General features: G+C 44.8%; 2 protein-coding genes and 1 long non-coding RNA gene across 6 annotated transcripts; 1 reads left to right on the top strand and 2 right to left on the bottom strand.

Moving 5' to 3' along the window:
- Positions 1 to 3,308: 3,308 nt before the first annotated feature.
- On the bottom strand, positions 3,309 to 56,957 carry Washc4 (WASH complex subunit 4). 4 transcript variants are annotated; one of them, XM_052164769.1, is made up of 33 exons: positions 56,818 to 56,957; positions 53,926 to 54,065; positions 51,355 to 51,408; positions 51,164 to 51,229; positions 50,505 to 50,550; positions 49,907 to 49,974; positions 46,930 to 47,012; positions 46,101 to 46,143; positions 45,599 to 45,702; positions 44,797 to 44,917; positions 42,994 to 43,117; positions 42,774 to 42,901; positions 41,422 to 41,582; positions 37,351 to 37,477; positions 32,957 to 33,082; positions 30,564 to 30,671; positions 29,725 to 29,871; positions 29,519 to 29,598; positions 28,030 to 28,135; positions 24,912 to 25,028; positions 23,280 to 23,448; positions 22,620 to 22,774; positions 20,397 to 20,471; positions 19,644 to 19,748; positions 18,660 to 18,794; positions 16,887 to 16,995; positions 14,358 to 14,424; positions 13,459 to 13,545; positions 11,886 to 12,033; positions 9,460 to 9,556; positions 8,658 to 8,854; positions 8,068 to 8,167; positions 3,309 to 5,416 (listed from the first exon to the last, which is right to left on the bottom strand). In XM_052164769.1, exons 1-33 carry the CDS (start codon positions 56,876 to 56,878, stop codon positions 5,349 to 5,351), a joined length of 3,522 nt encoding a protein of 1,173 aa, XP_052020729.1. In that variant the 5' UTR covers positions 56,879 to 56,957; the 3' UTR covers positions 3,309 to 5,348. The 4 variants fall into 4 exon arrangements, with proteins under 4 accessions (XP_052020729.1, XP_052020731.1, XP_052020733.1 ...); XM_052164771.1 differs by having other exon boundaries at positions 3,309 to 5,413; XM_052164772.1 differs by lacking the exons at positions 3,309 to 5,416; positions 8,658 to 8,854.
- On the bottom strand, positions 9,564 to 11,879 carry LOC127670410 (uncharacterized). The gene is made up of 3 exons (XR_007974569.1): positions 10,381 to 11,879; positions 10,144 to 10,239; positions 9,564 to 10,019 (listed from the first exon to the last, which is right to left on the bottom strand). It is a non-coding gene; the product is annotated as an uncharacterized LOC127670410 (long non-coding RNA).
- Positions 56,958 to 68,526: 11,569 nt separating the features above from the next.
- On the top strand, positions 68,527 to 115,543 carry Aldh1l2 (aldehyde dehydrogenase 1 family member L2). The gene is made up of 23 exons (XM_052165059.1): positions 68,527 to 68,574; positions 74,297 to 74,441; positions 77,431 to 77,665; positions 79,842 to 80,007; positions 82,414 to 82,515; positions 83,263 to 83,352; positions 85,553 to 85,687; positions 86,900 to 87,025; positions 87,869 to 87,960; positions 90,879 to 91,026; positions 93,589 to 93,708; positions 94,800 to 94,927; positions 96,831 to 96,981; positions 99,506 to 99,576; positions 99,683 to 99,788; positions 101,531 to 101,618; positions 102,462 to 102,555; positions 104,264 to 104,363; positions 107,583 to 107,681; positions 109,165 to 109,330; positions 111,911 to 112,016; positions 112,717 to 112,916; positions 114,674 to 115,543. The coding sequence occupies exons 1-23, from the start codon at positions 68,527 to 68,529 to the stop codon at positions 114,727 to 114,729; spliced, it is 2,772 nt and encodes a 923-aa protein (XP_052021019.1). The 3' UTR covers positions 114,730 to 115,543.
- The last annotated feature ends 1,515 nt before the right edge of the window (positions 115,544 to 117,058 follow it).

The following is a 117,058-nucleotide window of genomic DNA, read 5'->3' as shown; positions in this document are numbered from 1 at the left end:
ACAAAACCAGATACAGCCAAAAAAACCTTTACCACCCAAAACTAGGGAAACCACATAAGACCTGATAGAAGGACTCACCCCTTTGATATAAGCATCAAATCCAGCAAGCGAGCTTAAATGAATCTGACGTTATATAACCTAAGATTAAAATTAGTTCACAAATACCTTTGAAGTTTCTGTAGCGTCTGCGAGTGAGTTTTCTGATGACGTGGAAGAGCTATAGTTGTCCCAACTTCCTTGCTTACGACTGCCCAGTGAGGGTCTTGGAGATGAAGCGCGACGATAACTAACCAGAGTGGGACTTTGGCTCAGGCACAGCAGCTGTCTTCCATGAACAAGTCCCGAGTTCAATTCCTAGTACCCCACACAGCAAATGCCCACTAAAGCACTATACAGACTGGTTAAAATAAGACAAGCTGTGCAAGCCGTGCAAGCCCTGGTAAAAAGATGGTGCTAAAACTAACCAACGACACCATGAAATAATGAAAACAGAAACCAAGCAAAGACACAGCCAAACACACAAGACCAAGTACCTAACTATGGAGACGACTAAGTCACACAAAGTCATGAAAGAATTTCATTTTTTACAAGGGCTTGGAAACAAATGTGCCCAGTCTCAACCAGGAAGGGAGAGCCTCACACACACACACACACACACATACACACACACAGAGCAGATGGCAGGTACAAAGCAATGGATCTTTCCCACAAAAGGCTTCATGTGCTATAGTGCGATCCAAATGCACCTCTCTTAGCACCCACATCCCAGGACATGAATGAAAATGATCATACCGTCCCGGATACAGAAATCCAGTTATCAACAGAGGAATAAAACACTGGCATGCATGTAACTACTTATGAGAGAAAGAAAGCTTAATCTACTATAGCGATGAATCCACAGGTAAGAACTTCAGTATGCTCAATTTTTAAAGGCATACAAAATCAGAATACATCGTTTCTAGTAATTGAACTGTATTACTTAGGAAAATACAGCTGTTAGAAGCAGAAGAGATTACCACTAGATCCCACAGGAGGTGGAGCAGCTTTAGGGACTGCTAAGGTGGTGGGACTAGATCGCACCCTACCTGGTGGATTCCCATGTAGTTATATATAGTGTAAGCCAGAAGCAGTGGATGGCTTGGTCCTTTCTCTCAACTTGCCAAATTCACTCTAATGCATGAAAAGCACTCAAAGATCACCATGTGCCCAACTGGAAGATAAGGAGGACCTTATTAGAAGCCAGCCAGCTGCCAATCTCCATTCCCAGTGTGGAACTAGCCTTCGCCTTCTGTCTGCCTTCTTTAGCTTAGCTTCTGTGAAGATTCTACAAGGATTAAATACTTTTAAATAATTCATATACAAGTAGTATATGAATTATTCTGTTCATAGGTGTTTTAATCCCCTCCCAACACACAAACAGCTTAATGATAATGGGAATAGTACTGCACTGTCAACTAGCTAAGCCACTATCAGCGATTGGTAATAACCACATTCATACACCCAATGTATTTCTACCAATGGAAATAGAGGTTAGCTAATATTAACAGCACTTCACACACACAGGAACTAAACCTTTCTAAGTACTGTTTCTTCCTTATTTGAGACACAGTCTCACCATCTAGCCCAGGCTGACCTCAAACTCACGATTCCCCCTAGCTTTTCTCCGTAACACTGGAATATGGTATACATCATGCCTAGTTCTAAAGTACTACCTCTTTATATATGAAGTGCTTTATAAAACATAGTCCTTAGTAGCCTCTGAGCTAAATACTACTATACTGTTCCAACCTCTACTGGAGCATATGGGACCCAGGCAGGGTCAGTAACCTGCTTCTAGGCAAGTTGAGATTTGAATCCATTTGGCTCCAAAGTCTATGCTTTTAACCGCCTACCATGTGATATCTACATAACCTCAGACACGAAGCAATCTCCAAATGTTCTCAATATATTAATTTTGAAGATATTCAGATACCAGAGGTATTTTTTAATGCTTACCCTTCTGTACAGAATTTCTAAGGATTAAACACACTAACAGTGTTTTTTATATAGGTCATGCTTATGGATGCTTTAATGCCTGTCACCTTACTAGGAGTATTACTAAAACTATTTCCCTACACACAGATCTGTAAGTGTATTTATAGGTCTAAAACATGTGCAAAATTATGATATATTTGTATCAACTGGAAGATAAATTTCATCTATATTCTTGGGTATACTTTCACTCATCACTGGAACAGGGTGGGGGAAATCCACCAACTTACCATTTTTATATTTAACTACACAGTTACCGTACAAGCTGAACTTTAGCTAGCATCATCTATGATGCTACATGGCTACATCTACATTTGTTTCATGTCTACAGATTTCTTCTTATTCTAGCATTCTTTCATTTGAAATTTTTACAGTCCTATTAAACTGTTCCTAATGTTGCAAGGCCTTGGTTTAAAAACAAAACATGCAGGAAAAAAAAAGTCCCTAAACACCCTAAACACAAGACTGCAGTCTGAAATGTCTGTCACAGATACTGTAAAGAGAATCATTCCAGACTAAGGCTGAACAATTCAGTTTCCCCACCCTAGGAGCCCAGTCTGCGAAGCACATGTGGCAGTATTCCTTTGTCTTCATGTTATCAGTGTAATGCTAAATAAGAAAAGGAAAGAGCAGTTAGGTATTTTTTTAGCATGGGATTTGACAGGATTCAATCCCGTCTCCACTGTCTCCACACCAGCTGCATGTGGTGGTATAACAGTTCCTGTCTGTAAACAGGAACAACAGCTAATTCTAACATGTCACAGAAACTCAGGCTCCCTTTCCGGGAGTAGGAAAGGAAGTAACTTCACGCTAGTTCTTCTTAAAGAGTAGCAACCTGTGAATGACCAAGAAAATTATCTGTGATACAGAGGCATCCAATCCTAGTTCATGCTCATTTTTTGGCCTATGTACGTATGTTGGTTTCCTTTTTGTGTGTTTGGTTTTGGTTTTACTTTGGTTTTTTGAGACAGGGTTTTTCTGTGTTAACAGCCCTGGCTGTCCTGGAACTCACTCTGTAGGCCAGGCTGGCCTTGAGCTGGCTCTCAGAGATGCACCTGCCACTCTGCCTCCCTCGTGCTGGGTTTGCAGGTATACACAGCCAGCCGGTGATGATGAGAGATCGCACATGACATATGTAAGGGAGAGAAGTTACCAAGTACCACCGGGCCAAGGAGCCGATCGCTGTCGGTCAGTCCACAATCCCACAGGTCACCAAAAGCACACCAAACACCCACCGGCTGACCACATTCTCACCATGGGCACCAACGGAAAGACAGTTTTGAAATTATACTTATGAATGGTTTATTATACATACTGTATTCTATTAGAGCCAGGGAAGGAGAACCTCACTCAAGTGAGATAACAAACTTGCTGTCTTACAAAATTTAATCAGAACTGACAATGTTATGGTTAGTTCTTAATTCCTGAGAATTTGAACATCATTAAGTTTTCTGTGAAATTACAACAAAGCACTCATGTTAATATTTAAATTACAATATTTCTGAAAAAATATTGTTAGCAAAGGAAAACCACCATCCAGTGCATACAGTCCCCCAGGTGTGAGTACACCGAAGCCCTGCTGCTTGGCAGTTTAATACCATTTAAATATTCTCTCTTCAGAGACTTTACTTCAAAAACATGAACTTATCATAAATTTATCCAGACTACAATGACATTATTTTTTAACTAAAGGTAAAACAGTTACCTGTCACTTCCCAATTTTAAGTGTCCAGGGAGTCAGAATGTGAACTTTCATATTCAGGAATAATTAAACAAAAGAACATTTTTAAGAAAAAGACAAAAATTATTGGTACTATAAATGGTGACTAATCTGATATAATCAAATCCAGTATCATTAATATAAACATTTATAATAATGAAAATATAAATTATTAATTATGCAGCATGCTTTAGGGCCATCTCTACAGTTAGTATCAATTACAAACATTAAATGCCTTTAATCCAGCCTTTGTTCATAATTCTCTAAGCTATGTTTATATAATAAAAACCATTTCCAATCTATTCCGTTTTCCTCGGCCTGAACAGTCGCAGTATTTAGCCTGGGCTGAGACAGTTACCCTGACTGTAACCACTGAGTCCACGTTGGGCACTGTATTTCCACTCCAAAGGCCAGAACCAAGGAAGAATGTCAGAAGTCTAAGTGTTATGATTACATCTAAGATGTATCCAAATAAATGGTTAAGCAGGTAAATGCAATAAAAAAAAACAAACATTTCCAAAAAAATGTCCGTATTATATTTAAAGTTCTAAATCTTCCTTTTCATCCCAAAGGCATCATTTTGTTATACGTTCAAAAAGGCCATGATTATTCCACTTGACTATTAACTAGCATACCTTTACAAAAATAAAGCTAGTAGCTTGTTGGGAACTAAATTTACTCAAAATCTTTCATTCTTTTAAAATCAGTAAGTAACTTACTAGTTTCATTCTCACAGTGGTATATTACTGAACACCTGTCATAGTGCAGTTATTATTTAATTTACATCTTAGATTATGCTTGATTTAAAGTAAAAATCTGTCTAAACTGCCACCAAGATTTCAATGTAATGTAATGAAGCAACCTGAGTTTGGATGTATATAATTCATTCTTTTCTTCCCTAGTATCACAGAGTGCCTTCAAACCTAGTGAAACTTCAAGGGGGATCCTGTGTATGGCTTAATCTGAGGTTTCTTTGAATATTAAATCTTAAATTTAAAGCAATTGTTGGAGGATAAATGTTCCCAAAGCAATGTAAACTATTATAAAATGTCTCACCAAAGACATCAGCAGCTCATGTGAGTCACATGGAATCCAACAACACAGGAAGGGCCACCAGTCAGCCACGCTGTGCACAGGCAGTGACACTCGCTCATGTCTAGTGTCAGCACACATGGTCTGATACCCACACTTCATGGCTCTCGGGCTCAGCTCTCTTTAAACTGCGTATTTACTGGCTGTGTACTGCATATGTGCTGACTTTCCCATGACTTGAGATCAACATGAATCAAAGACACAGACGAATTACAAACACACGGAGTACAGGGCATGGGAGGCGACAGGTTAGGCAGGGACCTGGACGTGCCCTTCGCCAGCTTCACAGCAGAGTTTCGCAGGGGCATCTTCAGTCTACACTCCAAAGATCCAGTCTGTTTGCTTCTCGGCCCTTGAAAGCTAGAGCATCAGCAATAAAGTGGCTTAACTCCAGAGCACTGCGCACAGTTTCCATAGGTGTGGCCGGGAAACAACAACCCACCAAGTCCGCCATGGCAACCGGGTCTCTGGAAAAGCATTGTGCCACGCTGAAGACTGCACGCCATCATTTCACCACGGGACCCGCAGACACAGTGCTCTCGGGTCCATCTCCAGTGCTTGCTTTAGTTTCTTCTGAAAGCAAGAGTACAAATATCAACGGAAAATTTACATCAACTTTAAGATACTAAATTTGAGAAAAGCTGTATTCTAAATGTCAGCTAGAAAGTTGTATCCATGAAACGTTTTTTTTTTTTTTCTTTGAAACATTTTTTCTAACATCACAAATTGTGCTAGTTTACTTTTAGGTATGCTAAGAAAATCTTCCATCCATCTAAATCACACAAGAAATCACCTCTGTAACATACTGCCATTACTGATGGGAATGCAGCTAGAAGGTGTGGGTCAGAACAGTCCAGATGAGTACCTAGTTGTCAGTACTGAGTACTTACTTTACTTTCTGTGTGTGTGGTGTAGGTATATGTGCACACATGTGAATGCGAATGTGTGTGCACACTCACACATGGAAGCCAGATGACAAACACTGGCAGTGTACCTCTACCATTCTCATTTTTTAAATTTATTTTTTTAATTTTATGGTGGCGCACGCCTGTAATCCCAGCACTTGGGAGGCAGAGGCAGGCAGATTTCTGAGTTTGAGGCCAGCCTGGTCTACAGAGTGAGTTCCAGGACAGCCAGGGCTATACAGAGAAACCCTGTCTCGAAAAAACAAAAAAAACCCCAAACAAACAAAAAAATTAATTTTATGTGTATGGGTACTTTGCCTACATGTATATCAGGTGCACAAAGAGGCCAGAAGAGGGCATCAGGTCCCCCAGAACTGGAGCTCGCTGGTTGTGAACCGCCATGCAGTTGCTGGACCGTGAGCCCAAACCCAGGTTATCCGGCAGAGCAGCCAGTGCTTTTGGCTGTGGAGACCTCTCTCCAGAGCCCCCTCTGCCACTGCCCCGACCCCGTTTTTATGAAGCTGGGCCTTTAACAGACCCTGGAGCGCTCTGCTTAGCCTCTCGGGCTGGCCAGTGACCCCCACGGGTGAGCTGGGCCTGCAGACACACATCTGGTTTTAACATGCATGTTAGAGATCCAAACTCAAGTGCTCTAAGCATTTCCCTTCAGAACCATCTTGCAGCTCCTTATTTTATCTTCCCAGGCTCTGCAAGCCAGCTTGGTCTAGAGCTTAATATGCAGCCCGAGTGATCTTTTTGCATCAGCCTCTGAAATACTGAGGTTACAGGCACGAGCCACCGCACCCAGCTCATAATTTATTTATTTTTATTTGTTTGTTTTGTTTTTTGTAGTTCAGGCAGGCCTCAAACTCAGAGATCTTCCTGCTGCCTCTGCCTCTGAGTGCTGGGATTAAAGGTGTGAGCCACTACTACTTGGCTATAATTTATTTTTAAAACGGCATTTTATTATTTGTGCCAACAAATTCTTGGCACTTTGTGCAAAATATTGTATACGTGACACCTGAGCAGACGACAGTTATTTACCTACTGCACTAAGCAACTCTCATTTGTGAGTGAATTCCAGCCCGACAGTCTTAAAGAAGACTGACCGGGCTCAGGAGTCCCTAAAGAACACGCAGTTCCTGAAGAACAAGACACAGCCAGGAGCGCCCCAGCAGGAGCCTGGAGGCCAGGGTGGCTGCCACTGCCTTCGTGCTGCAGGCCTCGGAGCAAACCAGAGCAGTGTGCCGTCGGTAGCTCAGCCTGCTGTGCCCGAGATGCCGTAGCAAAAGGAAAGCGGCATCCGTGTCTTCACAGTTGACGTGGGCCCGCTCGCCGCTCAGATGCGTTTGCCTGGACATGTTGTTTGAACAGGAACCCAAACAACAGTATGTATGAGTTGTGGCTTATATACACTGTGTCCAGATTTAAAGAGACCTCGATATGCTTCTAATACCTAACCCTGGTGAGTAACATTTAACATATGCAACACTGACAAGAATAACTACTTAAGTGTCCACCTAAATGAACTGCTCCACTTGTGACAAAGATAGGGTGGGGTACTTTAAAATATAAAACAAAAACATTAAAAACCACCTTATTTTCTGAAAATATTTTATATCTCAATTTATGAAAATTAACATGACAGATGAGAAAAACAAGAAAAAAACCATAACTCTAAATATCACCTAGTTCCTGTAAGTAATTTCATAATTTCTATGACAGAAAAAAAGGCACCACCAATTCCTCAGAGAGGACAATCAATCCTTCTTCCATGTCAAGTCTGAGAGAAATGGAGACATTAACTATGGCGCTGAGCAAGGCTCTTCTACAAAGAATGAAGTGTGTGAGGCCCCATCAGCCCACCCACAAGGGCACGAGGCTGTCCTTGTGGCTCAGATGGAAACAACTATCAGGCAGAGCACTGCTGCACGGATGCTCCAGGACCTCACCATGCAGACAGTGGATGCTGGTTACCACGCCCTCAGGAGCCCAGGGAAGTGACACCTCCTCAGTCCCCACTGTGTCCCAATCACCTGACCAGCACAGCCATCTTCAGCTGATTCCTTCTCACCATGTAAGAAATGGCTTGTTAAATTTGTTTGTTAAAGAACTGGACATGGGCATAAAGAATAAAGTAAACCTTTCTTCTGTAGCTGATGTGACCCACACACGTGTTAGTACGAGATTCATTTCTAGGGCTAGTACAAGTATCATTTTCCAGAGGATTAAGTAAAACAAGAAACCTAACAAGGAAGTGGGCACTTGTGTCTACTGTCAAGACTTAGTGGCCTTTGCACTCTGACATCACTCACTGACCTTCCTTCTCTTTCTTTTCTTGGTTTTCTTCAGCTGCAGTCTTGTCTGCTCTGAAGAAAATTCTTGCACTGCTCAAGGAGAAATACAGCAGTTCAAATTCCTACACGGGAAACATTGAAATAAAAAGGAAAAACAATTATAGGAAAACAGCAAAATAGTAATGTCTCTAAAGTGACTCCCGGGACTACTCTGTGCACGTGCCTGGTGTGTACATGCCTATTCACACGTATGGCTGGGCACTCATGCATGCGGGGTTTGTATGGAGGTGTGTCCTCCTCGGCCACGCTCCACTTATTGTGGAGGCGTGGTCTGTCACTGGCCCTGGGTAGACTCGCGAGTCAGCTTGCTGGAAGGCACTGCCCACAGCTGTGTTCCAGGTACGAGGAGTACAGGCAACTCTGCCGCACCAGTTTCTGCATGGGTCTGGGGATCTGATGCAGTCCTCAGGCACCTTATGCAGTGACCATCTTGCCTACCCCAATCTAATTTCCTTATGACAGTGGATTCCAATTCTGACAGAGTTCTTTTCACTGCTTCGGACATGGCGTGTGAGGCACACTGAGGTCAGTCACAGGGCGTGGATCCACTACCTGCAGATAGACCTCCAGCCGCTTCTGAGTGAGGTTCATGGTTTGCAGCAGTTTTTCATCTTGACTAGTTGACTGCACATTCTGTTGCTTAGCAACTGCTCTTATCTCCTTTATGTACTTTTCTCTAACGGACTGGAACCAATGAAGTGAATCAAACTCCTGGTACTGATCCAAAAGCTTTAAGGTATAAGCCACACCTACAGTCATTAGCAAAACCAAAATTTAAATTACAGTGAATACAGAAGCTCTTCTTTCCCCTGCATGCACAGCTCCACGCACTAAGCAAGCCTCTTGGATCAACACTTTCAAGTCATATTTCTCAGCCAAAATGATAAAGGTAACCACAACCCACAACCTAAGTGGATAGTATTAAAAAAATAAAGAAAAAATAAAAATAAAATAACACAATCATAGACATCAACAGAAAATCAAAGCACAGAGAGGAGAGAGGAGAGAGAGAGAGAAAGAGTGAGAGACAGAGAGACAGAGACAGAGACAGAAAAAGAGAGGGGAGAGAGGAGAGAGGAGAAAGAGAGGAGGGGAGAGGAGAGGAGGGGGAGGAGAAAAGCTGACTGACAGAAATGTTAAGATGTAAACTAAAACCACGACAGAGCAAGCCCACACAGAAGGGCCAATTAGACAAACAGAAGCTCCATAGTGGTCAAATGGCAGCCCGGGGGACAGAAGGGCACCGCTGGGACAATCTACTATAAGGCACAGAAACCCATTTTCAAGCAGTTTTTCTGAGAGCCCATTTTAAGGTAAACACAAATTGATGGTAAAATAGTTCTACTGAGCTTACCCATGGCAAAACCATCGTCAGTAAATGCAGCTCCCATTTTGTTTTTTTTATTCAGTTTCTCTTTGCAACTTATAGAATGTTCTACAAAGTTCAAAGTCTAAAAAGAGATAAGATACAGAAAAACAACTGAGCTAACAAAATCGGCTACATTTAGACAATTTAACAGAATTTCAAGAACTACAACTTCCTCTCGGCTCCTGAACATGTGCCTCAGGTAGAGCATCTCGTGGTGAGAACACAAACCCGTGTGCCTCCTGAGGACTTTCTTCAAGTCCTGCAGCTATGAGCATCCCCTCTGCTGGTACTTGGCCTCGGCACAGTGCTCACTGGAAGTGACTGTACACAGCTTGGAGTAAACCTGTTGGAGTCTTCCAACAGGCAAACCCGAAGTCAAGCACAAGGAAACAAGGGGAGCACAGATGGCTTTACTTTCCCTCAAAACATTAGCACTTGTAACAAAGCAATCTTCCCTCTGCCTTCCTCCATAGCTCCCCTAGCACACCAGTGAGCAGCTGGCCACCTGTGAAATAGCTGACCTGCCGGCACACTAAGTGAGACACCTGTCTGCCGGCACACTATGTATGTGAGACACCTGTCAGCCAGCACACTATGTATGTGAGACACCGGTCAGCCGGCACACTATGTATGTGAGACACCTGTCAGCCGGCACACTAAGTGAGACACCTGTCAGCTGGCACACTATGTATGTGAGACACCTGTCAGCCGGCACACTATGTATGTGAGACACCTGTCAGCCGGCACACTATGTATGTGAGACACCTGTCAGCCTGCACACTAAGTGAGACACCTGTCAGCCGGCACACTATGTGAGACACCTGTCAGCCGGCACACTTAAGTGAGACACCTGTCAGCCCGCACACTAAGTGAGACACCTGTCAGCCCGCACACTAAGTGAGACACCTGTCAGCCGGCACACTATGTATGTGAGACACCTGTCAGCCGGCACACTATGTATGTGAGACACCTGTCAGCCGGCACACTATGTATGTGAGACACCTGTCAGCCGGCACACTATGTGAGACACCTGTCACCATCCCTTTCGATCTTTGTGGGCAGCTCATTTATATTTACCCCCTCAAGATTTAGACTCCAAGGCATAAGAATAGCACACTATGTCTATGTGCTGCACTTAGTCATTACATGACTGATGTTTTTATAAATCCAGTCTCCCCAAAGCTCATCAATGCTCTCCCAGTACCCACCATGGCCTGAATATAATGCTCTCCAGATGAAAGGAATGTGGGGAGAATTCAAGTTCATACAGTATCAGCAAATAAGAACCCTCTTTAGCCTGTACACTCAGCATGTGCAGACACGCCTGAGCATCTCTGCCACATCAGCCACAAAACTAATAGTAATAACAGATGGACACAATACCAGATCTGCGAAGACAAAGGTGGAGACAGTGGATAACATCTGTAATAGCTGTTGACAGCAGCGGACTATGTTATTATTAGCGAGTCAGGGAAAGGGTTTTTTTTTCATTTTGAGCATTTTAATTTTTTTCTGTTTTTATGTATATGCATGTTTGCTTATGTGTGTATGTGTGTATGTATGTAGATTGCCTCAGACTGTAGGTACAGACAGGCGTGAGCCTCCAGGAAGGTGCTCCTATGGACAAGCAGCCAGTGCACATAACCCTGACCAACCTCTCCAGCAGCTTTTGTTGTTACTGTTATTTTAAGGCACCCCCAATACAGTCCAGGCTAGTCAGGCCTAACTTGGAACCTCCCAAAGCAGAGAGTACAGGAATGGAGCAGCGCACCCACGGTATCCAGTGCTGGAGAGCGAGCCGGGAGGCCATGCCTGCGGGGCAAGTGCTCCGTGCGTGGAGTGAAACTGTGAAAAACTGTTCTTGATCCAAATCAGATGGAATAAAAAGCTATCAGATGCCTATGGGATGCTCAGATTTTAAAGATATCCACTAAAAAATTTAAATGATATAGTACAGAAATCATCTAAAAACTAAAAAGATTTATAGTTAATATATACCATTTCTCTCATTGCTAGAATTGTGTTTCTAATGTAACTTTTGATAACTTTTGAGCTAAAGACAGGAGCTATGAGATTTATTTCAGGTGCTAGTACTGAAAAGAGAAGTTATCCCCAAAGAATAAGCTCTTAAAAGATACGTTGGAACAAGTGCTGTTAGTAAGCTAATCTACGGCATCCAAGGAAGCACACTCACCCCAGCACTGAAGGCCCCAGGGTTTCCCTTGCCAGGGCTTCTCTTGCTGTGGCCAGTGAGCCTGCCAACTCTCACAGACTCTCACTCAAGCTCCAGGGCACGACCTGCCGCCATGACCTCATTGACAGCCAGGGGCATGAGTACACAGCATGCTTTACGGAAGCTCAATCTGTGTAACACCCACCAATAACTCACTTTGAGTTTTGAGAATACTCACAAGCGGAGGGACGATGATATAGAAATTTCGGAGATGTATATTCTTCGGCCTTCGGAACTCTGGCGCAAAGACATCTACAAGCATTTTGAAGTACTCTGTTCCTTCAGCAGAGTTCCGCGTGTGGTCGCTGAGGACTGAGTCCAGATGCCTACAAATATCACAACAAACGTCCTTTGGGTTCATTTTAAAGGTAAGGCTGTTTTAAAAATCCATGTCTTGCATTAGGTTAGGTAATGTGCTCCAAGTCGGGAGCCAGCACAAAGCTTCCTTCACTTCAGACTGAGCAGAAGCTAATCAGTATTGTTTAATGAGCTTAGCCCCTAAAATAGAATAGCGCATCCTAGGGTTAAAGAGTAGTTTCTATTTCTTTTTTGCATTTATTGTGTTCATGCACATGCATGTGTATGACTGTGCATGTGCCACATACATGTGCACACATGTGTGTGCAGCAAGTCAGAAGACAAGGTTCTGAGGGTCAAGCTCAGATTACTTGCTGAGCCATGGAGAGCATGTATAGGGTGGGTGTGCATCCATGTGCTTGTGTGTGCAAATGTAAAGATCGGGGAACACCTTGCAGGGCTTGGTTTCCTCCTCTCAGCACGTGGATTCTGAGGCTTGAATTTAGGCCATCAAGTTTGGCAGTAAGCATGTGGTTAGCTGGGTTTCTACTTGAGACGCCATGTTCTCCGTAATTATTTTCTGCTGAATTAAACCTCCTTACTAATGCCTCTCTGCATCTGCTTCCCCTTGGTCTGGTCCTCCTTTAGGAACTGAACTTCTCTCCAATTCTCAGAACCAGCAGCTGCACTGCTGGGGAGTTGAGCACAACCACTACTAGTCTCCACCTCCACAGGTGGAAGGTTCTTTAAGAGTCACATGATGCAACTGCAGGTGCTCTTCACCCTGGGACATGGTTACAGCCTAAGAAACTGGCAATGTGACCAGCACGGCTTAGCAACAGAGCAGAGCACCCTGTGGTGCCCTTACAGAAAACTCCAAGCTGGCTGGGAACTGCTCCTTGTTACACCTGCCCAGCATCACCATAATCAGAGTGCATATTGCTTGCTTGGAAATTAAAAATCAAGAAATCAACTGTAAGTTTATCATTTTTATAACATCATAAAGATTAAAGTTAAAATCATTTTTCTTATATCAGGGACCATCAATATACTAAACTCTTTCATAAAGGTAACATTTTAGCCACGACCCTGAAGTCTCCACATGGCTGCTGGGATCTGATATCCTCTACAGCAGCAACAGTGCTCTTAACCACAGAGCCTTGTCTTCGGCACTGGCTGACTGGTTACAAAGGCGGGTTTTAGGTATCATCTAAGGTCAGTCACTTCAGACAGAGTGTGTGACACAGAGCTGCATGTGGACAGCAGGCTTCAGAAGACCACTTTCTGGTCAACTTGGAAAGACCTTAGAATACTATAGTTTAAAAAAAAAACAGAAACAATGTATTTGCTAAGTAGAGACTACAAAACACTGCATATTATCTTTTCAGTGCCTTCTGGTCTTGTCTGGTGTAAGCACGCCTTAACTTCCCTCTCTTGGCCACTTGACAGGTTACCTGGCTGCTCTAAGCGTTTCTTCTGCAAGCCCCTCCTCCTTCACGAGCTCTTCAAAACTCACAATATCTTCAAGATCTGGCACGAATCTATGTGAGAATTTTAGAAGGAATTCATCAGGGCAAGTAAAATATATTTAACAACAAAAAAATATATAGTATATCAAAGTACTATAGAACACCAAAAGTTGAGTATGAATTCAGGAAAATCTTAGTATGTAATGTTGTTAATTAATATCACTTTAGTTCCAAATAAAATTTTATGTGATCACATCCTGATATTCAAAATGCAATCTTTACATTCATTAGTTATTCTTATAAAATATCAATCTACTATAACCTTAAGAGAAATAATTTCAAAAATAGTCTTGTATACAATTTTATAAATTAGCGTGTGTATATATATATATATATACACACACATACACAAATATGTATATGTATATATATACACACACCCTTCTTTTCTTAAATTGTTTTTACAGATTTATTTCTTTCTATTTTCTGTGTATGGGTGCCTGCCTGCCTGCCTGCCTGTCTTTGCCTGTGGAGGGTGAAAGCAGGAGCAGGATCCCTGGAACTGGAATCGGCCAGTTGTCTACAGCCATGCGGGTGTTGGGAGTGGACCCAAGTAGTCTGAAGGAATAACTGCTGAACCACTTCTCTAGCCTCATAATATAACGTTAATGTAAGAGAAAAAAAAGTTCCTCAGGTTTTGGCATTAACGTTTTCTTCTTCATTAGGAAGAAAGCAGGTTAACTGAGTACACATAGGGGCAAGGTCTGGGCAGTAACAAGAGATCTACAGCCTCAAATTTTATTGTACAAGGACAAATACCTTCTCAATAGTATCATGAAAGATTAAATTACACAAAAAAGTAGAAATCATGTTTGAATCCATACCTAATGGCATTGCTGCTACAATGAAGACCACCAGATCTTATCATGCGTATATAGCCCATAGCATTACCTTCAAAAATCACACACAAAAAAAGCACATCTTTATTATAGCAATTCTGATATCAGAACAAGTTACATCAAGCAGTCAACAGAGAAGTCTCCACTCCTAAATACCAAATTATTCTACTATATTTTTAGTTTCTATTCCATAAGAAAAGCTGTTAGAGATGTATGCATTTAAAAGTTAGATTTAGATATATACATTATTTTAAGATAAATGTAATTCAACTAATAAATTAAAATTTCACACACACACACACACTCTCACACACTCACTCTAAAGTTGTATCAGGAAGTCTTTACTTGGTACATCCCAAATTTGTCTCTCTAGTCTGAACTCCTCTGATCTCTAGACTTTTATCCAGTACTCATATACCCATAAACCAAAGATAAATTTAAAATTTTAAACATACCCAGGTCAAAGGATCTTATGCCCAGCTGCATTTCCTCCCTCAGAACTAGCAGTTCTGTCCTTTGAGTTGCTTGGGTCCAGCGTCCCGACCTCACCCCTGACCTCACTTCACCCTGGCTCCTTCCTCTCTTTTACAATCACACCAGCTCTTCCTCGAAAACAGAGCCAGCATCTGGCTGGCGATCTGGTAGCAGGTCGTCAAGTGTGAGGACCCGGGTTCAATGCCCAGGGCAGTGGACATGAGAAAAAGAGGAAGAAAACCAGCGGTCACCATGTCCACTTCAGTCACCGTGTCCACTTCAGTCTCTGGCCCAGACCACTGTGACATGCCATGGCTGACTTGACTTCCCATTACCAACTTCAGAAACCACAGTATCCCTCCACCTCATCAAATCCTGGATCTCATAAATTCAGCTGAGGCTGTCTTGTCTGCCTGAAAACTACAATCAATCCATCTCAGAATGGCATCCGTTCTCCATCTGTCAGCAGCACGGCCCTGCATGACCCTGCCCAGGGCTGCTGTGCCCTTGTCTTGCTATTCAGGTGTTCATTAGCTTCTTCATTCTAGGCTGTTCCAGATTGTTCCTTACAAATGCCTAAGAGACTCAGGGTTTTTTCACTTCCAGTTGCCTGTCGGGATTTTCTTTCCCCAGTTACAGTTTATTCTGTCCCATTACTTAAGACCCTGAAATCTTCCTGAATGCTCAGGACTGCTCAGCCCCATTACACTGTGTCCAGAACTTATTAGCGGACATGTGTCTGACTCTTTCCCCAGCTAGAACGAGGATCTGCTACGAGTGACATCTCACTTCTTCACTGTCCCTCCCCAGAGCAAACATGTCTTGGATCACAATAGGAATTTGATGTATATTAGAACTAAAATTATTTAGAAGAAAACAATAGGCCAAATAAAAAGGTAACTAATTTTTCACAAGCATTACAGTTCTGATATTAATGCTACACAGTAAGGATTATTCATGATCTACTTTAAAGACTATTTTAATTGTTCAGGTTTTTAAAAATTATGTAACATTCATCTTTCAAAAATTAAATACCTAGCTTGATTGTTTCATTAATGTTAACTGATTAAAATGTAAGAGGCTAGCTGAAAATAATGGTTAAAAACAAAAAACCTAATTAGGCTACTGCAGTTCAACTCTAGACTCTACCATTTGTTACCTTTGGCCTAGATCAAATTAGATACATTATTTGTATGTCAACCTCCTCATTAAACTCTAAAAGATAGAGTCCATTTACCATATCAGTATCTAACACTTTTGTCATAATTAAATCCTCCCAGGATAAGTGAATGGAAATAATACTTTAGATACTGTGTTTGTACATATGTTTATGTACGTGTATGTATGTATGTGTGTATGTGTGTGTGTGTGTGTGTGTGTGTGTGTGTGTGTGTGTGTGTGTGTATATATGCATTTACAAAGTCCTACCAGAGAGCATGCTCAGTAAATGTCAGTAGTTTCTACTCCAGCAGACAGGTAGGGATTGAAAAGACTTGTCGTATGTTGGTCTGCTGGCGGAAGTGTCAAAAGCACCATTTGTTTCTCAGGTTCTCTTTGGAACCGTTAAAAGGCTCCTTGCCTATTTCACAGGAATGCTTGCTGGGACGGCATTACCAGGGACGGCATTACCAGGGACAGCACATGTGAACAGCTCAGAGAGCACTGAGCTTTAGAGCAAGTCTTCCCTGTAAAAATTATGTACTGTGTTTCAGAAGTCAAGTCTGCTTGTAAAACACAACAAATCCTACACACATGCAAAATGATTTCGCTCAGTATCTAAGCTGTACTAAAATTTACATGAAACCTATTAAACTACTAACTTTTACTTACCAGTTGATTCTTAATTGTGAATGTAATTCTGAGGGGTAGTTATTAAGCGAATGTCTAATTTAACCAATTTTACTTAAGTACCTAGTTTCTACACAAAAGCTCAGTAAGTGGGCTGACGTCAAGTAGACATATTCACACACTCCATGAGCTGTCTCATATGGTACATGAGATTCTGGCACTTGTATTTCCTGATACTTTGAAGTGACTTACCAATCTGGCTGATGAGCTGCCTGAACTGGTCAAGGTAGCTCTGTCCCTCTGGTGTGATTCCAAGTTTTCTTATGCCACGATTGAATTTTTCTGCTCTATCAAAAGGATACTAAAGAGATAAATTCAAGACTATTTTAGGCCCTTAAAACATAAAATTCGCCGGGCGGTGGTGGCGCATGCCTGTAATCCCAGCACTCTGGGAGGCAGAGGCAGGCGGATTTCTGAGTTCGAGGCCAGCCTGGTCTACAGAGTGAGTTCCAGGACATCCAGGGCTATACAGAGAAACCCTGTCTCAAAAAAAAAAAAAAAAACAAATCCAAAAAACCAAAAAAAAAACAAAAAACAAAAAAAACAAAAAACAAAAAACAAAAAACCCACCATAAAATTCTTACTAAATTGATGCACTTGGGAGGCAGAGGCAGACGGATTTCTGAGTTCGAGGCCAGCCTAGTCTACAGAGTGAGTTACAGGACATCCAGGGCTATACAGAGAAACCCTGTCTCGAAAAGAAACAAACAAACAAAAAATTTAGAGACCGATAAAGCTTTCTTCATGTTCTGGAAACTACTCATCTGTAGCAAGGACAGCAGTTCTCTATAGCAGCCTGCTTACTCGGAATTTCCATCCTAGTAAAAAGACATCGAGTACACCTCTACTGGTGACTGTACTTTGTCGCATAAGTCATTTTCCTACAGTGTATTACACCGAGGCCTATTATATACCGAGGCTACGCTAGATAGGTCTGAAGTGTAACCCAAGCAGTTCTCTAACCAGCAAACAGATCCAGAACCTTGTGAGTGTATGCGTTCTGTATCTTCACAGTCACCGCCTCTGCTTAAGGAACTCTCACAGCTCCATAGCTCTCTACCTCCATATGGCAAACTACACAGGGAGGGCAAAGGGAAAGGGGTTCTCTTTATGAAGGCAGTGTCTGCTGCTTTGGTTTATTTCAGGGTTACTGTTGTTTTCCTTATGATACTGGGGATTGAACCCAGGGCCTTTAGCACAGTAGACAAACCCACTTCCAAGAAGCTTTAAGTTCCAATTAAACAGCATTCCTAAAAACTACTGATAAGAAACAACTGTGTAGTATTCTGGAGGGTTAGACAGCATGTGCTAGAACTCTGAAGTACTCGTTCTCATTCATTATTCTAGAAATTTCTTTTCAGGGATATTTTCTTTCAGAAAGGATCTCCAATTAGATATGTTATCTGTAGCTGTTCATAAGAACAGAAGATGAGAACTAAAATGCCCATGTGTTGGGGGCTAAGTAAGTTCCCTTTATGATTAACTCTGAAAAAAACCAGCTAGGCAGGGATATGTGCAGACATCAAGCACACAATGCAAACCATTACAAGGTAGCTCTATTTTGCAATAAAAAGCAGTATGGTATAAATGTGTGAAGACACACGTTTACTGTGAAGAGTTAGGAAGAGCCCTACACTACACTACACGGCTAAAGGGCCTGTCTTCAGAAACAGAGCTGAGAAAAGACACAACAGGATGGCAGATGCACTTGACACTGAGTGAGCGCTTCTAAACAAGCATGGTTGGTGTTACTGTAAAATAAAATAATCTAAGCTACAACAATCATTTCATATTCTGGTATGCTTAAACCTACAGATAACATAAGATATACAGGAGAAGATGGCCAGACACAGGAGACATGCAAACACTACACCCACAGAGGCGTCAAGTACCAAAGCCCAGTGTAAGCATCTATCTCTACAAGGAGGTAGTCATAATTCAGGCTCCTAAGAGTACACAGCATACCTTGTGATCATTCTGGTCCTTGATCTCCCTGAAAAACCGAATATCTTTAATCAATCTGGATTTGATATGTTCATCATACATAAACTGGCTAAATATATAGAACTTCTTTTTCAAAAACTGGTAGGTGAAATTAACCTATAAAATAAAAAATGAAAAATATGAAATTTCAAATAAATGTTACAGAGTAAGTGATCTAAAAGTACTATTTATAAAGTTCAATTAATACTGGAGCTGAAATGTTTAGTTTCTTTGCTGCCCAAAATCATGGAAATTTCTAGACTTCTCTTATATACTCTTTAAATGATTTAAATACTAGTCTTGCCTGTTCCTCTATCAGTAAGATGCCTTGTTACTGCAAGGCTTATTAATCTGCAAGCCTGGAAGGACATTATGTAAGGAACAGGATGCTGGAGGAAGGTACAATTACTCATCTAACTGTATGGCCCCGAGCCTTCTGCACACAGAGCAATATGCCTGTTCCAGGGCTAGAGGTCTTTGTCCTCTCTTTCCCAGCAGAGAGGCAGACATCTTAAACATGTATTGTCAAATCAGGTACTTTGAGAATGACTATATATAGGCCCAACACAAACTCACAAATCTTCAGAGAGTGAGAGATGAGCTGAGATTCAAGTATTACAAAGTTTATAAATACAGTTTATAAACCGACCCAATGACTCGTTTCCAAAGTAATTTTCAGAGAGCCTAAGAGACAAACAGGCACATACAACGTACTGACTTCCATTGCTAACAAGAATGGTCCAGACGGCTGAGAGGTCGTACACTACTGTTTTTACCCCAGCACCCCCCCATCCAACACAATGGTAACAGATATTTTTATTTATGCCATCAGGAAAAATGGGAAGTCAGGTATGATATAAACAAGAAGCAATGTGTGCTTACCAAAATAGTCTATAAAATTCATCTTCCAAATTACTAAATTTGACAAGAGTCTATTACCCACCAAACCCACAAAAAGATGCTTACTGTTGTATTCATGATCCCTGTCCCATGTGTTCGAATTGAATTTGCAATATGTCGAATATTAATAGTATTCAAATGTTTATTGTTGCTTGTCCGTTCAATAAAAATCTGCAATGCAGATAAAATCATGATCAATAAGAATAGACCGTATCCCCAACACTGTTGAGCAACCCAGAGAAGGTGGAATCTGTATCATTAAGGATAAATTATTGAAAAGCAATTTAATAAGACACCACCAGGAGAGGGGGAAACCGGGAAAGGGAAAATCATTTGGAATATAAACAAATATAGAAAATAAAAAAATAAAACAAATAAAAAAAGAAGACACCACCACCACCACACTGCAGCAAACAATGAGCAGGTGCCTGAACAACTGCAGTTGCAGTGGTATACTCTTTTAATCCCAGCACCTGACAAGCAAATCTCTGTGAGTTCAAGGCTAGCCTGGTCTATGCAGTGAGTTCCAGGCTAGCCAAAGCTACACTATCTCAAGAGAAGAAGAAAAAAAATCTCTAAAGAATTATTCTGTTTTATACATTTTATTAATTTTCACCTTTGAAAAAAATCAAATCCTGGTATTTTGGCTGTCCTATTAATAAAGCCATTCCCATTTAAAGCTTTACCCCAGTTGGGCGTGGGAGTATATCACTAGAATCCCAACTCTGGAGGCCCAAAGGCAGCAAATTCTCTGGCAGTCAGGACTACAGAGTGAAATCCTTCCTTAAAAACATGAAACAATAAATAAAATCCACTCACCTGATTATTGAGATTATAGAGGTATCGAGAGACAAATATGTGGATGTTTCTCATAATTTCCAGAACATCAAGTCCCTACAACACAATTCACACAGAAACCCCATGACCATTAGTTGAGCATGACACATGTACCAAACAACACCCTATTGATTACACTGCTGACCAATGTTTTACATTATTTTTTAAAACCACATAAAAAGTACCCCTAGAAGCCCAAGATCCCCTACTTAGACAGCCAGGACCATGTCCTTGAGAAGCCTGGCTGCTTTGTGTTTTATCCGTCCGACCTGTACAGAAACAAACTTAAATCACAAGACCCAGAGTCACAGCTGTTTCCTCACTGGCTTTTAACTTCTCTTCATCTTTTCTATTTTTTTTTTTTTACAAAGTAAACTAATGACTATACTCCAGAGGTACTTAAAAGACATTACAAGAACATTTGCAACAATGCATACTCCTTTTAAGAAATTAAACAAGAACATTCCTTACATGTAATTCTCAAAAAATTCTCAAAATTCTCAAAAAAGGCATTATTCCTGTAAAATACTGAAGTAAAGAAAATGAAGTTAACAGAGTTTTCTAAGGTCAAACAACTAGGCAGATAGAACACTGAAATTTTAGAAACTCTAATTTCAAAGGGTTTATGGTTTGTTTGTTTTTTTTGACTATACCAAATCCCTTTTAGATTTGGCTTTCTTTATATGAAAGTGTATGTGTGCGTGTGCATACAAGGGCATCAGATCACCAGCCACTGGACTTACAAGCAGCTGTAAGCCTTCTGATGTAGGTGCTGGAGACTGAAGAGTCCTCTACAAGAGCAATGCATGCTCTCAACTGCTGAGCCCCTCTTCAGCCCCAGACCAGTTTTTAAACATAAATACGTATGTATAATATATAGAAACATATGTTTTGTTTTTTAAGACAGGGTTTCTCTGTGTAGTCCTGGCTGTCCTAGAACTTGCTTTGTAGACCAGGCTGGCCTTGAACTCAGAATCTGCCTGCCTCTGCCTGCCTGTCTCTGTCTCTCCCTCTCTCTCCTCTGTGTGTGTGTGTGTGTGTGTGTGTGTGTGTGTGTGTGTGTGTATTTTAATGTGTATGGGTGTATTGCCTACATGTACATCCATGCACCACTTGTGTGCCTGGTGCCTGCAGAGGTCAGAAGAGGCTGCTGGATCCCACAGAACAGGTGAGTGCTGAAAACCCAGGTCCTCTGCAGGAAAAGCAAGTACTCTCAATGCTGAACTTTCTCATCAGGCCCTTTTATTTAGATCCTCCTTTCTCCTGCTTCCCTAATCCTCAATAGAAAACCACAGAAAAGCTGTTTTAACTAGTGCTCAAAGTGTCATCACAATACACTACTTACAAAGTAACCGAGAGCCTAAATTACTACATTCATAAAATACTCACATATTGCAAATCAGCTACTTAGTCGCACACATGCTTCTTTGCAATTTGCAGCTATACAGAGAGCTATGTCCCTAATATATTGATGTTCACATACAACTATACAGACAGCTATATCCCTAATATACTGATGTTCACATACAACTATACAGACAGCTATGTCCCTAATATACTGATGTTCACATACAACTATACAGACAGCTATGTCCCTAATATGCTGATGTTCACACACTGCAGCCATTTAAAATCCAGCGTTGTATGTATCTTTTAGAATTCTATAAAGTCATCTCACTATCTTAGCACATTCCTGAAGTGTGTGTGTGTGTGTGTGTGTGTTTACACGTGTGTATTAGTATTTATTTCACATGCTCAGCAGACTCTAATTATACCCAGGAAGACAATGATAAATATTATTGTAAAGCCCATTAGTACCATCTAATATTTTACTCTCAACAAATATGAGGTTTATATAATAAAACATTTCTTTAAAAATACATTAAGGGAATGTAGCTATGTCTCAGCAGCTAAGCGTACTTGTTCTTACGGAGAGTCCGGTGTTGGACTCAAGCCCACACAGCTCAGCCTGTGCCTCTAATTCCAGGGCACCAGATACTCTTCTCACCTCTGCATGCACCAGGCACTCACATGATGCAGATAAATACATACAGGCAAAATGCTCATACATAGAAAATAGCTGTTTAATAGACAGGCAGAAAGACAGGTAGACAGACAGATAGATTGATGATTGATTAGGGTTAAAGAAAACATTTCTTAATACCGTCGCACTATCAGACTATACCAGAAACACTGTGCACATACCTGCTCCAAAGTCTGGCTAGGAAGATGTGCCTCTGTCATAACCAACCCATAACGCTGTGTAGCCAAATTTCTCATTTCACTGTAAGTGGCCCAATCGTGAAGAGCTACTGTTGTAAGATTGTAGAAAGTCTTATCTAGATAGTGAGTTACATAAGCTACAAAAACAAAAGAAAACAAATCCCACAAATTGCTATGTTTGATTCATGAATGGTAAAAGAGAAATGAAGTTAAAAAGGGGAAAAAATGCCAAATGATTTTTAAATGAAATTTTTCCTTTAAAATAAGTGGTTATATCAATACTCAGTGGGCTAAGGCAGGAGGAGCACAAGTTCAAAACCAGCCTCAGCTAAAGAGCAAAACCTTCAAAATATTTAAAAACAGAAAACGAAACAAAACAGTAACAGCAACAACAAAGATTATGTGTGGTGGGATACCCCTGTAATCCCAGTACTCAGAGGCTATGACAGAACCAGGAGTCTGAGGTCTACCTGGGCTACAGATGGGGCCCTTGGCCAACCTGGGCTATACAACAATCTGCTAAGAAATAAAAATGAAACAAGAAAGAGCTAAGGAATGAACAAGAGACCCTTGAGGATCACCTGCTGTTTAACAGGTCAGAAGACGCACAGGTCAAGCGTACAAAGAAGAACAAACACTCACCTCGAATGTCAATGAATCGATTGAAAAACCGAATTGGATTCAGAGAGAAAAATAGAGCCAAGTCTTTTCTGCCAACTTTGAAGGGGTTCCGGTCATCCAGCTTCAAGTGAGTGTGCACAGAAAGCCGCAAGTCCTTCTCGATCTCCTTGCACAGCTTATCCAGCAAATGCTGTTCAGGAGGAATCAAGCCATTCATAAAAGCTCCCACTGCTGACCACTGCTACATGCACATGCCTTGACCCTCATGTGCACTGAGGAGAAATTGACCAACTAGTTTCTTGAATTAAGATGCCAACCCCTCAATGGTAAAATTTTATTTTTGTTTGAAAAGTGTAATAATTTTTTTAAAGCCAAGAAACAGATAAATACTGAGACTTTCTTTTTTTTTTTAAGATTTTTTTTATTTTATTTTATGTATGTGAGTACACTATAGCTGTCTTCAGACACCCAGCAGAGGGCATCAGATCCCACTACGGATGGTTGTGAGCCGTGGTGGATCCCATGTAGTAACTGGGAATTGAACTCAGGACCTCTGGAAGAGCAATCAGTGCTCTTAACTGCTGAGCCATCTCTCCAGGGTGGAAACTTTATTTTCATAAATATTTAAAAATTAATTTTCATGAATAACAGCCAACCAATGGATTCACTATATGGAACATGAGTATGTAATAAAAAGCATAAAATTTAGAAAAGTAACAGCAAAAAAATGATATTGCAATGTGCAGTAAAGAAAAATAGATTTCCTAATGATTAACATTAAAAATCACAGGAGCTGTATATAGTGCACATACATATATGCAGGCAAGAAAAATATATATAAAATAAATCTAGAAAGAAATTCTTAAATCATGAGAACTTTGGAAATGGATCAGTAGATTAAAAGCTCTTGTAGACAAGTGTGAGACCTGAGTTCAAATCCCAAGAATACTCCTAAAGTCAAGCACGGTAATCCTAGCTGTATCTGTAATCCTAGAGTGAGACAGGAGGTGAGAGAACTCCCCAGAACTCTAGAACCAGCCGGCCTGCTTTGTACAGTGGTAAACAATAGAGATCTTATCTCAAACAAGGACAGATACCCAGGGTTGCTCTCTGACCATAGCACAGGTGTACAGAGAGCCAACACACACACACACACACCCCTCACTGCGTTAACAGTAACATCTCAATGTTAACAGTCATCTTTGCTTTTCTATCAGAGTACCAAATACTAGCCAGTAACCTATATTTTATTTTTAAATAAAAATATTCATGATCATTTGCAAGGATTGATAACCCAGAAGGACAACCAAAAAGGGGATATGATTATACAAAACTTATCATAACTTCCATCACACTGAAACAGGCAGATGTTAGGAGATTTACTCATTTTTAATCCAAAATAAGCAGATGTTAGGAGATTTACTCATTTTTAATCCTATCTTCTGAACAAAAGTTGTTTGGTTTTCACAGTAATTTATAAATAAGTGGTTGGGGTCCGGGACTGGAACTCACAATCTTCCTGCCTCACCCGAGTGCTGGAACTCTGGTGCACCATCACACCGAGGTTTGCATAAACAATCTCTAAGTCAGCTTCACTCTGAGGCATCTTCCAAAGCACTGCTCTTAAACGTTCAATCTTAAATACAATCTTACCTCATTTAAAATGTCCATAATTTCCTTGTCATAACAATCCAGAAGCAGTTCATGGGACTCTAAATGCCTTGAATGCATCATGGCAGGTACACAGTCTCGTAAAGCACTGAACATGTACTAGTAAGAAAGTTAAAACATACCTGAGATTAGAAAAAACAAGATTCTAAAAAAACTGCAAAGGCTAATTACAATACAAACACTCTGACCTAAAGGAAAAAATACTTTTCTATGACTGCTTTAGTTTCCTAAAAACCTGAAACATGCAATGTAGGTACATACATGAAAGAGAAGAAAAGCCTTTTACTCTATGTGCATCAAATGCACTAACTTCCACAGAGAAACTGAGTAACATGCAGCCTGCCCAAGTAATTATCACAATCACTGAGTAAGATCAATCAAGTGAGCTGAGGATGGAAAACTGCACATACAGAGGGTTAAGTGGGTAACTGCCCGTGCAGGGGTTTAGCCCAGGAGGACTAAGGGTTAAGTGGGTAACTGCCTGTGCAGGTGTTTAGCCCAGGAGGACTAAGGGTTAAGTGGGTAACTGCCCGTGCAGGGGTTTAGCCCAGGAGGACTAAGGGTTAAGTGGGTAACTGCCTGTGCAGGGGTTTAGCCCAGGAGGACTAAGGGTTAAGTGGGTAACTGCCCGTGCAGGTGTTTAGCCCAGGAGGACTAAGGGTTAAGTGGGTAACTGCCCGTGCAGGGGTTTAGCCCAGGAGGACTAAGGGTTAAGTGGGTAACTGCCCGTGCAGGTGTTTAGCCCAGGAGGACTAAGGGTTAAGTGGGTAACTGCCTGTGCAGGTGTTTAGCCCAGGAGGACTAAGGGTTAAGTGGGTAACTGCCTGTGCAGGGGTTTAGCACAGGAGGACTAAGGGTTAAGTGGGTAACTGCCCGTGCAGGGGTTTAGCCCAGGAGGACTAAGGGTTAAGTGGGTAACTGCCCGTGCAGGGGTTTAGCCCAGGAGGACTAAGGGTTAAGTGGGTAACTGCCCGTGCAGGGGTTTAGCCCAGGAGGACTAAGGGTTAAGTGGGTAACTGCCCGTGCAGGGGTTTAGCCCAGGAGGACTAAGGGTTAAGTGGGTAACTGCCTGTGCAGGGGTTTAGCCCAGGAGGACTAAGGGTTAAGTGGGTAACTGCCCGTGCAGGTGTTTAGCCCAGGAGGACTAAGGGTTAAGTGGGTAACTGCCCGTGCAGGGGTTTAGCCCAGGAGGACTAAGGGTTAAGTGGGTAACTGCCCGTGCAGGGGTTTAGCCCAGGAGGACTAAGGGTTAAGTGGGTAACTGCCTGTGCAGGGGTTTAGCCCAGGAGGACTAAGGGTTAAGTGGGTAACTGCCTGTGCAGGTGTTTAGCCCAGGAGGACTAAGGGTTAAGTGGGTAACTGCCCGTGCAGGGGTTTAGCACAGGAGGACTAAGGGTTAAGTGGGTAACTGCCCGTGCAGGGGTTTAGCCCAGGAGGACTAAGGGTTAAGTGGGTAACTGCCCGTGCAGGGGTTTAGCACAGGAGGACTAAGGGTTAAGTGGGTAACTGCCCGTGCAGGGGTTTAGCCCAGGAGGACTAAGGGTTAAGTGGGTAACTGCCTGTGCAGGGGTTTAGCCCAGGAGGACTAAGGGTTAAGTGGGTAACTGCCCGTGCAGGGGTTTAGCCCAGGAGGACTAAGGGTTAAGTGGGTAACTGCCCGTGCAGGGGTTTAGCCCAGGAGGACTAAGGGTTAAGTGGGTAACTGCCCGTGCAGGGGTTTAGCCCAGGAGGACTAAGGGTTAAGTGGGTAACTGCCCGTGCAGGGGTTTAGCCCAGGAGGACTAAGGGTTAAGTGGGTAACTGCCCGTGCAGGGGTTTAGCCCAGGAGGACTAAGGGTTAAGTGGGTAACTGCCTGTGCAGGGGTTTAGCCCAGGAGGACTAAGGGTTAAGTGGGTAACTGCCTGTGCAGGTGTTTAGCCCAGGAGGACTAAGGGTTAAGTGGGTAACTGCCCGTGCAGGGGTTTAGCCCAGGAGGACTAAGGGTTAAGTGGGTAACTGCCTGTGCAGGGGTTTAGCCCAGGAGGACTAAGGGTTAAGTGGGTAACTGCCCGTGCAGGTGTTTAGCCCAGGAGGACTAAGGGTTAAGTGGGTAACTGCCCGTGCAGGTGTTTAGCCCAGGAGGACTAAGGGTTAAGTGGGTAACTGCCCGTGCAGGGGTTTAGCCCAGGAGGACTAAGGGTTAAGTGGGTAACTGCCTGTGCAGGGGTTTAGCCCAGGAGGACTAAGGGTTAAGTGGGTAACTGCCTGTGCAGGGGTTTAGCCCAGGAGGACTAAGGGTTAAGTGGGTAACTGCCTGTGCAGGTGTTTAGCCCAGGAGGACTAAGGGTTAAGTGGGTAACTGCCCGTGCAGGGGTTTAGCCCAGGAGGACTAAGGGTTAAGTGGGTAACTGCCTGTGCAGGGGTTTAGCCCAGGAGGACTAAGGGTTAAGTGGGTAACTGCCCGTGCAGGTGTTTAGCCCAGGAGGACTAAGGGTTAAGTGGGTAACTGCCCGTGCAGGTGTTTAGCCCAGGAGGACTAAGGGTTAAGTGGGTAACTGCCTGTGCAGGGGTTTAGCCCAGGAGGACTAAGGGTTAAGTGGGTAACTGCCTGTGCAGAGGTTTAGCCCAGGAGGACTAAGGGTTAAGTGGGTAACTGCCCATGCAGGGGTTTAGCCCAGGAGGACTAAGGGTTAAGTGGGTAACTGCCTGTGCAGGTGTTTAGCCCAGGAGGACTAAGGGTTAAGTGGGTAACTGCCCATGCAGGGGTTTAGCCCAGGAGGACTAAGGGTTAAGTGGGTAACTGCCCGTGCAGGGGTTTAGCCCAGGAGGACTAAGGGTTAAGTGGGTAACTGCCCATGCAGGGGTTTAGCCCAGGAGGACTAAGGGTTAAGTGGGTAACTGCCTGTGCAGGGGTTTAGCCCAGGAGGACTAATTTTACTCATAACTATTGATATACAATTTAACCACCGACTACATGAATTTTGATTAGGTATGCATAATAAAACTGTTCAAGATATCATTGCAGGTCAATTGTGTGATGGTTTATTAAATCAAATGACCTATTTAAAACTTACGAAGTAGATAAAAATGATGCTTACTCTTGGATCACTCTGTACTTACATGTAATCTAGCTGCATCAACAGCATTCTCATATACATCGTCTAAATAAATCGGGAAGACAGCACGATGCCAGTACAGAAAACAACAGTCACACTGGGCTTGGACACTACAATATAAGGCAGTAAGGATTAGTGGTAGCAACCTAAGTATCCTTAAACAACACAGAAGAATGACCCTCTATGCTGAGGGGAAGAGATCTGTCTTCCTCACCTTACATTCTCTGAATCACTTCACCCAACATTATTTCACAGTCAGAAAACTAAGTTATTTTTCAAACTGAGCAAATGTAACAAAACATTTTAATACCCTACATTACCAAAATTCTGTATATGGTTTAGTTTAAGACTGCTGAAAAACCCAGGCTACTAAATGGATGTTTAAAAAACTCCTCCATATTATCTGAAATAATATTTGAATTACATGTATAATTTACATGTCTCCACAATGAAAAGTAAGTTGTAAGGACTAAGGCCTTCGGATCCCCTCACTGTTTTGTTTTGCTGTTCCAGCCCTCCAAATCTTATGCAATCACTATCTATTAAATACCAGCATTCTGTGAGATGGAGCTTAACCTGGTCTAGCCAGTTCCAGGCTACCCAGGACTAAACAATGAAATCCTGTATTAAAAAAAAAAAAGTCACCACAAAACCGTATCACACAGAGCCATCGTCTTTGCTACCCAATTACTCTGTAATGACTTACAGAAGAGATTACCCCATGGATCTTACAGTGACAGTCCAGCATTTCTTTCAAGGACTGAAAATTAAACACCACAAACTACAAAAATACCAGCTTCCCAGAACAGCAAAGGCAATTACAAAGACTAAATGAAAACTGTGCTGTAATCCAATAGCTGAACTTTGTAAAAAGTCTAGGCTCACCATCCCTTCAGGAAACCTATACTCACTCAATCCAAAGAGAAAAAAAACCTGACACAGCATCTGCCAATCAAGCCTCTCACATCAGTTCAACCCTATGACTGTTTTCTGCAACTGCAATTCAAATTTCACCTCCAAATACAATTACACAATATGGTGTGTCATGGGTCTTCCAGTGTCTCACAAAGGATAAAGCTCTATTATAAAGCAGCAGGTTGGGAAGTTCAATGGCGACATGCTAAAATACAGACAATGGATAGATACTATAATCTGCCAGATACCCTGAGGGACCTCTGCTTTGTGTCACGTCAAGTCGTCCAGGGAATTCAAGCTTCCTGTGAAAGCAAAGCTACAACAGGACGAGATTGTAGACGGTCTCCTGTTGGTCACATTCCAAGAGTCACAGAGAGGAACTAAGGTGCCTGTGGATCTTAGCACCCTGCTCTGGCTGTGCTCAGTGTGGTGACGGGCCTGTGATCTCAGCACTGCAGGACCAGCCTGGGCCCCACAGTACACAGAGGTTGGCAGTGGCTTGAGGAGGCTTGGGGAGGGAGGGAATAGCTGTTCTATCACCCCGGGCCCTCAACTATCACACACCCAGTTCTACTCACCGTTCTCTGAGCTCACTGATAAGATCTAGCTTCTTCATGACCACTTGAAGGGGAAAGAGTTCTTCATCTTTAAATGTTTTCTAGGGAAACAGAAGAAGGGAAAAGATAGAAGTGTAATTACTACAAGGCCAAGTTTCTTAGGCTAATAAATGAGCTGTGAACTTCTGACTTCACACTGATCCCTTTTATAAGAGCAATAAACTTACCATTTGTGTGCCGACGCTCAATGCCAAAGAAACAATAAGTCGTCGTTGTTTTGTGCTTGGTCCATTTAAAGTGTTTTCAGCCAAAACAAGAGCAGATAGCACATCAAGACGCTGTTCACTATATTTTTTGTCTGAAATTACTCTTTTCTTAAAGGTGAAACAGAAAATTATTAGTTTTAATTCTAACATGGTTAGGTTTCAAAAGAAAGAGAAGCCTCTATTCTGTTCTCTTTGGCACAGATGCGGAGAGCACAGAACAACAGAACAACACTCAGTCCGCTACTCTGACTTAGCCTCTCTACTGTCTCTCTGAGCACTGTCAGGAAGAGCAAACATAGTGGGCTTACTTTAAACACATTCACATCAATCCAACTAGAAAAAAATTTCTAAAAATGAGGGGTTAAAACCTTTCTCTTCCTTCTACTGAGATTAGCTGCTACTGGGGTTTTCAGTAGGTTACACGGGGCACCCAGGGATTCAGACAAGTTAGGCTCTGGGTTAGATGGCTTCCCTGTAAGCTGGCTAATGCACTGATTACATTAGAGTACCAATCTGAGCACATTTAAGGTGAGCCAGGCTGAGTTCTGAGACATACAGAACAGACATAATACAGGTGCTATTTCATACAAAGGCAATACTCGCTCTTGTATGAAATAGCACCTGTATTAGTCAAGCATGGTAGCTTTTCAGAGACTGCATTCCTGCTAATTGTTAAGATTACAAACTGCACTATAGAAATAACACATCTGGCAGGAACAGCATAGAGGCCACCCAGAAAATACAGATAATACATCAGGACACGATCCCTTAATTATGCTGGGTACAAATACTCTGCATACCTTGGCTACAGAGATAGAATTAAGAGCCTGATGTTGAAGGTGCTGTGTTATATGTGACACCGAATCCGCTACAACCATGCTTCTTCTGTAGAACATATGCTCTATTGCCTAAAAGAAATAAAAGTAACTTTGCAAAAATTAACTTAAAACTTAAATGTAAAATAATTAAAGAAAGTCTTCATGGCCCTAGGAAAGGAAGGAATTTTTAAATGAGATTAGAGGAGGGTGAGGGAAAAAAATCAGAACACACACAGACGGACACACACATACACAGACACACACACCGACAGAAATCCACCACTTGGGATCTCAGAGAAGTTTCAGTCTTTAAGTGCTCGCTTGCTTCACACTCATGAAGAACCCAGTCTGATTTCCCATACCTACATAAAAACCAGCCAGGCATGGCGGTGCAAGCTTATCACCTCAGTGCCTAGAAGACAGAGGAGGATCCCTGGAGCCTTGCGAGCCTCACTGGTAAGCCCCAGACACCTGTCTCAAACAACAAGGTACATAGCTTCAAAGAATCATTACCTGAGGTTGACCTCTGGCCTCTACACACAGGCGCACATACATATACCCCTATACACAAAGACACACACACATAAACAAAACATGCTGGAAAATTCAACTGCATTAAAATTAAGCACCTGCACTTGTCAAAAGTCATTAAAAAATAAAATAAGACATCCACTAAATAAAAGATTCTTTTCTACAAATATTCTAAATTCCAAATAAATCAAAGACTTTTTTTTAACCAATGGAACCACCCTCCAAAAGCATAAATAGGGTTTTTTTAAAAACAGAAATGCAGTAAGTAAACAAAATATTCCCTATTGTCAACACTTAAGTGCTAATTACTGAAAATGGTCAAAACAACGTGTGCTCACTAACTGACTTATTGACAGGCGGGCGCAGAGGAACAGGCCTACAATCCCTGCATTTGGAAAAGTCAGGAGAACTGCTAAGCAAAGGTAACCCAGGGTGCTGGCTAATTTTATGTCACCCTCACTCAAGGCAGAGTCAGCTGAAAGAAGGGAACCTCAATTGAAAACATGCCTCCAAAAGATCCAGCTGTAAGGAAGGCATTTGCTTAACTGGTGATAGATAGGGAGGGCCCAGTGCACTGTGGTGGTGTCATCCCTCAAATGGTGGTCTGGGCTTCTATATAAGCAGGCTAAACAAGGCAGTAAGCAGCACTCCTCCATGGTGTCTACATCAGCTCCTGTTCCAGATTCCTGCCCTGTTTGTTTCTACCCTCACCATTTTTAATGATGAATTGTTATTTGGAACTTTGAGTAAAATAAACTCTTTCCTCCCCAGGCTGCTTTGGGTCACGGTGTTTCAGCACAGCAATAGTAACCCTAACCAAAACAATAGTGAGGCCCTGTCTCAAAGAAAAACAAAAAATACTTGATATTACAGAATGACAGACAGAAAGAAACAGAGAGAGAGAGAGAGAGAGAGAGAGAGAGAGAGAGAAAGGTAGGAAGGAAAGGAGGAAGGAAAGAGGGAGCAAAGAAAGAAACAAACAAAGAAGCAAAGAAAAAAGAAAGAAACAAAGAAAGTAAGTAAGTTAGTTCTAAGAAAGTACAGATCTAAAGTCCATGATCACTGGAAACTTACCAGTAAATCTGAGTCTTAATTTCATAGCTAGGCTCTTCTGCCTAGGAGGAGTTAGGCTAAAAACCATTTTACATTCCATTAAGTGTGCTCACTGTGGAGTCACCTGATTCTCTCTCCAGCCACTGTCCACTCACAGACCCACTGTTTTCTCTAAACTATAATCAACAGGCCACATAAACTGACCTCATTTGCATGTGAATACTTATAAATACTGGATATTTTAATACAAATATTTTTTAATTCCTGCAACTTGCTTTTTAACACTTCTGGGAATAAAACAGTTACTAGTACCACTAAATCTATCTCTCCTTCCTTCTCATGAGCGTAGCTACTAGTGGAGTTGAAAGCCACAGATGGCCACCTCACTCTTTCAATTTCACAGGGATGGACATGCAAGCCCCACAGCTTCACTTTCAGGAGAGCTTTCAGGAACTTACACAGGGCACCCAGGGCCCTCCACGACAGGCTGGGCTCCGGGTTAGCCGGTTTCCCTGACTGTGTGCGAAGGCACCGATTAGCCCAGGGACCCATCTGAGCCTGGTGAGAGGAGCCAGGCTGAGCTGAGACTGCCAGTGCACGTGGCTGGATAAAGCAGGCCTGTGTTAGTCAAACATGAGAGCTTTTCAGAGGTTTTCCAACTTTAAGTTCGCCTTCTCCTACATTTGTGTTCTGATGTGAACAGAAAGTAAGACTCCGCCCCCAAGAGTGTCCTACTATAGCTGAAGCCATGCCCTGAGCCCAGGTGGCAAAGCAAAGCAGTGCTGACTTACCTTGAGAAGCTCAATGAGCCTGCACAACGCCTTCACGGAGGTTTTGGTCATAGGCTTCTGCATGGACATGTAGAGATTCATTGTGGTCTTAATAATGGTGCTAATACTATATGCATATAAGAAACCCTACAAAAGAAAATCAACAGTGGAATTGCAGATTTCCTTCAGACTTTGTTCTCCATGTATGTTATACACAAGTATGCCAATAGCCAGCATTTCTAAAGTCTCATTATTTTTATGTGTATGGGCATTATATCTGCATGTATGTCTGTACAACACATGAATGCAGTGCCTGAGGCCAGAAGTAGATGTTGGAGCTCTTGGAACGGTGTTATAGGCAATTATGTGCTGCTGAATTAAACATGGGTCCTCTGGAAGAACACCTAGTGCTCCTAACCTGTGAGTCAGGTCTCCAAACATCAATGTCCCTTCTTTCCAAGTCAATTCTTAAAGAGTTAGAAATACTGACAACACTATGAGTTTTGAAGCAGCCCTTAATAATTTCCTGAACAACCAAATACCAGACATGTAGACATTTACTGGCTTTTAAAAAGCTGTTCACTTAAAGAAAATGAAAACCCCTTCCGTAAAATGGTGTGTAAGTGCCAGGGAAATACCTAACAACTCATCCTCATCTTAACTGCTGAGAAGACAAGACCCCATCTGCTGATACTCAGAGCAGGGAACCACGGACTAAGAAAAACTGGCAGCTGGGAAGAGCTGCTTCCCTGAACAATGCAGACACGCAGAGGACTCGTGAGCACCTAGCTAATAGCACCCTTCCTCTCTGCCGGCTCTCACCCTGTGGGTCAGATGTTTAAATTATGCTTTATAACTAGCAGAATCAGGTTAGAGACTAGCAACAGAATGATTTTACAGCTGGAGGTCACCACAACCAAGGAGCGGACAGCTCAGCAGGTGGAGAACCACTGCCTAGTCCAGCCCCAGTCTACCTAAGATCTGTCTCTGTCAGCTTTCTCTATCTAGCCCAAGAACTGGAGCACATTCTCTCCTCCCCTCTCCTCCTGTTCAGGAAGGAGCACATTAAATGTTTGAGTGCTTAAAAGTATTTTTTAACTCTTCTAAACTCCAGGAAGACTAAATAGTAAATGACATGATGGGTGAGATTATACATTTTGTGTGTGTGTGTGTGTGTGTGTGTGTGTCCATCCATAGAGGCCACTGGATCTGCTGGAGCTGGAGTTAGTGATGATTTTGAGTAGCGGAAATTTGAACTCAGGCCCTCTGAGAAAGTGGCTCCTGTAACTGCTGGGCCGTTTGTCCAGCCCCTCACGTTTTCATTTAACCCTCCAAAGGGTGTGAGACTACATACACATTCCATGTGTTCCCCTCCCTAGTTCTCCACCTCTCTAACTCCCACCCACTCAACTTTGTGTTCATTTTCCTTCAAATTAACACAAAACAACAAACAAAAAACCCACAAAAAACAAAAGTCTACTAAAACAAAACCAGGCGTTGGGGGTGGGAAGTACATACGCATAAAATCATGGGATTTGTTTCCTGTTAGCCAACAGCTCCTGGACGTGGGCTCTGAGTGGGATTTTTTCCATTGGAAACAACCTGATTTTCCTTTGCCAGCAGGCATCAATAGCAAATATCTTCTTGGTTAGGGCTAGGATCCAGTATCTGCTTTCCCATCTCCTCTGGCTGGAAACTGTCCTGGTCTTAGGTGTGATGCCACAGTCTCCGAGTTAACTCTCCTATTCTAGTCTCTTCTTTATTGATCCATAACACTACATTCTATTTTCCCTTCCTTGAGAGACCCTCCTCTTCCTCCTGGTACCTGACCTCTTGGTTATTCAGACTGCAGACACATTCCAGAATTTTACAAGCTAGCATTCAAATAAACATAAGAGAAACTATACAGTCCTCCTCTTCTGAGGGTCTGGGTCGCCTCACTCAGAATGTTCTTATCTAACTCCATCCATTTACCTACAAATTTCACAATTTCATTTTTCTTAACAACTGAGCAATACTCCAGTGTATCAATGTACCATATTTTCATTATCCATCCTTCTGCTGAGGGACATCCAATTTCTGTCTCTTATGAATAGAGCAACAATGAACACGGATGAGCAGGGATGTCTGAGGTACGATGTAGAGTCCTTATTCCGAGAGCGGAACAGCTGGATCTCCAGTTGACTGAGACCCACACTGACGGGCTGGACACATCTGCACTCCACCAGCAGTGAATGAACGTTCTCCTTTCCCTGCATCCTCAACAGCACACACTGTCATCTGGTTTACTATCTTGGCCATGCTGAACGGGATTAGAGGAAATCTCAAAGTAGCTGTAACTTCTCTCTGATGCAAGGATACAGTACTACTCTGTGTCACCATCTGTGCCGCCTCTTTCCCTGCTAAGCTCTGTGCTCCATGGAACTGGGTTGTTTTTCTTGATGCTCAGTGTTTTCAGTCTTTATGTATTTAGATATTAACCTTCTATCAGATTTGCAATTGGGAAAGATGTTTTCCAATTCTTTAGCTGTTACTCTGTCCACATGATAGTGTCCTTTGCAGTCCTGGAGCATACCAGTTTCATGGGGTCCCATTTATTAATCAATCTTTGGGACTATGCTACTAGTGTCCTGTCCAGAAAAATCCTACTTGTGCTACCCTCAGGCTGAGGTGCTTGATGCTTCGGGAGTTGAGTTTTGTGCAGGATGACAGAAATGGATCTAGTGCATTCTTCTACATGCGCCCATCACTTGACAGCACCAACATTTGCTAAAGATACTGTCTTTTCTCCAATGTCTATTTTTAACTTTTCGTTCAAATGAGGTGTCCACAGGTAGGAATGTATGTGATGTCTGAATCTTCGATTTGATTCCACTGATAATGTGTCTGTCTGTAGGCCAATACCATGCCATTTTTATTATCAAAGCTCTGTATTACAACTTGACATCTAGAATGATCATACATCTGGCAGTTCTCTTATTATTCAGGACAGTTTTAACTGTCCTAAGTTTTTTGTGTTTCTATATGCAATTGAAGATTGTTTTGCTCAATTTCTACTTAGAACTGTGTTGGTATTTTGATGGGAATTGTATTGAATATAAGGATTGCTTTTGGTAGAATAGCCATTTTCAGACTATTAACCCAGAAGAATGGGTGGCCTTTCCATCTTCTGGTGTCTTCAATTTCTTTTCTTCACTCTCAAAGTTTTTATTGTATAAGGCTTTCATTTGTTTGGTAAGAGTTATCACAAGATATACATATTTTTGAAACTATTATAAAAGACACTGTCGCTGGGAGGTGGTGGTGCACGCCTTTAATCCTAGCACTCAGAAGGCAGAGGCAGGCAGATTTCTGAGTTCAAGGCCAGCCTGGTCTACAGATTGAGTTCCCAGACAGCCAGGGCCAAACAAAGATACCCTATCTCAAAAAACAAAAAAACAAAACAAACACCACACACACACACACACACACACAAATAAAAAAATTTTTAAAAAGACACTGTTTCCTGGCTTTTACTATGTCTGTCATTTGTATATAGGAAGACAGGTGACTTCTGTGGGTTAACTTTGTATCTTACTACTTTGCAGGTTAAGTAAGTGATTCTCTGAATTTCCTCAGTGTCTGCTGTAATCCTCCCCTTCATGTCTAATTTTATGAATTTGGATCTTCTCCTGTCTTTTGGTTAATTTGGCTAAGTACCTGCTAGTCAGCTTCCTAACCACATGTAAGAAAGCACTATCCCAGACTGACTCTTTCTGACTAGCAGTGTACACACAGTGGCAAATGCCAGTCTCCCTGACCTTACTAGCTCTGTGTGGGAGAGAAGTGCTCAGCATAGAGAGTGGCAGACATCTACGGAGGACAGTGTCCCGAGAGGGGCGAGGCTGAGGCTTGCAGCACACTCTTTTACCTGTAGCTACTTCCTGGCACGTGTGGATCTCTAGTGATGCTTTTTGTTGATCATTTATGTCCAATATTTTTTTATTTGTATCCAATATTAACACAGTTGCACATACACTAAATACATGTAATTTTTTAATTAAAGATAAAAGAAATCCTCATGTATCTAGAAATAAAAAAGCATCTTTCGAGAATGCCCGGAGGAGCAGTGGCAAGCAGGTCAGGCCTTGCAGCCAAGCCTGAGGGCCGGAGTGTGCTCTTCAGGAGCGCTCCTTTCCAGACATACACGAACCTGCCCGGGAGCCAGAGGCACTGAATCCCCTGAAGTCCAGGGAATCAAACTTGGAATCTTTGCAAGAGCAAGTGCTCTCACCCCCTGAGCTGTCTCTGAAGCTCCTCATTTTGTTTAAATATAAAACATAACCCTTCCTTTTCGAGTTGTGATCAAGTGTTATTTCTGTAAATTAAAGTCACAAATTACACCCAAAATATTCTAAGGAAGAACATGCAACTACCTGTATGAAAACATTACATCTGTTGGTGAGGTCTTCAGCAAATGTATCCATTCTCTGCTCTTTAGATAACATAGACTCCATCTTCATCATCCACGAGCTTACAAAGACGTAGTAAGACTGCACATCTCTAGCAAAGGAACACAAACAAAAACACACGTCCATAACTCTTATTGACAAGAGTAAAATATTCCTTCCAGCAGTAACTGTCCACTTCTGGCCTTCAAAAGGAATCCTATATGCATATTAAGTTACTGAACTTAAAGCTATGCAGAGCACCTGTTCAAGCCAGGCATTAATTCTAGCTGAGAACACAACAGGTGAAAAGCCCTGGCACCTTGAAGCTCAGATTCTAGGAAGGAGAGCTGTCGAATAAAGCAATAACCAAAGCCAAAGCAACCTTTAAATGCTGGGGATACACCCTTCGGGGAGGGGCAGACAGGGGTAGGTCTCTAATTTTAAGTAAGATGATCAGAGCAGGCTCACAGTGTGGGTGATTCTGAGCCATGTTCTGGCCAGACTAATACGATGTACAAACATGTAAAAAAAGAGAGTTTAAGGAGTGTAAGCAACAAGTGCAAAAGCCCTACGGCTTCGGGAGCTATACCCAGCTTGTTCAGTAACAACAGAAACCCAGGATGGCCAGAGTACAAAGGGGAGGAGGAGGAGGAACAGAAAAGCACAGCAGAGGTAGGGAGCTGGGAGAGTGGGAAGGGACTGGGAAGGCCTTGTGGAGAGCATGCACTTCAACTCAAGTGCCTGAGAGAAGTCGCTGCAGATGAGTGGTTTTAAGAGATCACTATCACTTTGCCTGATGTGTAGAAAACAAGCCGTCATAAGGCTAACACCTATAAAACAACTATAATAACACAGGAGGAAAGAAGACAACATCTTTAACAAGAGTAAAAACAGTGGCAGCAGAGGCAAGACGTTCAGCAGGTAAGAGCACTTCCAGCCGGGCAGTGGTGGCACATGCCTGTAATCCCAGCACTTCCGGAGGCAGAAGCAGGCAGATTTCTGAATTCGAGGCCAGCCTGGTCTACAGAGTGAGTTCCAGGACAGCCAGGGCTACACAGAGAAAACCTGTCTCAGAAAAAAAAAAGCAAAAAGCAAAAAACAAACAAACAAACAAAAAAAAAATGAGCGCTGCCTACTCTTACAAAGAACCTGAGTTCAGTTCTCAGCACCCACACGGCTGCTCACAACTAAAGTTACAACTCCAGCTCTAGAGGATTGGCCTCTGTGGGCACCTACACATATATGGCATTTGTAGCTAGGCACATATAGGTTTTGCTTTTTAATGAAAAAAAAAATAGTAAAAGTAGCCAGAATCTGAATTTAAAAGCTAATTGGAATGTTTATGCTATACAATAACTATTCTAAACTTGACACAAATTAACTCATTCAAACCCATATTAACCTTATGCAGTAGTTAGAAAACTCAGGCCCTCAGGAGGACTTTAAGCAAGGTATGAATATACCCAGCCCATGCCTATCACTGGGGGACTGAAAGAACCCTTACTATGATCATCTGCATGTATTACACTGAGTCGCTACCCAGATAAAGCATGACCCATCACATACCCAATTACACTTGCCTCACTCCCCTGCCTCAGTCACACAGTACAGGTCACACATTAACTCAGCCTGCTTCCTCATAACTTAATACCTCTTCTTCCCTTAGAAACCGTTAATGGTAGACATCCTGCTTCGGACAGGACTGAAGCGTCTTACGCTGCAGAAGAACCTTTCATTTCAGTGAGCCTCCCCTCTCTCTGCCCCACTCTGTGTGTCTCTCTCCTCCTTTTCCTCCCCAAACCTAACTGCAGGGACCATGTTCTTCATTTTACAGAAGATGAAACTCCGCACAAAGTAATCTGTCCTGCCCGCATCGGGAGCCAGGATTAAAGCCCCAACCTGGGACGCTTCCGTTCCATCAGCTACTCAACCAACGCCACATGATGACGCTGCTACTAGTCAGGATAAGCCCCAGCAGCAAACACAAGACAGCAATAGAAGACAGGAAGGAGGGAGGGAGGGAGGAGGTAAAGAAATGGGAGAGGAGAGGACTCACCGTACAGTGTGTGGAAACTGAGGCAGGAAAAACCAATTCTGACCGTAGGAACACATAATAAAAAGTGTTAAATCAGCCTATGCTCAGACACTGTGGATGAAGCAGTTCTGTCTGTCCTGCCACAACTCTTACTGGATCACCGCTGCCTTTCAAGGATAAAAAGTGAAACTGCTCCAGGCTCCAGCTTATTTTGTTGTTGGATGGGAAGGATGGAAGGAATTCAATTATCAATTTGTTAGCTCCATTTTAAAGTATAAATTCGGGAAATACTAAGGGAAAAATAATCCGCTGCCCTGGTAAAAAGCAGTGTCGGTATCTACATAGGAAACGGATGGTCTCTAGAAAATCTCAGACCTCCTTCCTACCCCTTCTCTTCCCATATCAAAAGAAATCCAGGAACCTAGGGAAAATGCAGCTGTGCAGTCTGCCCAACTCTGCCCAAGGGGTCAGGGGCCCTGAGAGCAGGGAGCAGAGGACAGCCCCCTCTCCGCCCCTTTCCACTTCCAGCAACGGAACTGCCTGCAGAGCTGTCACCTCGCAGCTCCCTCTCAAGTGGAGGATCACCCACCCTAAGATTTACAATAGCAGAGTGAATATTAGGTTTGGCACAACTGCAAGGAAACTGGAAGAAAAAAAAACAACCACCATCCTTTCAGATCATGGAGCTCTACACTAACTTTACAGGAATGTAATTAAAACCAAAAAGCCAACAGGTAGCTGGGGTAGTGGCACCCTCCTTTAATCCCAGCACTAGGGAGACAGACATGGTGGATCTGAGTTCAACTCCCTGATTTCAAGGCCAGGGCTATACAGAGATTATGTGTCTTAAAATTAACAAAAAAAAAAAAAAAGCTTTGGGGGTAAAATTCTGTCAGATAAAGGGTCTTAGAAAAAGAAAACATTTAATCTCCACCTACTCAAACTTCCTTCCAGCAGCCTCTGGGCACACAGCCACACGGCAGACTCTGCAGTGTGAGCTCACAGGTCACTTCTCTAAGCCTCCCTCTCCTCATCTGAGGTTATAGCAAACAGCTGAGAGAAGCACGTGACACCTTACACTTGAGTGGATGCCTAGCTGGCCTCAAGCTGTTGAGACTTCAGGTTTAGTCTCTGAGGAAACAGGAACCCCAGAGCAGGAGCCTGCCTCACAGGATGTTCTTTCTTACTGTGCCTTATAGCTGGGACCAGGGAAGGGCCTGGAGACTCGTAGGACATAACGCTGAACTTAGTTGTGCTCATTTCTTCCCCATGAAGATGGGCAGGTGCCATGACACAATGCTACAGTCTTCTGTCCAAAGCCTGCTGCATATCCAAAGTCTACACTGCTGGTAGCTATGTTGTCCTTACCTGGCGTTGTTCCTTCAAAGTCTAGTGTGGCCTTCTACGTAGACCCAAAGAGGTAAAACCTGCTCCCTCCCGAATCTGAATACGTCATATACATTCCGAGACAGCACTCTATCTCCCCTCGGATCTCTCCCCTCAGAGAGAAGGAAGGCGTGCTTCCCAGTCCTCTGATGGAGTCATCCAGCTCGTCTCAGGACACTACACTTGTGGCGCTCTTAAAAGGTGACACCTTCTGGGATCTATCTTTAGCAACATATACACACAACAGACAGACACAATCACACGACACATATACACACACACACCACACACATACGCACACAAAATAGTTTGAGTTTTAAGAAAAAAAGCAAAGTTCTTGACTAATCAATCTTGGGACTGGAGAGATGCTTAGGAAACAGGATTTGCCATGCAAGCCTAAGGTCCGGGGTCTGGGGCCGAGAACCGCGCGGTAGGAGGAGAGCAGCAGCTGCTGCAAGCTGTCTTCTTTCATACATACACACCCAGATACACTAAATACGTTTATGAATAAAGGTAAAAGACGATCAGTGCAGAAACTGTAAATATTGTCTGCTAGTACATATTATCTTGTGACTCAAGTACTTTCATTATCAAATATCTAAACACTTTCTTTACAGTTGTTTTATAAAACTTACTTGGTAAGTGACTGAGCTTTCTGCTGTAGGAAGGTATCCCTGTGTATTTTAATGGCTTGAAGACTTTTTCTGTCTAGAAGTTTGGCAGCTGCTGGCATTTTATGAATCAGAAAATTATCAGGAAACCAAATGATATTAGCAGTTAAAGTGATGGCTGGCACCTGAGGGAAGAGGGAACGTCATAGAACGCAGGCCCAATGATGCTGTGCTCAACAGTGCTACAACACACAGGGAAGGCAGCTCGGAAAACACAACTACCAAAACCTCAGTGTGTTACAGGTTGTGTCTCCCCTCACATTTATTGTAGAAAGAACAAAAGCATTCCCAGTGGGTGGTGAGCACAGCAATTTTATTCTGCATAAATATTAACAGACAGACAGATATACACACAACCGATTTCACAATAGTTAATAATATATAAAAAGCAAAATGAAATTTAACCCTTCATAACTTTACTGCCAGGACATATTAATAAAATACTAGTTTAAAAAAACAACCTTAAAGATAGCTAAGGCCTCAGGGTCTGCTATTATTTGATAGTACTAGACACAAACTAAGTTTCAATTCTGAAACTGGGTGTCCTATCATGGAAATAGCAAAGATGAAAATAACAATTTAATGAGGGCAAAGGGGACAAGCCAAAGGACGGCCATGGTAACAGTACTGACGGGATGTACTTCTGCAATGCCAGCACTCAGGAAGCTGAGGCAGAAGGATGGCTGAGACTGAGGCCAGCCTGCACTACACAGCAAGAGCCTGTCTCAGAAATAAAACAAAGTTAACGTGCACGCACGCACACACACTAAGAATAACATATACATAACCTGATATGAAATAGTTATTTTCATCTACTCTATTTGCTCATTTCAAGAATGTCTGCACTTTAAAATAGCACTACCATTGCTTTTATTTTTGCATGAGTATGTATATTGTGTGCATGTGTGCCTTTGTATGTGTATGGGCACACATGTGCACATGTGGGCACTGACGCCCGTGGCTGACACTAGGTGTCTTTCTCCACTGTATTTATTCATCCAGAATTTTCTGACTCATGCTAGGTAGTATCAGAAGTCAGAAGCTACATCAGCCTTACTTAGCACTGCAGGAACTGAAGGCGGGCTGCCATGCTCATACGACATTACATGAGTTCTGGGAAGCTAGTTTCCAGTCTCAGCATGGATGGCAAGCAGTAAGCCACGGCCCACCTCCCCAGACCTAATTTTCTTTTTAAAACAGCTACATTTCATAAAAAGTAACTTATTCTTTAGTAAACTTTTTATTAGCATTTTCAAATATCTAGCTTTATTAAAATTTACATTGCAAACTGAAAACAAGAAGCTTCAAGTTCTTACCTTCTTACAAATGTCCAATAAAGACTTATAAAACTTTTTATCAACAGTTCGAAAAATCTGAAAGTGCAGTACAAAGAGCCCACAAATTCCAACATACTTTTCTCTCTGGTCAATTTCAGAAGGTTCACCTAACAAAGGAACAACATAAAAATTAAGATAATAGTTGAATCCTTAAGGAAATGTAAACCTGATAAATAAGTCAAACAAGAAATTATATTACCAAGCTTGGCTTCCACGTTTGCAAAAATTGAGCGAATGCTATGTGCAAATTCTTCTGCAAAAGTGCTATTTTTCGACACAGATATTCCTCCATTGAGAGAATCAAACTGCTGTTCAATACAAGCCTACACAGGAAACATTTGAATAGAAATTCAGAGTCTCAGTAACAAGCTATCTAACACCTTGGTAAGGTGAACCACTTGTGTACTCATTTTAACTACCAAATCTGCTCCGAGTCCTTTGACGGGATACAAGCACTTGTACAGGTGCCAGTTATTAGGCACTCACACCCCAAATGAAGAGATAGAGGGGAGCTCGGAGATGAACGGACGGATTCACTGCTTACACATTGGAAAGCAGAGTTTTGATTTTTGTTTTTGAAAAAGGGTCCATGTAGCCCATTATGTCACCAGGATGCCCTCCAACTCAGAGATCTGCCTGCCCCTGCCTCCCAAATGCTGAGACTAACATTGTGTTCCACCACTCACAGCTGAAATCATTTTTAAAATTTGACATGTTTGAGTGTTTCGCCTACATGTGTATCTCTGCCCCACAGGCATGCACTGCCTACAGAGGCCAGAGAGGGCACCACATACCCTGAAACTGGAGTTGCCGATGGTCATGGACCACTATATAGGTAGGTACTAGGAATCAGACCCAGGTCCTCTTCAAGCCAGCACGCCTAACTACAGCTCTCCACACACAACATCTTGTTTAAAGAGTGCAATCCTTTAGAAGGGTGTGCACGTATCTCTCTCTCTCTCTCTCTCTCTCTCTCTCTCTCTCTCTCTCTCTCTCTCTCTCTGTGTGTGTGTGTGTGTGTGTGTGTGTGTGTGTGTGTGCAGGGTCTCACTCTGTAGCCCAAGCTGTCCTCATATTTATGATAATCCTGTTAGGCCTTCCCAATGCCAGGAGACATGGTCATAATGCCCAGCGCTCACATACTGTTTGTGTAGAAATTTCCCAGAAAAAAAAAGCTAAAATAACTACATTTTGTATCTAAGAGATAAACTGGTTTTAAAAACAAAGAGCTAGGGCCAAGCTGTCAAAACTGTGGTAATATAAACCAAAAGTCATGTGACACAGACGGAGTAGAATGGAATGGGATCTCCGGCAGTGCTGTGAGGGCTCTGTAGATGGAGGAGTGCTATGTTTCTAATTGGCTTCAGCTCACTTTCATTTAGAAGGCACCCTATCTGTGTACATCCAAATCACATCCACGGCTGCAGGAAGAACTAACTAAGCGTCTCTGTTGTTTGCCTGGGTTCTGATTTGTTCCTTCACAGGTTTAGGACCCTGAGCATGCCAAGGAAGTGAGTGCTCTCCCACTGATCTATAGCCCCAGCCCTTCAGACCTTTTAAAAGCAGTCTGGAAGCTAGTAACAGACAATATTTAACGCCTTAGACTTGAAATCCTTAGAGGTTTGTCTTTATTTTCTTTTGAGACGGGGCCTCATATGTATCTCAAGGTGACCCAGAATTCACTGTGGACCAGAGACTGGCCTCAGGCTTGCACAGCCTCCTGTGGGATGGGATTGTAAGGATATACATCACCATGCCTGATTCAATTTTATATTTTTGAACAGTTTAATTTTAAAGCCCTCATTTTAAGTAACTTTTCATTTTGTTTATTATTAGATATTGAGTTATGCATTAATAAATTAATAATGACATTTTTTTAAAAGCCAAAGCACTTTCTAAAGAAAAGAAATTCAAAAGTATGCTACAAAAGTGTCCTCCTGTCGTTCTGAGCTGCACCGCCCTCTAAGAACACATATGCTGTCCCTGATAGAGCTCCACTTACCTGGAATATCATTCCATCAAGTAACTGCCCTTCCAGCTTCAGCAAGAACTTCTCAAAGGGCTTTAATTTTTCTTCCTGAATCCCAAATTTTGAAGGGTTGTGATGGACAGATTTCAGCAACCTTGTAAAAGATTTAAAAAAAGATCTTACATCTACCTAACAAATTCTAAAAAGTTAAAAATATTCCAAGAAAAAAAATTGTACATGTTATTCTCACTCAGCTCTTCACAAGGGAAATGGAAATGGTGCAATCCTAATATTTATCCTTCTTTTTTACCCCCCACCCCCGTAAGTTCAATTGCCCGTTGTTCTGTATAACAAAAATTTAGTGACTATTTGTACACTGAATAAAAATGTAAAGACTGTTCCAGGGTGTTTAATAAAATGTGAGGCACAAACTTTCACTTGAACAGAACACAGTGAAAAGAACAAATCGTAACTGTTCTGCAACACTCTGAGAACAAAAACCTATCTACAAATGGGGCTGACTGAGTTCATGAAGACACTGGGCATGACCGGACCAGAGAAATACTTCAGTGCTGAGAGGGAACTGAGTCTGGTTCCCAGCACCCACATCAGTGGCTTACAACGGCCTGACTCTGGTGCAGGGACGCCAACCCCCTCTTCCAGCCTAAGAACCTATACCCATGTGCAGACATACATGGGGACAGACGCAAGCACATACACATACACACAGATAAAAATAAGTCTTTTAAAGACTCAGAATAATTAGTATTTTAATTTTACTCTGAAAGCTAGCACAGATTGGCCGTACAAAGCACAAAACATTTGGTCAGCATACCTTTTGTACATAGTCCAGTGGTCTTTCAGCGTGACATGATTATCAATAATCTCATCCAGGGTAAGTAAAACTGTTAGCAGTTCTCCCAAGTGCTCATACATAGTCTGTCAAAAAACCTTTAATGATTATCATTTAGTCACTAGTTAGAAGTCTCATGTGAACTTTAAAGTAAAACACATTGGGTTAATTATTAAATTAGTGAAAGGAGGAATCAACTGGTTTACTACATACAATACAGGTCTGACCCTCAAATGGTGCCACCAGCCTAAATTGAGTATATTTTGGCTAATATTTCCTCCTTAATCGTGATGCTAAAGATGTGTTCACTGACAACAGAAAATCTGCAGTGGAGCACGACTGGGAAAAATTACAAGTGCCAGATCACAGCAAGTGACGGCCCACTAGCCACAGATGACAGGGACAGAGACAGGGTGGCATGTGAGCATTAGTGCATGTCCTAATCAGTCAAATATGTAAGAAAAATAGAAAAATTAACTTTTACCTGAAAATGGACTCCAGTTGTCTCGATAATTTTGGGTCCTATCCTATAATAAAATAACATCCAAGTTTAAAAATATCATTTTTGGTCACAGTTCATTCTTAACTCAAGAAATAAATACAGGCACATAAGCATGTATTTGTCTTAAACGTGCAGGCACAAGGCACAAAAGTAGACAGAGCCCGGGCTACCCTTGCTGTGCTCTATCATGGGTTAAAGACCTGACAGTGGGCCAACCAGTAACCTTACGTTTTTAAACCTAAAGAATGTGCTTTTGCATAAAAGCAGAAGGAAAAAAATTAATGAACTACTGGAGTTTCTCAATTATTAACTACAATTTTTTACTGTATCAAAACTGGTGCCTGGGAAAGACCTTAAGCACATGCCAGACTGGTTCTTCAGTTCTCACTCTGCCTGCAGAGCACGGCATCACACTTCTAGGCTGGACCACAACGATAAGCCACACAAAGTTCAACTTTACGCCCTGTTCAAGAAAAGTCCCATAACTTTATGAAACGGAGGAGCACTAAAGCAAACAAGGGAAACAACAAACGCTGTGCTGATAAATCTGCATCAGCTTTTCTCTGTGGTGAAACATCTTTAAAACTTTTTTGCTAACATTCTTGTTCCGACAAAATCAGGTTCATAAACTTGGTGAGAATGGAACCTCACTTATCTATAAATACACACATTAAAAAAGGAACACACCTCCAGCAGTGTCTGAACATCCTAAGCATATGTACTGAGTAAACAGATAAGCTATTTTTATTAACTATTTTCTCAAAGTCCTTGCTGCTGCTTTATAGAGCAGACTACTCGTACAGTGCCTTACTTGTTGCTGATGTACAGGGCGGCCAGCTGGTGGATGACGTTCATCACCACTTCGTAGCATCTCGTCACGAAGCAGGACAGCTCCTGAAATGACAAGGTGAGCCGCATTATGAAGCTGCTTTTTCAATGTCAGGCTATTTGGACTGGATGCTGTAACACAACCAAAGCTCTAGTTACCTAGCAGCCAGAGCTCAGAAACCCTCAAGCAATCAACACTTCTTTCCCCTCCTGCAGGCCAGGCCATTCCTCCTCTGCTACCGTGAATTTCACCATTTTATTCTGAGTCTACTGTTTCAGTCACGCGTGAAGCTCCTAAACGGTAGGGCCCATCATCCCTTCCCTATACATGACTGAAGGTCTAAAGAGTGAAAATGGCTGTCAGCTTACAAGTGTAACGAGGACAGAAAGCAATCTCAAGTCACTCTAAATCACTTCCCTTGTCATCTTTTGTAGTGCAGCCATGGCTGTACTGGAACTTGCTCTGTAGACCAGGCTAGCCTTGAACTCAGAGATCCACCTGCCTCTGCCTCCCTCATACTTAGCCACCACCACCTGGCGCATTTGTTATCTTTAATTTATAGATAGATAGATAGATACATCTCCAGCCCCATATACATAACGGGGCTGAAGAGATGGCTCAGTGGCTAAGAGCACTAACTGCTCTTCCAGAGGTCCTGAGTTCAATTCCCAGCAACCACATGGTGGCTCACAAGCATCTGTAATGGGACCCGATGCCCTCTTCTGATATGTCTGAGGACAGCTACACTGTACTACTCATATACAGAAATAATTCTTTTAAAAAAATACATATATATAGCTTAGCACACAGCAAATGCATATCACTTACCCCAAGAATGTTTATCAATAATTATTAATTCTGATCTACCATACCTAGACTTTCTGACAATGTTTTTTAAAGCTCTCAACTTTTAACCTTATAGAACAAATTTCCATCTAAAATACTTAAAACCTTATTAAACCTGCATCTATTCTAAACTGCAAGCCCTGAACAATAATTTTCATTGCTTTATATATGTTGGTCTCACCCGCCAACCAGAGCAGTTTCTAACACACACACACACACACACACACACACTTCCTTCCTTCCTCTGTCTGCAGCAGCCTTCCAGCCTTCCAGCCTTCCTTCCTTCCTTCCTTCCTTCCTGTCTGCAGCAGCCTTCCAGCCTGCCTTCCTTCCTTCCTTCCTGTCTGCAGCAGCCTTCCTTCCTTCCTTCCTTCCTTCCTTCCTTCCTTCCTTCCTTCCTTCCTCTGTCTGCAGCAGCCTTCCAGCCTCCTTCCTTCCTTCCTTCGTCTGCAGCAGCCTTCCAGCCTTCCTTCCTTCCTTCCTGTCTGCAGCAGCCTTCCAGCCTTCCTTCCTTCCTTCCTTCCTTCCTTCCTTCCTTCCTCTGTCTGCAGCAGCCTTCCAGCCTTCCTTCCTTCCTTCCCCTGTCTGTAGCAGCCTTCCTTCCTTCCTTCCCTTCCTTCCTTCCTTCCTCCCTCCCTCTGTCTGCAGCAGCCTGCCTTCCTTCCTTCCCCAGTCTGTAGCAGCCTGCCTTCCTCCCTTCCTTTCCTTCCTTCCTTCCTTCCTTCCTTCCTTCCTTCCTTCCTTCCTTCCTTTCCTTCCTCCCTCTGTCTGCAGCAGCCTTCCCGAAGGTTCCGACAGTACACACGACAGGAAAGCAGCGAAGGCTGTCCCTCCCAGGCTCTTGCTGTGTCCATCAGATAACCTACTAGCTCACCCTCACAGCGGCAGCTCGCATCAGAGCTGGACCGCTTCTTCCAGCGCTCTCAACCTAACCTCAAACTGCTTCTCAGAGGTAGCTGCATCCAACCAAGGCCGCTATGATCGAGCGCTTATCACATAAAGACTATCTCCCTAAGCTGCCAGATTCTATCTCACAAACATAGCCACTTCTCTTTTGTCCCTAGATGAGGAAATATGACCTGCTTTTTCTGGAAGTCTTCACTATTTTCTTCTTCCAGCTTTTCAATTCCTGTGTGATCAAGTGTGTGTGTGTGTGTGTGTGTGTGTGTGTGTTTGCATGCATGTGCTTAGTTTATAATAATAACAAAATAAATTTAAAAAGTCGTTTCTTTTTCAAGCATGCGTGTGCCTATGTATATGTATGCACATGTGTGCAGGTACCCATGGAGAACACAGGCACTGGAGCCCTAGAGATGACGTTTCATGGAGTTATGAGCCAATAAGGGAACAAGTAACTGAACTAGGGTCCTCTGCCAAAACAGTACAAGCTCTTAACCAACGAGCCACCTCTACCACACAAAAACAACATTTTTAAAAATATTTATTTTACTTTTATGTGTATGGGTCTTGTTTGCATGGCTGCCTGTACACTAACCGAGTACCTAGTACCCAAACCAGAACAGAGTACTGGATGGATCTCTTGGAAAGAGTTATAGACAACTGTGAGCCACCATTGGGTGGGTGTTGGGTATTAAAGCCCAGTCCTCTGGAAGAGCAGCAAGTGTTCTTAATGACTGAGCCACTTCTCCAACCCCCCTCAAAATCTTTAAGTTAAAAAAAGGCTTATAAATGTCCATAAATGAAATTATATAAAATACATATAAAAAGATATATTAAAACAATTTTTGAATTGTTCAAGTCTCTTGATACCTTATTCCCCTAAAATCCCGTATAAATCATTTAAGAGTTATGACCTCCTACACTATAACCTCATGCTAAGTAAATGGCTCACTCTCAGAATGCACAAATCCCCAGCAACTAAAGGTTCCGGAACCTTTAAATTATGTATTAATTTTGATGAATAGCGGTACACACCTTTAATCCCAGGATGTGAAGAGGCTGAGGCAGGTGAATCTCTTACAAGTTTGAGGTCAACCTAGTCTACAAAGACAGCCAAGGCTACCTAGTAAGACTGTCTCAAATAAGTAAATAAATAGTTCAAGAGATAGTAAAAATCAGTTACCTTAAAGAGATAAGCGAGAAAAGGAGTTACCTGTAAGAAAGAAACAAATCTCCCCATTTGAACTTGGCAGTCACCTTCCACCATGCTGGAATCTGTGGCTTTAAAAAGCAGCATCAATTTTACTTCAGGCTTTTTATTTAAATTCAGCAACAAAGACAAAGAGTAATATTCTTTCACTCAAGCACAGTACTGAAAACACTGGACTTCTACACTGAAGAGAAAAATGACATGTCATGAACTATACACACCTTCAAACAGCCACCCCGCACTGCCAAGCAAACCCAAAGCTCTGGTCCACACAGCGTCCTCACACAGCATCCTTACTGCCCCACCATCCATCCGTCCATCCATCGCCCTAGAGAATGTGCTGCTGCCCACTTACTGAGATGGCTCAGCAGCTAAGAGCACTGGGCCGCTCTTCCAGAAGAGCAGAATAAGGTTCCCAGCACCCACAGGGTGCCTCTGTGAACACACACACGCACACGCGCATAAATAGACTATTTAAATGTGTTGGCTGTCTCTCTATACACTCTACAGTCGTGTGAGTTCTAGAAGAGTCTGTTAGCTTTCTGTTCACTGAAGTTTCTTAAAAGGGAGCGACAAATGCAAGTCTAAAATTTTGACTTACCTCCTTCACCATAAAACAGAAGACCATTGTAAAACTTAGTTTCAGCCTGTTTCAAATGAAATTAAAATAATTTAAAAGGTTGCTTTCAAATTCTTATGCTCTTAAGTCTCTAAAAACATGAACTACATGATTTACAGATAAATTTCTTCAAAATTCAGAAACAACAGCTTTCCAATAAATTCATCTTTCTTTGTAAAGTAAGAAAGACAAGCACTGCGACTGAGAGCTCAGCCTCTATGTCGGCTGGCACTTGGTCACCTGACACCTCATTACCCAGGTCTTCCCTCTAGTTCAGTTAGCAGTCACAGAATATGAAAAGGACAGGAAAAACAAAGTCCATTAATGGCCACCGAAGTTCAGTGGTTCCAAACCCAGAGAGAACGTTCCACGCAGCAGGGATCACTGCCCCTCTGAAGGGGTGCAGGCTACCAGTGGCTCTCACCTGCTGAGGCCCCATTTCTCCACCTCTCCTCACCTGCCCCGCCACCTCAGCATTACCAATGCTGGGGTCCCAGTACAGAAGAGCCCTTCCTGTTAGGATTGCTAGCATTACTAGCATTTCAAGCAGTAGCTCATTCAGTGGTCAGTATTCATTGCACTCTACACGAATTTAAGCCTACACTTACGTTTAAATGATCTTAAAGAATGTAAACAATTACCTCATATTTTAATTTCTTGATCTCGCAACAAAGGGCCGCATAAACAGTGATGACTTTATTTAGGACCTGGTTCCGTAAGTGAAAACAGAAAAGAGTACACTGTAACCAGAGAGAGCATTTTCTGACTGCACTTTAGGTTTAGGGTCACATACCTTGTTTTCTGATTGCACTTTAGGTTTAGGGACACATACCTTGTTTTCCGTCTTTATGAGTTCCAAAAGGGAAGCCTGCTCATATGGCAGAAGCTACAGAAACAAAGAGAGAGAGAGAGTGGCTCTTAACTTGGAGAAAAAACAAACTGAAATTCTAACCACACAGGATTAAATGAATTACATTTAACTTATGTTAGACTCTATATTCAGCATTACCATCACATAAACTACTATGTTTAAGATAATCTCAAAAAAAGTAAGGAGAGTGCAACACACTTCAGGAAGAAACACCTCCAGCACAACACACTACTGTAGGACGGGCCTAGCCATGCTCTAGGACACAAGGTGCCTGACAGTGGGACACGAAGAACACACTAACAGTGAGCTCCATCATTCTGGGATTGGTATGTAAACATACATTTAATAAACTACTCTAACCAAAAGAGCCAAGCTGAAGTTAGTACAAAGCAGAACACTGAAGAAAAGAATAAACCCAATGCTTAGAAACAAGACAGTGTGGGCCTTTTATCATCTAAATCAGATTCATTCGATCTTGCTCATAAAGCTTTCCTGATTATCACACCTAAAATTAATTTTCTATTACATGAAAAACAGACCTTCCTTTTAGTTACATATTAGCAATAAGATATATATATATATATAAAAATTAATAACTTCTCTCATTCACTTTGTAATTTCTATAAAGATCTTATCTGCGTCTATGACTCTTGCAGAACACTAACACAAAATAATTGCCCAATAAAGGATCTAAAGACAGATCCCAGAGTAAGCAGGGAGGGAAAGGGCGTACATGAGGATGAGAGAGAGCTTCGGAAGCTTCTATCCGTAGAGGAGAAAAGCTGAGGAAATTTCAACCTGTAACATTCATGAGGATGGCTCTGCTCTTAAATGCTGGTGATAATGTAGAGAAACTCAAACTCCTATGTTACTGTTAGGGATGTGAAACAGAGCAGCCACATCAGGAAATAGGCTGGGAGATGAGAGGGGCCAGCAAGACGGTTCCAGGAAAAAAGGCACTTGCCACCAAGCCAAATGATTTGAGTTCAATGTCCAGAACCCACATGGAAAAAAAAGAACCAACTCCAACAAGTTGCACTCTCTCTCCACACACATCAAGCCAAAGTATGTGTAAAATAAAATCCTTAGAAAGTTACACAGTTATCAGAGGATTCAATAATTCTACTTCAGAGTGTGTGTGTGTATACAACATGATAGCATGTCTACATAAAAACTTAAGACACATAAGCAGCATAATTTCCAACAGCCAAAGGTAGAAAACGTAAATGTCTATTCTCCAGTGAATGGATAACCATTTGGCAAGAGGGTTCCACATGATGGAACACCACTCATCAGTTTAAAAAATATGCATGTATTAACACTGGCTACACCACAGATGAGCTCTGAAAACATGGTTAAGCCAAACACCAGGTAAGAATGCTCACTTACCACACGATCTCACTTATACAGAACATGGAGCGGAGACAAATCCACAGAGATACAGTAACTGATGGGTGGCCTTGTGGCAGGGTGAGGAGGCCAGGGGCTTGACTTAGGTACAGGATTTCCTTTTTAGGTGATAATGTTCAAAAACGGATGGTCGCAATGGACAATGAATTCTGTGAATATACTTTTTAAAAAACCACCAAGTTGTCCAATGCATACGAGTGAACTAAAGCCAAGCACTGTGACTCACACTTGGACCTCTAGCATTGAAGAAGCTGAAGGACTTTGTGAACTTGAGGCCGCTGGGCTATAGTGAGCCCCTGGCCAGCCAGGGCTATCAAGGGGAACCATGTCCCAAAACGCACACACAAAAGTAAATTATAATGTCTACGAGTTACATGTCAGAAAAAAAAAAAAAGTAAAGGAAGACAGAAAAGGTAAAGTACCTCATTCAAATGAAGATATAGAACATTTCTTTCATTCACCAAAAGTACCTTTGAATGCCTTGAGTAAACTTGGGGCTCTTAATGTGGGAATGCCTTTTTTCTCAAAACAGTGTTTCTCTGTGTAGCCCTGGCTGTCCTGAAACTCATTCTGTAGACCAGGCTGGCCTCGAACTCAAGAGATCTGCCTGCGACTGCCTCCCAAGTGCTGGGATTAAAAAAGGTGTGCACCACCACTGCCTGAAGTGGGAATGCTTTTTAATGTATGTGAGACCCTTTGAGGCACTGGTCTGTCGCCAGAGGTGATAGATAACATATACTGAGCACTCCTGTGCTACCTGTAATACAGTAAAAGTCAATGAGACATCCTTAAAAATCTGTATATTTGACTATGTGTAAGATACCCACAATGAAGAGAAACAAAGCTGATGTGTTCCAACTAGCCATTTGCATTTTCTTGAAGATAAGAAACAATGGATTGGTCAAATGACTGTAGTTTGTGTAGCTACATTTTGAGTTTTTGTCATTCTTTCAGAAAACAAATTTTTAAAACTGTAGCTTAACAGGGTGGGAGAGTTACCAATTGCATTTACTCTTAGATTTTAAATAAAAACATTGTATACTTTTAACACAAATGGTAGTATGCCCTTATACACACACATACACACACACACACTCTTTTTTTAATGAAATAAATTCAGACCTTTAATGCTATAGGATCAAGATTGAAATCCCAAACATCGCCAATCAAATCATCTAGGGCGTTCTCAATTCTTCTCAGCTGAGATGTATACTCCTCAAGGAATTTCCCATAGTTCTTAAGCTGGACTTCAGCATGAATTTCTAGATTTTAAAACAGAATATTACAATTACAAGTAAAGAATGGCAATTGTCTCAAGTCGTCTCAGAAACTGCAGTAAAACACTGTTAATTATTACTGTGGACTGCCTCACTTCTGGGAAATGAAGTTCCAAAGTTAAACAGTCATTCAGCTTTGAATTTTCTCCAAATATGTGCAGTTACCTGAACAGCTGCAGCCCCTTCCCTTAGGGTTTGGGGCTTCTAACCACGCCACAGACAACTCTGGGTCCAGACTCTACACGATCATTTGAGTCACACACAACTCTGTTGCAAAGGCAATCAACTATGGGAACAGGTACAAACTGTGTTATAACAGAGCAAACTTTAAAAGGTTGGTTAATTCTACACACAGTAAGATGTTGCGAATACAACCAAATCTTTTTACAGGGAGGTTTTCAACCTACTAGGTCATATTATCATTTCAGTAATGCCATACTTACCAAATGCCTTACTTGTTCAACTATTTAGCTATTGTAATCAAGATATTAAAAAAACAGATAAAACATACTGGCTGAGCGGGGCTGGGGAGAGGGCTTATCCACTAAGAGCACTGGCTGCTCTTCCAGAGGACAGGGGTTCGGTTCCCAGCACCATGTGGTAGTTAACTCTAGATTCAGGGGATCCAAAACCACCTTCAGGCCTCTATAGACACTGTGCACGCATGCAAAATAAATAATATTTTAAAAAAAAGAGAGCTGGGATTTACCGAATTTATATATTAATAAATAACTTTAAGTTTAGAGCCCCTGGAAAAAACTGGATTTTTCATATGCCTGTTCACTGACATTAAAAAAATATTTCATCTTATATCTAAGAATTATTACTTATTCCAAAAATTCAATTCCAATTCATTTCTTTTACTGATGTGTATAGCTTTACTCAGTCTTTGTCTTCTAAAAAAAATGCTTTTTCCTTCAAATCTGAAGTGTGGAGTTGTTATGAAATAAAGTATGCTCTGACACACATATGAAATGTAGTCTAGGCATCTGTGCTTTATTTTGAACTGTGCTGTGAATCAAGGCATCAATAGATTCAGCTCACTAAGATGCCAGTCCCATTATTGCGCTCAGCTAGATAATTTTGGAAAACAATTAGTCTAGATACTATTCACAGCCCCAAAATTAATGAAAACCAGGCACAGAGAGATCTCTTACCTACTGCTAACAACCCCGTGTTAATGTCTTACTCTATTACATGGGAAATGACCAAAGCATCTTTTGACCAGCAAATGTGTTCTTAAAGACTGTACTAGAAAAACATGCTAAGAGATCACCTAGGTAAAGGACAGGAGAAAAGCAACAGAAACACTAACTACATTCCTGGCCAGTAAGATGACAAATCGCTGTGAACTCATAAAAGCTAAAGTACAAGAAATAGACTAAGAGCCAATGTCCCTCCCTGCATGCCACAGTCCCCTCCCAACAAACTGCATTTCCTGGTATAGTTTTCGTACTACTTTGTAAAGTTAGTATACAACGTTATGAGTTTCACCGTGACATTTTCACGCATACATGGCTTTTAGACTGTGTCCTCACCCATGTCCTCTTTCCACTCCTTTCCCCAGTCCCGTCTAAAAAAAAATGCCCACTCTTATTATGTCTGACCACTCATTCTACTTAAAGCTGGAACCCAGTACACTTCCATTCCAATTTTGGTCAGATACTTAACTAGGGACCTCAATGAACAAAGGGGATGTGGGGTGAGCACCTGACTAGATGCAGTTCACTTTAAAACCAAAAATACAAAAGGGGGGGATTATCCTTCCATCTAGATTTTTTTCTTTATGCTGAGTAAGACCCATACCTTAAGAAATGTTTCCTAAGAACTGCCCAGCTCCTTGCCCATAGCTCAACTAGATATAAAGGCAAATAAAACCCGATTACGTAGAAATCTGTACATGTTATAGTACCTCTAAAATAATTCATAATGCAGTTGTAATGTATTTTTAAAGGCATTCCTACTTTTGGGAAAGGTATGCATTTAAAAAAATTTCTCAAACAACTAGCCCCAATTTCTCTTCTACCACACAGGGAAAAAAAAAGAAAGAAAAAAGAAAAAAGAAAAAAGAAAAAGAAACAAAATTAACCTCCAGAGTCTCTCTAATTAGTTTGGCTTGAACATTTTGCTGAAACAAGCTATGAGGCTTTTGGGGGTTTGGGAGTGATTTTAAACATAAAATCAATCGGACTTCATGAAGCAACTGCGAAGCTGCTCTGATTAAAAATGAAAAGATAAAATAGATTTAAAGACCCTTTTCACCTATATAAAAATCAATAAGGAGCCGAGAAGATATTCCTGTGTTGATTGATTTTTTTTTTCTTTTTTAAAGGCTGAGGAAGAGCTGTTTTTTCCGCTCTCTTCCGTGGCTCGCAGAACGTGAGCCCAAACTTCAAAAGTTAGCTTGAGAAGCAAAGAAAAACAGGAAGCCGAAACGGGAACCCGGCCTCTTCTAGAACTGAAGGCTGAGCATCTGGCGCAAACCCTGGGACGGGATGGGCGACCCGGGAGGCTGGCCTCTCGCGGCGCGCCCCAAGGAGCGCCCGTCACCGCCACCGGGAGGGACGCCGGGTGCGAGTGCGGGGCCAGACGCGACCCCACGGTCACGCAGCGCCGCGCGCGCCGGTCCCACCCCACGGGAGGGTCCCGAGAGGGCGGCTGCGCAGCGCGGTGCAGCACCGCGCCGTCTGCCGTCAGCAGCGCCGCCCGGCCCGCCTCGCCCGTCGCCGGGGCTTACTCTGAGAGCCGTCGTCCACGCGGTCGAAGTCCCAGTCGGGCGACAGAGTGTCCACGGCCATCGCCGCGGCACCTCTCCACAGACACAGCGCCGAGCAGCCACCGCCGCCGCGACACGGGCCTCACCCCAGTCGCTGTCGCGGCACGTGACTTCCGGCTTCGGCCCCGCCCCCGCGCGCCTGAGCCAGTGGACGCTCGGCCCTGCGGACCGCGGGAGCCGCTGGGAAAGCGAGTCGTCCGCCTGCGCCCGGCTCGGCCGCCATAGTGACGGCTGCTGCTGGCATCCTGCATCCTTTCCCCGGCCTCGCTGCCATTCGCGACTGTTCTCAGGGCACATTCTGTTTCTCCAGGCCTTTTTTTTTTCTATGCCGTAGGCGATTACTCCCTCACTCTAACCTGGAAAGAACGGAAATAACCGGGTGGGGCCCAACGCAAAGACGGTCCTTCACCTGGACGCTGCGAACCCTTGGACCAAGATGCCTGTCTCACCAGCTCCCTTTCTGTCTTTACCCTCGCGATTCCTTGATTCCCCCTGCACTTCCTGTGCAGGTTACTTGTTGAGAAAAGACCTGTGTGTGTAAAGAGTATTAAGGACGCCACCAAGCAGTCTCACTACTGGCCTTGCTTTACATAGATCACTGTTCTTCCTTTCCTTGCTTTTAAGAAGGTAGGGTGGGAACTGTGTTACCCTGAGTTCTACATTTATCCTAACGTTTACACAAACAGCTTTATATCAGCTTTTATATAATCGTTTATAAACGGCTTTTAGTAAGTACTGCTACGAAGCAGTCTAAATATCAAAAAGTAAGAATATAAAATTTAAGATATCCATATTCTGAACTCCTCGAAAGCTACAAAATAAAATAGGTCTCAGATGGCATTTAAAACAACAAAAAAACCAAACCAAAACAACGGAGAGGAGGCGATCTTAGGACAATGCATATTTGCTGTTACATCTACAATCGATGTAAACATATGTATATGCTCATGTATTTGCAAATGCATAGGAAAAATTCAAATCTCATTAAACAAGACTGATTACTTGGAAAAGAGTAGGTGCTCATAAATACAAAGTAGCTCTTAAATTTTTTCTTGTGTCTATTAACCGAGTCTTTTTCAAGCCAAGTTAAGTTATTTGCATTATAAAGTACCAAAAATCAATACAGAATGTTCTCTTTAAGAGCGTGTTCTGAGATACTGAAGTTTGGACTTAGTTTTATTTTGAGACAAGATCTCATTATCATAGCTGAGCTGCTCCTGGGACTGTGACAAGGCTACAGAGGGAAACCTCTACAGGTCTGAGCCACAAATGAACATCTTTACTTTGTAAAGTGCTTTACTAAGAGCGCGGGTTACAGGCATGTGTCACCATGCCTAGCATTGTAGAGAAATTAGAAAATGCGTTTTTTTTTTCCTAACAAAAGTGTTAGTTACAGTGACAGCTGACAAACACAAGTGGTCTTCATGTGCCTCTGGCTTCAGGATGGCCTGTTGGAATTTTCAGTTTCTGTAGCAAGCACTGTGTTGGCAGCCTTCTTTAGGTTCCATATGGTAGCTGTTGGCAGCGTCAGGCTCACATTATCACAAGACTAAATCCAGCCCACGAGAGAAAAAGAGCACACTGAACTGATAACTCGAACAAAAGTCCCAGCATCAAGTCTTGCCAGCAGTGATTAGCCTTTCTTTACTTGAGCACTTCCCAGCCAACCTCAGAAACCCAAATATAGGAAGGAGTGGACCCATTGGCTTAGCGTAAGTCACGTGCTCCACGGACGCCGGAACAAAGGAAGAAGCAACTCTCTAAGAATCCCTTAGCCCAGGAGTGGAGCAACTCCAAGGAATCCAATGGCTGTTATCACAAGAAGTGGATTTATGAGGCAGAGGGAACAGCTATGACGTGACTGCACCACTGACTCACTTGGTCATTAGCAGCCAAGTATCTCACAGTGACTTCGTCCCAGACTTTCAAGTTAGCAATTAGTTATTACAGCAGAATGGGTTTTTTTTTAATTATTAATTTTTTAAAAAAATTATTAAAATTTAAGATTATTTCGAAATTACTTTTGTAATAATTTTATGACTTAGATGCTTACATTTAGAATTCTAAATAAGAGAAAGTAATACTTTATTAATAGCATGTATTTTGTACTCATTGCATAAGCTATATATAACAGGAGAGGTTTTGTTTTGTTTTTTTGTGGTGGCCCAAACTAGTCTTAAACTCGCTATCTAGCTTAGGCTGGCCTCGAACTCCTGATCTTCTTGCCTCCACTTACTACGTGCTGGGGTTACAGGCAGGGACCACCATGCCTGGCATTGTAAAGAAATTAGAAAATGCTTTTTTTCTAACAAAATCCAAACAGAAACAAACATCTGGGGGAAAGTAGACAATTCAGAACAGGATTTTTTTTTTTAAAAGAAAAGCCTCGGCAAAAATATATTTGAGAGAAAGCCAAGAGTCTAAGAAAACATTTCTTTATCACCAACGTTTGATATGGTCTTTAAATGTAACTCTATAATTCTATGCTCTGTCACCTGGACATTTCCACAGAATGTTACATGGGCCTCTAATAAACATCATTGAATCCACAACTGAATTCTGGGTACTTCATCCCAAACCTGCTTCCCACCCTTTATGAGATCCACAGCTTAGTAAACAGGGATATGACCCACTTAAGCCGGCTGGGTTCCACAGCAATGTCTTCTGTTTTTCATCTTCTTGTTCTAAATCAGTCAAAGCTTAATCTTATTTTTAAATGACTTTCAAGTTGTAAAGTTGTCAGGATCAAAATGGAGTCTCACAAGGGTAGGATGGCCTAGCAGGTAAAGATGCTTGCCACCGCCGAGCCTGGAGACCTGAGTTCAATCCCTGGAACTGAATCCGAAAGGTCGCCCTCCGATCGGCTTCCACCGGCATACATTCAGTTGTACGTAGATAAGGGAAAATGTTAAAAAATAAAGTGGGGTCTTATGTTAACCCTACGAAAAACCCGCAAAACTAATGAAGCCAAAGAAAGGGTTCTGTAGCCAGGCATCCATGATTGACTAACAATAATCATCTCAAAATGTTCTTGCCAGATTCCAAGGTTTGCACAGAGGGCTATGCAAACATCTGGGGAAAGAATTTCTAAAGAACCTGATGGGTGACTGTCCAGTCATGAGCTGATGGGACCCTTGTCACAATCACAGTGGTCAAGGAGAATTGTTTCATAAAACTGATGTAACTGTCCTTCTTACCTATCGCCTAAAGCCTGCCTCCTGTCTCAACCTCTTTGAACATACCTGGGGTTTGCTATGACTGTCCCCTGCCTGCCTAGTCCCCAGAACGATATTCTTTGCAAAATGTTTCATCTTGGTTTTAAAGTGGATTGGCAATATTGAGTTGTTACACTTGGATTGTGTTGATGGCTTGATTTTCTGCCTTTATCCATTTCATTATTTTATAAATGTAACAGTAAATGAAAGAAAAATATTCAGAACTTTCCATCACCTACTTAGGGTGACCTGTGGCCTGTTGGCTGCTGTCTCTCACTGTCTCCCCTGTCTGTGTACCCTCCCAATCCCCCAGCTTCAGTGGAACCCTTGTAGTAGAGATTGGCTTAAAACATGCTCAGAGACATCTTTTCCTGGAACTGCCCCGGAGGCTGCTGGGAATGATCAAAAAAAAAAAATCCTTTATTGAAAGAGTATACACTGTCTTTCTTTTAGCTTTAAAAGAATAAGGTATCAGGTTTCTTTGTAATATATCTCTTGAGAAATATATTTAGCTCTCTGGGCATGTCCCAGGAATGGCCTGTCTCAGCGTTCATGGGAGGCACAGACTCCTGTGCATGCAGAGGAGCTCACACAGCAGCTGAAGCCCCTGTCACACTCCATACTGCTGGCAATCTGTCAGTAGATCCTCGCATAGATCCTCGCAAGTGCACCGTCTCCAGTCACTGTGGGCCACAGGAGAGCCATTGCCGCAAAGAAAACAAGATCCAACAGAAATGTCTGGTCTATACACTCTGCTAATAAAAATGAAGAGGGAAATCTGGGGTTAGGAGCATTTTGGGTCACTGACGACAAACTGTTTTTTGTCCCAAATTAGAATGTACATATGCAAGGAGATCAATAACAGGCAAAATGGATGGCTTTGGATCTTACAGTGTGCCTAAGTTTATTTTGTTCTGCTGTAAACAGAATCCTTGGCTCTGCAGCTTCTTTGGGCTCACAGTTCTAGTGTCTGGGAGATCCAGAGAGTATGGCCCTGACATCCTATGAGGACTCTCTAGCTATGTCCCAACATGGCAAACAAACAGAAAGGGAACCTTCTTATGCAGGGAAGGCCCAGCACACAAGTGCCCTTCTTTATAATATCCTGCTGTCTCCAAAAATTCCAATCGCAGAAATCCCGTCTCACCACAAGATCTCAGCACCCCCCCCCCCCACCTGGCCCTGCTTCTTTTAAACTACCTACCACCTCAGCTCCTTTGCGAGCCCAAGCCCCTTCAGGAGCTTCGTGAGAACATATCACGGCAAAGCACAGGAACACGGGGCCCACGGGCTCGAGAGATGACCCTGAGGTGAAGGATGCTGGCTGCTCTACCAGCACAGATGTCAGCAGCTCACAAAAGCCCTAAGTCTGGTTCAGGGGATGAAAGGCCCTCTTCTGGCAGGTACCTACACACACAGACATGAATTTAAAAAATAGAATCTTTTGAAAAGCAAGTACACAGCCTTATTATTTACAGAGAGGAAACACCATGTTCTATTAACATTGAGTGATCTGACTATATAGAGCTTCAGTCTCATTCTCTCTCGCTCCCCTCCCCCCACCCCCCACCCCCACCTCCCCACCCTGTGTAAGTTAGTCCCAATTCAATGTTGTCCCTTATAAGAGTTGCCTTGGCCATGGTGTCTCTTCACAGCAATGAAACCCTAACTAAGCAGCCAGTGCTCTTAACTACTTGAACCATTTCTTCAACCCTCAACATTATCTGTTAAGCAATTTTAAGCAGTAATAACTGCATATATATGTGTATATACATGTGCAAGTACAAGTTAAAAAGCAGTTAATAGCAATGAGATTCATAAGGATTGCATAATCCTCATGAACAATAAAATGTAATATTCAGCATCATTTAAAAAAAAATAGGCAAATAGGCAAAGCGGTCAAAAGCTAATCAGTCAAAACAAGCCTATGAATAGGGACAGTCTGATACATAGAATTTTATTCTAAAATCCCTAAAGTTATTGTGAGAGTAAAAACTTTCTGTACTTCAGAAAGTCCGTAACTGGCCCATCAAGACGGCTCAGTGAGCAAAAGTGTCCGCTGAGCCTGACACTTCAATGCCTCGGCCCCTCACACTGGAAGGAGAACTCTGACTCTTGCCCTCTGACCTCCATACGCTCACCCCAGCACCAAGCTGAAGCCAGCCATGCCCCTGCCTCTGCCTCTTGGAGTGCTGGGATCACAAGCATGTACCATCTTACCAGCTGCAAGAGAACAGACTTGACTGGACTGGGAAGATGGTGCACTGGCTAAGAGAATTCACTGAGCAGGTCTGAGAACCTGAGTTCCAATCCCCGACGCCCGTATAAACAAATCTCTGCACCGGTAACCCTGGAGCTAGTGGCAGTCTCAACGTAAGATGGCCCAGCAGGTAAAGGCAGCCACCAGTCTAGCTCCAGGTTCAGTGAGAGAACCTGTCTCAGGAGCATAAGATGGAGACCAATAATTCAGGACACCTGCTAGCCTTCTTTGGCCTCTTGGTGTATGAATGGACAGACACGTGCGCACATACACATTCATCAAATAAAATGAAATAAAAGTAAAGTATTCATCTGTGCCTTGTGAGTAAAACAGCAAATGCAAAAGTGGAAGAGAAGAGAGAGGCAGAGGCAGAGGACCCAGGAGCTTGATGTCTTAGGAGAGATGAATGGGGGGTGGGGGGAGCTGGGAGATTCTGCCCACTGACTTCTATCTTTTTTTTTTTTTAACTTCTATCTCTTGGTTTGGAAATCCTGGCTTTTAGCAGCGTGGAACAGCCTGAATCAGACTGAGACCCTCGTGTCAACCTTGTTGGATACATTGGAACCTTGTATCTGAGACCATAGGGCAAAGGTAGCCACAACACTATCTTCTGTTATCTAAAAGCGTCTTTTGCTTCTGGTATTCCTCAGTCGATACGCTCAACTCATAGCAAAGGCAAACTAGGATTTTAAAAGGTCCCCATGAAAACTTTTAAAAGTCGTCTATCAGGGCTGGAGAGATGGCTCAGAAGTTAAGAGCATTGACTGCTCTTCCAGAGGTCCTGAGTTCAATTCCCAGCAACCACATGGTGGCTCACAACCATCTGTAATGGGATCTGGTGCCCTCTTCTGGTGGGTCTAAAGACAGCTACAGTTTAAGCACGTAGATAAAAGTCGCCTAAAGTAAACCTCTACTAGAATACAACATTAAAATAATGTGATGTAGGTGACATTGTGTGTGGTACTGAATAGAGAATGGCAGGAAAATGTGAGACTACAGTCATTTCAGGATTTGTTTCTGTGAATTAGGGTAAATATATTCTTGGTCTGTTTTAGTTTTCATTGTTGAGGACTTCATACATGATTAGCATGTGCTTTGGTCAAATCCATCCCCACTCCCTCCCCTCCAAATCACCCTCCATGCCAGGCATAACTTTTCCATACCAACTTCATGGGCTGCCCTTCCTTCTGTCTCTCTGTCTCTCTGTGTGTGTCTCTGTCTCTCTGTGTGTATCTCTGTCTCTCTCTGTGTGTCTCTGTCTCCCTGTCTCTCTGTCTCTCTCTCTCTCTTTCTCTCTCTCTCTCTCTCTCTCTCTCTCTCTCTCTCTCTCAAAAGCTCCCTGAATCCATTTAGTTGGTCTGAATACACATGGCTGTAGGACCACCTACTGGGACATGGAGGTAGCCTTCCAGGAGCCTGGAGAAAACTTACAATTCCCTGTCAGCAGCTGTCAATTTCCAGTAGCTTCTCAGCTAGGACCAGGACTCCAAGAGCCCCTCCCCTGTCCATGCTAGGATATCAGCTGGCTTAATCTTCCTGGAGATCTTGTGAATGCGGGAACAGGTGTGTGAGCTCATGTGTGCTGTCACATCCAGCCGGTACTGCTTCGAGACAGACATCCACTACTTCTGGATCTCACAACCCCTTCCCCCCCCCCCCATTCCATGATGCTGAGACCTACAACCCACCTGATCTACTGCAGATAGCTGGTGTTGGTGGCAGGGTTTGTGGGTCCTGCATCTGCTCCATCACAGGGCATGGCTGCTTGGGAGACAGAACAAGGGGAGTTTGACTGTGTTTGTCCCATACCTTGCTGAGCCGGTGCCGGGCTATAGGGGAGCGCCGAGGCACCACTAGGAATGCGAGGACAGCCAGAGCTGGTTCGGGGTACCCTGGCCTGCGAAGAGGCTGTGGCCAAGGAGTTCCCAGGCTCTTGGACACCCAGGCGCCACTGGAAGAAGGGGAGCTCTGGCTGGTCCCACGGGGAGAGTCCTTAGCTTGACAGGCAGCAGCAGGCTTGGTGGCGGTTACAGCTGGGAGTGCAGAGAGGCCTTCTAGGAGAGATTAGACAGCTGCTCTGTAGGCAAAGGCCTTCTCCATGGCCCCCCACTGTGGATCCCAAGGAAAAGAGACAGTCTGTGGTTCCAAATCACTTATTGCCATGGTGGAAAGTGGATGTGTAAAACCCATATACCATTTCCCAGGGTGGGCCTGAGATTAAGTACCCTTTGCAGGGAGGAAGGTCTGGGAAGGAAATCTTATTGGCTAAGCCCTCTAGGACTCTAGATGTCTCATTAGCATGGTGTACTGACTGATTTTGTGCATCAACTTGACACAGGCTGGAGTTATCACAGAGAAAGGAGCTTCAGTTGGGGAAGTGCCTCCATGAGATCCAGCTGTGGGACATTTTCTCAATTAGTGATCAAGGGGGGAGGACCCCTTGTGGGTGGTGCCATCTCTGGGCTGGTATTCTTAGGTTCTATAAGAGAGCAGACTGAGCAAGCCAGGGGAAGCAAGCCAGTAAGTAACATCCCTCCATGGCCTCTGCATCAGCTCCTGCTTCCTGACCTGCTTGAGTTCCAGTCCTGACTTCCTTTGGTGATGAACAGCATCATGGAAGTGTAAGCTGAATAAACCCTTTCCTCCCCAACTTGCTTCTTAGTCATGATGTTTTGTGCAGGAATAGAAACCCTGACTAAGACACATGGAGATCTCTGTCTTGGGTGTACATGGCCACAGGTCATGTCTCTTTTTCTATTGTCTTGGTCTGAGATGTTAGAGATGCCTCATCTGCTTGTGTGTGGGGGGTGCCTTGGGGTGTTGCCCTTATGTGACTGATGGTCACAAATCTATGGGGGCACAGGAGCCTGGCACTTTGGAGCAGGCAAAGCTCCTACTGTCCCTTCAGGGCCTCCATGGGTTCAAAGCCTTAGCTCAAGGAAAGACCAGGCTACCTCTCATGGTCCACTGCCGCACAGTTGGTGATCCATGGTCTCTGCCCGGTCATAACCGTGAGCATAAGTCCCAGGCCACATCACAACTACAGGCACCTCAGATCTCCTTGTCTTTTGATCCCCAGATGCATAGATCACTTATCATGTTTCAGGTCAGGACTCAGAAACCGTGTGACCCCAAACTCACTTCACCTCCTGAATTATCATTTGTTAGTCACTTTAGATTATAAAGCAAGCTAAGGAAACTGTGTTATGCTCATCCTTACATTTCGTCTGTATTACAGTGCTCTCTGTACATGTTATCCTGATAAATGTACACATGTTTACAAACTTCCAATACATCTTATTTACAATTCCATTCTATCGATCTTTATACAGCCTTTCTTTTCTTTCTTTCTTTCTTTCTTTCTTTCTTTCTTTCTTTCTTTCTTTCTTTCTTTTCCTTTCTTTCTTTCTTTCTTTCTTTCTTTCTTTCTTTCTTTCTTTCTTTTTTTTTTGGTTTTTCGAGACAGGGTTCCTCTGTGTAGCCCTGGCTGTCCTGGAACTCACTCTGTAAACTAGGCTGGCCTCGAACTCAGAAATCTGCCTGCCTCTGCCTCCCAGAGTGCTGGGATTACAGGTGTGTGCCACCACTGCCCAGCTATACATTCTTTCTTAATGATGGCGTTCTACTACCTGAAATAATATTTACTCTTTCTTTATGAAGTATGAGAATGACAAAATAAAAAGATATTTCAGCTTAGAAAATATTTAGTCTGTTTTATTCCTCAGATATGGAAGGCAGATTCATATAGATATAGATATATAGACAGATAAATAGAATTATTTACATGTTTTATGTGTATGGGTTCTTTTTTAAAAAGAGAAATAAAAACACTTTATGATAAAATTAAAGATTTACGTGGAAAATATTTCAGATAAACATTAAAATTGACAATTTTCATGGAAAATTAAAGAGTGAAGTGGTAGACATGTAAAACATTGCTAAGTTAATTGATGTGTGTGGGTTCTTTATCTGCATGGACATCTGCACACCAGAAGGTGGCATCAGACACTTGTGAGCTGCCACGTGGGTGCTGGGAATTGAACTCAAGAACATCAAGGAGCAGTGAGTGCTGTTAACCACTGAGCCATCTCTACGGCTCCCTGAAAGCACAATTTTAAGGCTAGACATGCATTTGACCATTTGGTTCCAAGAAGGTTTAGCTAAAGCCTCACAATTTCCACAAGCGGATATACCTGTCAGTAAAACTGAAACGAAAACCTAGTCTTGAGCTATTTGTAGGATTGCAGGCAATGTTTTGGACCGGGGCAGCGGTTAAGAGCTCAGTGGTAAAGAGCTCCTTACAGAGGATCGGAGTTTAGTTCCCACCATCCACTTCAGGTGACTTGCATCTTCCTGTAGCTCCCTCTGAGGCCACAAGCACTCACATACAGACAACACATTGCACCAATTAAAAATGAAGTAGATCTTTTTTCCCCCCAAAGATTTATTTATTTATTTTATGTATGTGAGTATATTGTGGTTATCTTCAGACACATACCAGAAGGGGGCGTTAGATCCCACGACAGATGGTTGTGAGTCACCATGTGGTTGCTGGGAATTGAACTCAGGGCCTCTGGAAGAGTAGTCGATGTTCTTAACTGTAGAGCCATCTCTCCAGAAGAAGCAAATCTTTAAATAAATAAACAAACAAACAAACAAACAAATGGAAAGATGCCCCCTGACCAATGTGCATGAACTCTGGGTGCTCCAAAGTGAAATGGATTTAAGCAAGAATTCAGTAGCATTTGCTTCACATCATTACATTACAAAGAAAATACCAGTCGCCCCAATGAAACATTTCACCAAATGTTTGATACATCTTTGCGTTAAAAAGAATGTATGACTCACGAAGTTAGGTGGGAGTAAGAAAAACAAGCAAGCAAACAAACAAACAAAACCTGAAGATCTTTCAGATCTGGCTTTAACAGCTTCTTTAAGTATCCAGTGTCATCTGTTGCCCCACAGGAGTATCTAAATAAATTGAGTGAATTGTTTAAGGGGATTTAGGGATAATGGAGTCCAACAAAAAGTAAGTATCTGTATGGATGTGACAGGGAAAGCTGTTAATCTGTTCAATTGATGAGCTCATCATGAACAGTTGGGAAACAATCATCACATGGGCTTCCAAGGAATATCAAAAAACAAGAGTGATCCGGACAGCCCCGAACTCTAGGCTAAGGAATCCTTTTGGGGCAAGGGTTCCACTACAGCATGTGTGCGAGTTTCTTCATAGAGGCAAAGGACAAATGCATGAATGAGTTGTCTCCTGGGGACCAGAACTGTGTGACAAGCCCAGTGGACAGTATCCTTCCGAACCTTCCATCCTCCGATGACTGCAGGACCAGGCTATGCCTAAAGCAAAGGTGCCCAGCAACTTATCTTCCCAGCTCAAGCCCGAACTGTACAAGTATGCCTGTCACTTTCTGGAGACTGTTACCGGTGACTTGGGAAATGTTTTAATTCATTTCTATTGCAAAACACTCTGACCAAAAAAAAAAAAAAAAAAAAAAAAAAGCAACTTAGAGGAGAAAGGGTTTTCAATTTAGGAGTCCAGGTTACTATCCATCACTGTCCAAAAGTCAAAGGTGGAACCAAGCAGCTAGTCAGAGAGAGAGAGAGAGAGAGAGAGAGAGAGAGAGAGAGAGAGAGAGAGAGAGAGAATAAATCAACGCGGTTTTTTTTCACTCTTATGCAGTTCAAGGTCTAATCCATGAAATTGTGCCACCCACAATCAGGACGCACCTTCTCACCTCAGTTAACCCAAGAAATATTTCATCCTGGCATGCCTGGTCTAGGTCATCCTACCTTGGGCCAACTTGATAATAAAATGTAATCCTTAAAGGGTGATCGATTATCTTATAAGGCACATCTCTCTGCCTGACTCCGGGGGTCTGAGTAACTCATGGGAGATCCCACCTCTAGTGAATATTTAGGCTGTCCATGGGACAGAGGCTTAGTTCAGGCAGCTTCCAAAAGCTAGCCCTGGGGTTAGGCACCAGGTTCTTTCTCCAGACCTGCAGCAGGTCACGTGTGCTTAGGGGCAGGAGCCCTGCCAGCGGTGAGGGGCGGGACCTGCCATCCGAGGGGGCGGGGCCGTGAGAAGCGCTTGGACTGGGCTGAAGCGGAGCACTCAACCCTCTGCAGCCCTGGTACCCATTCCACAGCCCGCCTGGCAATCGCTCGCTCCTCCGCATCATGCTGTGGCGAGGCAGCCAGGCGCTAAGGCACTTCTCCACCAGCCGGGTGAGTCCTGTCAAGGCGAGCATCCATCCACATCCTGGTCTTGCTTTCCAGACCTCAGGGGGTGAGGTGGGGGTTTCAGGGCCAGAACGGGAGGCTGGGGTGGGCAGTGATGTCCAGACCGTGCTAGAAGGAACAACAGCTTTTTTCAGACTGGGAGACTCCAGAGAAGCCCGCGGCAGTATCCGTGATGGGAATTGTCAAGTGAGCCTTTGTCTGCTACAGGGAATCAGCTGCAGACGCGGTAGTCAGGTCTGGCTGGGATGACAGGCTGGGGACTGACAAAGAGTAAAGGGACATGAGCCACTTTGTTTTCTTCCGTTTTGCATTGCATGGCCCCGACGTGAGCGGTTTAGGAATGGGACCGTGGATAAGTGTGAGTGAGACTGACTTGCAAGGTCTACCAGATGCAGATGTGACTGGGACCCAGACACGCTCAGCACCGAAAGCTGGGACAGCCTGGTGCTTCCCACCGAGTAGCAGCGAGTCGTGGCGGCCAGATAGATTTCCAGGATCTCCCAGCGCTGCACGAGTAGCCACGCTGGAACGCTGTAAAACTGTAGAGTAAGAACCGGGCCCCGGGCCCAGCCCACAGACGTGGGATTGCATCAGATCGCTTCTAGAAATGGAACTGGAGCCGACACGTTGCAAGTGGCTCTGCCTTCAGCACTTCGGTGGGTCTGGGGATAGACAATACAGGCTGTTCAGTTAAGGAAAGCGTCTATCCTGTGCACACAATCTCTTTTGTAATCAGCGCGCCTTGACTGTGTTGTAAAAGATTTTCCCACCCTTGTTTTTTTTTTTTCCTCTGACAATGCCATTTGTAAAAAAGTTGAAGGCAGAATCCAAATAAATGGTCAGAATTTATTTTTGCTCCGTACAATCAATGCCAGTGACTTTGGGGGACAGTCATAGTTTACAAGAGACCTGTCTGCCCTGGTCTGCTGGGTAATCTTCAGACCCTTCCTTAGATTCTTTAACTACGCTGGCCATGCAATCTGGTCCTGGGGCACAGAGAGCAAGCAGCTGTGTCTCCTACCCTGGTCTGCCACCACCTTGTCAGGGAACTATTGGGAAACTGAAAGGAAGGGGTTTTGAAGGATGAGGAGATGTCCACGCTGGGCCTACAGAAGTTTTCAGGTTAAAAAAAAAAATCTGAACGAGCCACGGGAGGGATGCCAGGAATAGAAACACGGCTGGGCAAAGCAGCAGGCTGCCCCGGAGGCCCTCTGTCCCCAGGAACACACGGGAAGGTGGCCACAGACAGGGCTGGGAAGTGGTCATAGTTGTTCATGGTCAAAAGGAAAACAGTGAAGGAGGAGGGAGGAACCAGAAATTCTTTACAGAGAATGTAAGCACAGCCTTTGCACTGTGCTCTGTAAAAATCATCTTAAAATGAAAATGAACACGTGCGTGGCTAATAAGACTATAAAATGGTACAACCACTTTGGAAAACTGTCAGTTTCTTTCGCCAAAAAAAAAAAAAAAATTTAAATCGCATTTTATTTGGAGCGGTGGACAGGAGGGGAGGGGAATCCTAGTTAGTTCTTGCCTTCTTTCTTGTTGGTCCTGGGACTCGAACTCAGGTCCCCAGGCTTGCAGCAAGTCCCCTTGCCAGGTGAGCCTTGTTGCTGAGCTACTTGGTATAGCAGTAACAGTGTCTCGACCATAAGACTCTGCACCCACCCTCTTAGCCTTTTATTTGTTCGTTTCCATGGTGTCAGGGATGGAGCCTGGAGCCTTTCACGTGTGGAGTGTGAGCTGTATCCCCGAGCCACATCCCAAGCCCCACAGAAGCTTACTGCTCACACGAAACCTACGTACAGGGTTACAGGCGCTTTTCTATAGTCATCCCAGACTAGAAAGATATTAATTGTCCTTGGCTGGGGACAGCATGAACACGCTATAACATAACCATATCACAGTAGATTTTACTTTCCATGGAGAGAAAAGAACCACGAGATGGCTCAGCAGGCTACAGTGCTTGCTACAGAAGCATCAAGTCCTGAGTTCAGATCCCCGCACTTGTGTAAAATGTTGGGCGTGGTGGTGTGCCCCTGAAGCCTAAGAGCTGGGAAGGCAGAGACAGGAGGATTTCTGGAGCCAACTGGCTACCAACATAGCAGAATCAGTCAGCTCCAGGTATGGTGAAAGACCCGGTCTCAAAGAATACCATGGAGGGTGACAGAAAAAGACACCAGACACACACACACACACACACACCTGCACTCATATGTGCACTCATGCACTAACACATACAGACACATATGTACGAATGTCCCATCTCCTACCTACTATGAAGAACTCCGGATAATATCTTCCAGAACCTCACTGCGCCCACCTATCCTAGCACTAAGCCATTGCTGCATCTACTTGAGAGCCTTCCCTCCTGCCTGATGAATTCCCAGACAGGGACCATTTTTTTCCTATGCATCTTGTAGGGTAGAGGGTCCTAAAGAGAAATGTGCACAGAAAGCAATGGAGAGAGACAAACTGAAGAAGTGTAGGTCTGTCTGTGAAAGATTTTCCTGACTGATGATTGATGTGGGTGGCACCGTCCTTACACACTTAGGTTGTCGAAAGAAAGCTAAAGGAGCCAGAGGGGAGGGGCTGCTAAGGAGCCTCCCTCCGTGGTCTCTGCTTCAGCTTCTGCTCCAACTTCCCTCAATGGCGGACTGTGACCCAGAACGACATCCCCACTTGCTTCTTTGGTGCTTATCACAGCCATAGGAGAGCAAACTAGGAAATCTCTGTTTCCTGGCGACTGTTGGATCTCAAGCCACGTCTCCACACATCCTTGCTTCAATATCTCCATCTGTAAAAATGAGTCATGAATGCCTGTTTCTGAAAGTCTGTGTAGTCAAATCATAGATATGAAACATGTGACATGGACCAACAACATTCTAGTCAAGTGTCTCTGGCTATTTCTACTTTTTCTTTCTGCCCCAAGCTTCCCAGGGCAGTCTAGTCCGTGCCATCCGATACATCTAGTAAACGGAGCAGAGAGAAGCGGGTGTTTGTGCTCACGGATCACTAGGAAGCGTCTTAAGATGACACTTCCTGGGACTTCGATTCTGGCTCCCTAGGTCTGCCATGCGAGCCCAGAAGCCACATTTGAAATGGCAGATTCTGAGTACTGCCACGTCAGTACTCAGACTGTGCTTGGAGAAATGGAAGCAAAAAATGGCCTAAGTCCAGTTTTCTGGAATCTTATAAATTCACAGATATACTCTGAGTCCTGAAATCGTGAGTAGTTCCCAGTGGGAAAGACTTACCTTGGACTGGGGGTGTAGCTCTGTAGTAGAGCACAAGTTTGTTTCAGGTTCAACTCATAGCACCCAAGGCAGCGGTGGGAGGCGAGGGGTCACCAGCAAAGCTCAGAGAGTGTTTAATGAATGTAGTATTTTCAGTGACAACATGGTTGCTTTAAATACCCTTTCTCACCCAATCGAGAATTGAACTCTGACTAGTCTAATGGAATCACGTAGAACATAGGAAGCACACTGCATTGAAAGACAAGGTCTCCTGGCTTTTGTGTGCTTTGAGTTTTCCACCGACACCACCATTTTGGTAACCCTGTTGTTGTACAAAGGTCTTGCACATGGGGAACAAATATTCCCCCAAAAGAGCTACATACAGCCTAGCCCCTCTGTGTATTTTGAAAGCAGTGTTTCCTATGTCTTAAAATATCTGGCATTAGCAATTGTATGAAGTGAAGTTGAAATTTTTGTAAGGTGTCCAGCAGGAAGATTCTATTTCAGTCCTAATTATAGAATACAGAGATAATTTTTATAGAACATTTTTATATTTTTCTTGGTGTGTGTATGTGTGTATCTGTGTGTGTGTGTGCATGCATACCCACATAGATTGGAAGAGGATTGAATCCCTTGGAGCTGGAGTTACAGGTTGTTCTAAGCTACCTAACATGGGAGCATGGGAGCAGGGAACTAAATATGACTCTTCTAGAAGAGTAGCAAGAGCTTTTAACTACCAAGCCATCTCTCCGGTACCTATCAGTCTTAGTTAGGATTTCCAATGCTGTGAAGAGAGACTGTGACCAAAGAAACTCTTTTTTTTTTTTTTTTTAATTTGGTTTTTTCCGGACAGGGTTTCTCTGTATAGCCCTGGCTGTCCTGGAACTCACTCTGTAGATCAGACTGGCCTCGAACTCAGAAATCTACCTGCCTCTGCCTCCCAGAAGTGCTGGGATTACAGGCGTGCACCACCACCGCCCGGCCCAAAGCAACTCTTATAAGGACAACATTTAATTGGGGTTGGCTTACAGGTTCTGAGGTTCAGTCCTTTATCATCATGGCAAGAAGACACAGTTCTGGAGGAGCCAAGAGTTCTCCATCTTCATCTGAAGGCCATTAGGAGAAGATTGACTTCCAGGCAGCTCGGAGGAGGGTCGGAAAGCCCACCCCCACAGTGACACACCCACTCCAATAAGGTCAAACCTACTCCAACAAGGCCTTACCTCTTAATAGTGCTCCTCCCTAGCCAAGCATGTTCAAACCACCAAACCATCTACCTTGTTTTTGAGACCGAGTCTTTCATTGGCCTGGACCTATTCATCTGGATGGGCTGGGTAGCAAGCTCTGATAACCCACCCGTCTCTGTTCCTCAGCACTGAAATTACATGTGCATGACCCCATATCCAGCTTTGCTGCTTTTTTAAAAAAAGTTTAAATCATTTGAGCATTTCATACATGAGTAGTGTGTTTATAACACTTCTATCTCTCCTTCTCCTCTCTCAAATTTGTGAGTTTTTCAATTATTGGTGTGTGTGTGCATGTATGAGTGGTGTGTGTGTGTGTGTGTGTGTGTGTGTGTGTGTGTGTGTGTAAAACCTGCTGAGTCCACTTAGCATTGCCTGTATGTATGTGTTTGGGGCTGATCAATTGGAATTTGATAACTGTCATGTAACCTTAAGTGTAGGAGTTGTATGTAGATGTATCAGTTACATTCAGGAGTTGCACGTAGATGTATCAGTTGGGGCTGGGCATATATGATCATTTGTTCTCTGCATTTTAAACAATCATATGGCATTCTGTAATTATCTCCGTCTACTACCAAAAGCTCTCTTCTTTGCTAAGGCATGAGAGCTACACTTATCTGTGAAATAAGGATGAGAATTTAGAAAGCAGCTGGGAATCATACTAGTTTAATAAAGTGGCAGTGGTATACTCTCCTCTAGGATTTATGACTGCACCAGCCATGAGGAGTTGGGTACGTTTACACTACCAGGCATAAATTCTCTCCTATTTAGAGGGTCTTAAGTCCTTAAGTCCAATTATGAAGCTGTTGGTTACCAAAATGTAAGTGCCACTAATGCCTCTTTAGGAATATCATGTCCTAATGGTCATTGTGGTTCATAATGTTACAGCTACGTAGGACTATTGATTGCTTGTCTGGAAGAGGCTGTCTGGACAAATCCAGCTTGATTTTTCTAGATGTTGACTCTTTCTCATGCCTGAAACTGTGGTTGTTGGTAGATAGTCTAGTTTGGGGAGAACATTGCCACCCCAGGTAGCACATCTAGACTGCAAGCCACGTTTTGTATCCCAGGCTGGTCTTGAACTATCGACCCTCCTGCCTTCACACCGGACTAATTGTAGTTTCGAGGGTCTTGTAGTCCTTGAATCATCTTATGTGACTCATTCCTCAGCATCTCACACGACTGTTTTCTGTCCACAGCAATCATTGTCACTATACTCATTCACAGGTTTATTTCAAAAACAAGCTGAAGTTGGCACTTATTGGCCAGAGCCTGTTCGGACAGGAAGTCTATAGCCACCTCCTGAAAGAGGGCCATCGAGTAGTGGGGGTGTTCACAGTGCCAGACAAAGATGGAAAGGCCGATCCATTGGGTGAGTGCATCCGGGGACACAGGGTCCAGTGCTCTCAAGGCCGGTTGGTGATCAAAGCTGCGTCTGTGGCATCCCATGTGATCTCTGTTGTTGTCGTGCCGTATCAAGACAAGGCTTCCATGGTCTAAGGTGGCCACCTCAGCCCCAACCAAGTTCTAGGAAACAAATGGAAAGGAGGGAGCTGGGACAACAGGACAGTCACTAAAGGGCTTGTCACCCAAGCTTGAAGACCTAGTTCAGATTTCCAGCACTCACACAAAAGCTAGTGCCCTGGCTTTGTCTCTTATGTCAACATTGTGTGGCAGAGGTGGACCCGAGAGAATCCTTGGGGCTCATTGGCCAGATAACCTAGATAATTAGCAAGCACCTGGTTCAGTAAAAGACCGTGTCTCAAAAAAAAAAGAAGATATAGAAGAACGAAGGGACTCCTGGAATTGACTTGTGACCTCTATACACACAGGCGAACATGTGGACATGTGCATGTGCTCACACGAACATGCATGTACACCAACAAGAGAAACAGGGAGCCCAGGACGAGCACTCCATTACAGACATAGTCCAGAAGCAGCACACGTCACTTCCAGTCATATCCAACCAGCCAGATGTTGGGTGTAGGCTGATTCATTCAACAGGGAGCCTGAGAAACTGAGATTGTCTTTGGGTAGCTATACATTTAACTGTACAAAGTATCTTAGTTTTCTTTCCTGTTACTGTCATACTAATTTTTAAAAGAATCCTGACAAAAGCAATTTAAGGGATGAAGGATTTCTTGGGCTTGCAGTTTGAGGTTCTGGTCCATCACTGTGAGTTAGCTGAGGTGGCTGGTCAGATCATAACCGTCTGATCAAGAGCAGAGAGTAGCCGGGCGTGGTGGCGCTCGCCTGTAATCCCAGCACTTGGGAGGCAGAGGCAGGTGGATTTCTGAGTTTGAGGCCAGCCTGAGTTCCAGGACAGTCAGAGCTACACAGAGAAACCCTGTCTCGAAAAACCAAAATAAATAAATAAATAAATAAATAAATAAATAAATAAATAAATAAATAAATAGCAGAGAGTAATGAGTTCATACACGCATGCTAGTTCTCAGCTAGCTTTTTCCACTTTCAAACAGTTCAAGATCCCCTGCCTAGGAAAGGGACATCTTGGATGGACAGATCTTGGATTTGTCCATCTTGGATGAGTCTTCCCACTTCAACTAAGGTGATCAGGATAATCCCCCATAGACCTGATGGAAACAGTTTCTCAGTGAGACTTTCTTCCCAGACAATTCTAGGTTGTGTCAAGTTGACCGCTAAAGCTGACCACCCCACTAGGAGATCCCACGCCTGGAAGACGGACGCAGACAACTAACAATCCCTGCTGTGTACATGGATTTTTGGAATTTCAAATATGATTATCAGATTCATTTCAAAATAGATCTGGGAAAAGGGTGTTCCCTTGGTGCCTGGACCCAGGGTCAGGACCTCTTTCCTTTGGTCATGACGGCTTGAACTCGTGATGTAATGTAGCAAAGGAAGGCAAACCCAACATGACGTACAACACAATATGGTCTTGAGATTGTGCAACAGACTTAGCAGCATATGTTCTAAGATCAGGAAACAGACGTGGAGTCGGCCCCCTTTCCACCCGTGACCCTGTGCAAGTCATATAGCCTACTAACCGCCAATTCAGTAGCCCCTGCCTCACAGGGGGAGGTGAGAGTTCCCGGAGGAAAATGGATGTAAGATGCTATGCCTCACATCAGGCTTGTAAGGACAAAATAATGACAGCAGCCAAAAGCTCTCATCAGGAGGGTCCACTGAGCAAGCCAAAACCAGCTCTGGGCAGTCAAAACCCACAACAACCAGACCAATAAGCTACCATCCCAAGTCTCTACCTCTGCAGAGCTCATTTTTTTTTAAATAGGAAAATATTTTCTCTACCCCATTTTCTTTCCCAAGCAACCCCAGATTCCTTCTATTATCACACAAGTGATGTGTGTGTGCACATGTGTGTGTGTACCTGTACTGTAGATGTCAGAGAAGGATGTCAGGTGTCCTACCCTGTCACTCTCCACCTTATCCCCAGGAAACAGGGTCTCTCACTAAGCTAGAGGCCAAGCCCATGTTGTCCTCCTGTCTGTCCCCACATGTGGTCCTCCTGTCTGTCCCCACAGTGTTGGAGTTGCAGGTGCATGCAACCATGTCCAGTTTTTAAAAAAGATTTATTTATAATGACATGCTTCAGGACTTGGGAGGCAAAGGCAGACAGATCTTCGTGAGTTCAAGGCCAGTATGGTCTACAGAGTAAGTTCTAGGATAGAAGGAGCTATACTGTGAGATCCTATCTCAACGTTTATTTTATTTCAATTATCTCTATATCTGTGAAAGTGGTCATCAGGCACTCAACACAAGTTCTGGGAACTACACGACTGAGCCACCTGTCCAGGTGCTCATACACATACACACTCACACACACTGCATACACATACACACACACACACACACACACACTAAATAAATTAAAAATGTAATAAAAGTTCTTTTAAGAAAAGACCCTTTCATCAAAATCTGAAAATAGTATCCACTCACCAGCTTTCAAACTCAAATACATTATGTGTCCAATAATAAATACACTATGTCTCCAGAAAGATGGACGAACCTGATAGTAACATTGAATTCTAGTCACAACCCCAGTTGTTCCCCACTGTGTGTAGCCAGTAAGAGTTGTGTGAACTTGCCGGGCAGTGGTGGCACACACCTGTAATCCCAGCACTCTGGGAGGCAGAGGCAGGCGGATTTCTGAGATCAAGGCCAGCCTGGTCTACATAGTGAGTTCAAGGACAGCCAGGGCTACACAGAGAAACCCTGTCTCGGGGGGGGGGGGGGGGAACCAAATCCAAAAAAAAAAAAAAAAAAAAAAAGAGAGTTGTGTGAAATTGCAATGTCACAGTGTGTTAATACAAGACCATGGTCTGGTAAAAAGGGACAATCTCTCTTTTGTGTGTGCTCAGCTTTGGCGGCAGAGAAAGATGGGACTCCCGTGTTCAAGTTCCCTCGATGGAGAGTCAAGGGGAAAACCATCCAGGAGGTAGCAGATGCCTACCAGTCTGTGGGCGCCGAGCTCAATGTGCTCCCCTTCTGCACACAGTACATCCCCATGGATGTCATCGACAGCCCGAAGCACGGCTCCATCATCTACCACCCCTCGCTCCTACCCAGGCACAGAGGAGCTTCAGCCATCAACTGGTGAGACTCGTAACAGCCAGGATGATAGCGCGATCCCCATAGTCCACGGCCTTTCTGTTTCTCTCCTACATAATGCAGAAACGAGGTATGCTGGGGGCTGGGGAGATGAGCTGGCTCAGTCAGCGACGTGCTTGCTGTGCTGTGCGTGCGTGCGGACCTGAGTTCAGATCCCTGCCGCCCACACGAAAGCCAGGCCTGGAGGCTTCATCTGTTATCCCAGCTAGAGGGAGGTAGAGATAGGCTTGTCCACTGGAGCTTACTGACCAGCCAGCCTGGCTGAATCAACAACCTCAAGGTGTCATTAGAGACCCTGGCTCAAAAACTAGAATGAAGAACGGAGGAAGACGCTTGATGTCAGTCTCTGGACTTTGTGTATGTGTGTACTCCACATGTGTGCGTATGTGTGCACTCCACATACACACATGCATTTAGCATGCATGCAGGTGCACATACACACACACACACACACCTTGTGTGTATAAGATTCTGATAGATTGCTTTAGTTGTCTGAAGACCTCTGAGAGTTGGAGATACTACATGAAGTAGGACAGAAGTCCCCAACAATGGCCTCTGGTTTTTAATCCCAGTGGCTGTAACCAGGTCCCCAAAGCTTCAGTGGTCAGACAGATAAGATCAGTTTGGTTCACGCTGGCTTGTCTCAGGACTTCTTTGCGCTTGTGACCCGAACCTTCACAGTCTTCAGAATGCATGATGCTCTCGGGACTTTTTTCTTCTCGTATAAATGAAAATGCAGAGTTACAGGAAAGTGCCTTCTTATCAGCCAGGTTCCTTCCTTTGACTTGAAGCTTCTTAAAGAGATTGTGTCCAACATTCTCACATCTGTTTCATGACAGTTCCTGACAGGCCATAAGTATCTAACACCATGGTGCACTCACTGTGCTGGGTCCTGGCACACCATAAGTACCCAACACCAGGGTCCCTGAGCTGAGGCTGAACTGGACTTTCCCCATCACCTTTACCTTTGTTGTCTTTATCTGTTACCTTCCTGGCATCCCTTGGTGTCAGATTGTTGGATATAAAAAGAAAATCTCTATGTGGTTTAAATGTGCTGAAAAATACTCTATGGTATTTAAAGGTTGATGCCAGGAATTCATTTACTTTTGGTCTTGTAAGTAGCAGTAGTAGATACCTTCGCACTTGGACCTGTTTCATTTTGATTCTTTCTATGTGCAAAATCATTGGGTCAAAGCAGATGAATATTTTTAAGGCTCGTGAGAGTGTGATGATAATTCCTCAATATTTCTAAAAGGAGGAAGAGAGGGAGAGGGAGAGGGAGAGGGAGAGGGAGAGGGAGAGGGAGAGGGAGAGGGAGAGACCCAACCGATAATTGATTTAGCTGTTGCTTGCTTGATAGCTTGGAGAAAGACAAATGATTTAGGGAGGACATTGAGGCTTCAGAGATGGCTCAGAGTTTAAGGCACTGCTTTTATAGATGACCAGAATTTGGTTCAGGCACCCGAATTAGGTTCAAGTCTCGGGGATCTAGCGCCCTCTGCTGGCCTCTGTGGCCATCTGCACACACATGCCATTCACTCAGAGGCGCATACATATAAATACAAATAAATCTAAAAGATGACTCAGGGCATTTATACCTTCTCTGTATGTGCCTACTCTCTATGATGGGTTTATAGGTATTTGTCCATATATCCAACTTTTCATTTGTATTACAAATCCCTATAGAGCCAAGCTAAGAGTTTCTCTTAGTCTGGGCTGCATACATCACACGGTCTGAATCGCTGACTTAATCAACAGACATTTACTACTGTTTACATAGCCAGTCTAGAGCTAATTCTAAGTTTAAGTGATATTTATGCTATACAGCCTAAATTAATTGTCAGTTTTCTTTTCACAAGTACCCTGTTACATTGTTCATTCTTATTCTATTTAGGATATGATCCGCATGTAACGTAGGAAGTACAGGCAGGTGTGAAAATGACTCAGTCCTGCAGTCAGTGGGTGGCAGCAAGGATGATTGTGACACCTTCGAAGATGCATAAAAGCCATTATTGCAAGACCATACACACACACACACACACACACACACACACACGAGGATGCAGTGCGTTTGCATTGTAACCTCCTTACCTTTAATCTAACCAGTTCTCTACTTGATACAATCAGCCAGCATTTTAAATGGAAACTCTTCTTTTCGCAGGACTCTAATCATGGGAGATAAGAAAGCTGGGTTTTCTGTTTTCTGGGCAGATGATGGTTTAGATACAGGACCCATCCTTCTTCAAAGATCATGTGATGTCAAACCCAATGACACAGTGGACGAGATTTATAACCGGTTCCTTTTTCCTGAGGGGATCAAGGCCATGGTCAGTATACTCACACCACCAGCACAGATTTAGGAAACCTTTAACATCTGATGACTGTTTTTCTTTTTTCTTTTCTTTTCTTTCTTTCTTTTTTAGTATTTTTAAAAAAATTTATTATTTTATTTATATGAGTATACTATATGAGTGTCTGGTCTTCAGGCACACCAGAAGAGGGTATCAGATCCCATTAGAGATGGTTGTGAGCCACCATGTGGTTGCTGGGGATTGAACTCAGGACCTTTGGAAGAGTAGTCAGTGCTCTTAACTGCTGAACCATCTATCTCTCCAGGCCTGTGACTGTTTTTCTTTAATCAAGAATTTGCCAAGCCAGGCATGGTATCACATGCCTGTAATGTAAATTGGAGCTTGAAAGTCTCATAGTCTGTTCCTCTTTAAGGAGATGGAGCAGCCAAGACAAACCATTAAATGGCTGTATCCTCTTGCCAGATACTTGAATCCCCAGCCCTGTTGATAATGACTAGTTATAAGGAAGAATAAGGAAAAAAATTTAAATTTTTCTATGGAACTTAGATTTCCTTTAAAGTCTATGTAACAGGGTGAAAATGTGATTATTAACTTATTTATTCAGATGTGCTCAAAGTAAAAGATTCCAAACATGCATCTATACTGTGAAGTAAAGCATTTTATCCATAAAAATATCCAAAGATTCAGCAAGCAATTTCTATGCCATTTGGTTGTCTCCCCTCACCCTCAAACCCGCCACACCAACAGGAATTTGTTGGAAAAAATAGCACAGTTCTATTAAGTAGTCATCAGTGAAGTGAGGGAAGAGGGAGACTTAGAGATTCAGGCAGAGTGTCTTAGTGTCGGAGAGCCCTGTCTTCTAGTTCATGTTCTACCATCTACAGGGTGACTGTAGGGCTGACAACAGCAGGGCTTTGCTCTTTGGTCTTGGTTCCTTCCTAGGTACAATGAGGAAACCTGTACGATGTACAACGTACTATGTACAACGAGGAAAACTATGTACAACAAGGAAAAACTTCCTGTGTACAATGAGGAAATTGCACAAGTATTCTGAAAATGAAACGACATCATTTATGTAAAGGACCTAGCACACATCGGGTGCTCAAAATCAATCATTACAATCAAAATAGCACATGGCACACGTGAGTTTCCCAATGAATGTGTCAGGAAAGAGAAGTCAGACACATCCCAAAGCAGTGATGCTGTGACTAGCTAGCATCGCCACATTGGGCAGAACAGTCAATCTCCTCCCCCTATCTCCTCCACCTGCCCTCCCCCATCTCCTCCTCCTACCCTCCCCCATCTCCTCCTGCCCTCCTCATCTCCTCCACCTGCCCTCCCCCATCTCCTCCTCCTGCCCTCCCCCATCTCCTCCTGCCCTCCCCATCTCCTCCTGCCCTCCCCCATCTCCTCCTGCCCTCCTCATCTCCTCCACCTGCCCTCCCCCATCTCCTCCTCCTGCCCTCCCCCATCTCCTCCTGCCCTCCCCATCTCCTCCTGCCCTCCCCCATCTCCTCCTGCCCTCCTCATCTTCTCCACCTGCCCTCCCCCATCTCCTCCACCTGCCCTCCCCATCTCCTCCTCCTGCCCTCCCCCATCTCCTCCTGCCCTCCCCATCTCCTCCTGCCCTCCCCCATATCTTCCTCCTGCCCTCCCCCCATATCCTCCTACCCTCCCCCATATCCTCCTCCTGCCCCCCCATCTCCTCCTGCCCTCCCCATCTCCTCCTGCCCTCCCCATCTCCTCCTGCCCTCCCCCATCTCCTCCTGCCCTCCCCATCTCCTCCTGCCCTCCCCCATCTCCTCCTGCCCTCCCCCATCTCCTCCTCCTGCCCTCCCCCATCTCCTCCTCCTGCCCTCCCCCCATCTCCTCCCGCCCTCCCATCTCTCTGTGGTGACCCGGGGCCTTGCACATGCTAAGCATGATCCTTGCTCCGCAGTTTCACCTCGAGCCCCAACAAGGAGTCACACCCGAGTGCAGGCTTGATGTTGGAGCGGGCACACCTAGGTATAAATCCTGCCAGGCATGTCAAACCCTTTGTCATTGTGAAATGACACTGTATTCTACAAAGGTCACACACAAAAGATGTGCAATCGAGTTATCCAAAACAAACAAACAACATTAACAAAAAAACTTTTGGTGTTTTAAATTAGTGTATGTGTAACGTCGGGTTTGGTTGGGTTTGGTTGCATTCATAGCTATCCTTGGCTGAATGCAGCTGAGTCTAGAGTTAGTGGTCCAACTTTTCTGGAAATTTCAGCTTCTTCATTTGCAAAACAGGAATGTGGTATACACCTCTCAGGACACATGGGATGTCTGTAACTTCCATAGAGTAGCAGTCTGGTGGACCCAAGCTTCCATCGGACAGGACAGGCCTTTATAGCTCTCTGTCCCTCACACCAGTGCTGGTTTTGGCTTTAGGTAGAAGCCGTCCAACTCATAGCTGATGGAAAAGCACCTCGCACTCCCCAGCCAGAAGAAGGGGCGACATACGAAGGCATCCAGAAGAAGGAGAACGCTGAGGTATTTACATCAATGACTCACAGCCAAGCCACAGCCCTCTGTTGTAACTCAACAGGCCTCTTAGGGTCTGAACTCAGGCGTGCAACCCCTCAGCACCCAGCCTGACGAAAGATTGATGCAAGAGCATGAGGTTTATTGTCCCACATACGTGGGGTCACTCATCCTTGCAGGGAGAGTTTGCCCTGAACACAGAAAGCAGACATCTTTTATACCCTATTTACAAAGGGGGGTGGATTACTATGAGTAATATATTTTTAAATGTACAGGTCAAGAGGGACTTTTGCAATAAGATTGTTGTTAACAGTTTGTGGCCTTCCCTGGGACCCAGTAGCAGGAGGGGCAGGGGATCGATTCAGGGAACTGTTTCTTTTATTTTGTCTCATCTTGGTCAGAATAGCTTGGTCACTTTGTACTTTAAAACTTTGTTTATGTTCTCAAAAAACTCTGCTCTCTAGCTACCAGCGAAGGGTCAGGAGCCCGTCAGCTCCTCAGCCAGGCTGTTCTCTGTATTTCTTAAAGGGGAAGCCACAGATTTGGCTTTCAGCAGCTCATTCAGGAGCTACTTGCCTTCCACACCTCCTCTTCTGAGTGAGTCCCGGGAGACCATTTCCTGACCCAGAGGCAGCGCCTGACTCAGGGTCAGCTTGGAAGCCAGCTGGCCCTATGTGTCCCTGCTCATTTCCCCGATGGGAGAGAAAAGCTAAGTGTCACCTCTGGGCCTCATAACTCATATTTCTGCTCACCTAGATTTCTTGGGACCAGCCTGCTGAAGTTTTGCATAACTGGATTCGAGGTCATGATAAGGTCCCTGGAGCCTGGGCAGAGATCAATGGACAGGTATTCTTTCAAGGGACACATTTCCCCTATACAATTTCTCTCTCTGTCCCACCCCCTCTCATTCTGTGTGTGTGCACACTCGCGTGTGTGTTTACTACTGGTATTTGAACCCAACCTTACACAAGCCACAAAAGCATTGTACCACAGTGCTACGCTTTGGGCGTCATCTTACTAAATTGCTCAGGTTGGTTTCTAATTTGTAATTCTCTTTTAACTGCAGCTCTAGGGAGGCAGAGACAGGCAGACTTCTGCTGTGAGTTTAAGGCCAGCCTGGTATACATAGCAAGTTTCAGGTCAGCCATATCTATACAATGAGACCCTGTCTAGAAAGAAAGGAAGAGATGAGAGAGAGAGGAAGAAAGAATCAAATACATGGCCATTCCTGTAAATGCATAGTCCCTGAGTGCAGGATGTATTCAATACATAGTAGCTATTACAGCCCAGTAAATGACAGCCAGGATTTATAGAATGATAATTTAGGGAAAAAAATCAATATCTTTTGTTCTTGGTTACCATTCTTTTCAGTCTTGTTTTCTTTCTTTTTTTGAGACAGGGTTTCTCTGTGTAGCCCTGGCTGTCCTGGAACTCACTCTGTAGACCAGGCTGGCCTCGAAGTCAGAAATCCTCCTGCCTCTGCCTCCCAAATGCTGGGATTAAAGGCGTGCACCATCACCGCCTGGCCCAGTCTTGTTTTCTTGAACTGACCCCTTGAACAACCTTTGTGGCTCACTGTCCTGTATAGAAAGAGTGCACATGTTCCTCGGGCCTCTATCATGAAGTGACTGCCCAACAGATATGAGGCCATGTTCACTCCTGTCTTAGTTATCATGGTTCCTATCACCATGATAAAACACTGATCCACAGGAACCAGGAAAGGAAAGGGTGTTTTTCATCTTACACTTCCTGGTAACTGCCCATCACAGAGGGAAGTCAGGGCAGAAACCAGGAGGCAGGAACTGAAGCAGAAGCCATGGAGGAATGCTGCTTATTGGCTTGATTCTTATGGCCTGCTTGGTCTGCTTTTTCATAAAACCCTGGTCAGCTTATCCAGGGGCTGCATGGTTCCCAGTGAGCTGGGCCCTCCTACATCCATTGTTAATTAAGAAAATGGCCCACAGACTTGCCTACAGGACAATCTGGAGGAGTTTTTCTCAATTAAGGTCTCTCGTCTCAAATTGCTCTACTCTGTTTGTGTCAAGTTAACAAATAAACAAACAAACAAAAAAAAAAACCAACCTGAACAATTCTACAGCACCATAGCCTACTCACTGCAACACAGACACACACTCACACGCATTCATACACACATTAACCCACAGACACATTCACACACGCATTCACACACAGACACACACACTCGCATGCATTCATACATGCATACACACACAGACACATTCACACACATTCACATATACATACAGACACACATTTTCACACACAGACATTCACACTCAAACACATTCACACAGAGACACACACTCACTCACAGACACACACAGACACAGACACACACACTTAGACATACAAACCCTACCTTTACGTGAAAACACTGCTTTTTCCTTTTAACCACAGCCATCTTTCTGACTATTTGAACACATGATAAACACACACTCCTATCACCTGGGTGTGAAACTTTTTAAAGCTTTGCCTCGTGTGTGTGTTTGTGTGTGTGTGTGTAGATGTGTTCACATGTGTGTGTTCACATGTGAGAGAGTATATGTAGTATGTGAAGCCATGCATGTGTGAGTGCATGTGCATGCATGTGCACAGGTGTATATGGAGGGCAGGATAAACTATTCTGTGTGTGTGTGTGTGCATGTAACTTGTGTGTAGGAACCTTCCGAAACCAGAAGGCATTAGATCCCGTGGAGCTGGAGTTACAGGTGTTGGTAAGTGGCCATGAGGACCCTGGGCACTGACCCTGGGACCTCTGCAAAGCAGCCGGCACCCTCAACCACCGAGCCTGTCTCCGGCCCACCCCTGAGACTTCGTCCACACATTTACAGATACACATTCATATCTGCCACATCTCTCCTGATGTGCTTGATTCCGTTCTCACCAAATGAATGACAAATGACAAAGTCGTGTCTCAGCTTTCCTGCAGAAACGTGAGCTTCAGTGTTCGTTCAAGGCAAGTTTCCCCACACTCCTGGCAGTGGCCTTAACTTCCTGACTTCACCGGGTTTGATCTCTTTATTAGATGGTGACTTTCTACGGCTCATCGCTGTTGGCCGGTTCTGTGCCTGCTGGAGAACCACTGGACATCAGAGGTGCCAAGAAGCCCGGTCTTGTCACCAAGAGCGGCCTTGTTCTTTTTGGGAATGATGGAAAAGCAGTAAGTATACAAAGCCACTTTTTGGTCTTCCTTCTTTTACCTCAGTTATTAGGGAAGGGCTTCCGCAGGCACTCACCGGGAGCTGGGAGGCTCATGGTGCCTGTCTCACATCTCTGGAGATGAGACTAAAATATGGACTCTGAGCTGGGTGGTGGTGGTGGCGCACGCCTGTAATCCCAACACTTGGGAGGCAGAGGCAGGCAGATTTCTGAGTTCGAGGCCAGCCTGGTCTACAGAGTGAGTTTCAGGACAGCCAGGGCTATACAGAGAAACCCTGTCTCGAAAAACAAAACAAAACAAAACACCAAAAAAAAAAAATGGACTCTTCTTGTCTACCTGCTGGCTTGGGAAGGATGGTTCTCTCCACTGTGCCTCAGTTTCCCTGTCTATAAAGCATGGAGAAGGATTCATATCCGTCTCCTGCTGCCAGTGTTTAGGAGATCCAGAGAGGCCCATGTGACTTCCTCCCCATTGTCCACTGCTGTCACCTCCATAGGCCAACACCACCATGGCTGGGCCCTCCCCCATTGATCACCGACTGAGAAAATTCCTTACAGCCCGATCTCAGGGAGGCATTTCCTCAGCGGAGGCTCCTTCCTCTCTGATGACTCTAGCTTATGTGGCACATTGACACACAAAACTATTCAACACAGTCCCCATGGTTAAGGGTAAATGTTAGGGTCGGTGTTTTAGTGCCCAGCTGCCGCTAGGTCTTAAACCAGCTCTTATTTATTACCTCAGTGACACTAAACAAATGGTTGGATTTCACTCAGCCTCCAATTCTGCAACAGCGAGGCAGGCACCTTCAGGATCGATACTAGCACACACATCCAAATGCACTAGCAGCTGCCACGCTGGCAGCAGTGGTGTGTCCTCTCGGGAGCAGGGGGAGTAGCAGGGGGAGGAGCAGAAGCCATAGCTTCCTTCAGGAGGCTTCAAGTCCAAGCCCCTGTACCCAAAAGGCAAGTTTTCCCCGAGTGCACTGTCCATCCACCCGAGGGGCATCTGGCCCCTTTAGCTGACTGACCTTTTTTTTCTGACACTATGAAGATGTCATTCCAGTCCTTTTAGACCCCGGGAAGTAGGTCGACCATATGTCTGCACTCTCCAGACTAGCCAACTTCTGTACCCCTCCGATGACGCATTAGACTCCTCCTCCAGGCAGCCGTGGTAGTGGGTGGACCCAATCCTCAGCTTCTTTTTCTGCTGCAGCTGATGGTGAGAAACCTGCAGTTTGAGGATGGGAAGATGATTCCCGCCTCCCAATACTTTTCCTCGAGCGAGACATCAGTGGTAGAACTTACGGCTGAGGAGCTGAAGGTGGCAGAGACCATTAAGGTGAGTGGGCGATGTACTACTCACTCTCCCTCGGAAACCCCGTGCCTGTTTGCGGCTGGTCTAATTGTTCTTAGAGCAGTGGGAGTGTAGCTTTAACTCCTTCTACAGAAGTTGTGGTTAAGAAACACAGTCTATAGAGATTTATTTTTCTGTTCTAAGTCGGCTTGGAGGGTTTGGGTGAGGTTGGTGATAACGTTATTCTCTGCGGGTGAAATGGGCCAATTCAAGCCAGAGTGTTTATTGGGAAGCCAGAGCGGGTTTATTGGGAAGCAGCTCTCTGACCACACAGGATGGGTTCAGGGAAGTTAACACCGGAAGGGAGACAGGGTGGGGGGCAGAGAGAGAAGTTAGGTGGAGGGGGGGAACCAAATGTCTGGATTACACAGGGAAGAGCTTCTGCGGGCGAGGAAGCCCAGCCCCTGATTTGGAAAGTTCAGGGGCAGATCAATGGGGGCGGGGCGGGGTGTGTGTGTCAGCCATGCCCTGCCCTGAAACTGGTAGGGACTGAGGGATGCTGGGAGAACCTGGACGCCAGGTTGCTTTGGTATGCTGTTTGTCCTGCGTCTGAATCCCTGTTGGGACAGGAGGGGTAAAGAGAAACCTTTAAAAACCCAGATTTAAGGTCATTCTTAGTCTAGCCAGAAGGACAAGAACTCACACATAATTGTTTGTCCTTTTCCAAACTGGTGGGGGCGGAGCGCTCGGGTCACGCCCTCTCATGTGCACAGAAGGAGATGCTGAACAATCCCTCCGCGTTGTGCCTCCTTCCTGTGAAGGGCAAAGAAGTCTTTGCCCTGGGATTGCACAGGGTCCTTCTTCAGGGAAGCGGTCCTTTGTGCGCAGGTCATCTGGGCTCGAATTTTAAGCAACGTCCCTGTGATCGAGGACTCCACGGACTTCTTCAAATCTGGAGCAAGCTCCATGGATGTTGCGAGGTAAAGCCGCCGGCTCCGCCCGCCCCCTCCCCCCCTCTCCCTCCTTCCCCTCCCTTCCCTCTCCCTCCTTCCCCTCCCTTCCCTCCCCCTCCCTCTTCTCCCTTCTCTCCCCCTTCTTCCCCCTCCCCTCCCTCTCCTCCCTTCCCTCCCTCTCCTTCCCCCTCCGCTCCCTCTCCTCCCTTCCCTCCCCCTCCTTACACTTCCCCTCCCTCTCCTCCCTTCCCTCCCCCTTCTTCCACCTCCCTTCCCTCTCCTCCCTTCCCTCCCCCTCCTTCCCGCTCCCCTCCCTCTCCTCCCTTCCCTCCCCCTCCTTCCCCCTTCCCTCCCCCTCCTTCCACCTCCCCTCCCTCTCCTCCCTTCCCTCCCCCTTCTTCCACCTCCCCTCCCTCTCCTCCCTTCCCTCCCCCTCCTTCCCCCTCCCCTCCCTCTCCTCCCTTCCCTCCCCCTCCTTCCCCCTCCCCTCCCTCTCCTCCCTTCCCTCCCCCTCCCTCCCCCTTCCTATCCCCCTTCCCTCCTCCCCCTCTTCTCCCTCCCTCCCCTCCCTCCCTCAGCTTGTCCATCACTGTTCCTTTTCTCCGTGATTCTCCTTGTTGCCCCACGACCACACTCACAGATCTTTTCTTTCATTTGTCACCAATCAGGTTGTTTGGCATCTCCTTTAATGTTTCTAATTGTTATTTTCGAAAGATTTATTATCTTATGTGTGTGTGTGTGTGTGTGTCTGTCAGTGAATGCAGTGTCTGTGCAGTTACCCTGCATGCAGGGCCAGAAGGCGCTAGATGCGCTGATGCTGGAGTTACAGGCCATCATCCGTGCTGGGAACCAAATCCGGGTCCTCTCTAAGAGTAGTAGTATGTGTTCTTAACCAGTGAGCCACTCTCCAGCCCCAGACACTAATTCTTATTCCTCCCCTGCCCGTGTCGTCGCAAGATGACCATTTCCCATCCTCTCTAACACCTTCCTGTTAATCTGGGGTCACCAAATATATGACCTTCAGGAGCATAGGACATCATCAAAAGTCAAAATTTTTTTTAAAAATGTATTTGCGTGGGGGCGTGGCCACACAAACCTCATGCCATGACACATGTGGAGGCCAGAGAAAAAACCTGTGCGTGTCTGTTCTCATGGGTTGTTAGGCTCGGACACTCAGGCTTGTCAGCAAGTTCCTTTATCAACTGAGCCATCTTGCTTGCCCTGTTGTCATTCTCTTAGTAATTTACAGGGTACACCCACTTCTTCAGGGAATAGTGATTGGAGGTCCGGAAGTGGCCGACTTTCCACACTGGACATTTCCGGTATACCTTTCCCATTTAAGCTTGGCTGACAGCAATGGTTAGGTGGGTACTGAAAGGCAGAAAGGGACTTGTGAGTGATACCGCCCTTCGAGCGCCTCGGTGAAGCAGTAATACAAAGCGACACTCGCCTCACTCTTATAGGGAGACAACGGAAAGAAGGCTCTGCCACCTTCGGGGCTTAGAATGTTTCCAGTTAGTGTTACAGACCATGGGTCTGCTGTGGGATAACCAGGATTCTCTGGTCCAGGAAGGCACAAGTCCGGCTGAGATGACAGACAGAAGCAACCACACACACACACACACACACACACACACACACACACACAGTGGAGGTTTGAATCTGAATGTATTTAGGAGCTCTAAGGCAAGGATTTTTATACAGGAAGAGTTGGTATTACCATTTCAAAAGATGTGGCCAGTGAGGCAGGTACAATTATCATAGCCACTTGGTACAAGGACATGCAAAATCAATCAGGTACAAAGTTTCTCAAGTAACAGATACAGAAGATCAATTTACAGATGCCATCAAACTTCCTGATTAGAATACAGAGTCACTCATAGTTTACAGTAAACCTTCAAAGTGCTTGAAGTTTCTTATACCACCTGGGTCTTAACAAGTTCTTGTGAGAAATCCTTATCTAACATTTAGTCTTCTACCTTGTAAAACAAAACTTCCTGACTTAATCAATGCTTTCTGTACCAGAGTGCCAGAGCCATCCTCATACACATATACACAGCCATAAAAACCTGCATGTGGTTGGAAGGTTGTAATTATGTAAACAACTATGAGGCAAAGCATTGCAATTCTTAAAAGGGAGTTTGGCGGTAAGTGAATCAAAGACCGGATTATCAGCCAGGCCTTAGGAATCCCAGCCAGGCCTTAGGAATCCCAGAGAAGAGAGAAAAGGAGGAAGTCAGGGCAAACTGCTACTTGAGAACTATGGGCCCATCTTAAATAGCTAGGAAGTAAGAGAATATAGCAAATTGCCAGGTGAGATTTCTGCTTCTAAATTTATAAAGTTCCATTATTCCCAGGAGACATTTCTTTTTTCAACCTCTGTCTGTAAGATATCAACTTTACAGACTTCACTGGGCCACCACGGCAGTTAGGAAATTTTTCCCCTGCTTTTCTGAGTTCATTTGAAAGGTATAGACTTATGTGCCCACAAACTTTTGCTGTAGTTAAAACATCTTCCCCTTGATTTATCTCATTTAGGCTTTTAATTTTCTCATACCACATCATATTTTATTTTTATTTTATGTCTCTCTCTTTCTGTGTGTGTGTGTGTGTGTGTGTGTGTACTTATGTTATATGTATCACATGCCTGCAGTGCTCACATAGGCCAGAAGGGGGTGTCAGATCACCCCTGGAACTGGAATTACAGACAGTTGAAAGCTTCCCTGTGTAGGTGATGGGAACTGAACCCAGGTCTCCTGTGAGAACGGAATGTGCCATCTGTCCAGTGTGTCCCAAATCTTAATGTCTTCTGTAATTGTCACCAAAGAGGATCTTATACGCTATGAACAGAGATCCCCCCCCCCAAACCTCTTCACCAACGCCAGTGAACAGGCCATAATGAAACTGCAAAAATGGATGTGATGTGAATTGATCCTCACTTTAAGGCTGGTGGAGGAGATCAGACAGAAGTGCGGTGGGCTTCAGCTGCAGAATGAAGATGTCTACATGGCCACCAAGTTTGGAGATTTCATCCAAAAGGTTGTGCGGAGACTGAGAGGGGAGGACCAAGAGGAGGAACTGGTCGTGGATTACGTAAGTGTCTCCTTGATGTGCAGCTCCAAACTCTTACAACCCTCCAGTGCAGAGGACACATGCATTTTCTACTTACTTGTGTGGCCTTTAAGACTAGCTTTAGTGCTGGGTGGCGGGGGCACACGCCTTTAATCCCAGCACTTGGAGGCAGAAGCAGAGGCAGATTTCTGTGAGTTTGAGGCCAGTCTGGTCTACTTAGTGAGTTCCAGGACAGCCAGGGCTACACAGAGAAACCCTGTCTCAAAAACAAACAAACAAACAAACAAAACCCCAAAACAAGTATAAACTAGTATTAAGTTAAATTTGCCATTCAGTGATTTGTAGAACATTCACAATTTGTGCAATCATTATTACTACAATCTAATCTCAGAACATCTTTATCACCCCAAGAGGGAAGACTATATCCACTGGCGACCACACCACACAGCTTTACTCCTCCGCTGCTCTACGCCCTGGCTTTCTCAGAAAGCACCAGTCTCTTTTCTGTGTCAGTGGACTTGCCATCATGCTGGTATTTCATATAAACAGAACGGTGCACCCTGTGGCCCCGTGTGTTTGCTCTCTCTCCCGTGATGTCGTGTGTTCAAGGCTAGCAGCCCCAAACTGCCTTACAGTCATTTTCACCACTTCTTCTCTTTCTGGCCAAGTAATATTCCACCGTGTCTGACACGCTTCCCTTTTCATCTGGTCGATGGGTGATGCGTGCTTTCGGACCATTCCACTCGGGAGGCTGTTGTTGTTATACTGATACGAAACTTCAGGTATCCGTTTTGACATGAACGTACCATGCTGAGAGCGGCATTGATGGCTCAACCCATAGCTTTCGAGTTTAACTGCTAGAGGGATTGCCAGAGGCAGCCACAGCATTTTGGAATCCTGCCCCCAATCTAACAGAGAGTTCTAACCTTCCCCGGGCCCTCTCCCAGGCCTTCATCTCTATCTGTCTTAGCAGATGTGTGCAAATGTGCCGCAGTATGACTTCAATTTTGCATCCACTAATGGACAGTGATGTTAGGCATCTTTTTGAGTGTTTATTCAAATCCCTTAGCCGGGCGGTGGTGGCGCAGGCCTGTAATCCCAGCACTCTGGGAGGCAGAGGCAGGCGGATTTTTGAGTTTGAGGCCAGCCTGGTCTACAGAGTGAGTTCCAGGACAGCCAGGGCTACACAGAGAAACCCTGTCTCGGAAAAACCAAATCCAAAAAAAAACCAAAGGGAAAAAAAATCCCTCTGTCCATTTCCAAAACTGATTATCTTCTTATGGTAGAGTCAAAGTACTCTATCCATTCTGGACACTCAATCTTTATCAGATATGAATGTGTGTGTGTGTGTGTGTGTGTGTGTGTGTGTGTGTGTGTGTGAAGAGGGTATCAGTGCCCTTCTCTATCATCCAGCGTATATTCCTTTGAGGCAGGGTCTCTCCCTGAACTGGGGCCTCCATTGGGGTTCACATTTTCTTGGTTCTGGAAGTACAGACCTCGGTCAGTCATCCTCCCTCAGCACCGGTCAGAGCTGGGTTACAGGTGTGCACGGCTGGCCTATGTGGGGTCTAGGGTCTGAACTCTGGTCCTCACCATTGTCCAGCCTCCTCTTCATGCTGCTGCTTGATTTCCTTTTCTTCCAGCCCAAAGGTTCCCTGGGTGTCACTGACCTGTGTGTGCTCCCCCGGGGATGCCTGCACTCCTTCCTTCCGGAAGGATACGTTTGCAGTTGGAGGCAGATGCCATTCTCCCTGTTTTACTGACGAAACCCCTGAGTTTGACGGAAGCAGGAATAGGAGACACAATATCTCTTGTTATCCAGCAGGAGCAAGAAAAATAAGGCAGCTCATGGGGAAGAGAAAGAACAGCAGGGAGAAATCGTGAGAGGGCCCCAGAATGAAAGGAAATACCAGGGTGAAGAATTTCCCAAGGATCCAAGTGGCACAATGGTGGTGCTGTCAAGTCTGCCCATAGATGGCGCTGTCCACAGGCATCTGGGGCACCCTTGTGTATAATGAAGAACACCAGAGCCAGAGTTAAGTCCAGGCCAGAGTCTCAGACCTCAGGTGGTGAGAATGCATCTGACCTTGTGACTGTAGGCGGCATTAGAATCCCACTGAGCTGACCTCTTTCCGCATTAGTGAATGTCTTTCTTTCTTTTCTCTTCTTTCTTTCTTTCTTTCTTTCTTTCTTTCTTTCTTTCTTCCTTTCTTTCTTTCTTTCTTTCTTTCTTTCTTTCTTTCTTTCTTTCTTTCTCTTCCTTCCTTCCCTCCTTCCTCCTCCTCCTCCTCCTCCTTCTCTCTCTCTCTCTCTCTCTCTTAGGGTTTTCAATTTTTCTTTTTAAATCTGATTGCGTGTATGTGTATGAGTGTCTGCCTTGGTGCATGCCACCCTCAGAGGTCAGTAGAGGGCACCAGATGCTCAGAAACTTGAGCCCCTCTGTGGGTGCTGGTAACCAGGGCCGGACCCTCTGCAGGAATGAGTGCTCTTAACCACTGTGCCATCTCTCCAGCCCCGAGATGGTTTCTTTCTCGCGCCCTGCTATCAGGTTGATAAGCGTGGAAACACACTGCCTTTCCTCAGGTCTCCAAGGAGGTGAACGAGATGACAGTGAAAATCCCCTACCAGTGTTTCATAAACGGACAGTTTGTGGATGCCGAGGATGGAGAGACCTACGCCACAGTCAACCCTGCAGACGGAACTGTGAGTGACCACAGCCGTGGTGAGCGCGACTCTAGCTCTCGGTCCCCAAGCTCCCCGTTCAAACCCATGCCACGCGTGACTCCTGCCCACTCAGCTCTGACTCTGGCTATCGTGTACTGCAGTAGACTTTTTTTTTTACTTCAGTAGACTGTTTGTGATGAATTTAGATTCCTGTGCCCATGCACAGCAGATCCCTCTGCGCAGAGCTCCACGGGGAGTGGGGATACTTCAGACTCATGGCTAAGCCTCCCTGAGGAAGGATTGTACAGTTGTCCTAAATGTGTTTCCAGAATGAGATGACACGTGCGATGGACCAAGATTAGGTTCTGTTTCCATGTTCAAAGCATCTCCTTTCTATCCCCCATTTTTTTCTCAAGATGGATTAGTTTTTTGTCATAGAATTTTCTCATTTGATAACTCATACTCTACTTTTACTATTAATAGAATGTTGCGGGAAATATTAAAAACAAAACAAAATGCCAACTCCCCGCTATGGTGCCAGACCATGCTCCCACACTCCTGCCACTGCTACGGACTCTCTAACCGGTCTTCGCATTCCCAGAGCTAGCCCCTCCTACCCCTCCCCACACACATCTGGCTCACTTTTCCCACGAGCCACTAGTTCCCTCTCTGTCACAATCCCCTGGAACCGGAGGTCCCAACTCTAGTAGCCAACTAGATCTGCCCGCCATCCTTGCGGTTAGATAACACAATATACAGTAACCCGGTAAAGTGCACCTCTTAATCTTAATTAGTTAGGCAATTAGATTTATGTATATTATAGACACAATTACAAGATGCCAATACAGTAATTCAGAGCCAATGAAAGGTGATAAAACCTTATTTAACCTTATGAAATCACACAGGAAAACCACCTGAAGCCATCCTAGTTCTTCTCTGTCCGCCTAGCGCAGCCGGCAGGAGCCTTCTCCCCACAACTCCTAGCTCCACCCCCTATTTCCCCCGTCCAATCACAGACCTCTCTGTACTGATGCAACTGGACAGGAAAATTCCTGCAACACTAGAGTATTAATTCCAAGCGCCACATTGGTAGATCCCCCGGTGACCTATTTCTGCTTGTCTTGAAACAGACAATATGCCGAGTGTCCTACGCTTCTTTAGCGGACGTTGACAGGGCAGTAGCCGCAGCCAAGGATGCCTTTGAGAACGGCGAATGGGGACGGATGAACGCCAGAGACAGAGGAAGACTCATGTACAGGTGTGCTTGCTGGAGAAACAGCCACGTTGCCTTTGGAAATGGGTTAATATTGTCAAGACTTTAAAATTCTCATAAAACATTCTATCTTGAACGCGCCCGTGGGAGACAGCCATGTCTTTCACTATTCGAGTCACATAAAATCCCACACACAAGTTCCTGATGTCTAGACACCGCTTGTATCAGTCAGAGGTCGCCAAGGACTGTGTAAGATTCGGGGGAGAGTGTGGGGCTCCCACAGTGAATAAGGACCCTGGCAGGGCTGGTAGCAGAGGAAGCGGGTGCTCCTCCCAGGTCTGGAGGGCTGAAGGCAAGACCCACAGCTGTGGGTGAGACTCTAGAGTCCTCTGTGGATGCAGAAGAACACTGACAGTGGCCTTGGGAGGAGAGCAACCATGAGTGACCCAGGGATTTAACCCACGGACCACGCCCTTCACCCTCTTCATAAGTCTCTTGACATGCCCCTCAGTCACCAGGTAATATGGGCTATAAAGGTCCTCCTCCAAGGTCACGGACCAAAGTTAGAGATTTGACAGAGAGGTTTACACGGGGACAGCCCATCCCTGTTTTCAAAGACAAGAAAGAAAGAAAGAAAGAAAGAAAGAAAGAAAGAAAGAAAGAAAGAAAGAAAGAAAGAAAGAAAGAAAGAAAGAAAGAAAGAAAGGAAGGAAGGAAGGAAGGAAGGAAGGAAGGAAGGAAGGAAGGAAGGAAGGAAAGAAAGAAAGAAAGAAAGAAAGAAAGAAAGAAAGAAAGAAAGAAAGAAAGAAAGAAAGAAAGAAAGGGCTAGGCGGTGGTGGCTCACGCCTGTAATCCCAGCACTTGGGAGGCAGAGGCAGGCGGATCTCTGAGTCCAAGGCCAGCCTGGTCTACAGAGTGAGTTCCAGGACAGCCAGGGCTACACAGAGAAACCCTGTCTCGAAAATAAAAACCAAATCCAAAAAACCAAAAAAAAAAAAAAAAAAAAAAAAAAAAAAGGAAGGAAGGAAGGGAGAGGAGTGGAATGCTAAGGTCCTAGAAGAATATTATAAATGAGTTAAATGTTCCAGAAGTCATTAATTTCAACAACTCCTCTTGGTTTCTACTTACCTACAGTTCACCATTTCACCTGAATTGACTAATTCCTCAGAGTGACATCTATGAGAATCATGGGGTGGGGCAGCTGTCAGATCATGTCAAGCCCAACTCTTGAATATCCCAAAGGAACCACTCTAGGGATGATGGGTCAGGGACGGAGGAAGGGAGGAGCAGAGGGAGAGGGAGGGAACACGGGAGAGGGAGCATAAGAGATATTTTTATTCTTCATGCCATCCTACAGACCCCATTCCCCTTCCTAAGGAGTCTGGGCACCAGGGTGACCACTGTAGACTTTGTGATTCATTCCACACACTGTCAGTTCTGAAAACATTTCTGTATCACTCGGAAAGCCACACGTGTTCACCGGCGGTGTGGCTCAGGTCCCAACCCCTCCCTGTGTATTAACAAATTACTCCGTTATTCAGGTTCCTCTGACCCACGACCTCCCGCCTGTGACCACCACAGCTCAGCTACTGCCCCGCTTCTTGTGCATGCAGGAGCAAATGGCACATGCTGGGGACATAGTTGTCTTCTCCCTGTAACTGTATGGCTGGCTGGTTGTAGCTCAGTGGTAGAGCACTCCCCTAGCATGCGTGAGGTCCTGGGTTCAAGCCAAAGCACTGCAGAAACTGTAACAACTTCCTAGAATAAAACCATTTATACAATGATTTATTTTATACCTGTCTTCCTAGACCGTGATCTGCACAGGGATCCTCTGGACTAGTCTCTGGATTCTTTAGTCCTGGGTTGGTACCTGATACAGGGCTACTGATCCAGCTGGGCTGGGCTGCATCAGTGCGTGCTAACTGGTTGTTTTTCACTGACTACACAGACTGGCCGACCTAATGGAAGAAAACCAAGAGGAGCTGGCGACCATAGAGGCGCTGGATTCCGGGGCTGTCTACACCCTGGCCCTGAAGACGCATATCGGAATGTCTGTGCAGACATTCAGATACTTCGCGGGCTGGTGCGACAAAATCCAGGTAAGCCAGGAAGCCCCTCCTTCTTACTGGAAATGGCTGCAAGCTCACAAATTTGCAGCAGGTTTGGCCTGGGATCTGAGATGGCAGCTTACTTCCTGTCCTAAGGAGAGGAGCCGCCCGAGATTCCCACACGGCAGAAAAGCAGGCCGCCTGCTGCGCGCCTCCTTTCAACGGTTTTCCAGAGTGTGCACAACTCTGGAAATAGTTTTTCACTTTATTTTTGAGGCAGGTTCCCTCTTGTCTGCTCACCACAGTGTGTGCCAGGCTATGTGGCCCCAAAAGCTTCGAGGAGATTCTTTGGTCTCCGCCTACCGTTTCTGGCATGCTGCGGTTGCAGATGTAAACTGTCACATCTGGATTGTGTGTGACTTCCAGGGATTCAATTCAGGCTGCCGGTCAGGACTGCATGGCACGCGCTTTTACCCCTGAATCACCGCTGGCCTGGGCCCCGCCCACTGAGCCATCTCCTTGGACACCCTGAGCCTTTTTCTAGCAGCGTGAGCCTATTCTCAAGGGTGGAGCCTCACGGCTCACATATTTTTCATCAGGCCCCGCCTCCACAGTGGAGGTTGAGCCTCCAATGCGTGAATTATAGGTGTACATTAAGGCTGTGATCACATGGGCTGCAGATATGGCTCAGTGCCTAAGAACACTGGCTGCTTTTCTAGGGAACCTGGGTTCAATTCCCAGCACCCACAAGCAGATCACAGCTGTCTGTAACTCCATTTCTTTGGGATCTGACACCCTCACACAGACACACAGGCAAGCAGAACACCAACACACATGAAATAACTACAATAATAATAATAATAAATACTGTGATCATGGTTAGAGCAACCATGGGTAGCAAACAGATAGCTGTTACCCTTATTCTGGGTAAGGACACAGGCATAAGGAGAGACCTTCCCTGTGTCACAGCAAGGGAACCAGAGAGCCAGGCTAGAATTCATGAGTTCTGACTCTCAGGGCTAGCGACAGTCTCTGCACCTTGTCCTGTCTTCTGAGGATCTCCAGCATATTGGGCTGGGATGCAGCCCTCTTGGTAAGAGGACTTGTCTAACTAACAAGCATGCAGCCCAGGCACCAGATACTATGTGTCGCAGTGTGTCTGAATCCCAGTGCTCGGGAGATGAGCGCGGAAGGAGCGAAAGTGCAAGGTCACCAGCAGCTGTGTGACTTTAAGGCCAGCCCGCAAACCACAAAAACAACAGAGAATTATAATCGTCTAAGAACCTGAGATCATGGCAGGGGTGGGGTTGTGATCTGAGCATGAAGAAGACAAACCACTTTAAGTGGCTGAAGGAGACTGTAAGGGAAAAACTTGATAAGGACGTGCATGCGATAAATATCTAATTTCCCTCCAACATGTGTGATGGTGTGATGAGAACGAAAGCCACTCTGGTCTTCATGTAACAGGAAATGCGTGTGTGTATATGTATGTGTGTGTGTGTGTGTGTGTGTGTGTGAGAGAGAGAGAGAGAGAGAGAGAGAGAGAGAGAGAGAGAGAGAGAATGAATGTGTGTGTATCTCTGCTTCTGTATGTCTGTGTGTCAGTGTGTGGGTATCTGTGTGTATCTCTGTATCTGTGTATGTCTTTGTGTCTGTGTGTGTGTGTCTGTATCTGTATGCATCTGTGTGTCTGTGTGTCAGTGTGTATGTATCTGTGTGTGTCTTTGTGTCTGTGTCGTGTGTCTGTGTGTCTGTGTGTCAGTGTGTATGTATGTTTGTGTATCTCTGTATCTGTATGTGTCTGTGTGTCTGTATGTCAGTGTGAGTCTCTTTGTGTGTGTGTGTATCTCTGTATCTGTATGTGTCTTTGTGTCAATGTGCATGTGTGTTTGATGGGTGGTGGGTGTCTCTTCCTCAGCTGCTTCTCTACCCTCTTTCTTTGAGACAGCGTCTCTTGCCGACCTGTAGCCCGTGGATTTGGTTAGACTGTCTGTCCTGAGAGCTCCTGGAATCTGCGTGTCCTGTCTTTCCAGTGCTGGCATCCCACATCTGCCATCGCATGCAGCTCTAGACGTGGGTGCTGGGGACCTGGACTCAGCTCTCCTCGCTTGCACAGCAAGCACATTACTGAGCATGTCTTCTCCCCAGCCCCATAGAAGCAGCTCTCCATTCTAGTGCAGGGATTTATTTCTTATACATTGAACACCGCCTTTTTATATTAGCTGAGACAAAAGGAGAGGGGAAAAAAGCATATTATCTGTGATTAAACTTAGTATTTCAATTAGTAAACTATCAATCTTTGTCAGTGTTCTGAGTGATGTGGGTCAATCAAAGAAAGGTCACTCAAGAATACAGTGAGACTCTGTGACAGCAGGGAGGTATAGCCTTGATAAACCGAACCTTAAACAGCCATGCAGAAGCATGGTTATTGATTATTTATTGCTCGAAGATACGATGAAGGACAGCTATTTCATTTACCCATTATTCAAATACCCATATTTCTAGGGTAGGCATTATCTACCCTAGATGCAGGGATTCTACTAGAATTCCACTACAAACTTTTTCTTTCCTTTAGGGCTCTACAATTCCAATCAACCAGGCCCGACCAAATTACAACCTGACCTTCACCAAGAAGGAGCCACTCGGGTAGGACGGGGTGGGTGGAGATGGGAGTCGGGGGTGGGGAGCCTCTGAATGACCTGGATGTTGTGCCGCTGTGAGGAAACCAAGCTCAGGAGCCTTCTCCCCACAGTGCCTGCGCCATTATCATCCCCTGGAACTACCCACTGATGATGCTGGCCTGGAAGAGCGCAGCTTGCCTGGCAGCAGGCAACACCCTGGTACTCAAGCCTGCGCAGGTGAGCGTGGTCAGCGGCAGAGGGCATACATATGCTTATAAACAGCATACCTTCAAGCTCGCCACAGCTCACATACAACTCTTCATACATTTCTGCTGAGTTCCGATCTGTGCAGCGGGGAAAGCACGTGTATGTGTAGAGGTCAGAGGACCTCCGCCAGGAGTTGTGAGATCTGGGAATCAAACACGGGTCATTGGGTTTGGTGCCAAGAGCTTTGTCTGCCGAGCCATCTTGCTGGCCCCATTCACATTACATTCCCCTCAGATCTTGTAAAGACATGGAAGATGAGGGAGAAGCCCCTAAAATAACTTAGTAGTTATGACAACCTTTGTCATGCTCTATGGGGTGCATAACCTTTGAGGACATGGCTGCAACACTGCCATCCTCAAATGTGTTGGGCCACGTGCACAGATATGCAGGGATCCTGGAGGGTAGGGCTGAACACACCTGAAAGCAAGCATGCAGGCATGGGGGGGGGGGAAGTGCTTAAAACACAGTGGGCACTTTTCAGACTCGTCTATTAGTGCTAGAGTGCTCTCTGTTTGAGACAGGGTCTCCTGCAGCCCAGGCTGTCCTTGAACTTGCCATGTAGCCAAAGCTGACGGGGAACATCGGATCCTCTTGCTGTCATGGTCCAAGGACGATGATTACAGGCAAAGACCACGCCCAGCTTCAGGATAGGTTTAAAGTGTTATTCTATCCATAGTGGCTTCACTGCGGGGCACACATAAATAACACACTCTGTGGACCAGCCCCCTCTCCAACTACAGCATTGTGACAGACTGAACACACCGCTACGATAGGCTCCTTGCCTCTCACCCAGGCTCTCCCGACTGCCCTTGTCCAGGCCCTGTGGTGTAGCAGGAGCTCTTTCCTGTGTGTGCTATAATCCGTTGTGTGGGTTCTATGTCAAGTCTTTCAGCTGGTTGTCCCTTTTATGAAGGTTGTTTGAGTTACTAGTAAAGTCCGTGACTCCACATAGCCAGCCCTGTCAACCACACACAGGGAAGCTTCCCGAGCAGGTGAGCAACCGTCCGGATCTAAATGAATCACGGGTGCTTTACTGTGTATTGGTCAGTAGAAAGAGACGCTCAGATCCTGCCTTCTGTTCCTCACTGGATCTTCCTGCATATTCCGCTGTTATGGATCGCATGGAAAAGCACTCCTTTACATACTCAGCATCAGTGTGAGGAAAGATGCGCAGCTGCAGAGGGGGCAAAAGAAACGCAGTAAAGACTTTAGTATCTGAGATACCAGGGTACACTATGTACCTGGAACAACTTGGACTGTTCGGGTAACTTTGCTGTGGGTCTAACATTATCTTAAAATTCAAAACAAAACACAACAAGGAAGCAATGTAACGTACAAACAAAACGAGCTCTCAGGGGCTGACAGAAATGGCTCATTAGGTCTCAAAACCCACATCAAGAGCCAGCCATAGATTCATGAGCCTGTAACCCCCAAACTGGTGGTGACGTGGGTGGATCTGACAAGGATTCTGAGAGCTTGCTGGTCCACCGGCTTAGCTGAAATGGCAACTGCTGATTCAGTGAGAGACCTTGTCTCGATGCAATATGGCGGACAGCAACTGAATCAAGCTCTGGTCTCCGAGTCTGAGCGCATCCAGGCTCATTCATGGGCAGGCACCTCGAATATGCACCCGGTACCCACAAATGAGTGCCCTTGTAGTCACAAAGAAGCAGGGCCCTGGTAAGGACTGTGATCACTGTATTCTTTTCCAGGTCACACCCTTGACAGCTCTGAAGTTTGCAGAGCTGACCGTGAAAGCTGGCTTTCCAAAGGGTGTAATCAATATTGTCCCAGGCTCAGGTAAGCCCTCAAGGGTGGGGCAGGGGGGGGGGGCAGCCCCTGTTCTGGCTGCTCAGTGGCTTAAGGAGCTAAGTGCTATTTCCCACTGCAGTCTAAGTCCCAAATGAACCACATAAAATACAGTTCACCAAGCATAAATATACTTACTGTATAATAAAAGACAAAGATTGGAAATCTAGTGTGTGGGGAGGCAAAAGAAGGGTGGGGGTTGGATAGCATTGTAAAACCGCCCTAAGTGTAGGCCATTTTGTTTTATTTATTTATTTATTTATTTATTTATTTATTTATTCGATATATTTTTATTTACCTTTCAATTGATTTCCCCTTTTCTGGCTCCCCACTCCCTGAAAGTCCCATAAGCCCTCTTCCCTCCCCTTATTCCCCCATCTACCCCTTCTCACTTCCCTGTTCTGGTATTCCCCTATACTGCTGCACTCAGTCTTTCCAGAACCAGGGGCCACTCCTCCATTCTTCTTGAACATCATTTAATATGTGGATTATGTCTTAGGTATTCCAAGTTTCTAGGCTAACATCCACTTATCAGTGAGTACATACCATGATTGATCTTTTGAGACTGGGTTGCCTCACTTAGTATAAAGTTCTCCAGCTCTATCCATTTGTCTAAGACATTTTGTTTTCAATAAGCATAACAACAAGACTTATATCATTAATAAGGGGGAGGTGCTGACAGTCATATTGAGGATATTGTTTTAATCCATTTGTAATCAATGCAGAAAATGTAAAGTGTGGGTTTGACTTTAAGTTTAGAAACCCAGTTCAGCAAACACAAACTCGCCCTCCCCAAAAGATCATGTTTTGTTGCCCCCCTAATTAATTCTACAGGGGGAGTCGCAGGACAGTGTCTCTCTCAACACCCCGACATCCGCAAGCTTGGTTTCACTGGATCCACCTCGGTGGGCAAACAGATCATGAAAAGGTACTGGCTTGCTGTAGGGAGTCCTTCAGCCTTGGAATTCAACAGAGCATTCTGGAACACGGAAAAGCAAGGCTGGAGATACGGCTCAGTTGGCAGAGGGCACGCCTAGCACAGGGCACGCCTAGCACTCGCACAGCCCTGGGTTTGATTCCAGAAGCTGCAGAGAACAGATGTGGTGGGGTGGCCCCACCCTGTGATTTCTGCACTCCAGAGGTAGAGAGTCAGAAGTTAAGGTCATTCCAACAAAACAAGTTGAAAGGCTACCTGGACTACATGAGACCCTGTCTCAAACTTGTTAAGTGTTTACACACACACACATACACACACACACACACACATACACACACACAAGCCAAAACAAACAAGAGAAAGCCACATCAAAGGGAGGAGCTGGCTGTCACTCATGAGCATGGAGATACATAAACAGAAAAGCTGTCCAAGGCCCACAGTGAGCTCAGGGCCACGGGCTGGAGACAGAGCTCTGCGGTCGGGTGCTTATCTGGCAAATCCAAACACAGGCAACCAGCATGAAGGTAAAAGAAGTGGCAGGTTAGACCCCAAACAATAGCATTTCATCAAAGAGATAAAAAACAATGTCCACCGAGATGTGGGGGATTTTGTGGGCTAGTTTTAATTCTTTCTACCATTCTATCCATTCTGAGAGTGCTTCTGAGGGCTGGGACTGACCTTTTCAAGGTTTATGACGATCACCTCTCAAACTGCAAAACAAAACCACAACGTAATAAAAGGAGCAAATAACAGGCTGGCTCTTGCTCTGCAGACCTTCATATATCTGAATTCTTTTCTTTTAAACCTACTTATGTACTCCCCCCTCTTACTATAACTGTCTGCACATACACCTGCATGCAGAAGAGGGCGTCAAGTCGTTAGCCACCGTGTGGCTGCTGGGAACTGAACTCAGGACCTCTGGAAGAGCAGCCAATGCTCTTAACCGCCGAGCCATCTCATTGGCCCTGGCATAACTTAAAGGTGAATTCCCCTCGAGAATCCTCACCCTTTGACCACAGAAAGTTTTTGAGCATTACAGAAAACCTCTAAAATAAACAAAGGGAGCCAAAAAAGCACGTGAACAGTGTCACACTTAGCACCCAGCCTTAGCACTGGACCGTCATTTTCCTGTCTCTTTCCTCTGACTGCCCCTACCCTCTTTGAGATATAGTTTCTCCTTTCTCCGGCTTCTATGTTTCGAATGCTGGAATTACACGCCCTGCCACGCCCTCATAAATGTCGGTCGTAACATTTCTGAAGTTCAGTTGGGTTTTGCATGCTGAGTGGTAACTTATGGTTAGGGGAGGGAATGGTGGTGAGGGGAAAGGGGGTGGGAGAGGGGAGAGTGGTGAGGGTGAGGGGCTGGGGGAGTGGAGGGGAGAAGGGGTAAGGGGAGGAAGGGGAGAGGGGAGGGAGAAAGGGGAGGGTGGGAGAGGGGATAGTGGTGAGCAGGAAGGGAGGAGGGGAGGGGATATGATGAGGGGGAGGGGTGAGTAAGCTATAGGGGGAAGAGGAGGGGTAGTGGGGGGAGAGGGTGGGGGAGGGGAATAGATGGAGAGGGGGCAATGGTGAGGGGGAAGGGGGGAAAGAGTAGGAGAAGAGGGTGGGGGTAGTGGTGAGGAGGGAGGGAGTAGGGAAAGGATAAAGGGAGGAGGGAGGAAGGAGACCCCCAACCCCTTTCCTCTTTGTTTTCCTCTAGCTGTGCTGTGAGCAACCTGAAGAAAGTTTCCCTTGAGCTTGGTGGCAAATCCCCACTGATAATATTCAGTGACTGTGACCTAGACAAGGCCGTACGGATGGTGAGTGGGCCAAAGCCAGGCCGTAGGTGCCTACCGCTAAAACACATCTCATGTCCTTCCTGGGAGGGCTTCAGATGGGATCTAGAATAGCTAGCCATAAGTAAAAGCCATCCTTCAATGTGTCCTAAGGATGCTTAGCTTTAAAAAACAGCATTTTACAAAGCTCCCTTCTATCTGCAAGTGTGAGACTCTGCCGAGCCTTAACTTACTGGGGGACCCCACCCCGCACCCCAACTGAACAATGCGGAGCCAGGGATCAATGCAAAAGCAACAGGGATTTTATCGTTCCGGCATGCTGGGGTCGCCCTGCACATGAAGGGAGAGAGAGTGAACGACCTGCACAGCCCGGTTGGCCAGTTTTTATACAGTTTTCAGAGCAGTAGCCATTAGGCACAATGTGATTGGCAGAACAGTGTGACTTTAAACTGATTGGTCCTTAGGGAATTTGATAGCGAGGCCCTCCCTTGTCTGTAGGTGGCCAATGGTCATAGAATGGGTGCTGGGGGGGGGCTCCCCTACCCACAGGTGGCCGATGGTTGGTCCCCCCCACGGGGGGTGGGTGGGGAAGGTCTGAGGGCTGTAATTAGCCCCTCCCTTCCAGAGGGGAGGGGTGCCTATGTGCTCTGTGACCTTTCTCTTCCAGGAGGGGAGGGATCTGCTGGAATTTTCCAAAGTTCCTGACCAGACCTCTTCACTAGCATCATGCCTACCTCATCCTTCTTATCTACTCTAGAAACTGGGCTTTCGTTAGATTGTCTAAACAGAGCCAGCAAAGGGTTTGCCTCCATGCCTGACAGCCTGAGTTCCAGTCCCAGCACCACAAGGTGGAAGGAAAAGTTACCTCCCGCAAGTTGTCTTCTGACCTACACACACACGCACACGCACACGCACACGCACACGCACACATGCATGCACTCGCGCACGTGCACGCACACACGCATACACACACTCATTATAGCACCTGCCCTCCGAAAATTAATATGAAAAAAAATTTTGGGGGGGTTTTTTGGATTTGTTTTTTTTTTTGAGACAGGGTTTCTCTGTATAGCCCTGGCTGTCTTGGAAGTCACTCTGTAGACCAGGCTGGCCTCAAACTCAGAAATCTGCCTGCCTCTGCCTCCCAGAGTGCTGGTATTACAGGCGTGCGCCACCACCGCCCAGCTAACATGAACATTTTTTAAAGATAAAAATGAAAAGCAGTTAGCAGGGCTTCCCTATGCATGCATGGAACTCAGGGTTTGATTCCCAGCACCACATAAATGAGGAACCTCCCAGCACTTAGAGGCCGGAGGATCAGAAGTTCAAAGTTCTGCATATGCTGTCTGTAAGTCTTGCCTTGAAGTCAAGCTGCCCTGAGCTAGACACTGTCTCAAAACAACCAATCAATCATCAATTAATCAATCAAACAAACAACCAAGAGTAGTTGCCAGCTGAGTTTAGTGGCACATACCTAAAGTACTAATTACTCAAGGAGCTGAGGCAGGAGGATTATCTGAGCCTAGACGTTCAGAACCAGGACAGACAACACAATACTCCATCCCTTTAAAGCCACAGTACTTGGCAACCATCAGTTTCCTGGTTTCTGCTTAATATATCATCAGAGATGGTGCCACGTGAGGAGGCACAGGGTTCCCTACTAATGTTGCACCCCAAGGGATTTATGCTATTTCAAAGTGAGGGAACATGGACCCAACCTCTACAGGATCCACTCTCTTTTGTGCCAATTATTTATTAAAGACGTTCTTTTTATGGGAAGAGGTCATGAGGGAAGCTTTTTTATATCTGTGAAGCACACGTGTGTGTGCGTGTGTACACATCTGTGTCTGTGTGCACACATGTGCATGCTTGTGCAGAGGCCAGAGGACACTGGGTGCCCTGCTCTATCAGACTATACCTTTTTGGTTTAAAATGAGATCTTCCACTGAACCTGGAGCTCAGTTGGAAGCTGGCAAGCCCCGAGTCATCCCCCGGTCTCCACTCTCACCCCAGCACTGGGGTTACAAGCATGTATTGCTTCAATGTGAGGACTGAGGATTCAAACCCTGGTTCCCGTGCTTGTGCAGTTCTCACACAACACACTGAGCCATCCTGCCAGTGCCTGGATTTCTAACAGTCTTAACAGGAAACATGATGTCTAAACACTACAGTTACATTTGTAGAAGAAAGCTATGTGTGAAGGTCTGGGCCTGGATTGTCAGTACGGAGGAGGCTGGCTGATGCAGGATTTTGAGTTTAAGGGCAGCCTGGGCTACCTGTCTCTCTCTCTCTCTCTCTCTCTCTCTCTCTCTCTCTCTCTCTCTCTCTCTTTTTCTCTCTCTCTCTTTCTCTTTCTTTATTTTGTGGTGCAATAAAATTATTGCACCAAATTATTTTAGGAATACCCTCATTGTCACACAGTTTTTTGTTTTTTTGTTTTGTTTTTTTGTATTTGGTTTGTTTTGAGACAGGATTTCTCTGTGTAGCCCTAGCTGTCCTGGAACTCACTCTGTAGACCAGGCTGGCCTCAAACTCAGAAATCCGCCTGCCTCTGCCTCACAGAGTGCTAGGATTACAGGCGTGTGCCACCACCGCCCGGCTGTCACACAATTTAAAATAAGTGCTCAGAAGCACAAACTGGGAAATGTCAAGACAAGTATCTCCTGGAATTTCTAACAATCAACAGGACTGACTTCTCTGTTATCTGTGACCATTGGATAATGACATGTGGGGCCAGGGAAGATGGTAGACTAAGAACCAGCTCAGGGAGCATTTGTATTCCCAGCACACAGGTAAGAATCCAGATAGGGCAGTGTGCACCTGGAGTGCCACCCAGCACTGGCACACAGGAGGGGCCCTGGAGTTCATGAGCCAGCAGGTCTAACTGAACAGTGTAAGAGCTAACGTGTCTCAATAAATAAAATTATGAAAGGAAGGAAGGAAGGAAGGAAGGAAGAGGTGAAAAAAGAGAGAGACAGAGAGAAAGAGAAAGAGAGAAAGAAAGAAAGAAAGAAAGAAAGAAAGAAAGAAAGAAAGAAGGAAAGAAAGAGAGAGAGAGAGAGAAAGAAAGAGAAAGAAAGACCCAGAGAGCCACTGAGGAAAACCTCTGTTGGTTTCTACACACACCCACACACGCGTGCACACACTTGAATGTGCGCCCACATAAAGTCCCACCCCTTTTGTGGAACTGGATCACAGGATTGATGTGCAGTGCTGACGCTGCCTTCTCTTCTGCCACTGCAGGGCATGGGAGCAGTGTTTTTCAATAAAGGAGAGAACTGCATTGCTGCGGGGCGGCTGTTTGTGGAAGAGGCCATCCACGATGAATTCGTGACCAGAGTGGTAAGGCAGCTTCAGGTTTGCTGCGAGAGCTCCAGGAGCAGCTCTTCCTGGAAAAGCTTCCTGACCTTTCAGATGTGAGACAGCAATATCGGTGTCGCGATAGTTGAGCTGGCTGGGGTGCAGGTGGCTCAGTTATTGGATGAGTTTGAGTGTAAACACTCTCTAGCACACACACACACACAGAGACAGACACAAACTAACACACAGAAGGAGAGGTATCCGCTCTTCATGAGGATAACACAGTTATGCAGAGGCAGGCTTCACTTCACAGTATAGTCATATAGAGGCTTATAGGATCTGATGAAATTACCAAAACTGAGACCAGAAATTTCAAGCGCTTGTCATGCCCATCCAGTACAAGTGTTTTACACACAGGCCATTTTTCACCCATTCATTGTATTCCTTTTAAAAATAAAACTTATTTTATGAATGGGATCTTGCTATGCAGCCTTGGTTTGCTATGTAAACCAGGTTATCCTCGAACTCGGAGATCTGCCTGCCTCTGCCTCCCAATTACTGGGATAACAGACATGCACCACCTCACAAACTAAGGTAGGTGTGTGTGTGTGTGTGTGTGTGTGTGTGTACACCTTGAAGGTCAAGTGAGCATCTGATGTAGGTATTAGGAACCAAACTCAGGTTCTCCGTAATAGTATGCATTCTTATCCTCTGATCCATCTCGCCAGCCCCTCAACAGCTATTTATTGAGCACCAAGCAATACCAGACACTGTGCTGGGTGTTACTAATGCACAACACAGGCAGGCAGATATGGTCCCTCTCCTGCAGAGCATCTCTCTGGCACAGGATTCCGTGCAAGACACGGAAGAGATTAGAAGCAGACCTATATTCGAATTTACAGGGTCATAGTGGTTCCCATTCTTCTTACTGGACTGGAGTAACTGTCAGAAAATGTAGACAGGAGTTGAAGACAAAGACGATAAGAACCAAGTGCGGATCTGCCAGTGTGGAACGGAGTGACCACTTCTCACCAGAACATTCCATCCTGGGGTTACAGGCCAGGTCAGCCCTGGGCACATAGTGAATTCTCAGCCAGCCTGGGTTATGTGATACCCCTGAGAGATCTCCCAAGGAGCTCTACCACATTTTAAAAAGGGGAAAACACTGTAAACTCTTTTGTTATTAAGAGCCTTAAGGTGCCATGCCAATGAAAACTCCAGGATGTCAGTTTGCTTTTAATGGGTTATCATTCAGGATAGCACATAACACTTAAGAACTTGGCCTTTAAAGCCACAGTAGAGTGACTGTATATGGCCATACAGGCCACTTAACCCCTTCAAGGCCTCAGTTTTTCCTTCTGTAAGATGGAAATATTGAAGACCTACTTCCAGTGCAGCTGCGAAGAACCAATAACCACACATCTGTCAACTGCTTAGTGTAACGCGTATCATGCGCAGGGGCTCGGCCCTGTGCTTTTCCGACTAACAGCGGGCACTTTTTGTGAGCTGCATACTTTCTGTACAGGTGGAAGAGATTAAAAAGATGAAAATCGGAGATCCCCTGGACAGATCTACGGACCACGGGCCCCAAAACCACAAAGCCCACTTGGAAAAGCTGCTGCAGTACTGTGAGACTGGGGTGAAGGAGGGGGCCACACTAGTGTATGGAGGAAGACAGGTGCAGAGGCCAGGTAAGAGTCCCTCTGGGGGAGCGCCTGTCTGATGGCTCACACCCCACCCCAGAGCCAGAATGGATGGATGACCATCACTGTTTCAGACAACTTGTTTCAGAGCCATTCCTGCACCAGAGTGGGGTGTGTACGTGTGTGGCTATATGTGTGTGTCTTAGCTAGGGTTTTACTGCTGTGAACAGACACCATGTCCAAGGCAACTCTTCTAAGGACAACATTTAATTGGGGCTGGCTTACAGGTTCAGAGGTTCAGTCCATCATCATCAAGTCGGGAGCATGGCAGAGTCCAGGCAGGCACGGTGCAGGAGGAGCTGAGAGTTCTACATCTTCATCTGAAGGCAGCTAGAATACTCACTTCCACACAGCTAGGATGAGGGTCTTAAAGCCCAGGCCCACAGTGACACGCCTACCCCAATAAGACCACACCTATTCTAACAGGGCCACACCTTCTAATAGTGCTACTCTCTGGGCCCAGCATGTACAACCATCAGTGTGTAAAAGCAGGTGCCCACAGAAACCAGGTCCATCATGCCCCTCTGGAGCGGTGGTTTCTGGGAGCTGGGAGTCACCAGATTCGAGGGCTCGGAGCCCAACTTGAATCCTCCACCAGAGTGGTCCACACTCTTAACCAGTCATGTCTCCAAACCAAATTGTATTTATAACATGACAAAAAAAAATTATCTTTATATCCTGCTTGGCCACTTTTAAGCTGGGGGAACAGTGGCAAGCCTGTTATTCTAAGCCTCGGTTTCTTTCCTGTGTTGAATGGAAAGGGGAAGGACCACGTGGGTGGGCCAAGCCCCTGCCTGTCCACAGAACAGGTGTGAGGGTGTTATCAGGCACTGGTGGTCACCTTGAGTCTTGTCACTCTGACATTCAACTCTCAGCCAGCCAAGCCCTCTGCTGTCAAGGCAGGTCGGATGTTATCATTTCCCAAAGCAGAGACAATTACTTTTTTTTTTTTTAAACTTATTACATGTAAGTACACTGTAGCTGTCTTTAGACACTCCAGAAGAGGAAGTCATATCTTGCTACTGATGGTTGTGAGCCACCATGTGGTTGCTGGGATTTGAACTCAGGACCTTCATTCAGAAGAAGTGCTCTCAACCCGCTGAGGCATCTCTCCAGCCCGACAACTATTGTCCTGACTGTTAACATGTACTGGCTCCTTGTTCTAAATATTGGTAACTGCAAAGAAAATAAAAGTATTTATCCTGTGTTTTCCTGGATGAACTAAACTTCCAGAAGACTGAGTAGTGATACAAGGGACATTTCTACATAAGAATTCTTGGAAGAAAAAAAAAATAGAGAAGAAAATGTACCATTTTGCATTTTTCTGACAGATGACATCATTGGTTCAGGAAGAAAACTGTGGTCCGTGAAGGCTGGTGTTAGATCAGGGTATTGGGAACTGAGAGATGGATCAGGGATTCCAGGCCCTGGCTGCTCTTGCAGAAGACACAGTTTGGTTTCCAGTACCCACATGGTGGCTCACAATGGTAACTCCAGCTCCAGTACTTACCTTCTTCCGGTCTCCATGGACACCAAACAAGCCCATGTTGTGCATGCATGCACGCATACATACATACATATATACACACACACAGAGGCAAACACATAAAATTATTTTACAAAAGATTTACCATGTCTTATTTTTATGTGTGTGGGTGTTTGACCTGTATGTATCCCTGTGCAGCGTACGCATGCTCAGTGCCTATGAGTCAGAGGAAGGTCTGGATCATCTGCAACCGAGGTTCCAGATGGTTGTGAGACACCATGTGAGTGCTGGGAATCGAACCCCTGTCTTCTTCCAGAAGAAAAAGTGCTCTGAACCACTGAACTCTCTCTCCAGGCCCCAATTATTTTAATTATTTTGATGTCTACACTGTACAGAGAAACAAGTGTCACCACAACAAAGCATCGGCACGTTAGGAATGCTAAGATGATGTATGGTCTTCCCAGGCAGGGTGGAAGAAGACAGCTGCACCTCCAGCACTTGGGAGGCTGTGGCAGGAGGGAGGTTCAAGACCAGCCTGGGCTACAGAGCAAGTTCTAGAAAACCTTGTCTCAACAAAACCGAGGGGTGGGGCAGGAGGAAAAAATATTAAAGTAAAAGATGTGAGAAATTCAACTATCAATTGCACCTGTAGCTTTCTTTCCGTCTTCAAATCAGAAAGGGTAACGATCAAACAACAGAGAGAGGGTGTGTATCAATTTCGTGAGAGGTAATCAATCACGACTGTGGTTATGTTTTTAAAATACCTTTTCTCTTGGCTCACTTGTTCTGAAATGCTTGGGAGGGAGAACTGGAGTCTGGGTCTTGCCTGAAGACGTGTCAGCAGAGGAAATATCAAGTCCGTGCTGGTCACATAGGAATATTTATTTTATTAAGTACAATCTCTACGTTTACAGGTTTTAAGTTTTCACAGTCAAGCCATTGAAAAAACCAGGCAACCAGGAAGGCCAACGTTGGATGGCAACACCGCTCTCTTCTTGAGGGTGGGACTGGCATCACCTAAGGAACTATGGATGGTGACGATCTATTTCACCTGGAATTGACGTGCCTGTTTTTCCCCACAGGCTTCTTCATGGAACCCACTGTGTTCACAGGCGTGGAAGATCACATGTACCTTGCCAAAGAGGAATCCTTCGGGCCTATCATGGTCATTTCTAAATTCCAAAATGGGTGTGTTCCTTAGGCATATGGTGTAATTTGGGTTTCAGCCAGATAACTCCCCTGCCTCTGCCTTGTGCTGGACATACAGCATGTGACCAATGAACATGCCCCACCCTAAGAATACGCCAGTTGCTTAAATGATTAGGAGCCTCTGGGGGCCGGGGAGATGGCTCAGTGGGTAGTTTACTGTATCCTGAGGGCAGATCCTTGGCACCTAAAAACACTAGGTGTGGTGGCGAGATACATTGTGAACTCAAGGTCTGGGGATGCAGGAACAGGAGAGTCATCACGGCATGCTGGCTAGCCAATCCAGACTAGACTGGTGAACTCCAGCTTCAGAGAGACCCTGACAGACTGACAGGTGGGACCTGGAAAGGGTTTAGGGGAGGCACTCGAGAGCTTTGATCCTGCAGCACTCTGAAGAGAGGGGTATATACAGAGACATGCTCTGAAAACCAGAGAGGAAACTCACAAACTATCCTCAAAAACATGACGACCCTGGTCACACTGAAAAGAGGCACTACAGGGCTATGTGAAGAGTGAGATTAAAGTATCTCCTGCAGCTTTCAGTGCAGGCCTAGAGTACTAAACTCAGGAAGTGGAGGTGCCAGAGTTTTCCTGTTTTAACATGCGGAAAAACCTTCGAGCAAAGTAATTTTGTTTTCCTGTGCTTTTAATGGTGGTTTCTGCTTCTGGACACATCTTACAGGGACATCGATGGGGTGTTGCAACGAGCAAATAACACTGAATATGGCTTGGCCTCGGGGGTCTTCACGAGAGACATCCACAAAGCCATGTACGTGAGTGACAAGCTAGATGCCGGAACGGTCTTCATCAACACCTACAACAAGACGGACGTGGCAGCCCCGTTTGGTGGAGTGAAGCAGTCTGGCTTTGGAAAAGACTTAGGTATGCGTGGTTTTACTGTGCTCCTGTGCATCCATCCATGTGACAATCACACAAAAACACAGTCTCATGAAGGGCATCTCCTACACAGCACTTTACAAAGGACACTGAAAAACTTAACCAATGAATTCAGTTAAAGACAGCAACAAGTATTTGTGTGCGTGGTAAGTGTGCCGTGGCATACATGTGGTGCTTAGGGGACAGCTGTCGGAGTCTGTTCTCTCCTGTCACCACGTGAGATTAAAGTCAGGTCATGGGACTTGCCTTTACCCACTCAGCCATCTCACAGGTAAAATCTTTTAGCTATACTGTGTTTGGCTTTTGAGATCTGGTTTTGAGCATGAAGCTGGCTTAGTTTTGTGGGATTCAGTGAAAGCAAGGAGACAATTTTGGGAGATAAGTAGCTTCAGAAGTTGGTCCTGTCTCTGAGCTGAGTCTTGCAGAGTCACTGAGACAGGAAGGGCCTATCAGGCCTCTTGGATCAGATACATACACCACCAACATCCCTGACTGTCAGCCATCGCCCTAACACCTCAAGCCCACTTTGGACACTGAAGCTGTGCTGGGCCCTACTCCTGGTACTGAACCTGCTGAGCACAAGGTGTTCCCACCAGACAGGTCTCAGGAACACATTTGTTCAGATCAGGAAATCACAGCTCAGACTGGCTGGGTGAGCTGCCCAGATGGACAGACAGACACTGGCAGAGAAGTCAAAGCCAGGCAGACCGACCGCAGAGCCCACCTCCTCCTCTGTATAGTCCTCCAGTAGTAGGTGTTAAAACACATGTAAGATGTGAGGGCATGACGTGGTGGCCCGCCCCCTGCAATCCAGCGCTTAAGAAGCGAGACTGGCCGAACAGCCAATGGGATGAGGCCAGTCTGGGCTACGTGAGCCTCAAACTACTCTGAAATAGAAAACATTTGATTTGTTGAAATTTATCTGCAAATTTGGCCCATTTGGGATTATTAGACTCTCTTTCCTAATGATTTTCCACAAGTGTAGTTACAGGGATTAAAAAGCATTTATTTGTATCCCTGGATCTAAAACACAGTTGAAAGCAACCATTTCTGCTTGTTCCCAGACAGTGTAACTGACAAAGGCTTGTTTTACTCTAAGACACTACAGTTCCCCAGACCAAGTTTGTCATCTCCTCAATTCAGTGTAGTCTCAATCTTGACTCTCTCTCAGATTAGTTACCTAGGAGCTTAAAAGACACAGATATTTGATCTGATTGCTGTGGAGTAGGCTGGGAACAAGAGTTCGAAATTCTGCCTGGGTAACTCGGAGGGGCCACATTTGGCAGTCTTCTATCATATCCGTTAGTTTCCCGTGATGCTTCGCCCTAAGCCTACCCCTTGGCCTTGTGTCTCTACCCAGCAATGTAAGCTGCACTTCCTTTCTCTTTGCAGTAAGTTGAAAGTGAACCATTGATTCTTCCTTGTAATCAATGCTGCTTGGTTTAATGTAAGGCAACAGATAGCAACCTGAGCACAGGATTGAAAAATGGAGACACAGGTAGAATTCGTCAAAAAGGGAAACAGGATGAAGGTTAGGCACTGAGAGGGCTTGGTAGGCTCCCGAAGTCGGTACCATGCATCATGGTCTATGGTCCCCAAACATCTGCACTGGGAGAGGATAGTTAGGGACGGCTGGTATCAGGGCTTCACCCACCTCAAGTCAGCAAGGCCCTGGGGATGATCTGGGTGAGCCCGAGCTGCAGATCTCGTCTCTGTGCTACTGGTTCTGCCTCTCTCCCCAGGAGAGGAGGCCCTGAATGAATACCTGAAAATCAAAACAGTGACACTCGAATATTAGAGAAACCCATCAGGAAACCTTCGACGGACAGCCCGCTTCTCAACTCTTCCCAAGCTGAGGACCCCGACAGTGCCGAGGAAGGAGGGACCACCTGGAAGCCACAAAGTAGACACAAGGACCAAGAGGAGGGTTGTATGACTTGTGTGAGCATTTACCTGACTGAGGGCCTCAAAAAATTCCATTACACTTTTTATCACCAAATGGCCTACCTCTGTTTAACAACACTGTGGGCGCTGTCTGTTCTTCTAAAGTATCAAAGCTGCCTCCCTCCCAGGAATGTCTATGCTCTTCAGGTCATCCATCTTGAACATGCTGACCTCACTCACAGGCATCCTTACGAGTCCTGGGTCTCAATCCCCAAGCCGTACGTACTGAACCCCGATAACCCTCTCTTTAGCTGTGAGTTCCAACAACCGTGTATCCTACAGAGAACGTAATGCCTGTCCTCTTCCCTTCTCATATGAGAAGGAAGAGCGGTCTTTGTGCCTTTGACTGTTTTGTGACTCACTGTGACAGACGGGCAGCTCCTGAGCCATTCTTCCACATCTACCTACTTGGTACAAAGTACTGTCAAGTTCAGAGGACACCCAATTATCCACATCATCTTTGATCCTGTAGTTTCAATCCTAGCAAACAGCTGTCATGGTCAATCCTGGTCATATTATACCAGCTTACTGTGTGAGTTGGGGCAAAACTACCCAACTTGTCTACGTTCTGGCCTCCTTGTGTGTTAAACAGGGGTAGCAGTGCCTTTCTCAGAAGCCTCATTACAAGGATTCTGTGCATTAAGAAAAGCCCCAGGATTGTGCGTCATAATTCATGTAAATATTCAATTAAATATAAATATTTCTTTCCATCACTACTCTAGAAGTATGGCTATAAATTAACTGGCGAGATGAGTGAACTACCCAGGCAGCTCCTTAGTCGATGAGGTGAACTGATGGATCAATGAACGTCCTACACTTCTCAATCATCAAGGCTGGGACCACTCTTCCCCCCCCCCCCCCATTCTTCTTACATGGTGCATAATACAGCAAGATGCTGCCAACTGCCATGCAATGAAAAACGGTGCTAGGCAGTGGCTCATGCCTGAGACACCAGGCTGAGGCAGGGTCCTTACTGTGACCCGAGGTCAACCTGGGCGATGCAGACAGGGTGAGGCAAGCCTGGGTCACACCAAGAGACCCTCTATCAAAAACAGAAAAAAACAACATTTAAAACAAGTCAGGGGCCAGGCGGTGGTGGCGCACGCCTGTAATCCCAGCACTCTGGGAGGCAGAGGCAGGCGGATTTCTGAGTTCGAGGCCAGCCTGGTCTACAGAGTGAGTTCAAGGACAGCCAGGGCGATACAGAGAAACCCTGTCTCGGAAAAACCAAAAAAAAAAAAAAAAAAAAAAAAAAAAAAGCAAACAAATAAAACAAGTCAGGGTCACCAGGAAAAAGGTCACCTTGTCCCTGGATGCGTCCTTGACTTTTCCCGGGATGTGCTGCTTCTCACTATCGGCTGGCTCTGCTGCTCACTGGCTGTGTGATGTCAGAGGAGTCAGTGACCTCAGGTCCCCATTTGTCACATGTCAGATGATCGTACGCTCCACAACTCACTTGCTATAGTGGTGGGATGCCCCTCCCCAGGAGCTGCATCGTACTTCAGGACTGGCCACCAATCCTGTGTGGCGCCCACAAAGTTTTCCACTGTGACCCAAGTTCGATTATCACCACGGACATGCAGAGAGGCACAGGGGAATCCCTGAGCACAGAAGTCCATTGATGTCTAATGATAACTAGGGAGGTAGGTGGACCCAGAATAATGAAGGGGTTGGGCTGGAGAGCTTCAGAGGCAGTACTCAGGGCATAGGACCTGGGAACCCAGGACGCCAAGGTATGGTGAGTTAAATGCAATGGAAGTGCCTGCCCACCAACAAGGAAATGTACTCTGCCACAGGACAGGGTCAAAGCAGTGTGTGGAGGGCCACTTAAGACAGCAATGCCTGCTCTCTCTGTGCTCGGTCTCTGTCTCCCCCCTCCCAACTCTCACACCTCGTGAGTGTATCTGTGACGTCTGAGATATGCCACCCTAACACACACTACAGTCTTTCTGCACTTCTGGCTAGAAAGGCTCATCACACCCCTTTCCCCAAACCACAAGTGGACATGAATGGTGGCAAGTCCACAGATAAGAATCTGCCAGAAACATTGTTTGCTCCGAACCGTGAATAAGGAATCAACCGATGTTAGGCCCAAGGATTTTACTGACACAAAGCTCAAAGAAAAGAGTTTATTGACACTATATATTCCAAGTAAGGCCCTGTGCCAGGCACGGAGGGCCTCA

Source organism: Apodemus sylvaticus, chromosome 20, assembly GCF_947179515.1.
Source record: "Apodemus sylvaticus chromosome 20, mApoSyl1.1, whole genome shotgun sequence".
NCBI classification, from domain to species: Eukaryota; Metazoa; Chordata; class Mammalia; order Rodentia; family Muridae; genus Apodemus; species Apodemus sylvaticus.
This window is presented reverse-complemented; position numbering and strand designations above follow the sequence as displayed.

Coding starts and splice junctions, on each gene's coding strand:
- Washc4 (XM_052164769.1), bottom strand. CDS start 56,878: ATGGCCGTGGACACTCTGTCGCCCGACTGGGACTTCGACCGCGTGGAC. Junction 16,996..18,659: donor AGGACCAGAATGATCACAAG/GTATGCTGTGTA, acceptor TTATCTCTTTAG/TATCCTTTTGATAGAGCAGA. Junction 13,546..14,357: donor TGTAGCAGCAATGCCATTAG/GTATGGATTCAA, acceptor ATTCTCACATAG/ATTCGTGCCAGATCTTGAAG.
- Aldh1l2 (XM_052165059.1), top strand. CDS start 68,527: ATGCTGTGGCGAGGCAGCCAGGCGCTAAGGCACTTCTCCACCAGCCGG. Junction 87,961..90,878: donor AGCTCCATGGATGTTGCGAG/GTAAAGCCGCCG, acceptor CCTCACTTTAAG/GCTGGTGGAGGAGATCAGAC. Junction 96,982..99,505: donor GCTGGTGCGACAAAATCCAG/GTAAGCCAGGAA, acceptor TCTTTCCTTTAG/GGCTCTACAATTCCAATCAA.